The sequence below is a fragment of the Haemorhous mexicanus genome, chromosome 6, assembly GCF_027477595.1.
Source record: "Haemorhous mexicanus isolate bHaeMex1 chromosome 6, bHaeMex1.pri, whole genome shotgun sequence".
Classification (NCBI taxonomy): Eukaryota; Metazoa; Chordata; class Aves; order Passeriformes; family Fringillidae; genus Haemorhous; species Haemorhous mexicanus.
The window spans coordinates 54,870,263-55,014,441 of NC_082346.1; the positions used below are offsets into that span (position 1 = coordinate 54,870,263).

Genomic DNA, 144,179 nt, shown 5'->3' on the forward strand with positions numbered 1-144,179 from the left:
GCCTCCTGTGAAGTTTAATGGGAAAAAGTAATTTCATGATTGCAGTTGGTTTGAATGAAGCACATTTCTCTAATTATGTATATCATGTGTATACACATAAAGACTATAATCTATCTATATAATCAGGGTGATTTAAAATATTCCTGAATTTCAGGATTATAATTAATCTGGGAAAACTATTTACAAATGATGAGATCATTTCATAGCATGGTGTAAGACAGATCTTTCTTAAACATGCATCCCATTTACACACTTAAATTATCCATTTCTGCACGTTGTCCAGCCTTCTGGGTGGATGTAGGGAAATACAGTCATGTTGTAGCAGTTTCTTTTTTTAAAAACTCCACAAGTAAGCCACATGGTTCATTGTTTGGCATGCCACTGCTGAGGATGCCTACACATTACTCTGTTCTTCACCATACTACTCTTTCTGGAAAAGTCATTCCAGACTGATGTCAGTTTGGATATACGAAGGCTGCAGACTCGCTCTAATTGTAGTACTAAAACAAGCTGTGCTGGTGCCAATACTTAACAAATTTCATTCCAATTCACAGCAATTTTTTGCTTACTTTTGAGCAAAATCAGTTCTGTCAGTTTTTGTCTTATTAGAAGAACTGTACTTTTCTCCTACAATTCTCACACTAAAATGCTTCAGATAAAGCTGAAACCAGAAACATCAAATAGTAACTATTTTGTAGATCACAGCAGTGACTCAAGAAGCAACCTGAGACTGAATCTCACCAGCTTTATATTCCTAACTATAACCATTCTATATTAGCATGTTTAGACTACTAGCTCTTCGAGTGTTGATTTTTATAGGACTTTAGCAGATTAGGACAAATTTGATGTTTCTTAAAAAAAGTTTCAGTTGAGAATGTTGCCATTATGCAAATACACTTTAAAAATGTATTTGTTAAAAAGCCATCAAGTTTTCTGCCTCCTTCTGTCTCTCTTCATCTCTCAACTAGAAGAACTCCGGAAACTTGAGAAAAAACCCTGGTTCTACAAAGTTCTGATTGCCTTCTGCAAAAGCAAAACCAATGGAAGGTAATTGTGGTCAGTGCCTCCATGAACAGACTGACCTGCCAAATCAAGAGAAATACTGAGAAATATTGAGAAATCTAAAATATAAAAGAGCTAGTGGAAAGCCTGGTTTATATTTAGCAGCAGCACTTTTAACACTTTGAGTTAAACTGCGGAACTGAGAGAGTAAGTGAAAATGTTTGTTTTATGCCAGCATGCAGGGTATGCAGTTGAAATAATTTCTGCTGTCCAGAAGAAGGGACAGAGAGTTCCTAATAGAAGCCAGGAGTATTCATAATGCATTAATTTGAATCATGGAGGTTTTTCTGAATGATACACTAACAACAGGAATGTTACATACCTCAGCATTTTGGTTTACTTTGGATAAGGGTACAAAGGACATTGATTCAAGCCTGTCTTTACTATACACTTGATCAGAACTTAAGAATATTTGTCTGATCACAAGGTTTCACAAGGTTTCCAATCTGATGCTTTATTCAGTGTTGTTTCAAAGTGCACAATGTCATTTTAATCAGCTGGGAACTGCTTAATTCACCCTCTAGTAATACCATTAAAATTTATTTCATTATTCATATTGGAATTATATGGTTGATTCACAGAATATGTTTTGCAGTCAATTTTTTTTTCTATATCTTTGAAAATTAAGTCCTAGATGTTTTCTTACTCTGAAGATTTAAATTCAATTCAGACAAGCATTTCACATTTCAGTGAGAAAAATATTTCTCAGAACAAGTGAAAGCACAAGATATTAAATTTGAGTATATTTCATCTGCTTTCTCTGCATCAGTTTAGGTAGCTGCTTAGCCAAATACTATATAAATGTAGTGTGCTAAATTTACAAAGAGCTCTATTCAATGAAACAGCAGAATACCCTTTTGGCTTCCCCAACTGGATACATCTGTACAGAGACATCTGGAAAAATGGCTGAATTTCACATTGTAAAAAAATACAGAAAAGTAAGCCCTTCCCTTGTTTTCCTTTACTTACTGAGAATTATATTGTGTAGACAACTATAACTCAAAAGAAATATCATTCCACACACTGTTGGTGTTATTTTAAATACTTTTCTGAATAGTATTTAAGAATTTAGTTCTTTTTTCACCTACACCTGACATACTCCTGTTGTTATTCTGATATTTCCAATGTATTATCTCCTCCAAAATCAAGGAGAACCTCTTAGGTCAATTTTCAGTGTTTAATTTTGTATTTATTAACAGATACAGAAAATAGACCTGCTATGTGTTTGTTTCCTCTCAAGCTGTTTTAGGCTAATTCTTTTCCCACCATGGGGCCACTCTGTCTTTATTTAACTCGGTTTTATTTAAATTTTGTCCTGTAACCTTTGCTATTTTTTTTTCCTTAATAGAAAAAAGATGATGCACTATTAATGTGGCTAAATTTTCCATTTAAACAATTCTTACTTGGTGTGCTTCACTACTTAACATATTTGAGATTGCCTAAGATTTTCCCTCCATCAAGACCGAAGAGAAACATATTGGTAAAATGAGCAACTTAAACATGACAAGCTTACTGTCAGTATTCTGCTCAGCATGTAAAGTTGGCAGCTGCTTAACACATATTCCAATTTCATAATGATGGACTCTGGAAAATGCAGTATTTTTCTCTCTCAGCCTTTCCTAATTCACTCCATATGTAAGGAGGACTTACCTCACGCACCCAGATTGCTAGCATCCCCTCCTCAAGTAGGGGCAGGGTCTCCAAAGCAAATAAATAAATAAATAAATAAATAAATAAATAAATAAATAAATAAATAAAAATGACCTTGGTGGTTTGTGGTTTTTATACACACTCTCAGTCACATATACTCAGAACCACGAAAAATCACAAACTCCCCAGAGAGCCAAGATTTAATTTGGATCACACGTTACAGGCCAGACTAGAGACTATCTTTACAATAACAATATTTACTTATATTCATCAACAGATGGTAAAACAGCTTAGGGAGGAATGCTTGAAGAAAACTGAGTTTTTCACAGAAATAATGGCCACACCATCTATAGATTATCAAGAAAAAGCAAATCAATACAGATAGAATATTTAAATCTTGCCTAAGTTGGGTTTCCAAATTACATTATAGATCAGAAATTTATTCCTTATGTGTCTAACTCAAAACTGAAAATCAAGTTTACATTATTACTCTCTGGATTTTTGCCAGTGCCCATCACAAGAGAGAAATCAGAAACAGCACTAGGATTATATTTGACATTTGCAGCTGAAACCAGGACTTTTTAGAGTTGTTTCCAATAAGTTGACTTCACCTGCCATAGTTACGTGTGGCCATATGTAGAATTAAGAGAGAAGAACACAAATGTCAAAGCACAACTTCCACAATTGTTTAGCTGCTTTTTTATATACATCACTCTTCTTTGCAAGACTGCAAAGACTAATATCATTTCTACTCTGGCTCTTTTCCTACTCCCTAAAATAAGTTATATCACAAATTAATGAAATTTTTATCCACTAGGTTTTCCTCCTATATTATACTAATGTTGTTTCTTCAAATCCTAGTGTATAATCTATCAGTTCAAATTGGGCTTCCAGTGAACCTTCCCTTTATACACTATCTGCCTCAAAAAAAAAAAAAAATAAAAGTAACTCTCCTGCCATGCATACATGCTTTGCAAAATAGTGCTATGAAGAAGCATTCTTTTGTAACACAGGTTGTCTTGATTTCTAACAGTGTATCACAGCTCTGCCTCACTACCAGGAAGACAGATGAAGTCTAATACTCCCCAAAAAAGGTAAAGGAATAACTCAGAAAAGACAATTATTTATGTTGCTTGGAGAGTAAACCTGCAAGAACTGGTGGTACAGGATCCACTGCTCAGATAAAGGACAATTTGCTCATTAAATTACATCAGATGCCATTCAACTTAAATGCAGTCTGCAAAAGCCACCTGGAATTATTATTTATGATGCAGAAACCTTAACCAACATGCTGGAAAATTGTCAAGTGGCAATAACACTGCAGATAAACTTCTAACTTTTTTTTTTATATTCTAGCATTTCATCCCTCAGACATAGAAGGTAGACTGCTCAAAGGGTGACACAAGACTTAGTGAAACCAGATGATCTTGCTAAAGAGACCAAATTTTTTATGTATTTTACTTGCTGAAATATAATATATAAAACTAGGGGGTTTTTTCCTGACATCAACTATAACAGTAATCTTCCTCATGACTCATCTGCCTATCCTAACCATGCTACTAAAAGACAATCTAGTTTTTTTGAATTAATGTTCCTTCAGACAATTTACTACAGATGTGGAAGGAAACCTCAGCCCAGCATGAAAACAAAGACTTGTTTAATAATTATTTTAAGCATTCATGTGAAACTATAGAGTGAATTTGTTTGTACAACATGCAAAACTTTACTTGCCAGATATGCAAATGTTTCAATACATGTCCTCTTTCTGATCAATTGCTCATTCAAATTATCAAGCGGTGAAAATTACATTTAAAAAAAAGAGTAGAAATGAAGACTGCTGTGGTCACTTTTGGAAGTTAAGGTGTGTGTTTACTTGGCAGTTTACCACAGTGGAGAGGAAACACTGCTGCTGGCAGTAAATTAAGAGTCCAGTTGCACAGTTTAGCTGCAGCAGCATGATGTTCTGGGTAGGTTGATTTAAATAATTTTTGTAACTATGCTGTAGATATACCATATCTAAAAGTGAATTGTAAAAAGAGACAGAGAGTAAAAACCTTGTGTGATGTAATTCCTGAACCACTATATGTAAAAAATCCACACACTAAAGACACACTTGTCTGTCTTGTCTTCCAAGGCTGTGAAAAAGAAGACTATTTGGTTATGTACACAGGGTCTTCTAGGCAGAACAATAGTTTTGAGGCTCTTCCTTGCTGGTTTTTTTTTTGTTTTTTCCCATCACTAGTGACTTTTCCTGGCATTATATTGGTTAGCTGTCACCTATAGAAGCTTTTAATTATTAAAATACATATTTTTTTAAAGCATTAGTATCCACAGTATCATAATGGTCATCATTTCTTTGCTGTAAAAAAGGTGTGCATTTGGTTACACCTCTTATCTGGGGCCATCCCAAGAAATTACTGCTTGTCTCAACAAGCCCTTCTTTCCTACCCTGGAAACTTCGCAGGTACCAGCCTCTAAACCAGCAAAACAAGGCACATTCACAACAATGTGCAATTTTGGACTAGAACACAGTGCCCCAGGTGTAGATGACATGGGTTCAATAGAAAACTAGACAAGGTCATGGAAGAGAAATCCGCTGGGGCAAAGACGCCTCAAACCCACGGGATTATTTCTGGTTCAAGAAGTCCCTGACTTTCAAAGTGTTGCAGAACTGGGAGGCTGTTCTCAGGAAGTATCACTGCCTGCTTCCCTGCCCTTCCCTGTCTCTGCAAACACCAGCTTTTATGACACTGGCAGGAGCAGGATGGAGTGTGAGCACCAGAGCCACTCCAGTGTAAACACTCGGGAGCACGTGCCGGTCAGCGTTGCCCGAGCTCAGCGCTTGCTTCAGTGAAAACTCTAATGCATTATTGTTCAGACAAAGCAACCTTTTGAGATTTATTGTGGACAGTAGCTGCTCAAAGAAGCTGTAAATTAGAAAATAAGTTTTTCTGGGCAGAAGACAGCTTTTCTGTTATGTGTTTGTATGTTGCCCACAAATAGTTCATATAATGAGGACAATAGGTTTACTGGGACAGTAAGTCCTGAACATTTCCAGTCACAGCTTCCTTCACTTAAAGGGCATTATGACCTCTCTTTCTGTAACACTTCTGGGATCATGTCACTATTCCTAGTTCCTGTGCCTTTTATATTTCTGTGACTATAACCCCAAGCAGGAATTACAAGCCCATATTTGGAAATTAGTGTCCATGACTGCTACTATAAGAAATACAAAGCCCCCAAAAGACTAGTTTGTTAGCAAACAGAAATAAACTTAGAGACTGAACCATAATTTGCTCCCATAAAATGTCTGCCATTGTCTTTTCAAAGAAACTGAAACAATAGACTAAACAAAGACAAGAGTTAACCAGAGTGTTTTTCATAGTTAAAAAGAACAAGAAGTGTAGCCATAGATTCTTGCCAGTTTCTGTTGCCACTTAAATAGTACGAAAGATACAAGTGTTTGGAAAAGGAAGGTTGACTATGGACCTGCCAAGCTGTAACAACAGTGCTCTTATCTGTGGTACAATAATACGAACAAATTAGTTCAATAAAAATAGTTTATAAGGGCAAAAATATCAACTTGCCATAACAGTTAAGCTTTTTCTCCCTTTAAAATCTTCTAGTAAACAAAATATAAAGATGTTAAGAATTATTCTTTCCCTATTTTCTTTTGTACATCTGTTATCTTCTTGCAGCCAATTTTTTACTGAAAAGTTGATGTTTTGTTGAAGCAAATCCAGTAGCTGTACAGCTGTGCTGCTGTGCAGAACAGCAACCCATTATTCACCATCCTGGGAACCATGCAAAACTTGGGAAGAATAACTGGCTCTGAATTTCAAGGTTCTCCATATTTTCTTCCCTCTTACAGTATTCTAGAGATCAAGGGGTAAAATACAGCAGCATTTTACAGTACGTCATCTAGTCCTGCCATGAATGCAAGGTAGGTTCTTCCACCTTGCACCATGGAGAACTGGCTTTTCATTTAGTTTGCATTTTCTAATTGGCAACAGCCTGGATATGAACAACCCACGTGCCATAGATGACATATTGCTAGTTGACATTCTAGCTTATCTCTTTCATATACCTTCAGGAAAAGAAATATGAAGGTCACCCTTTTTTGACAGCTAAATTGTGCAATTTTGGACATTTTTTAGCCTTACAGACAACCCAGAAAAACAGGATGACCAGCTCTTTTTAATTTTACTAATGGTTTTTATATCAAGTACAATTTTTTATCATATGGCAAAGTGTTTGTATGTGTCCCCAGCATCTAAATCTGAATTTTTACCAGCTCCTATGCAACTGAATCTAAAATAATAACATTTTCTAGCATCCTCTTACATAGAAGGTAAGTATTTTTGATAATTCACACTCCAAAATTTGTATTCCTGCTTGATAAATTTTTCCTTTTCTCAACCAGCTTTTCTCTGTGTATTTCACAGCTTTACTGGTCCAAGCAGTCTTCACTGGTGGAAAAATATGTGTGTCTCAAGTGGACATTGAAAAGGCTGCACTATTTATGTCAAATGTACCTCTACTACTCTAAGAGGAAGAAGTTCCTCATAGGTGTTCAGATATGCAACTATGGACACTTCATTGCTACTGGTCAGGGATTCAATGGACACATTCATATCTGCTAGAGCGTGGACTGAGTTTTAGTTGGTTACTGGTTCAGCTGGTTAATAGTTAAGGATTTCTACTTTCTTACTTCCCAACAATCTCTGAGCATTGCAAACTTCCCTGACATGAAGTTTCAACGTACTGCTGTGCAAAAGCTCTCTGGGTTATCTCATGCTTCTACTTATTAAAGAGGCCCACAGATGGGTTTTAATGATCATCCTTTTGTTCTGTATATGAAACCAATGTTCTTTTCTAAAGAAAATAACACTGTGGAGATGAGGTATGTTCCAGTTAGCACTAAATTAGAACCAAAGTATTCAAAAATGTCTGAGTGTTCCTGCCCTCAAGTGTTGGCAAACTCTGTAGAATACTTTTATAACTTGCTCATGTTGAGTGTTTCTTTAGGAGGAGATGTATAAACCAGCACTACATCAGGTTTAAAGGGCAGTGGGAAGACATGGTTAATGACAAGAAATGGCATACAAAACAAGTATATGAAATCCCATAAGCAGATCTTTCCTTTGTGGAACAAAATATTCTGACATCCAATCATCAGAAAGCTATCAGTTCTGAAAGGCAATAAGCAGTAAAACACACTGGAGAAAATACACCAATCAGTGTGAAAATCATTTCCTCAGTGACATATCACTGTAACACAACCTTTCTTTTATATTCTGCCTCCTTGACATTTCCTTCATTTTTCCTTTCATGCTACTCAGTTCCACAGTAATGAAATTACATTCAGCTTTCTCATTTGACTTCCATCATTCTCATATATAATTTCTACAGAAGTATTATTTTCATTTCATTAACACCACTTCCACCTCCCAATCACCTCATTAGCTCCTCTTCATCACTTTGCATTTTTTGCACTAATCTCTGCTCTTTAATTTTGTATCTTCCTTTGCTTTCTATTTAAGCTCTTTAAACAACACCAAAGAAAGGACGTGGGATCATTTTTCACGAAAATGAACAGCTATTTCATTCTGCATCTGTGATTACATCATGTCTTGCACTGCTGCAGATATCTGCCCAAGCACTCTCACCCTTGATGTGCATTGGGTGGTTGGAACCTGTCCTGCTCGGCGTGTCCTCATCTCCTTCTCACAGTCATTTTCCAGATAACTGTATGCTCACTTCTCCACCCCAAAGCACAGCCTTTGTCATCATCTTCATCACAATTAACCTGCCTCTTCAGCTAGATTCAACCAGGTTTCCTGCACAGACTTCTTTCCTTTATGTGATTGTATTCGTACTGGGCTTTTTCTCCATGTTACAAGACACGGCTCCATACTTTGCCTTTAAGCTAACAAGGAAGCATTCCATCAAAAATTTCATGAGGTGTCTGACAAACCATTACAGATTTTTTTCCATGTACCACTATGTGTATGGAAAGCCAAACTTCTTCTGTGGATGCTTTACCAAATAATATACAACATGGAGTATTTTAAAGGAACAGATTATCTGCAAAGAAAGACCTAGAGGGTGACATTAGTGTGGATACCGAAATATTTCTTGAGTTTTCTGTACTAGAAGGTACAGGTGTAGCCACACAGACTCCCTGGTACAGGTTCTGCTCCTAGTTATTAAAAAATTAATTATTAGAGAAATGAGAAATTATGGAGAAACCTACTTTTATAGTTGAACATGCACAAGTGGATGTTAACTGGGAGTGAGTTTGATGGAAATAATCAGTTAATATGTATCATATCCTAAATTCTAGGTCCTCATTGAAGGCAAGCCTTCCAAAGGGGCCCCTAAATTTTTATTTAGATTTTAACAAAATGAAGCAGGCACATACCAATCAGGTTAGAACTGAATGAAAACCCACAACAGCTAATGCAATGTAGATACGTTTGTGAAAAAAAACCTGTGAGTATGTAGGTATGCACAGTATTATACCATGAAAAAATACACATGAATTTACTAACTTCAGGCCAACAATTATGTTGCAATTTTTAAAGAAGGTGATAATGATAGAATTGCACCAGCAATCAAACAGTTGTTAAACTGGTGGAAGAAATGTTGGGAAAGTCCTAGTTTCCCTTCAGAATATTCATGTTTAGTCTCCAGTACTTCAGACTCAAATGTATAATTAGAGAAAAGTAGGTTTTAATCAAATCAAGCTGAGAACTATGTCTCTATTCAATATAGACATGTAAATATGTGTATACTTATATAGATATGCATACCTACATAAATGTCACAGCAGTAGAGAAAGCAAAAGCATAGGAGATAAAACCTTTTGCTTCTCTCTGTGACTTAACAAGAGTAAGACATTTCAAAAGAATTTCATCCGCTTTATCGTTCAGTTATCCCTCTTTAAAATAAGAACCTGCTTCTATCTCAAATTGAAGAACTTGGTGAGAATTGCATTAATAGGACTGTTTGTTAAAGCTGACCTCCACTAGGAAATTGCCTCCTATTTCCAGTGGAAAGGAAAACTTCTAGTGATACTGTTAAGCTACGAGGAAGTACACTAAGTAGAGCAGTATTCTGAATGTTTATAGGATCTGGAGTGAGGGAGATCTAGGGACACTTGACAGATAATTTATTTTCATTCCATTTATAATTTTTTCTATTCAAATATTAATCACAATAAATGTAATACACTGCACAAAGAATTGCATATAGACTTGTAGTACTGCTAGTTTTGACCTGACTATAATGTAAGCACATCACTTCTCCAAAAACAGAAGACAAAATAAGGCCACATCAGATTGTATCTGCCTTCCTGACCTAATTAATTGAAGAATTTAAAAAAAAATCCTTTAAGCATTTTTAAAGACTTTCTCTGTAACCTGCAACATAAGTTGCACACACATGCATCCCCTTTCGATGCATATAATTTTACTATTTGTGATGTCACAAGAGTGTTTCAACACTATTTAGATTTTAAAGTACCATTAATGGGAGAAAAAAAAAACTATGCCTCTTTCATGCATTTTTTACCTTACAAAAATATAAAGAGGGTATAGTTCCCAATATGTGATGCTCCATGTTTTTGAAATTACAGCACTTAGAAATTTTTTTGGCATTAAATTAAAACCACTAACAAATTGCTAGTGGTAAAACATTGCATGAACATTGTTTCTTGCAAAATATTGGAAATAACTGTTGTAGCATTACTCAACAGTTAAGCAACCTCTGTTTACTGTAAGTATTAGCTCCTTGAACAACGTGTCCTGCATACGTAAATTCATTCCCTTTGGAACCGAACCCCCAACTCCTAAGACTTGAATCAAAAAAGTAAAAATATATGAACAAGTCCTCTTGCTAACTGGTCTAATATCCATAGCGGGAGGAAACTGCTTACTTCAAATAAAAAACTAAATAGAACATGGCTAAAATAACATGATTATTTTTCAAATATTTCCCCACAAACAGGTCTAAAGAATACATTTCATTTAATGAAAAACATTATTCCATTTTGCTTCTTGTATGTACACCTGAGAATCAAACTTTGCAGCAAATTCTCTTTGGAAAAACAACTAGAGCACTGTCCATCTTACAACCCAGAATCCCTTATTGGTCAATAAAGTCCCTTTTTCAGCAAAAGAGGATTAGCATGTTCTCTTTTCTGTCTCTATCTATGAAGGGAATAGAAAAATAAGTGAAAAATTTGAAGAATTTCCTCAATCATGAATAAGTTCAGCAACATGATAGAAAAGTATAAACTCATTACATTTATCTCCTTTTCCTCCACAGAGAGCTAGGTCCAGAAAACTAAACATTGGCTTTTCTTGGAGGGCAGGATCAGAACTGATTGGTTTAATACTCTCCCTACCATACTTCTGAAGTATTGTATGTAAATGAAGATAGCCTTGATGTGTAACCTTAAGTCCAATTTCCTAGATTTCCTCACCCAGATTTTTTAGACTGTCCTCCTTGGATTTTGTAAACATGGAATGGAAGAAGCCTTCTGGATTGAAATGTTTCCAGTTCTAATCCATCCTTACAATGGAGCTAATATTGACTCTTGTCTGAGTTCCAAGAACATTTCCAATTATCCTTTCACACTTTATTCCAAATATATATCGTAATAAATAAAGAAGTGGCGGCTTTTTATCCATGTCTTTGAGCTTTGTCTTTTTGTTCTCTTTTAAGTCATCATTACATATAACTTACTGATTCTAAAAACACTGGTCTTAGAGGAGAGCTTGTTATTTAATTGCTTCAACTGTGGCTGACAACTAACATACAGAAAATTAATTTAGATCCTGCATTAATCCCAGAAGCTTAACAAAACTGGAATTTGGGAAGGAGCACAACCATCTCCACCATAAACTGAGAGGAAAGAATGTCACAACACATTTAGCACATACTATGCCAGCAGTAGTAAAGCAGAGATGGGAGTTAGCACCTGCTTAAGAGGAGAACAAGCATGCTAACACTGGGAGTCAGGGGAATTTCCCACTAAACTACAACATATAGAAAGTAGGTCACTTTTACTCTTTTGAGAATGATAAAAAGCAACAAAATTCTGAATTATATATGAACCATTACATTTAATTTTCTTCTTCTCCAGCAGCTCCCAGGAGTCTTGAAGACAGAAAAATCTGGATTTTACGACTCTGGCAATTATCTAAGCTAATGCCATAGAATTCTCCACAACCATTTTTATTATAGTTACAGATCTGTCAGCCTTTCTATTTCACTCTCCTTTACAATTCTTTCTGTACTGCTTGCCTCTGATTTAGTGCTTGCTATAAAAGTTTACTCCAGACATAACTTGGCACACAAACATCTTAAAAACAGCCTTTACCTAAAATAAATCTTTAATATATCTGCAATTTAACTTACATCGCTCTCTTGCCAGGTGCTATTGGCAGGAAATAGGGTCAAGTTCAAATATCTGAGAGATCTTCTTCAACAAATGTGATTGGCTGAAGTGCCCCGCCCAGAAACCTGGGAAAACAAAATATCTTCCCTGAGTGACCCTAAAAGTCAATTATTTTCTATTCTGAAACATTGGGTCTATGCAAAACAAGTAAAATTTGATGTGGGGAAAAGGAGAGCTGCAGTTTGACAGCACACACAAAAAACCAGTGACATTTATAAATAGAAATAGCTAATCTGTCTGATAGTAGAGTTGAATTCAGGGGTCACATTTTATTGAATATAACGTAGTAGGCTAAATGTAAAAAGCTGGTTACAACACTTAGATGGAAGAGAAGAAACACTGAAGGTCAGCACCCAAAACAGGGGCCTAGTAAAAGAACCAACCACTGCAATTTTCCTGAGGGACTAAGTTCAAACTCAGGGCAATAAATGTTGTTCAGTTGAGTTCACCAAGGATGAGAAAGGGCAAAAATACAGGCACAGATAGAGCAGGCAGCAGGAAAGCCCCAGAGACAGCTAGAGAGCATGTAGGATGATTTTGATAAAGAAATGAAGCAAGAAAGGGGCTTAGGGTAGACAATTATCTGAGGAGACTGTTAAAGCAATGAGCCTCTCATGTTTACTTCTGACATTCAGGGAACTGGAAGTTTGTAAATAAAGACAGAATTGCAGCAAAGAATGATTACATTTCATCATAAATTTGTAAAAATATTGCCCTCAGATATAAGCTAATCAGAATGGGCTAAAAAGGGTGAAAAACACTCAAAATAGCTCAACAGCCTTGCACCTGAATCCCACCTCTCCCAGTGCAAATATCTCTGTAACAGCCCCTCCACCTGCTGAGCACCACATTACTGCCAGCACAGCACTAGAGTACAAAGGCATATTTTGGCAAGTCTATTCCCACTGGAAATGCCTCCCTGACCTCATGTTGAGACTGCTCCAAAACGAAGCTGGGGAGAAGTCAGGGGCACTGGTGTAGCACGGTTAGCTCAGGCCCCTCCACCCCTGTCAGCCATCAGGCCTCACTCACACTTTATTCATTCTTTGCAGCCTTTAAAAATTAATAGCACCCAAGGCCTTAAATGTAGTCTTTCCCATCTGGGAACACTGGCTTGCCACAAGGCTTCAGTTCTGTTGCAGTTCTCTCAATTTAAAGCCTTAAGAAATGTGTTGTTTTCTTATGTTACTACTCAGCATGTGGCATATGGAAGATGACAGCAGAGGTCGATCTTGTGAGTTCCACAACAATATAGAAAACACAATTTACAAAGAGACAAAATAAGGGTGAGAAACAAAGAAAATCATCAACATGGAGTGATGCCAGGTATGGTGGATTTCCAAACAAAATCTGTGTCCAGGCAGTAAAACTGAACACCAGAACTGTCTCCCTGCAGGATTTATAATGGAAGGAGAAAAAAAATCATTGGTATAACACTGAGGGGCTATAGTGGGGGGAAGATGATCAGGACAGTCCTGTTGGAATAATACTCCCCAACTGCTGGAACAGATCATCAACATATTCAAGGAGCCCAGTAGAAAGAACAGTAGTTACAAAAGTGTTTTGTTTTGCCTTTACCTCAATAAGCAATTGAAAAAAAAAAAAGTTTATACTGCAGAGTTCTCATTCTTGGCACCCACAATTAATCTCAGAAAGAATGGAAGCAAATAAGTCCTACATTTTTAAAGCAACAGACCCAGTCTAAACATGCCACTCATTGAAAGAGCAACTGAAGTGATCAGTGAAAGAAATATAATGATAATGTATTGATACAGAACTAAGCAAACAGTATGGAGCATGCAGGTGCCATGTATTGTAGATGCCATCTAACACATATGCTCCAGACTGCAATTTGACAGAAAAATTAATGGCCAACCTATAAACTGCAGTGACAGAAACAGAGGAAGCAGAAATGAGGTATCTCTATATACCACTGATATGCCAGGAAAAACAACCACAAGCATCTATTCTTGCTGCTCCTGAGACCATTTGGAAAGACTTCTACTGAAGGGAAAGCAATCTGCAGCATCAGTTAGCAGATGCAGAGATTCTTTATGTACATTTATTACAGAAAAAGGCAGACAGACGCTCAGCTGCCATTTTTGCTCATATCATTAAGTCAGCAATAGATCTAAATCAAACTAGATGGCAGAGCCACCTTCACTTCAACTTCAGCCACATCATGAATTAGCAAAATCAGGTGCTGATGAGGTGTTATGAAAATGTTTCAAGACCAATAAGCCAAAATAAGCTGTTGATAAGAAGCCCATGAAACAAGTGATAATAATTCTTGGATTCAGTAGCAGATGACAAGATTGGATTTTATTTAAAAGGGACCATAATCCCTTTGGATTCAGCAGCTGACACCAGGAAATGGATAAATACTTCACAACTGAGAACAGGCATGCCAAACATAATTCAGGAAGCACAGCTCTTGCCAGAGATAAATTCTGCTTCTGAGTATATACAATGCAGCATGAGGTGTGCAGAAATGACTGTGATCTTTGTAACAGAAGGAGACTGAACATTTCATCAACCCCAGCTTCAAGTGGGAACAGATCAGAACAGACCTACCCAGTTTCACTGATGAGACACCATGGTCTAACTACACCACTGCAATTTCTCCAAGACCATCAGAAGGACACAGACAAAAAGTTTGATTTGGAAACTGAAAGCCTGGCACAACTAGCAGACTGTGATCAAACTGCTAGTATGCCAAATCTTTTCCTGCTGTAGTCCTTAAACACACATTTTAAAATTTTATTATGCAGCTATCGTAGTCAGAAAGATAGCATTAAAAGAAAGACCTTTATGGTATGCATGTCCTCAAAAAAGTCCTGAATGGACTTTCAGGCATCGACATGTACCACACAACTCATGATGAAGATACATCTGAAATCTTAAACTTGTTCTGCCTTGTTTAGTTTGGTAATCTTTTAATACCTACTGTTTATTAATATAATGTTTATATTTAAAAAAACCTCTTTCTTATACAAACACTTTATTCTTGTCTTCGATCAGTACCTGTATGAGACGGGAAGCAGGAGCAACATAACTTTACTAAAAGTAGGAGAATACAGGAAAGGATCAGAATATGAAGCTCTGGTCCATTTTCCTTGCATAACTATCTGTGGCTGATGATCACCATATGAAATCATCCCATAATTCACTTGCAGCTCAACTCCTGCTCAAATATTACTTAAGTAGCTCCCAATTATTATACCAGTCAAGCTCCACAAGTGATATTGTATATTACAAACAGACCAGATTGGCCAGATCACAAGCTGTCAAAGAAATTCCAGTTTTATCCCAATAGCCTCAGAGGTTTTGCAGATTAGTAATAAATGCATATTATACAGAATATTTTTTTCTGAAGAATTTCAGTAGATCTTCAGCATAAACTATAACTCTGAATACCAAAAGTGACGTTTGCAACCAAAAGTGATCATTATTTTGTTTCTCAATGCAACTCTAGCTAATATGCCAAAAGGAAGATAGGAGTTATCCTTCCCTCAAGCCAGCAAATACAGTACCCAGGACAGTGCAAAATGAGGTGCAACACTTCTCTCCAAGCACATTCCACTGCCATTTTGCTTGTGAGTTCTTGGGTTCAAATGAGACTTCCTTTCAAGTATTTTGGTGTATACTTCTGGTGATAGACTTTCATTAGCTTCATGGATTGAAAGAGCCCAATATATATTAGCAGTTTAAAATTAGTAATAACAGTTCTGCCTTCTTTCAATCTGTTGAAAACTGTATAAAGGTCACAGCACTGCTGATGCCCACATTTTTTCTGTTTTACACAACTGAGTAGATGAAGTGACTCATGACAGCCAAATTCTGAGATCAGGCCCTAAGCAATGATGACATCAGATGCTGCCAAAAGACATTTGATTCCTCTATTGTGAAATGCCAGCTTGGTACTGGGACATGGTGAGAAGCCAACTCTAGTTTAGAAAATTCTATAGTGAGCTATTGTTTGATACTAAATACAAGATCATCACTCCTGCTGCTGCTGCAAGTCACAGGGCATCCAAGGACATGTCTAACAATATTGCCACTTTCTACTGTGTTTGCAAAATACAGCAACAAAGCTTCCTGCACCCAGACTATAGAGAGTGTCCGTGAGGGAATGGAGACAAGGGCTTGACGGCGGGAGTACAAATTAAGAAGCTGAAGCTAATAAAGCTAATGAAATGAAGCTAATAAAGCTAATGAAAGCCTATCACCAGCAGTATACAGCATATTGCTTCAAAGGGGATCTAATTTCTGACAAGTTTCTTTTCACCTGACATTTTGCAAAATCTTTGTATTTATTTCTGAGCAACACAGTATTTATACTATTTTTTTCATGCAACTAAAAGGATCAAATACTCCTTCACGACTCTCTGACATTATATTAAATGCCTAAACAGAACTATTGCTGATTTTAGCCAGTGAGGGTCCTGTCCTGAAGCATGAGTGATGGTACGGTGGTAAATTTACTATGATCACAGCAAAAGCAGAAAAAGAAAATTGAGAGAGCAGCTCCTTATACCTGAGTAGTCTTGCTTGTGGGCTTGCTTGATTGGTAACTATGCAATTTATTTTGCAAGACAGCTCATAATGTGTAACATATATTATGCTTTTAATTAACTAAATCTCTATTTTCAGGTTTGACTTTGGAACAGAGGACAGTTACACAAAAGGAAAAAAAATACGCAGTTTATTTGATTCCAAATAAAGTGATATGAAAAGGTTCTCAGAGTGCAGAATGCCAAATTAATCTTACTAAAGCAATTGTATTGTCTTTTTAAACATATGGAAAAATTACAAGGATAGCGAGTGTTTTGCACTGATAACGGCAGTATTTGGAAAATTCAAATAACACCTATGCATAATCAGATACACTGAATATTTGGTTCTTTTTTTACAAGATTAATTCATAAAGACCCTCCCTTATTTTATTTTACCAGATCAAGCTTCCAATTTACCCAGCGGCCATTCCCGATGGTGTCCAAGACAGATGCCAGGAAAGAGTGTGAGAACAGTGTAATATACAGCACTAATTCCCCAGAATATTTTTCAGCCTCCTGGGATTTGTGGCTGATACAGCAACTAACCAGATGTAGCAACTCTATCTTTAATAATCCTTAATGGTTTCTTCTTGGACTTTTCACATCTGAGAGTCTTTTCACTGTCCACAGCATCTTGTTGCAAGAATCTTGACAGATTAAAAATGCAATCTGAGGCAGAAGTCTGTCTTTTCTCCTTTTTAAAAAATTGACACTTCATGGTTTCACTTTATATATACTACTCCTTTCTATAACTCTTTGCAGTAAAATTATGTTACATATTCACTTCTGTGCCTACAAAGCTAATGGAACAGATCCTTCTAGAAGCTGTGCTAAGGCACAGGGAGAACAAGTGATTATGGCCTTCTACAATGGCATGACCACATCAGCGGAAAAGGGAAAGGCTACAGATGCCATCTCTTTCTGTAAGGCCTTTGACATGGTCCCCCAAAAGAAAACTTATCTCAAGATTGGAGAGGAATGGATTTGATAGATGAACTGCTTGGTAGAGGAGGAATTGGTTGGGTAGTCACATCCAGAGGGTGGTGGTTTGACAGCTCAGTGATATAATGGATGTTCAGTGTTCAAATGGAGATCAGTGATGTCCCTCAGAGCTTTGTGCTGGGAAAAGCACTGTTTGATACCTTCACCAAAGACAGAAACAGTGGGACTGAGTTCACCCTAAGAAAATTTGCAGACACCACCAAGCTGTATGGTGCAGCTAACATGCCTGAGGGATGGAATGCCATCCAGAGGGACCTGGACAAACTTGAAAAGGGGGCCTGGAAAAGTTGATAAACCTCAAAAAGGCCAAGTGCTGGTGCTGCACCAGGGTCCAGGCAACTCTGGTATCAATCCAAGCTGGGGATGAACAGCAGCCCTGATGAGAAAGCTTTGGGGGGCTGGTGGATGAGAGGCTGGACATGACCCAGCCATGGGCACTGGCAGCCCAGAAACCACCTGAGTGTGGGGCTGCATCCATAGCACCGTGGGCAGCAGGGGAGGGAGGGAGGGGATTCTGCCCCTCTGCTCTGCTCAGGTGAGACCCCACCTGGAACACCACATCCAACTGTGTGGTCCTCAGCACAGGAAGGACATGGAGCTGTTGGAGCAAGTCCAGAGGCAGGTCACAAAGATGATTATAGGGATGGAGCACCTCTGCTATGAATAAATGCTGAGAGAACTGGAGTTTTTCAGCCTGCAGAAGAGAAGGCTCTCGGGAGACTTACTGCAGTCTTTCAGTACTTAAAGAAGACATAAGAAAGATGGAGACAAGCATTTTAGTAGGCCTTGTTGACTTAGGACAAAGGGATTGGTTTTAAACTTAAAGAGGGTAGATTTACAGTAGATACAAGGAAGAAATTTTTTACAATGAGGATGGTGAAACACTGGAACAACTTTCCCATTCAAGGTCAGGTTAGATGTGTCTCCGAGCAATCTGATCTAGTTAAAGATGCCCCTAACAATCACAGGGAGTTTGAACAGGATGATCTTTAATGGTCACTTTCAATCAAAACCATTCTACAATTCCATTCAGAATAACTTAGTATTGTCAGCAAGCTAAGATACCTCAAAATTTTCTCCTACTCATTTCTGGACCATTTATTAATATTGGGAACATTGCTGGCCCCAGGACAAATCCCATGGATACTTCACTGGTAACCTCCTTTTGCTGTGAAAACTGACCCTTTATTGCTGACTTCTGTCTCTTTCCTTTATCCTCTGACTTAGGTTCTTTAAAAGATATAACCTAATAGGTTAAATAAACCATTCTTCCTTTACCCACAAGCTTATTGACTTCTCTGAAGAATGCTACTACATTTGCGAGGCATGACCTACCCTCAAAAATCCATATTGATTCTCTGCCAACATACAATATTAATTCCTGTTCACTGGTCCTTCAAAACAGTTATTTACAGTAACCCACCTTCCAAGCTTCTCTAGAACCCTCGGGTGAACATCATATATTGCTGTTCATTATTAACAATTTCTTATGTGAGCACCTCTACAGAACTATGAAGTTTAATAACTTCTAGGAAACAATGTGCATTTGAGTTTCTCACTCCTTACACATTCAGAAGGTTATGGTTATAGCCAGGTGACCAACAGCTAGAGTGAAACCCAGCACAAATTGATGGCATATGGAGAAATGGATATTATCACTTGAGAACATAAGGAATCCAACAGTACCTTGACTTCTTCCAGACTTATTTTCTACACTAAAAATGTAAATTAATTCTAACTTAACTTGAAAAGTAATTGTAGAACTGGTCCCTGCAGGAATCTCTAAAGATGAAACATCAGCTGTTGATATAAATTGTCATACTAAATTTCCAGGTCAAACCTTTTCCTTCCCAGATATGATATAAACCCCAATCATAATCTTACTTATACGGGCAGGGAACTAGTTATTGCAGCTAAAGTGCATTAAAGAGAGTAACTGTATAGTCATCAATAGTCTTTCCAAATATCCACCCTTCCCACTCCAGTGAACAATGTATTCGGCAAGGAATAACAGCATTTGCCCTTCATGATGCTAACCTGCATTCCTACCACTGAAGCCATTCCAGACCCAGTGACAAGCTAGGCTCAATGGGAAATTTCGTCTTAAATCCTGCTTTTAAGATAAAAGAAATGAAATTAAACTGAGTGAACATTTCATTAAGAAAAATTGTGATTCATTAGAAAACAACATTCTTTCTAATCTTTTTGGTCCTAAACAATCCAACAGTGAGCTTTGCAGAAGAGGAAGATTCCCTCTTTTAAGTCATAATGCCACCCTAAACCTAAGCCTAATTTTCTTTCTTTTTTTTTTTTTTTTTTTAATTTAAAGTGACCAATTTGTATAGTAAATCCAATTATAAGGCATTTGTTCCCAATTATGCACACTTTCACCCTATCTCTGCCAGCCTTGCAAAATGCAAGAATAAAAAGGCTTTCTACCTTTTTTTCTGGAAACCTGATGTAAGTCCTAGCCCTAAAATTATCATCTACTGTAGAGAGAGGAAGAATCTGTACTGGAATACCTAATATGAAGCATATGCTCCTGCCTACGCCATAGTACTCTCTCTGACATGTTTTTTTCCAGTTCCCCAGCCTTATCCCAAGCCTTCCTTAAATGGAAGATGTGTCCAGGAATACTGAAAATAAAATATTTGCTTATGACTACAGTAGCTTCCTTCTGAACTCTTCCAAATCCAGCAAAAATCTGACTTGCTACAGCCTTCCTTTCTGATACCTTATCTTTCTCCAGTTCCTAACCAAAAAATTAAAGATATTCACCCCCAGTGATATCAACACTCTTATTCCTGCCAGTCATGTGGATCTGACACAAAAATAGGTTCTCAAGCCTTCTCCCTTTTTTTTTTAAATTTCAAATCTAACCTATAGGTTACCTATATCTATGCCAGGAGCCTTCTTGAACAACTGAACATATCCATTCCCTTTTTCATTCTTGATGACCACACAAGTATCTCATTATAAGATGACCTTTTGAAAATTTATTTTAAATTTTAATCCAAACCTACTGTTGGAAAATTATTAATCCATAATAAAGTTCAAGAACTGGTGAATTAAACCACAGTGGTATTAAAAGGACTCCTTCAAAAGATCAAAAAATGGTTAGAGAACAATAATAAGGCAGTGGGTCAGGTAAAACTCTTATTATAAGTACATTTTTGGAAGTATATAACTATACTTAAAACAGTGAAAGAATGTTTAGCACTGAACAAGCAATAAATAATGCTTGCCCCATGAAACTCAGCATCTAAAAGAGAGCCTTGAAGAGGACAGGATGCTGTAGAAGGTTTAGAAGGGGACATGTGATTTCATTGTCGGTGTGCCTGACCCATCTGATTAAATAAATGTTAAGAGTAAAGAGATTATTTAACTGATATTGCAAAGTATTAATATGTTTTAAAAAGACACAAGTTTAAATGAGATAGCAGCATCTGGTATATCAAATTCAGAGGTTAGTTTGCACTTGGAGCACTTGGTAGGCAATCCAAAGATGGGAATGAGAGATAGAGTGGGATGTGAGAACCCCTGTGTATCATCTGTGCTTTTGCTCATTAGATGGAAAAAAGGTACATTATATTCAGCAACATATTTGTGGTTCTGGCACACATTCAACCAGATTCAGCTGTTGCCACATCACTCTGCATTATGCAACCCACAGAGATGACAGAAACCACTGACAAGGTGGATGCAAAGGACTGGACAGTTTTTTACTTTGACGGGTTAATACCAGCCAGCTATCTCCAATGCATCTGTCATTCCAGAAATATCTGTTTTTAAAGGGATCTAAAAGAGCATTAAAGACTGCACTACAAATTGTCTGCAGGCAAAACTGCAAGTGAAATGTTGGACATTTTATGTAAAACCATGGCTACCAAGATTCCATTGCTCCAAGATAACCTAGGTGATATTTTAAAGTATGGATGAATTACAGACAAATACATCTACAGCTAATGTTATCTTTGAACCAGCCCCTTTCTCTGTAGAACTGACATTTTTCTCAGGAGGTGCACATGTTTTATTACACATACAATAATTTATAATACTAGAAAGAAAGTAAGGCCAGATTCAACTGGAAAGACAAAAACCCATCCAAACCACTTTCACTGGATTACTAAGCATTCCCTGCAAGGAAAGCTTCCATGATCTTGTCAGGAGTGGAAGCAATTTATCACTGAATCTAGCCCTTAGGTATCTGCACAGAACTTCAGATTTCAGAAGTGAGCTCTACGACTTTCTTTTACAGGTTAAAAATACTTGTTAAAGTCATCTAAACTGTTGCTAAGAGAAATGACACATTTGGCAAGGATTTGTGAGTGATAGCTGGAGATTCTTGAAAATAAAGTAGATTTGGCTTACAGGTTGTTTTTTTAACTTACTTCAGAATTGTTAGTAATAGTTACCAATAAAATTCAGTTCATTATATAACACAAATTCAGTATACATTCACCAAAGGACTTCTGTGTCTTCCTCAGAATCTTCCTATGAAGCCACATCAGCTGAGACAAAAATACAGACAAAAACTGAGATGTAAATTTTAAAACCTTTGCAGAAATGTAAAATAAACACGTCCCATGTCGTACATGGGGTAAGTACAGATTTTCTCTTGCATTAGGGAACACTGAACCAAACTCAGCTCTTCACAGCTGTCTACACCAGTGTACCTTGGGTGTTTGTCATTCAGATTGCTCTTAACATACACTGGAATAGGTGTGCTGGGATTTAGATCTTATCAGGCTAAATTGGTGTAAGAACTTGACAAGGAACCATCTTCACAGGTTATGCATTTCTAAAAAATCCTTAAGGAAATGAGAATTTTGATTTTTTTTCTGCACTGTTTGGAAGAGAAACGTGATGTTACTCTGTGTACTGCTAAATGGTACTATAGAAATATGGAAGTGATGACTTAATAGAAATTAAATTGTCACTTCAAAACTGTAAGTGAAGTTCTAAACCACTCCTTGACTAGAAGTACATGACTATTCCCACCAGCTTCCCCTGGGTTTCCTCGATGGTTTATGAGCTCCCTGTTGGACTATAATGATCATGTACAGTATTCTGAAGCTCAAGAGCAGTGCTGTAACTTTCTAGCACTAACATCTCAGAGTGTCCTTTGCATTCTTAAGTGTTATATATTTCTTAATAATATAAGGGGGGGAAAAAAAGCCTTGATCTTGTTCTGTAAACATTGATGTCAGTCCAAAACAGCTCCAAAATCTTTAATAGAAAGAGAAGAGCATTGCTTGGGATTTTCATGCGTTCGGATGCCAAACTTCTTTAAGAATCTTTGCATTAGTTGTAGCCATGACCTCAGCTAACCCAAAGAAAGCCACAGGCATGTCTCCTTTCCCTATTGGCAGCTACTTTAATTGGCAGGTTCACAATGAGGACTTTTGTTTGCATCCTAAACATGCACAGCACGATTAAAATGTTTAATACTTTCATCCTCAAAGTGCAGCAATCAATATGTTGGGTTTTTAACAGGCCAAGTCATTACAAATTTAAATAGCATCATTCAAGCCCTTAAGGAACTTGTTTTACAAGGACTCAAAAGGTTCCCTATTGAAAATTATATGGATTTAGCTCAGTTTAAAAATAGACATTTTGTTTGTTTTCCATTCAGTTGCTCTACTATTTGATGCTCTTTTCTTGCACATGTAGTCTCTGAGTATTTTACTACCCCCTGCTGTATGGAAAGAAAACTGTGCAATAGATGTGGACTGTGCTACTAACACCTCTCGAGGGCTCCCCAGCAGCTGGAACACCAAGGGGATGGATTCAGAGTGACTGGAGATACAGGGTTCTCTGTGGGTCGTCACATGAAGTTCCAAGTGGCTGTGGTGTGGGTAAGAGAACAAAGTTTTCTTGTCAGCTCCAAGATTGTAGACTGCTACAGGAGTACTGCAGTTCCTGGGTTTGTGTAGTGCATATCCTCATGTTTCCCAAGCAACTAAAAGTGCTTTGCGAAGCAATGAGTCAGATGCTGGTTGTGCAGTAACCACACACAGGGATTTATGTTTTCAGGAACTGTGTGTCCAAGAGCAGGATATTCTTATATAGGTCTCTGGCACTAAACCTGTTGGGCAGCCACTGAATTAGACTGAACACCTCTAAAGCTGTGTGAGCAACATTTGGTGTACTACTGTGTACCAGCACAACCCACATAATATTCACTCACTTCAGCTGCTATATTAAATGAAGAAACTCTCCACTTTCAACCCAGATGAACTGCCTCTCTTGGTAAAGGGCAGAACATTAAATTGCCTTCCACACTTGCATGAGAAAATACACATTCCATATGCAGTTTGGGGGCCAAAAAAAGTGCACACTCAAATTTTGTTCACCCAACACAAGAATCCAGAGAAGAGCATTTCTCCTCCATTTTCTTCAAGTAATTTGCCAGAAAATCTCCTTGTTTTTCTAACATCAGTTCCCTGTGCTGAAGAAAAGGGGTTTGTGCTCATTGGCATTTCCTCTCCCATTACAGTTCACACTGGGTTAACCTCATGTTCACAGAGGGTAAATTTGTTTCAGATTGAGAATCCCCTGATACCAAGGCTGGTTGGTGGCTGGTTCACCATTACCCTGCCCCACCTGCCTTGCTAAGCAGCAAGGTGGTCTGTTCCTGGACTCCCCAGCTCTTTGTCCTAGCCATGCTGCCTGGTTTTTCAGTGTTTCCAAATCCACTGAGACTTTCCAAGATCAGATTTAGGGATTTTTAACACATGCCTTACTGAAAACATTACATACTTGTATTCTTTTCTGATTTTGGATGCACATTATCATCATGAGAAATTACAGAATTGCCTATGAAAGAGGAAGTACATTTCTCACACTTCTATTTGCCATTGACTGCAAGGGTGGTTTGCACAGCTTGGCTGGTAGCCTTGAGAATAATACATTAGGAATATTTTTTCCATATTAAACAGCAGCACCCTAAAAAACTGGTTTTTTTAAAGGTAATAGAGGTTGGACTGTAACCAGGCATCAGGTTGGAATAGTGGCAATTTAACATATGTATTCCCCAGTGGTGAAACAAGTCCCAAATGGGAACTCCCAGAGTTTCAATTCAATGAAACGAGGAAATTACCTGCTCCAAACTTTTGCTGCATCAGTCCTTTCCTGGTCTGTGTCAAAACTGATGCACGTCTAGTGATGGACAGAAAGTCTGTGAGGCTTTCAGGGCTGTTTACAGTCAAACATTGGCTGCACAGGAGACAGAGAGCAGCTTGGCACTGCCTGTTCATCCCCACGACCTTTGGCAACAGGCTTAGGCAGAAACAGAAAGCAGCCCCTTACAATCACTTGTTTCTTTGGCTGAGCTGGGACCTTAGTCCATAAATCATTTCTGTTGCTTTGGCACAGCGACCCCATGTCTGAGCAAGCCATCACTGTGCCACCCTCCCTTCAGGGCAAGCCATTTGCAAAAGGCACAAAGCAATTCATGCACAGCTACCACCACTGTGGCAAAATGAGCTCAGCAGGTAGACACAGATACCAGCCCAAATCTCCTTCCAGTCCCTAAAACAGAATTGATAATCCTTGTACCTTGGGTCCCCTGATGGCATTTAGCACTGAATGATCCCAGTGGATGATACATGTGCAACAGGCAGGGGCTATACAACATCTGCTGTGGAAGAGATGGATTAGACAGACAGTTTCATACAGCCAACTCTTTGTAAATCCAGTCATGTCCAGCACAACTGATTTCTCTAAATTCCTATTAACAATTCTTTTAAGAAATAATTCATTTAACTGTATTTTGCTGTGATGTCAAATACTTTATTTGACGAATTTTTTTATTTAATATTTTTCAGACTGTTCAGCTAGCTCAAATAATAAAAATGCCTTATTCTGTCTTCACTTCATTTAATTCACTTCCCATTTCAAGAAAAAAAAAGTCAAGACTAAACATCTACCAAATGTTATTCCTCTTCAACTGAATGTGACGGATGGTCTGATGATCACATAAAAATTAAACAAAAAGTGCATTGTTCCCTTCCAGATTTTTCAGCTGGTGCAAATCAACATAGCTTCACTGATGCCAAGTTGCAGAGATGTACATCAATTGAGAATCTCGCCCTTCATCTTCAGAGAGAGAGATTTCACCTACAGTTCAGTTTCTCTGTCTTTCTAGGCTTAGGAAAACCACAACCTACTTTCCTTCCATGCTCTGCATATCACCATAAATATTCCGTTTTGGTTTAAGTTCATTACTTCTCCTAACCTCAGAAGAGGTATTGTGGAGAAGGCACAGAACAGATGTGACTGGTCAGCCATTCTGTCCAAGACTGTCTGGCTAAGATCCACGTATTGCAATCACTCAGCGTTGCAGTTCTGACTTGTGAAATACATCTTTAGCAAAGATAAATATGGACAGGTGCTGCTCACCCCTGGGTGTCCATTGATCAGGTCCCATGGTTGCAAGCATGAGAGGAAAGGAGCCTTTAAAAGGTACAGCTCTAGGATTCTCAGGCTTCCAAAGCCCCTTGCTGAGGTACCTCACGCCCAGGCAGAAATGTAACTGCAGCCCAGACTCAGAAACACGTCGGCATCACCAGTCCACTTCTCCAAAGGAGCTGGAGAGACACAGCCCTTGAACAATCTCTGAAATGCTGCTCCAGACTTTTTCCCTCACTGGCTGTAGCACCATTGGTTGTTTGTCTTCCCTCAACCTTCCCTGCCTCCCTCCCCATGATCCTTTTCTCTTTCCCATTTTCAACCGCAGTCCCTCCCAAACCAGACTAATGAAAGTTTTGTTTTCATTATATAAGCCCAGTTCATAATCAAATACATTTTAAAAAATAACAAAACTGGGGAACTGACAAGACATGTGTCTACCATCACCCTATATCCAAACACTGAGGTTTGAACTTGGCTCAGACATCTCTGAAAATGCCAAATGTGGATTTCCACAAACACAGGGAAATGGATCCACAGCTGATGTAAACAGAATAAAGGTGCATTGCTTAAAGTTGCCTAGCAAACACACGGAGTAAACTGTAGAGGAGAAGGAAGTTGCAGACTTCAGCCTGACAAACTCTTACATACGTGTTTAACATTAAGCAAGAGTCCCACATTCAAATGGGACACTCACAAGGTTAAAAGTAAGTAGTTGCCTAAGAACTTGAAGAACAGAAGTCTCAGTCCTGTAGGCTTTTTTCATACTGAAAACTAACCCACATGTAGACCTTAAATATTCCTGTAATAATTCAAATCAGGCAACACCAGACAAATTTCTTTTTTTTTGTTGCTTTAATTGGTTTCGAGGGTAACATTAAAAACACATTAGCTCCCCTGTAATAGAATTCAACTGATTTGCTTAGGTTTACCAGTGCAAGTGAAAACAGAACAGAACTCAAGGGATCATTCAGGATAAATTACTGGGGGGAAAAACGCAAAATTTAGGATTTCTCACAGAGTTTTAATGGAGGATCAGATTTACGTGGCAAGCACTCAGTCTTGCTGCAGGGTGTCTGGCCACAGAAAAAACAAATGCGAAGTTACCTCTTGTCCCAAGGATCTGACAAATTTGGACAACAAAGCACACTGGCAGCCCCCTGGAAGCTTTCAGATGTTTTAATGCCATTGGGTTGTAGCATCCAGTGTAGACATTATTAGAAGCACAGCAGTTGCATTCCCCCCTCCAGGGTGTCCAGCATTTGCTGGGTTCTGGCATTGCCCACGGTGAGTGAGTTGGTGAGTTCACAACTAGCCAGGTCATGTCTACACTGCAGCAAAAGGCTGAACTATAGGCATGTCAGGATGAGAATTGTCAATACAAAGGAAATGTGAGGATGGGATGGGATGGAATGTGAAAAATTAATGGAGAAATAAGGAAGATAATTTATGGAGAATCAAAGATATTTAAAACATCAGCTTTCCCTGATGTTTTTCCCTTTCCCTGAAGACTACAACTCTCTTTGTGTTTGGAGTGTTACTCTTGGTTTTCTGTCTGCGCTGTTTGGGGTTTTTTGATATTGTTACATCTAATTTTGCTTCCAGTACACTCTTCTATATGGTAATAAAATGCTTCAGCACTGTCCATTGCTGAAAATTATTTTATGGAAGAAGGAGACCAGAAGAAGCACAATTCCTACCACACAATAAGTAAAACTCTCCCAATGGGTCTCTGTTCATGATAATAGACTATCGGAAAAAAAAAAAAAGACTACAAACAAGCAGTATAATAAAAAGCATGTGCAAAATGTACAGTATTGTAAATACACTTCAGGGACTACTTACAGAGTATCTTCCATTCCATAAGCATCATCAACCATCTTCTGTGGTTTGGCACATCAAATAGTTGCTATGTACTGTACCATTATAAAAGCATTGCCAATCCTTGGCTAGACACCAAGCAAATGCTGTACATTACATTGTCAATTGTTGCCTTGCATATTCAATGTCTGACCTCACCCCCCTCCACAGTTAAATGTGTAGAAACACCAATAAAATACATGATGTTTATTTCCAGTGACACACATTATTAAATGGGTCTGTCATGCTGACAAAGCAAAGGATTTCTCTTCAAGGGGAAGTCTCAAAGGAAATCTACCACATTAGGAGACAAGGACTTCAAAATTATATTTGAGAATCAATTCTGTTATTCTGTTTGCAAGTTGTGCAAGGTCCGTTATCTGAAAAGCAACACAGGACTTTCTGCACTGCTGTGGATGGACAGACATACAAGCAATCCTTATGCATTCCTTAAATACAACACTGAGGAAAAACACACTACACACTTATTAATAAATGTGTCACTAATAAGATACATACTCCAGACAGAGCCATCTGCACACATAAGGTAAGGGAAGAGAGAGAAGAAATTGTAGGCAGGCAAGCAGGGACATTTACCCTTGCAAGAGGCTTGACTGGGCCAGATCATATTCTAGAGCAGCTCCTAATACTAAAGATGCATCAGTCCATCCCCTTCGAGCAGGCTGGACAGCCTCCAAGGGTTTTCTCACTCCTGCCTGCCTTGGGCACATCAAACAAATCAGCACAGTAACACAGGTTGCAGATTGTGATATCATGCAGATTCCAGCGGAGGCAAGAGGGATTGCCAGCTTACTGAGTACAACCTAGATATCAGGAGGTATCCATCATGAGTAGGAACCAAATACTGGGATGTTGTCAAATGACCCTAGCTCAGATCAGTAAAAGGAGATTAGAAAAGGTCACCCTCACTGCAGGGTGATCAGGGTTCCATGACCCAATGTGTCCAGTTTCTTATCAGCACATCTGATATTGTCTTATCAACTCTGTAAGATATTTTCTTGCCAGCTCTAAAAGACTTTCACTAGTGGTCTGGACTGCAGCAAGAAGATTTCCAAGCATTAATCCTTTGGGATTAATGCCAAATTAATCCCAAATTTTTTAGTCTGTACTTCTTTTTAAGTAAATTTTCTGTGAATAAGAATGGATTTGCAGAAATTCAAGGAGGTGTATACAAAGAGTACTCCTTCATTTCTGAAATGAAAAAATACATTCCAGATTTCATTCTGAAAAACAGTATCAGGAAATCAAAACATGTACAGCATGCATAAGGATGATATAGGAACTATTATTATTGCTATTATATGTCAGTCATAATGTCACTAAAAACCTTGTGAGTTCTCATGGATTTGAGTTTTTATAGAAACTGCACTTATTATGGACTGCTTTTAAAAGGCAATTGTTCAGCATATTACAGTTTCTCTTAGGTCACTGAGTTTTTTTTTCTGAAATACATTAGAATGTAATAATAACAGCCCCCACAGCTCAGCACAAAAGTTTAGGATTTTGTACTCTATTAAGACAGAGGACAAATCTAAGCATTACATTAGCAAAGTGTTTACCCTACTATGCTGAAATTACATCAGTGAAAAATACATGCTCTAGGGCATCTACCTGTCTCTATTTGTACTCCATGACAATCTTTCATCAGAAAGTGCTTCCCCAGCAAGTTCATTTCTGGAGCACTATCTGTATCCTGTGTGATACAAATTCTTTCCTTAAGGTTAGCTGAATAGTAAATTCTGCCCTTCCCCTCAGACTCTATCTAGATCTGCAGACAACACTGTATTTGTCAAAATATCTCCTCGTAGAAATGTGGCCAACTCTATTTACAGACTGATACTTATGCAACAAGGACTGATACCAAATCTTGGTTTGAGTTATTTAACCCAAGGAAAGGAGCCAGTCTATCCCTGTTTCATCAGAAGATTGATTACCAATGGCGACTTGCCAATGCTAAACTGATCCAATTTGAGAATGGATTTCAAGTCCAGACATTTTTTTCAGGAAATTGTTTTCTTCTATGCCAGCTTTCCACTCCAAAAAAATATACAAATGTCCAAAGTTCAGAGTTGCAACGATAAGTTATAAATTCAGAATCAAATATTACCTGACTCTGCAATGCATGACAGAAGCTGCAAATAAAAAAATATTTTAAAAAATTAAAAGTGCAAATAACTTTTGAGAAGTAGAACCTGAAAGTCACCTCAAATCAAGTCAGCGTGGAAGCCTAATAACAGTCCATGTTGAGTGAACATCTGCTATTTCACATGTTTTATGAATATATTTCACGTCTTAAGCATGTTAGAGTGCCTTCCATATTCTTTTGAGAATGACTTCTCATTTCAGTCACTCAATATGTCAATAACTATTCAGAATTACTGAGAGTGGGACAGTAGCCCTCAACCACATACTAGCTTCTCTACAGTCCTTCTGTAGGCAATTTTCCAGAAAGGCTTTGGCCCCCCAAAAGCCTACAGTCTTTGCTAAAAAGCGGGAAATATAACCAACAATATGAGACTGCAACAAGTAAGACAAAGAAAACTTTGAAGATCACTAAATCTGAGATCCAAAAAGACATCTGATTGTATTACAGAGGCCACAGAGTTTCATCCAGGTACTTTTGCACTGAGCCATATAATTTCTGTTTGAACAAAATATATCCTCCATAAAGGCATTTTGTCTTATTTAGAAATGTCAAGAGAGAAAGAATTCACTTCTGGGTAGTTTGTTCCAGTGGTTTACGCCAACAGTATTTCCAGAGCCTACAGAATGAAGAGATATTTTTTGCACTTATATAATTCCAGCTCTCATCTCTGCAGACAGAAACTCATTAAAGACAGCAGACCTCAGCCATCACTGATTTAAGCCAAAAACTTTAAGTTTCATTGACTGTCTTTACTTTTAATAAAATAAAACTTTTTTTCATGCCAAGAATCCCCAAGATGTTTACTTGTTTGACAGGGAGTAGGAAGAGGTGAACCAATTTCTCATGCTGAACTGTTTCAATTGGAAAAGGACTGAGGATGTTTGGGTGTGTAGAGAGCAGGGAAAATATGGATTTTCAAAAAATTACCCAAAAAGGCATGGTCATTCCTTGTTGGCAGAAAAACCTCATGATGGGGCAGGTACAGCTTGGAAAGAAAGTCAAGCATTTGCTAAAGAACTGAATGATCTAGATGATGAGTTTAGCATGGACCATGGAACACAGAGGGTGGTTGTTCTCAATGCAAGATCATCCTTTTCCTCTACTTTGGAAATGCCTTCCCACCAATCCACTTGGGTGAACTGATTTTGTACTGTCTTCAATTAATTCTTGCAACCACTGTCTTCACTCATTACATGGCAAGCATGGGCAGAGTCTCCTCAGATGTTTGCAATGAAGCTGTTGCAGTGAATGGCTCTGTGGGGTGGGTTCATCATCAGGGCAGTCAGCAGTTCCTGCAAGCACTCCTGACTCCAAAACTGCCACGGATGCAGCCAGCTTCTGCTTGTCTCTCATAGCTGGCCTTCTAGCAAACAAATGGAAATGGCACTGCTTTCCTGTCAAGAAGCACAGGGTAAGAGCCATCCACATCAGCCAAAAGCTCCAGTTCAGCTGAGCAGGGAAGGAGTTAAAGTTTGGATGGGACTTGCAGTAAAAGTTTGGATGGGATATAAGAAAGGGAACACAGGGAAGCAAAGGTTCATGAACAAGAATAGTTGGAATGAAGAAAAAGCCATGAGAGGCATTAATGAAAAATTATGTAACAGGTAATGTCATCTTCATCGAAGTTTTGTGGATACTCCTGAAAAGCACGCTATTGTAGGCTACAATGTTGTTCTTTTAGATTTTATTTACAACAGGGTAACAGCCCTTTGGGGTCTTTCTGGAGCACAACAGAACGCTGCTAGAAGGTGTCCCATGTATGGGTTCAAGAAGAAAATGAATAGGGAGACCAATATTGCAAACAGAGGCTCCACTCCATCATGGAAGTAATATTTTTAGTCATTTCTTCTGGCACCTCATAATTTTGTTCTGCTGGGAATACGTTTGGGGAAAGCAACTTTTAACACCTGAACTGCCACTCTACTAAATATTTCTCACAAAAATTTCACCAAATCTCTTACATAAGCTAAATTGCATTTTCCCATTCTTCATAAGAGTAAACCTTGAAAACTTTCATTTTAGGACTAGCCTTTGTCTATGCTTTGGCATTAAGAGAAATACGAGGAACAACCTGATGTTGAATGTAAAATCAGTACTTGGAACTCCAGAAATTTCCTTGCCATTTAGCCTTTAGACACAAGATGGCAGCAAGAAATTCATTTCAAGCATTTGCTCCGAGGAGCTCGGCATTACCTGGCAGTAACTGTTAAAGATATGGGTTTGTGGGCTTTGTTATTGTGAGTACTTGATGGCACCCACAAACACTCGTGCCCTCACACTGTTCTCCTACCACCCATGGCCCTGAACTCTGCTGTTGGCTCTAGTCACAATGACCAAATATTTATTGTACTGCATACACAGCTGTGCACAAAAATACTTCTATGGGAAACAGCGTTGTTAAGGTGCGTCAGGCACAGCCCTTCCAGAGGACATAAATCAGTGGCAAACTCATTCATTAAGTCTTACTTTATTAAGTGGCCATTTGTTCCTATTCTTTCCTACTGTGATATTTTTTTCTTTCTCATAATTTTAGCTTTTAGGATCTAGAGTCTTTCGTAGTCCAGCTTTTTTTGTTTTTAGATTTCTCCAACTTGTGATGTTTTAGAAGGCATCTGATCCAAAGTACCAGCTTTAGAGCTGTTCAAGAAAAATTTTGCATATTTCTAAATATTCTGTGTCAGAAGGAATTTCTGCCCTTTAAATTCAAATGAAAAGTGGGGTTTTCCATTGCACAGGAGAATTAACTAATTTTACTCCATTGAAAAATGAACAGCGGAAAAAAATCAGATTAGTCTACAACTCAAAAAGTTCCTTAGCATTTGTGAAGCATTCACAACATTTGTTGATAAGACAAACTGCTCCAAGGACTCCTATGACCAAAGCAGTGCTCTAAAATTAAAGGTTTTGAACCAAATTTGCCACCTATAATCTATAACAGATTCAGATAGTCTGTGGATCAAAGGAACTTAGATATAATCACTCACACCATAATACCTCATATAAATTAAATAACAAAGCAAGTTAAAGAGAGCCCAGTCCATTCCCTCAGATAAGGCAACATTCTGGAGCAACATTCCTCATGCTGCAAACAAAGCAGAGCTACACTGACATTGCTCCACCTAATGCTGAAATAACATGACTAAAACACACTAAGTGAAATGTTTTAAAAAGAGGAAACTCTAATTAAGGTACCCATATATACATCTGGTTTTATCCATCCACCTCCTTAAGTGATTAAACTTCCTTCTAGAGAAGCCACTGATTTTAATTACACAGCCCATCAATGATGTATGTCTGTCTACTTTGCTACATATTTTCATTGCCTTTTTTTAAATCATTTTCTTCAGACTGTTAGCAATTGCTTTTTTCAAGTGTCTTGTTAAAACAGGACTGTCTGATTTGGCCTGATAATACATATTTAATCCTTTAATATCTCAAAATAAATATTCTGGTTCATAGTAGCCAGACATTGCACTTGACATTACAAGGACACACAGCTATTATATCATCTTGTTTGGGAAACATGTGATATACAAGTATACAGAAAATTTGGCCCTTTGTTTAAACCTTGTAAGTGTTCCTTTCCCCTCAGAAATACATATCTGTCTTCCAAAAAAAACATCTCACAAGATTAATGAATATTCCCTTTGTTAAAAACTTTCATATTCTCTGGTCAAGAGGAACTATGTCCAGCTAGTAATTAATCTGCACTCTGGTTCAAGGACAGAATTATTTACTTACAAACTTGGAATGCCGGAGATTGAAAACACATTTTTATCAGGATACTGACAATACTGAGAGTTGAGGTGAGGTCTGAAGAACTCAAATTCTTCAAATATTTACCACAAAACATCTTCGATTATTTACCATTTTTAGCTCTGAAGTTTTCACTGAAGATCAGTATGTCTGTCTCAAACTAAATAAACCCAAAATGAGCCACAAAATTACATTAACTTTTTTGTTGGAAGTACTCCTGATGTTCCCACAAATGCTAAAAATATGTGCAGCATGTATTGTGTATTTAGATGGAAATCAATTCTTCTTTTCTTCAGGAATATTATTTCTAGCATAACATTTTAGAGACCCTGCACTTATTCTTTTCTATCCACAAAGTTATGAATATGTTCTGATTTGACCTGCATTTGAATAGCTGAAGACTGAATTGCATTTTTAACTTTTCCAGATAGGAATCCCTATTTTAAGAACATTTGTTTTTATCTGCCATATACAGAGTTTCCTTCAGAAAACAAGCACTGCAGGAGCAAAAATCTCTCCCACCAATCTAATTACAGCAAACAGACTCCCAAAGCCAAAACTTCACACTCCATTGTCTTCCTGGAAGATTTTGTCATGACCTGAAATCTTCGCACCTTCTTCTGGTAAACTACAGGCAAAAAATGGAAGAAGAGATGTAATTTTTATTTGTCATCCTGGGAGACAAATCCTGGCACTTCCAGTAAATTGCTGCCCAGTTTCAAGGTGAGATTTTTGATGACTCTCCCTAAGCTGTAGATCATGCAAGGAGAAGCACAGACCTGGTACTGTGATGCCTCACACGGAGTAACTCTGGGACAGTTTTCCACTGGCACAGCACAAAGCAGGCAGACTCAGGAGAAGAACCAGAGCCAAAAGGTTCAGCTGGAGTAGAAAGCTGTGGCTGATCTTTCCTCATTGTCACCTGTTGAGTGTAAAAATCTCAGCATCCAGGGTTCCAACAGTCCCTCAGTTCTGCGCTTGGTGCAAAGCCTTCCTCCACTGAAGCCAGCAGATCTGAATTGCAACAGAATGCAGCTACAAATTACATAATTTATAAAGCCAGCCAAAATAATGTAAAATTAACAGTTTGTTTCCCTTCCCATTTATTTATAAGCAAATACACCTTGAGCATGCTCAAATATTGTTTGTATGTGCTTTCCACAAATGCTCAAGCAATCATATGGCACAAATACTGTATATATAAGAGAGCTTCTGAACTGATGCACAAGTATTCATAGAAACGATATTTTAAAGCTTCATGATGAACAATGGTGCCAGGCACTCAAAAATTTATTCAATGTTTTAGCAAAAGCCATTTTTAACATGCACCAGAAATTAAACACTTAGAATTACACTTGAGTTTCAAATTTATCTGAATCAATACTCCCATGGAAATTATCAATAACAATCTTTTTTTTAATTATAAAATTCATTAAATCTGAATAATGAATAATTCAAAATATCTGCTTTGTTCTTAAAATGTAGTGAAATAAAGTGAGAATCTACATTTATCAAATAAATTATTCATTGCAAGATTAGTCATTCTGTTCTGCCAATACATATCACACAAACAGATTCAATTACTAGAATTATGGCTTGAGAAGAAACCTTGTCTGATCTTATCTTACAGTTTCAGCAAAATCACTTAGTCAAACACAGGACTTCAACACGAAGGCTATCATTAGGATAATGTCACATATCAAAGAAAATAAATGTAGTCTGAAGAAACCACTTAACCTAAGAAATCTTCAAATAAAAACAAATAATGTAGCTTAAAAAATAAGTTATTTGACACCAGTGAAATAACAGGCTGTTCTGGAAAGAAAAGGGTATTATAAATTTTTGAAGAAAAAGATAGTTATTAGAGAGTATAAATATTATAGGCAGAACATTTTTGAATACTGATATGAAATTTTGCAAGAAAGTAGGAGTCTTTAATTTGGATTGCAGTTTGAGACTCAGTTACTTTAGAAACCATTACACAAAGAAGATTTTAATATTAGCTCTTCAAATGCATTTGTCCCATTCTAGTACATCTAGTGAATCAGGTTCACAGTACAGATAACTTGCAACAGAGCCTACATAAAAATATTTTGCTGGAAAACAGAGATTTCAATCAATTCAATAAATAGTAAATACAGAAACAGGATTTTTTTTTTAACTATGTGACATTAGAGATACATGATATTTTGAACCAAAGTGAGCCCTTATCCCTTATTATTTGTGCAATATTTGTTATAACTGATAAATGTGATTTGTTTCATTTTGCCAAGACTTTTTTATACTCCAGAGACATGACTGTTCAGAATCAAACAGAAACTAAGTGGCACACAGAAGTAAAACACAGACACCAAACAGGTATTAATTTCAGAAAATACAAGCATTTCCTACCAGGAACTTAAAAATAAGATAATAATGGAAGAAATTATTGAATAGTTCACAACAATTTTGCTTTTTCCTTCAATCTCCAGGTCTTAAGAATCCTAAAGAATAGAAAACTTCATTTCAAAGGAAATAATTAAATCTCATGTTGTCACAAAGAAAAACAAGCTTTACAAAATTAAGAAAATGGTTTTTAAAAAAATTAGAAACCATAATGCAATTAAAACCAAATAATAATAATTTCTTTGTTGGGACAAACAAATTGATACTGAGAATAATCTGATTCATGATATTTAATGTCTGCTGCAACAGATTACTTTCAACTAACTGACTTACTTTCATTTCATATCATACAGTATCATAGAATCACAGAATGGTTTGGGTTAGAAGGTTCCTTAAAGATCACCCCATTCCAACACCTTCCACTTGACCAGGTTGCTCAAAGCCCCATCCAGCCTGAGCTTCAACACTACCAGGGATGGGGCAGCCACAGCTTCTCTGGGTGACCTGTGCAGTGCCTCACCACCCTCACAGCAGAGAATTTCTTCCTCATACCTAACTTAAACATCTCATATCTACTCTCCTTATCATGTTTGATGTTAATCTCTGTTTTCTTGTCACTCCATGGCATTGCAAATAGTCCCTCTCCTGTTCCCTTACAGCCCCCTCAGGAACTGGAAGGTACAGAAAGTTCTCCCTGGAGCCTTCTCTTCTCCAGGCTGAACATCCCCAGCTCTCTCAGCCTGTCTTCACAAGAGAGATTAAACCCTTTCCTCCAGCATGTCAACTGCACCACACAGCTTCATGTCACCTTCAGACTTGCTGAGGGTGCCCTCAATCCCACTGTCCATGTCACCAACAAAGGTGTCAGACAGCACTGGTGCCATTTTGACCCCGGAGTAAGGCTATTATCATTAATAAAAGGCAGCTGTTCTTAAAAGCCAGTGTTCAACAAAAAAATAGAACACATTCTAGACATTGGCTTTGGTCTCACTGTAGTGCAAAAGTTCTTCTCATTAAATCTTATTTGAAGACATAATATTGAAAAAAAAAATCACCCAATAGAGTGTCTAATGTCCAAGTGTATTTGCACTGTGTTAGCAAGTGGAAGTATCTTTCAATGCCTCAGAAAAGCTTCATTAAAATTAGGACCTGAAAAATACTATGCATTATGTTATCTGTGCATTAGTGTATTTATATTACCAGTCTTATCCCATTATTTAAACTCTTACACAGTAAAGCCTTGCTCTACAAAATCACCACAAAAATTACGAAATATATCTATCTACATAACTAGAAAATACTCCAGCAATATTGAAGTCAATGGTTCTTTATACAGAAGATTTAGTGGAGCCAGGGAAAATAATATTTATGAAGATTAGCAATATATATAATCCTTTATATTGAATATATTTTAATATTGCACTTTACTAGTGGAACTTTACTAAAATCTGAAACTTTACTGGTGCTGGGGGAGAAATGCAATATGGGCACCATATTATCAAAGGTGACTAAATTAAATAATTAAGTAGATAGACAAATAAAGTGGACAATTTTAAAACTGAAATATTTTAGGCCCACCCATATTCAAGGGAAATCCATAGTCTATTTTGATAGATATGAAGATCTAAACATTTAAATCTACAGTGGACATTTTAAAAATAAGTAGTTCAAATGCTAGGCTTGAAGGAAAAGAAAGTAAGCAGCAAAAAACATCAGATGAAAGAAATGCAATTAAAAAAAAATATTGCAAACCATAGAAAATTGTAGAGTCCTAACTGAGAGAGAACAGGAAAAAGAATGTGATAGGCAGGCATGTACTTTTAGAAGCAACGCTCTTCATTTTGTACAAAGTGTTCCCTTGGCTCATCAAAGTGTAAAGAACAAACACCAACCAGGAATCTTATTCACCAGAAAAGGATTTGTGTTATAGCTGAACTTAATTAACCACCAGCTGAAGAATTTGATCCAAGATGATTAGAAACCACATGAGTGAAATGCAAAGAACAATTTTTAAATATTTTAGAATAATTCTATTCCAGGAAAAAAAAATAGAAAAGATAAATTTAGGGAAATATATATATATATATATATATATATATATATATATATATATATATGTATATGTATATATTGTCTCAAAAAACAATTTCTTCACTAAGCGAACTAGTGGAACATTATCTAAATATTATTGCTATAATTTAAGTATACAACTCTATGGAAAAAAGGGAAGGCCAATGTCTCATTTTCAAACTAGATTATGCTTGAGAAGGCCTCAGAACAGTTGGAGTCATTAATAACTTGGTGGAACAGGAAATAGTCCTAAAACCTGGGCAAAGAGGAGTAGAAGAGACTGAAAGAAATTTGAAAGAGAAGATCCAAAGTAAGCGTGATAAATTAGCAGGGAGAGGGGAATGAAATCACTTAGATTAAATTTTATGAAGTTCAAAGTTCTGCAATAAAAGAAAAACTCAAATATACAGTATTGAAAAAGGAAGGCTGGAAAAGAAACAACTGGGTAAGTTGGATCAAAGACTGAATATGAGTCAACTGTAGATGAACATTTCAAAACAGAATAATATAATTCTGTGTTTATTAAAAATAAAGCTCTACATAAAACATGGATGGAAATTATCCACTCTACTAATGACTGGTAAAGCCACTGCTCCATCTATTTTGGTCTCTCAATTTTAAGAAAGATGTGGTAAACTGGAAAGAGTCCTGAGGAGAACAAAGAACAAGGGGAAAATTATAAAATGTGACCTATCAGGAAAAAACAGAGGACTGAAGACAGAATTATAAACATCAGGCAATGTTGACTTTAAAAATTCTAAATTCATCACATATCCTGTTTCCATCAAAGGATGGCAAGAAATAATTAGCTTCATGTGTGAGAGAAGACTTAGATTAGATGTTAGAAAAAGTCTTTGGAGCAAGGAGACAGGCCCTCCTAGCTTGGGTACAAGAAGGCTGATAGGGAAAATAACCACAGCATTACTTTGCTCCAAATAAAAATTTTCAGCTAAAAATGAATAAGTAAAATGACTGCAATGAGAATAGGAGGAGGGAGATGCTGGCTCTCCAGCAAATAGCCTCTCTCACTCACAGTCTCTGTCTGCCACATCAAATACTCACGACCAACTCTTTCCTGGTAAGAACTAGTACAGCTGCAATGGCTTGACATTTTTCTTGGTCTGTATCATCAGGTGGCATCAGACCCTGTCCTTTGTCTATGAAGTGAAAAGTGGGAAATGCTTTTATCAAAAGACAGCTGGGGAGCACTTTGGACAGTAGCCTTGCACCAGAGTTGGATTCCCTGACATCCTAACAGAGAGAGCTCCACACAAAGCTGTGCTTGTACTTCAGGGAGGTACCCCACTAGCTTTGCAATTATCTTCTCCTCTCTGATACAGCTATGGTTACACCTAGCATCTTCCTCCTGCCCTTCCATGACACAGGCCATCCAAATTTCTGGTCAGTCCCTAACAAGTAAATGCATTGGACAAGAAGATAACAGCTGCAGGAAAAGAAACCACAAAATTCACCAAATGAGGCATAAGGATATTAAATCTAAAACCCTGCAGTTGCAGGAGAAATATTTATTTGCCTCCATCTTGGTATTCTGGCCAAGCATATTTGTTTGGATTTGTAAATAGTCTGGTTCAAATAAGCTGTTTTTCTGAGTAGCTGATTTTAAAGTTTCCTCTTGTGAGGAAATTTTCTTGTTGTTTTGCAGATAAAAATTGAATATATTTTGAAAAGACTGTCTAGATCCATGGGGGAAGAATAATATTTTGACAGAGGAAATGCCAATGTTTCTCTGCTTCATTCCTGGCCAAAGTCACTCACCAAGGTATGGGAGGTGCTGGGCAAAGGTCAGGCCTTTGGGTGCACTTTGGCTAAGTTTCTTCCTGGCTTAAGAAGGTTATTTGGGAACTATTGGCTCCAATGAATGCAGATAGTATCTGAGATTCTTTTTTGGGCAATTCATTTGTTTATTGCCCTTACCAACATGGAAGACCTTATTTTCAAAGAGTTAATGACTTACAATTTGGCTTCTGCTCATCTCTTTTTAATCTGCTCTGGGCTATATAGAAGTGTGTTATGAGGAGCACACTGCAGGGCAGAATGCTGTTCAGGTGACAGCAGCTGACTGCTTCTCTTCAGGATGTCCTTGGCAGTAAAGGCATTATCCAATCTACACACAGAAAGTAGTACCATTGTAAGGTGACTGACTTTCCACACAAGAGGTATTGATAAGTTTAATTTTGATGTTGCTGCTCTATGCTTAGGCTGCAGAGTTATAGCACTGGTCAGCTGCCTCTCCACCTCACAGCTGGGGTGCCCCAGGGTGGCACCTGGCTCCTCCTCCTTCTGCCACAGTGCAGGATGTGAGGGCCCAAACGCCTGGACTATAACAGCCTTAGTCAAGAGCTCAGCTGCCTGGTGTGCAGTCCACCCTGACCCAACCAAAACCTCCCCCTGTCCACGTTTGATAGAGGGGAGGAGAGGGGTTTTGTCAGATGCATCACCAGATGCTGCCAGATGTTGTTGGATGCCTTGCCAGAGTTTCCCCTGCAGCTGTTGGCTGTCACAGCTCCTTCTCTTACCTATTCCCAGCACAGTACAGCTCCATCCCACTCTTCTTGGAGCAGCTTCTCCAGTCCCAGCCAAGGCAGAAGCTTTGTGTAACACGCAGTAAAACTTTAGGCACTGCAGTGCAACACAGGCACGACAGCAAGAGACAGAACAGACTGACAACTTCTTCAAGTATTCCACCTAAGCAGGAACTGAGTACAAAAAAGCACTGGAGAACTGCATCAGCAAAAGGTTCAGAGATAAAATAAACACTGTAAACATAATACAGTCTTTCATAGTAGGAGAAAGACCGAGGGAGGAGGAACAGTACAGCCTTTGCTGTTTTGACTGGCATCACTGCTTGTCTCACTCTGACAGGTTGCCAGGTTAAGGTTTTGTTTTGAATAAGTCGTTTCCCTTTGAACAGTGGCAACTGTTACCATTGTTACCCTGTTACACTGAATATAAAACAAAATTTCCACCAGCAGCTTTCCTACCATATGTTTATTCTAGGAGGCAGCAGGCAGCTAGGATTTGGTAGCAATCACAGTGAGGAAACATTTGCAGGACCTGTCTCAACAATATGATTGCCTCAATCACAGTAATATCATACAGAAGGAAATCTGGATTCACAACTGCTGTCCATGAGACCTAACCTATGAAATCTAATAATGTATTTTTTTCTATTTAATTGAAAGATTACTATTTCAAGAATCACCCCTCTAAAGTGCAAAGCATACACTTGAAGAATTAGTCCTGAAACTCTGTCAATCATGTTTTAACTGCAAAACTGGCAGGTTTTTTGGAAACACTTTCACTTTTTCTCCACAATAAATTTAGACACATCCTGGTAAAAGCAGTTTCCCATAGAAAAGTGATATGAGGGGTGTAAGATAGGATTTCATAATGGTTTCATATTAGCACATCTCATATTAGCACATTACCATTAGGAAGATGTCTTTGAATACCTCCAAAAGCTATCATGATTTCCCAGTTACTCATGGAAAATATTATTATAAAATTACTCCAATTTACTTATGATGTAGGTATTTTCTTTCAAATCATTTAGATAGGGGAAATAGATAAATTAAAACCATTGTAATCTCTCTTTATAAGAACACCTTCATAGTTAAATCAGATTATCATTACAGTGCTCAGTAGTTCATTAAAGCAGTTCAGTAAATAATGAGTGCTCCCTCTTTGCCTGAATTCCTCAAACGGACAACAAATTACCAGTGATCTCTCACTCCCAAACAAATTTTCTTAAATATTTGGTAAGATAGCTGGAAGTTCCTAGAAGTGGTTGAGAATAAACTACCCATATGGTCTCCTGGACTTAAAAAAACCTAAAGTCTGATGTAATGTTACAGGCATTGGATGATAGTTTATTAATAACAGCTTGTATTTTTGAAAGAACCTAGAAGAGTTAGACTTTCAAATCCAAGTGCCCTTTAAAGGGAAATTGTTGCTAAATCCCATAGGTTCTTTTGAAATCCCAGACATCATTAAAAACTAGGAGAGGAGAAAGATACATCATTTTGACCTTAAAAGGGAACTACTACCAACAATTTCAGCTGCTTGACATTGGATGAAAGGTATTTATCTTTATGAATGAGAATGAGTGGTCTTCAGCAATCCTAGAATTTAGTTAACATTCACATTACCCTTCTTGAAGGTAAAATAAATTTCCTATACCAAAGTAGTGTAGTTTATTTATTACTCTGGAAGTAGCTAGACAGCCACCTTTGACTTGTCTAAGTGCATTTAATTTTTTGAACATTAACAGGAACACTTTATACGTGTGAGATTTATGTCATGCTGAGACAATTTTTACAAGATTTAGGGACCAGAATGTGAAGAAAGCAGATCTTTTAAAAGGTAAGAGTAACAAGACAAGGATGAGGGTGTTGAGCTTTTAACAAAATATAGATGCAAAAATATGCACACAAGGAAAAAAACCCAAAAGTCTAATCAGCCAAAATTCATTGTTATGGCAATGGATTTGCCCCAGTACAGTCTGCCTGTCCTCGTTTTAACAAGTAATTGGTCATTTCTCAGTGCCAAGTGATTTCTCTGAGCATTGAAGTTGCTGCCTTCAGTGTTTCAGCTGGAGGGAATAAGCTATTAAGAAAAAATACTATGAAAGCAGATTAAAAAATAAATTTAAGCACTGCATCAGAAAGGGGCCAGTCCCCACTTTTGCAAGGGGTAAATACAAGACAGGAACTCTTTTTTCCCAGTTTACCTCCTCTCCCCTTTACCTATTTATTCCCAAGCTCACAGGGTACATCAAGAAAAGCACCACTGAAAAAAACAGGAGTAGGCAAGAGAGGAACACGCAGTAGATGTTAAAATATGCACAGAAAAACATGCAAGTAAAAAACACAAAATAAATTCAAGGTTTTTGAGTTTCTTTCTTTTATTTACTTGTGCTTAAGACTAACAAGCTTTTCATTACATCACATTATGATCCCATTATGTGTCATTAAACTGTGTTACATTTACAGATTCTGAAAAACTGATGTGGTGAAGCAAGTTGCTGGAAAATATGTATAAAGATGTTTGGAATGAAGTATTTGTGTCCTTTCACTTAATAATGCTCAGTTAAATAAAATCCGACAGCTTCCTTATTAAAACTATGAAGTGATGTAGTAACATCCTCCCTCAAGGACACCTCAAATGTAAAATAAACAGAATGTAAAGAGGGCACAATTTTCTCTCTCCACAAAACGTTCCCATCTTTTGGCTGAAACAAAGAAGCTGCATAAAGTTAGCTGCATGTCCCAGTAATCAAGAGAAGGAATTGGAAAATAACCCTGCCAATTGAAACTGCAGGAGGTTTTTTGGCCAATGTAGTGTCAACACAGTGTCCCTTTGGCCAACTGAGAGGTTATTGAAACAACAGGAAAAAAAATACATAGAGTTGTCAAAAATGCCCATGAATAGATAGGGCCAAATTTTCCAAAAGACAAAAGTCTGTTTCAAGCAGACAAAAGAATCAGCATGAATTATACACCTGTATATGCCAAAGTGCCACATGAAAATGTCTGAGTGTAAGTGGATGAGAACAAAGAAAGAAAACAAACCAGTGGAAAATGTTCAGTCCCCACTTTTTTTTTGTCTTTTCTTTTTTCTTTTTTTTTTTTTTTTTTTTTTTTTTTTTTTTTTTTTTTTTTTTTTTTTTTTACCCACTGAAAGAAGTACAACAGCAATTTTTTGTTCACCAGTGTCCTGGATGTCAAAACTTTCAAATATATAAGAAGCGAAAATCTGTGCAAAATTCATCCAAATCTCAGCTTAGACCTGCTCTGGCAACTTGCACATAAGGAAATATAATCTCTGAGTTTTGTGATAATAGTTGCACTTTCAAAGCACAAGTTCTTGTACGAATGAACCGATCATTAAAGACAGGGAGTAAAAAGTGATCATGAAGTGCCAGGATCTTCTATTGCAGAACTCTTCTAAAAGATGATGACCCACTGCTAAACACTGGGAGAGCTGTAGCATCTACTGGAGCCAGTAACACTTCCTGCAACTTACTGGAAGGCTGACAATCAAATACTGTGATTTTAGAATTCTCTGGAGACTTGACTGGATTTAGGGGATGAAACTAAACATTACTGTATTTCTTTTGAAATGTATTCTTACACTGGTGGATCCCCTATACCCTCCCCAGCCCCTTAACTCAAACAGAAAATTATTGACTAAATCAGAGATATCTGGCAGACTTAATGGAATGCACTGATTGTGTTCAATGACATCTGCTCCACAAAGAAGCATTACCTGGCTCTGCTCAGAATAAGCCAGCTGTCCAGTCAGCTGGAATTAGCAGTGAGAGGCATCAGAAGAAATCAGAAATAGGACAAATACATACTGCCTTCCTATTAATCAAGAAATGGCCTTTCCTGGCAAAAAGCCAGGCATCCAAAGGAAAAAAAGGATTGCCAATTGAAGGTCATGTGTCTCTCTAGAGGTATTTCCATAGGGACATTTCTTTGGATCAGGATGACAGGAAGGAGATTTGTCCATGTAGCCACTACATCCACAAGCAGCTTTCTGAGAAGTGGCAGCCAAAATGGCTTTGTGGCTTACATGAGATTTACATTGAATAAATCTCTTGCCAAATCAAGATTCTTGTACACTCTTTTCAGGGGCTGTTTCTTGAATGGGGGAATAAATTGCTTACATCCCTTTATTTTAAATGACAATATTTCTACAAATGTTCTAACCTCTTTCCACAGGGGAAAAAGAACCAAATCATGGTATGATTTAGGTCTGACATATACCTTAAATAAAATTATATAAAAAAAATAAATATACAAGGTAGCATTTGGAGAAACTGCCCACATGAAACAGCCTCTACCAGATTTTCTGAGGGACTGATTTTGTAAGATTCAAACTAGCATCACCCTTCAGAAGCTTAGAGACCCAAGGAAGAAAACTGGAAAAAAGTTACATTCAACTCTCCAAATCCCACATTGCTACACTGGCAAAAGAAAAACAGTAGAAAGGGTTCAGTAAAAAGAAAAAAAAGGATCAGCAGAAGCAGCAAAGAGAAAAATATAAGCAGAGAATATAGGAGTAGTCATGGAGACAGTTCAGTTACTGAAAAGATTATAAAGGATTGAGTTGAAATGAGTGAGGCAACACAGAGACAACTTTGCCATTTGGAAACCAATGAAAGGTGGCAAGGTTACAAACCAGAGGAAGTGAAACCAACAGGGGAGGACCTGAAATTACACAGTACAGCCATAACAAGACTTGGTGGACTAACATTCATTACTGGAAAGTGGATATTGAAATATATGATAATTATCTGAAAGCTAGAAATAAAACCAGGAGTAGAATACTGCCATAGTTTAATAAAGACCATTTCTGCAAATAAAAATCTGTAGTAATGTGGACAAAACCATAACTTTTATGGTCAAAATCAATTTGAATGAAGGACTTTAAAATGAATTAGGGTCAGAAGTTTACCCTTGCCTCACATGGATCAAATCTGACCTGGGATGAGGACCTCATTAATATGTTGTTGGAAAGAAAAAGGCTATCAGAAATTCTATCATTGTGTGGACACATAAATTTCTGAGACATATTGGAAAAAAAATGCTACCAAATATGGTAGGACCTACTTATTCCTGAATATGATAGCCAACATATTTCTCCACCAAATCTGCTGTGACTAATAAGTACCATCACAAAAAATGTTCTGGTCGGCTGGAAATGAAAGATCTAGCAGAAGACCTGGGCATGGAATTTAATCACAAGATTACAGTGAGTCACCAGAGTGGTGATAAAGTACAATGTGATACTAGCCCATGGCAAAAGCAAAGCCTTTCCAATAGAAATTGGGATGTATTAATGACGTTATAAAAGATAACAGCAAACTGAAGACAGTGCTCTGTGTTATGCTGTGTGCAAAGATGAACTCAGAGCAGAACAGGTGGAAGGAAGGTCCAGTCATCCTTGTTAGGGAACTGAGAGTCTACTTTGGAAGCAGAGACAAAAATGGGAGCACAGAAATGTGAAATGTGGCTGCTCTATGAATTGTGTTAGCATGAGGTAAGAACTGGAGGACTGACTACAGGGTTATGTTGGGAGGGAAATAAAGTGGCCTGAATTAATTTAGGAAAGAAAAAAAGAACAAGTTTCCTTACAATCAGCTGCACAAAGCCTTGAAAGAGCTTCTTGAAAGAAGTGCAGGAGCAAAAAGTAATAATTGGCTAATGATGAAAGATAATGAGGTTAGGGATGGGACTACATGATGCAGTTCATCCCCAGTGCAGAAGACTGCAAATAATGGTCCACTAAAACCCTTCCTCTGTTCAATGTCCACAAAAAATTATTAACTGTATTTAAGATGCAGATTTTCATCAATAGATACCAAGATACTCACACACAAAAATTAATACCTGTGTAATATAGCACACAGAGTCAGAGAATCATCGAACGGTTTGGGTTGAAAGGGACCTTAAAGATCTTATTCCAACTCCCCAATATACTTAATACTTAGTTCCCCTACATGGACTACAAAGCTGTAGTGATTTATATAAATGCAAGACATTGTTTAATATGTTAGATTTTTGGTTTTTTGCACTGTATATAATAAGATTTATAAAACCTACACTACAGAAAATGTGGAAGTATGAGCCAAATCTAGGTAGCACCAGCTAGTAACAAATACCACTCTCTTTTCACAATGGAATTTACATTTTTTCAGTCCATTCTTTCTTTATTTCTTCCTCCCACCTTCTGTTTAAAACATGAACATTAAATAAAACAAAAGGGTCACATTTAGAAAGCAAAGATGAAAATAGGTGTTAACTTAGACACATATAATTTAGGCTATGTTTAAAAGGAATAATACACTACATAATGTGTTTTTTTCTCCCCCGTCTCAAAGCCAAGTCCAACACCACACACAATGCTGTGTGTGGGTAAAGTTTTTTGCAGATATTGTTGTCACAAATATTACAAAGTTTGAAAATGCTGAAAACTTTTTTTATATTATCTGAGGTGGACCTAAGGTACAAACTGCTCCTAGCTGTCACTCAGTCATTGGACTTTTAAAAGGAATGAATAATTTATGACCACTACTAATATCTGTAGCTATGCAAGATGGAATAATGAATTCAGCATCAAAATTGCATTTTTCAGGAAATAAGTCTCTGTGAGTATGGGGTCAGAAAATAATTTTTACTTAATTTCTGCTATTCATTTTGACAGATATGGGGATATTTCAGCTTTCCTTTACTGCAGGGGAAGTAGCTCTTGTTGTATGAAGACAAGAGATGATATGGATTGAGGCTCCAGTGCAATGTAGTTTTCTTCCCTTTCACACAGAATATGAGTCTTTCTTTATACTCTACATACGAGGACCAAATTCAGCAAAGACAGCCATGTAAAACTGACATATCTGTCAGAAATTTCACAGTTGAGCTCATAAAGAAACAGGGAAGATTTTCTCTAAAATTCAAGAAGCTGTTTGTATGAACTTTTCACCAGTAATATACAAAATTATACAAGCTATTGAAATTTCATTACTAGTATCAGAATCTCAGTGCTTGAGCCTATGCCCTTCTGACCTCAGTTAAACTCAAAATTCTCATCTTGATGTAAACTTTCTCTCTAGTCTACACAAAAAAATAGCTTGACCATTCCAGGTAAGGAGCAGAGCTACAGAGTTTGTATGGCTCATTCAGAAAGAGCAAATATGGAACTTACACATTAAATATGCATTTCTGCATCTATACCTGGTAGGCACATGTGACATACACAGTTGGATAGGAATGAAGGAGGGATGGAAAAAAGACTCAGAAATTAATTGCACTTTCCACTTCTAGGTATCTACACTTTTGAGGTCCACACATGAGATTTTAAATAACTGCAAACCACATCTCTCAAACGACATACAGAACAACAACTACATTACTTAACTTCAGATTGCACTTTAAAGTATGTAAAATCTCAAAGACTACTAGAGGGCACATATAATTTCCTCTGAAAAATCAAGCTTTGGGCATTCAGTCTGCTTCTCAATGTACTCATCACAGAAATGTGTAAGAAGTCTATAAGATAAGTCACAGGAAATATATTCAACAGCATTTTTCACCAGAACATGAATACAGCAGACCTCCACTGCCAAGGACAGTTTTGGTCTATCTGCCTGTGTTGGGCTCATTGGGGAACATTCTCCACTGCTTTCTTTTGGCAGGACATCTAAGAAAATGTGGAGAATGACATAAAATCAGATCCACCAAAATAAAAACACATAACCTATTTGAATAGAAACTAAGATTGTTTTCACTATTACAGCAAGTCTTCCGTGATACAAGTCCTAATATTTTAAGACATGTGCTTGCATTGCAACAAGTGATTCAAATCATTCTCAAATTTGAATCATGGGTAGATTGCTTGCAGTACATCTGTCCATCTGGAAATTTCAGATTTTGTTTATCTATTTTCACAGGAGTTTTGACACATCAAATACTTGGGGTGGCAAAAAATGACAATTCATTTTGACTTCACACTGTCTAGGTAAACACTTGTCAAATGAGGAATGCTGAAATCAAAACAGGCTTTTGTATTTGTCACTCCATCAACTGCAGACTTCCTGGCTACTGGTCCAAATTTTAGTTACTGCTTCAATACTGTTCAAGAAGAAAAGCAGCACTCAGATAATTATCAATTCTGTAGCATGAAGAGTTGAGTGGCATTATCTGTTTCTAACAATATAAACATTGCTACACTGTCCAAAAATACACAGAGCAACTGTTGAGGCCTCTTCACTGCAAGCCATCACACTGGGGCTGCCAGTACTCCAGCCCCACAGTGAAATGATTGAAGCAAAGCTTTGAAAATTCATGTACTTTGGATGCTGGAACTGAACTGGTCCTAGCTGGAGCTGGGAGCTAGTCAGCAAACTTTTGGGCATCAATGAATGGATGCTGAGCTCAGGAATCAGGACTCCACTTGAGAAAAAGTGAATTCTTATTACACACCCACCCAAACAATTGTAAATCCCTTGGAACCACATGTTCCTACCATCTTAGATTTACACAAGACATAAAAAAAAAAACCAAAGAGAAATTTAAAAGCAACCAAAAGCCAGAGTGGTAGGAGAAGGTTTAGATTCCAACCTGCCTGAGCTTGGAAAGGCTTCACACACTCTACTTTTCAGCTTGAGCCCATCTGCAGTTTTCAGTGTGTTTGTCAATTTAAATTAGACCTTTAAAAAAAAAATTATCTTACCACTAACTGTTTAGGTGTTATCTTAACAGCTGGGTAAATCATTTGCACTGAAATTCTGACTCCTTCCAATGGGCCCTGCCTTCCAGGCTGCACAAGTTTATGAACCCCAGAGCATTTAAATGAACTCTGCAATGTAGTTGTCCATAAATACAACAAGCTCCAAAATCTCCCTCCACAGTCAACATCCCTTACTCAATACATACTCTGAATTCCTCTTCTTCTGCTGTCTCTAATCCTCTCAAACACTTCATGCTTTCCAAAATCAACTAAATGGAGACCTGAAACGTAGAGGAGATGAAGAATTAGATAACGCAGTGTTAGTCTGATTCCCTTCCAAACACAGAAAACAAAGCCTAAAGGTTCACTTACCCTGTGGAAATTAAAGATGTTTAAGATTAAGACAAGCCTAACCTGCAGTCTGCACCAACCACAGATAAGGAAGGGCCTTCACATGTTTTTATCCATATTTATTTTTCAGGTGCACAAACTGTATGCACCACAATTCTCTGAAAACTTTGCGAAACACATCACACCATGGCAAGCAGCCATCAGAAAATGACCAGGACAGCTAAAGGAACCATTTAGAAATCAACATTAAAAAAAAAAAAACACTTAGTAGATTATTTGCTATAAAATGTAGCTAGAATGATAGCAGAGAGCTACATAAAAGCCTTGAAAATATTTGTTTGTTTTTAATGGCTTGACTCTTCAAAATAATTGTTTTATTTAAAAATGTTCTTAAAACTAAGGAGAATTAAAAATCCCACAAGTATATGAAATAAAATATTTTGGTGAAGAAAATGTTTAATGTAAGCACAGAAAATGTTTTATTTGCATTACATTTGATTTTTTCATTACAGTGAGACAAACAAAATTTTTTCACTATGAGTCAATCTGAAATATTTTCTAATTTTTTTAGTTCAGAAAGTAAAGGGAAAAATTAATTATGCATTAAGACTTAATGGAAAAGTTTTCACTGAAAAGAGGCTGGAACTGTCTACCAAGAACAAAGTCTTATTTGTTTATTTAAATTCTGTTCAGTAAGTGACTAAGTCCACGTATATATAGAAGAAAATAATTGAGGTTAGCTTCTCATTTTCTCATGTTTTAGGAAGTGTGCTTCTCCCTAAATGTGGCATTCACAGATATGATTCTAGCTCACACATATCACAGATCATATTACACGTGGTTCTCAGGTTGCCAATGTGTCCTGCAACAAATGCATTGTGTCCCCTGACTGAACCCAACCTGGTTCAAGTAGGATGAGGTCACAAAGTAATTAAAGTGTTAATGAAGTTATGAATTTGATGTTAGGTTTTTACTGCTGAAAGACCAGCCAGAAATTATGACATGCACTCTACAAGTGAAGGTACAAACAGGCTGAAAGTAGCCACTGGAACAGATAGTTGAAACTTCATCTTCAAGCACACCATGCAACCTGGTTTAGTGGAAAATGCTTATGAGCTACAATGCAAGGGGCCTGACATACTGAATTTATAGATCATAAAACATGAAGAAGACACTGGTTTTCCACCTCAAGATATTAGACAGCTGTGTTTATTCTGAGATTTTTTTTTTACGGATAGGAAATCAGACATAATGCTTTTTTTCTAATAGGAGTAAGAATTGTTTTTAATTCATTTTCTGAAGCCATTAGTTTCTGTCTTAGCCACTGTCTTAGCACTGTACATGCTTTCATCAAAATGACTCAGCCGTAACTATTTTCACCGGAGTCAAGCACAGGCTTCATAGTTTCCAATTCAGTGCTATTCTTTGTCATCTTTCTTATTCCTAACTCTGAAATTAAGGCCTTATGTCTTAATAAGCTGTCTTAGAAGAACTGCTGAAAGAATTTATCTGTGACAATACTTGGCAAAATCAGATTTCTGGGTTTAACCCACTGAATCACTTCTAAGGACTTTGCCATCCAGGTACAGCAGCATTTGAAACACCACCTGCAACACAGGAGCCCTCCATGTCTGACTGCCTGCATGTCATTTTTTTCCACAGCCCAAAAGTACCTTAGTGCAGATAGAGAGCTGCCCATACAACATGCTCTTGTTGTCCCAGACAGCTCATGGGAGTCCAGCCAGTCATGGATGTATCCTAACAAATCCTCTGAGGATTTCCCATATGCAGATATTATCAGCAAATAACATAGCTCCTTTTGTGACTAATGCTCCAAATGACACAATGGCTAAGGGATGGCATTCCTCATGCACTGCAAGATCCAAGCATAAATTAAACTGGTTTATCTTTTTTTTTAATATTACATGGCCACCCACCAACACCATCTTTTAGTCTTCAAGATTCTGTATTTTTTTGTTTGTTTGTTCACTGGAGCCTGATGGCAGGCAAAATTTACTAAAAAAATAACAGAATAACCTCTTTCCTGTCTAATGATTGGCACTGAGAGGAACTTTTAAGTTCTGGAAAGTCTGAAGGTCTTCTTCATAGAGCTGATTAGCTTCTCAGCATTCTAAAGGCATTTCTGTAAAATTACCTAGGCAAGAGTGATCGTAGCCAAAACCAAGATTTATTAAAAACAGAGAAAAGAGAATTCAAAGAAACATTTTCCTGAATAGCAGTGAACTTAATACTTCAAGAAACTGGATTTTTGTGATGGCACATGGTAGTGATGGGGTAAGACACACAACTTCAGGTAGTTTGCAAAATAAGGGTAACCTGATACAAACATCACACTGTTAATATGTTTCATCCTCACCTGAATATACATTTGAGGACACATATTCCTAGTAAAATATCACAGTTCCAAATTTTTTGATGTTCAGTCTAAATACTTTTTATGATAGATACACAAATTAAAACACAGGATCAGTTTACAGAAGAGTATACTCCTCAGGATTGCTTCACATTGCAACATCCACATAAAGCAGATGGTTAAATTATTTTGTCTTCTGTCTTTAAATTTAATAGATAACTAATGGTAACCAAAAAAAAAAAAAAAAAAAACAGTGATTTTACCTGGCTGCAGACATCACTGGAGCAACTGATGTAAAACCTGGGAAAAAGTGACAACCTTTCATCAAGTGAGAGTTGCTGTTTCTTTCCAATTCTATCATTTCACCTAGTAAAAGGCATTACCTCTCTATACAACATTTTGCCCTACCTCACTTTACCTAAATATCTCAGAAACATTGAAAGGTAAAAATATCTGCTCATTAGCTTTTCCCACTGTTAGTGATATCTATAGCTAAAGGAGAAGGGCACAGACTAAATTGTCACTACCCTTGCCAACCACACCAGACTGTTTGCAGCAGGAATGCTCAGAGATCCTGGCTTGCCAGCACAATAAGATTTTCAAGGCCACGTTTTGTAGGGTCACTGTTGTGCTAAGCCAGAGCTGTGTCACTTCTCTGATATTTCCTGAACTGAATGATGTCTTCCCACAGAAAAGGTCAATGTCCACTACTGGCAGATGTGCACAAGAATGGCTGGATTTTAAAGATGTACCATGCTCAGTCTTCAAGCTGTTTCTGGCCTCAACTGTTCACAGAGTGTGGGAAAGAGAAAGGAAATCTATACAATAGTAGGTGTCTTCATGGCAAATGAAAAAACTTTATACACCTTAAAATATTTTCCTCAAGTTTCCTCATGCAATCATGGCCTCCATGGGTTTACATATATCTATTCATTGAATTTATTGGCTGTACATGCTTTCCTCAAAATGACTCAGCCATAACTGTTTTCACTGGAGTTCGGCACAGGCTTCATAGTTTCCAATCTAGTGCTAATCTTTGTCATCTTTCTTATTCCTAACTCTGAAATTAAGGCCTTGTGTTTTAATAAGTGAAGAAGATACAAGATACACTACTTCCACAATCCAATAAAATTTCTCTTTTTTTAGGCATATTCACACTGGGCTGAGTCTTTGTTTACAAAATGGTTAAGGTTTCTAGTTATTGAAAGAGATCAAATATATACTGAACTCCACTTTATCCATTACAAAAATCAGCTTCACTGTTTTGTTATGAAACTGTAAAACACAGCACCAAGGAGAACCACAGATTCCAAAACTCTGTCAGAGAACCCCTTGGGCACTTCAAGAGAGATTAAATCTACAGATTGTTCAGGACAAAATAACTTGGCTTGCTGTTTGGCACCAGAAAAAAAAATACCACCATTTCTGAGACCTCAGTTTCAGTTTGCTCCTTATTTCCCAAACATCTCAAATTCTCACTGCTGGAATTCCTCATGGCCAAATTCCTTCCAGCTTTTGTTGAAGAGCCTTCTTCACAGAAATATCACAAAATTATCTCGTGGCAAAAATGGGTATTTTCTAAACCCTCATCTTAACTATCTAATCCCTGCACTTAAGCCTTCATCTTCATTTCAATCATAACTGAAGGCTCCAAGCCTGATTTAGGGAAGTCAGGAGGTACAATCCCTTGGTTTAAAATAAGAAATAGACAGAACAGCAACAATACTGTACTCCCATATCCTGAAAAGCAGTTTCAGACTCTATAAATGTATCCTTGTCTACAGAGACAAGGGTAGGAAAAAACCCACCACCTGAGAACCCCTTCCTTGTGTCTAGGAAGGGCAACACAGACCAGCACAGACTCTCACTCACAAGGGAGAAAGATTCATGACCAGGGTTGTCCCTTCATGCTGACCTGCTGAAACAGCCCATAAAGCACACCACCCAGCAGGTATAGCATCCAAGCCTGATTTTAAACAGAACTGCCCCATAAAACTGAACAATTAGTAATTACAAACAGTAACCCCCTGAGGCACCAATACTGCCTACTCTCAAGCATGTAACATGACTGCACCACAATTTCAAAGCAATATCAATTCAGACTTCAACCAAATGACATTATCTCAGGTTATGCCACTCCCTTCTGTCCACATTAACTTTCTTTTCTCCATATGATTAGCTTTCAGTCGACAAAGTTTCCTTATCTGACACATTTTTCACTAACATCACTGCAGCAATCACTGCAGCAGAGGGGTATGAAAAGGGCAGCTGATCCCTTTAAGTAAGAGTACAGATGTTTTGGCAACTGCAGCCTCTGCTCTTCACTGACTGGTATCAATGGCAATTAGCCATAAAGGTATTTGCAATGTTGCAGTGGATGAAACACTGATCTGTGTTTGTATTTATGTCAAATTGTGAGCCTAATGCATTGGCACTGACTGGTGCTGCAGCAGGCAAAAACTCAGAGACTGTAAATCTTATTTTCTCGTTGAAATTTCATGACATAAGAACTGTACTTCCAGGCACTTCTGTGCTCTTTTGCTTGTCAGAAATGTGGAAAGAAAAAAAAAAAGCAATGCTTAAAAAAAAAAAATGGGACTTTTCTATATGGAAAGTATTGCCTTTCCTTCAGAAAAGCCAACTATTCAGCCTTTTTGAAATTTGGTAAGAGAAAACCAAATAATTTTGGCCAAAGCCACATAGAAATAGTTTGGGGGTTTCCCACAAAAAGCCCTGCAAGTTTCTAAGAAATGTAGATACTATCTGGAAGTACATTCAAAAAAGTCTTTTTTCCTTTCAATTAAAGATTCAGACACAAAGGTCATTTGGGGTAATCTCCTCCTCCTTAGTTCATCCATTATGATACTGAATTTAATTTCATCAGAAGGAAGACTCTCATCAAGCACTATACACTTTTTTTTTTTAATTAGCAACTTTCATGGCTTGCATGGGAAAACAACACAAGCCATTTTTATCTGTGTCTGTTGTTGTCTGCTGTAGTGGGAACCTCTAAAAAATAAAACAACCCAGCATCACTGGTATTATCACACATAAATCCAACTGTCAATTATGAAGCATTCTGACAATGCTTAACTGTTCAATTCAGCCTCAGATGAAGGTAAAACCAGGCAGTGCTACTGAAGAGAAAGATGGTGACAAATTTTATGTATCAAAATATCTTATGCCAACCTGGAGGATTTATGAGCCTGAAAGCTTCTGACCTCAATTTGAAGAACTTTGGAAAATTTTACTGTTGATTTGTTCAGTAGTATTTGAGGAAACAAGAATAAAATGCATAATAAACCATGATCTATGCATGAGAACATATCTAAACAGCTAAAGATATAAAGAAGAGTTTTTCTATAATCCAAGAAAAACAGCAACAAAAGAAAAGACAAAAAAAATTAAAAGAAAAAAAAAAAAACAGACCAAGAAAATATAAAAGTTTTCACTTAATTTTTCTCCATATCCTTAACAGATTTAAAAGTCACATAGAAGTATAAAACTTATATTAAGAGAAATATGGAGAAGAACAAAGAGAAATAGGGAGGAAAAAAATAAAACCAGAGAGAAAAAAACACAGACTTCACATACACTCCTAAAAAAAATTTCCATGCAGAGAAAACAAAAAAGTGAACTAAAATTTCAGGAACAGAGCACATAGAATTTATTATTGCATTTCCCAATACCACAGATATAGGAAAAATCAGAGCATGTAAATGAGTTCATTTAAGTCTCATATTCCTGACACTTTTCCAATGAACATTTCAGACTCATTTTGAAAAACACACCCAAGACAGATTTTCTTCTGGTGTTTGCCTGAATGGCAGTCTTGCCTCTGCATAAGAATGCTGCACTGTTTTCAGATCCATTCCAACACTTTTCCTAGTGTTTCACTTTGAACTGAAGAAAATGAGAATTCTCAAGATGCACCCTTTTAGAAAACTGAGTCACATCAGGTCACAGTGATTTGGCTTCAATGACTACATAAAACATTGCAGTTGGCACAGATGTATCATAAACAGCTTGGTAGTGATTTTGAACGAAATGTGCATGCTTGGAAGCCTGCTGAAAGATGAACATGGAGATGTAGATTTTCACTTCTCATTTCTGTTCTTCATGCTGGCAAAGCACCTGCATGTTACAGGCAAATGCTAAACTCTGTTTGGATGCAAGAGTTTACTCCCTCCCTCATTTATATCCACTTCCATGGCATTCTCATGTAGGCTTTCTTCTCTGTTTACTCTCAGCTTAGTGGTGTGACAGCCTCTGGTGTTCCACCTCAACAGTAAATCCCATTTTCAAAGTGCCTTCTCAAGAACCACACTGTAAGATTCATGTGTCTGTCTTCACCAGAAAGCACTTTTATGGATTAGTTGGCAAATCTGGGGTTCAGAAATTTCTGCCAGTACCAGGAATAACTCCCAGCTCCACTGTGCAATAATAAGAAGCTTCCAGCTCCCACCTTGTCACAGCTGGGCATGAAGAGGACAGAACTGAAAGTATCGATGTGGCTCTGTGGAAGAAATTCGTGCAAAAAGCAAGAGGAATGAGACACTATTTTTCCCCAGCTTTACCCTATGATAAATTCAGTCTCTTGAATGGAGTCACCCTGGAGTAGAATTAATATAATACAGTGATAAATCAGGCCTATTGATGCACTGACAGTGCCCCTGTAGGACCTTCTCAAGCCGCCAGCCTACTGAACATTGCTCACAGCATTGTCTTCCCAAGCACTGTGCCATGCCATTTCCACAGACAAATTGTTTCCTGACACAGCAGAGACAGATCTCCATGCTTCCTGCTTAGCTAATGCATTATAACCACATTGTTTTGCACTGGTTGCCCTCTAATTTGTGTGCAAAAGGATTTCTGAGTCAAACACACAGCCCTCAGCTGTGGCAAGTCCATGTGGAGTTTTGACTCCTAAAGCATCCAAAGATCACAGAAGTTACAGATGCAAAATGTACTTCCCTAACTATTTTTATGATTTGATTATTTGAAAAGCCAGGAGAAAAAAGATGGATCAGGATATTGGAGCCAAGAATGCTTTCTAAGGAGGCAGTGATAGCCAAACTCCTGGCCTTGAAGTCCAAGGTAGCAAAGGATGCCCTGAGGAAATATTTATACATCTCTTGGCCCTTTTTGGACTCCTCAAAAATTTTCTGCTTTTTGTTTTCTGACAGATATTAAACCCAAGAGGCAGTTTTAGACACTGAAATACTATGTCTGTGTCATAATTGCTTGGTAATTAGCAGCTCTCAGCAGCAGCAAGCCAAATAATAAATGTTTCTTCCAAGTATATCTAGTCATTGTTTTGATGACACCTTTCCAACTCAAGGTTTCTCATTTCTGGCCAATGTCAAAAATGCCACAGGGGTGGGGCAATGTAAAATGAAAATCAGACTCCTCTTTGGAAATCAGATAGGAGTAAAAATACCTTAAGAAAAGAAAGTCCAAAAACCAGGACTGTTCCAGCCTTCTTTCAACAACTCCAAGAGACCTTTGATGGTGGAAACATTCTGGTTTTCTCCTGCAGATCCAAAATGCCAGTATATTATGTGCTGTTCCAGACAAAGCTACAATGACAAAAGTCAAAATTTATGTTCAACAGACCTACCTCATGCCTACCCTGAAAAGTTATGTCAATGTTTAGAGGTGAGAAGGAAGGCAGCATGAGAAGGAAGATAAAATATAGATCACCATGTCTACAAATTGTTCCACTGCTGTAAGCAGAATACAAAAAATCTCTTATGTTCTTCTTGCCTCAGTCCCCCTCTAATTAATCAATGGCCACACTGCTATGGACAGAGTCCATTTGCTATTTTACACATCTGCTCTGGGGTAAGTAGAGCCAGCACCTACAGTCCCTTGCCTGCATTGGCTTCATATCTGCAGATAATAACAGAATGCTCAAGGACTACTATAATAGCATATATTTGCATTTCAGATGCCTTTACATTTAATTAAATTAAGCCCACCCTCTTTCTCTAATCACAGAGGCCAACTGCCCTTGTGGGGCTAAATGAAGAAGCCTCCTTCAGAAATGAATGACTGCCACCAAGGAAAAATATGGCTGTTTGTCCACAATCTTCAGGAAACACTCAGGGATGTTGGAGACAGAGAGTTATTGGTCCAAAAGTTGCAAGTTCCTCTGTCCCAAAAGGCAGAAAAATAGATGCAGGTCTAATACTAAAGGGGTAGTTCCAACACATCTATAGCTTTTATCTTCCAGGCATCTATCCCACCTTTTCTAATAGAAATATCTCTTGGGTGTGCCCATAACTCCAGAAAGCTAACTGCATCCTGAGCTGCACCCAAAGCAGTGTTGGAACACCTGGTGAGGGAGGTGGTCCTGCTCCTCTACTCTGCTCTCATGAGACCCCACCTGGAGTTCTGCATCCAGCTCTGGGTTCTCCAGCATGAGAAAGACATGGACCTGTTGGAGTGAGTCCATTGGAGCACCTCTCCTGCAAAGAAAGGCTGAGAAATTTGAGTTGTTCATCCTGGAGAAGGGAAGGCTCTGGGAAGACCTCATTACTGTCTTCCAGTAGTTAAAGGGGGCTCATTAAAAAAAGAGGGAGAATGACATTTTAAATGGCCACAGAGTGACAAGTGTTCCAGCTAAAAGAGGAGAGATTTAGATTAGGTGTTAGAAAAAAAGATCTTTACTCTGAGGGTGGTGAGACACAGAACAGGTTTCCCACAGAAGTTTTGGATGCCCCACAAGTGATGAGTCCCATGCTGAATGGGACCCTGAGCCTTTCTATGATTTCTATGATTCTTTCTATTTCCTTCTCTACTCTTTCTGTGGAAAGACATTTTGTCTAACTGTGAATTGGCTGACAAATAACCAGGGCTCAGCCCAGACGTCCCTCACTCCTCAAGGCTAGGAAACTCCATCAAGAGGATGGGGAATATACTTCAGAAACGGGGGGAGGTACCTATTGTGTGGCATTTTCAGACTCCAGAGACACTCTCCTAGAGCCCTCACACACTGAACAGGGTGCTTTGAAGGTTCCACCCATCTTGTATACACTTCTCTTTGTTTGTAAAACAAAGCAACCTCCACAAACCAATAAAGACAGAAGGCCTGCAGAAAAAAAAACACAGATTAACTAGATATTCCATGTATTTACTTTAGACTTCAGTGCTAGTGACGGTCTCTATGTGAATAAAATAAACTAGCACATTGACAAATTATCCAAGTTTGAAGGAATAACAAGAGTTGAAATTATTGCAATTACACAATGTTCACAGGAATGCCAAACTGAAATTCTCTGAACTGTAAATGAGACCTGAGGGTCAGGTTCTGGTCCAGGAAACACATGAGAAATCTCAACCAAATAAGTGAAGTAGCACTAACAGTAATCCAGTGCAGGACTGTGTGGGCTGCCTCTTCCCTGGGGAAATTTTCCCACCATTTAGGCTCTGAGTCTTTGACTTCAGCATTAAAAGTACTGTCTTCTTGTAAGCTCAGTCAGTAAGCCTTTCTTGCTCCTCTACTATTCACTTTCTTGAAGGAGAAGCTGACCCTCAGCCATGAGAACACAGCATCCTGGGCAGCCTGACCTGCACCTACTGAACTCTGTGACTTCTCCACAGAGACAGATGCCTGAAACACCAAGGGATGCCCTGCTTTAAATAACCACAGTCCTCCTGGGATCACTTCAAAGGGATACCCCTCACACATCATTCTGGAGCCTTAGGTCCACAATTTAAATACAGTTCTACTTTAACAGCAGATAGTGTGGGGAGGAGGACAATAAAGTAGGATCTCCCTAAATCTAAGTAACATTACGTTTGCCCATCCTTAGGGAACAACAGATCCCTTTAGACATAATTTCCTATGGTTGCTACAACTCCCAATGCCATAGGGAGGCTTTCTTGGATAGCCTTCAGTCCAGGATAAGCAACAGACACTCCACATATTCCTTTGCCTGCCCAGCCTGCTTGCTACACTTTGACCACTGGACTGTTTTGATTTTACATACCTTCTGCACATCACCAGCATGACAGAGACACAATTGTTCCATCTACCTCCCATTCCCATCTGATACAAACCTGGTGGAAATTATAACTACTTTCATGTGTTATAAGTTGGCAGAGAACTTCCCTTGTGATCTTCCAAAAAGGCTTTTATTACTGAGCTTCACATTAGGTGCTAAATTCTTATTCCTTAACACTTTTCATGTAACTTACCTTCATTAGGTAAATCAATGCTGATGATATCCCATAGATTTGCAGGGGGTTGCACCTACTTATGCATGACCCTGGAAGCCTTTTTAATGGGATGTTGCGGAGTATATTTTGGCAGGACACTGAAAACAAGTTTATTTTACTTGCAAGATCACATAATCAGCTCAGCAGTGCTGAAATGTGGCAATGAAATCCTCTCATCACGTAGAGATGATGATCAGCAATACTTCCAATAGATAGGAAAAACTAACCGAGTCCTCCTAGTCAGTGGATCTTACTTGCATTTAAGGCTGACACATACATAGCAATTTGCCTCTGTTCTACAGCAGCTGCAAACTATTAACTATGACAATGAAGTTGATTTTTAAACCAACAAATATGACGGCTATTATGAAAGTTTTACCACTGTCACATGGTGTGCAGTCTTTAAATTCATCCCTTGCTGTGTGGCTGAACTTTTATTGAATTTTTTTTTAAATTAAAAGAAGGTCATGCGAGGACAGAAAACCTCTTTGTCAATCAGACTGTGCAGTGCACAAAACTCTTCCAGAACTCTCATAAAAGCCAAGACCAGCACACTGCACTTAAAGCGCAGTGTTGCAGAGATACCACAACTGCATTTGACAGATAAAAAGATACTCCCCCTCATTCCCTATTGCTTCTTTCCGCCTCCAAAATGCCATCATCTTTGCTGGGTTCCCAGAAAACATAGCACTGAATGATCTATTTGCCAACTGAGAGAGTTTTCAACATAAGAAGCCTTCGAAATTATAGCCATGGTCCAAAGCACACACCTTTGCTCTAATGCACTGGTAGAAACAAATCAAATGAAAACAGCTTCCAATCCAAGACTTACAGAGAGAAGAAAAAGAAGAATTTCAGCTTCTTTTGACAGCGTGTGGTGTATTGGGGGAATGCTTACAGACAGATATCATAAAAAATGTCTCATCACATACAAATAAATTGTGGCCAAGTAAATTTGTAAAAATCAAGATGTAACCTTTAGATCATTTTCTGTTTTTCCCCGTATATGCCCAGTGAAACATGACAAAAATTTTTGATTTCTAGAAGCACTTATAACTATTCAGCTGAAGAAGTGATTCCTCCTGGTTTCTATTTCCATTCATCTTCTTTCTCACCTCATCATATGAGCTACCCTTCTCCTTCAAAAGAACTGTGCAGAAACCCACAGGCAGAGCAGGGGGTGAGCCTCACTATTTTACATAACAAAATCATATGCATCAAAACACACACACACACACAACTTCCCAAATGTCTGAGGTTAGTTATCCTTCATGTCCTGACAAGTTACACCCACCTTTCCCAGAGGAACTAACTCACTCCATAACAAATCCCAGATTTTTGTTAAAACAGCAAATAAATTAGGACCACCTACCACCCAATCCCACAAGCACTTACTGGTAGACATCCCTGCATGCCTACTGCCATGCACAACCTCAGAGTTTCAGCTGGCCTGTCCGTGACAGAAAGTGCCGTATCTCTGGCAAATGTTTCCAGAGTTATGCTCCATTGCTAGGTCAAAATCAGCTCAATTCTCTAACCCCTGTTTACAGTCAGCCTCCAGCACTGGCTTATGTTGGAATAATTCATAAGAATGAAACACAAGTCTGGATTTCAGGATAAGGCCCCCAGTCAACATGTGAGAGCATTTATGACTTAGGCTAAAAAATAACTTAAAAACAGACAGCATTTTCCTATGAGTGCCCAGTTTTCCCATGTTCCAGTTTGCTCTTTCAAGAAGACTGGTAGGCTGAGATATTGGTCACTATGTGAAAATGACAACATTCAATTAAAACAATAGCAATTTTCAAGAGACACTTTTTTTCAATAGATGTATGACATTCCTAGACATTCTATTAATTAGCAGGCCCCAGGCAACACATTTGGAAAAACAGAACAATCTGGCCTTTGATTTTTATCCAGGCCTTACCCAAGATCACACAGAGGTAGCCAGACTGCTGATAGATCCCCCACACAGAGCACACACCCCCAGCAAACAGCTGTGCTAAGAACTGCATGTAAATCACTTTGAAGAATTCTCAATCTGCAGAGAAAGAAAGAATGATTTATTCATTAATGAAAAACTGCTGGTGTTGGACTGGGCAATCAGAATTTGCTAAGTGGACTCTACTAACAAGTCCCAAATTTATTTCTGCATCCTTTTTTCCAGTTACCTGTTTTAACTTCACTTTACAAGCCATTCTGAATGAAAAACATATCCTACATATTGTCTATATTTCAGGACCAGGAATTCAAACAAGCCCATTACTTTCAAAGTATGGAGGTTATTAATATCCTGATGAGCATCTGAAATTAGCAGCATCTCATGTTCTACACCTACATGATGGTTATCTAGGAAACTGGCATCCTTGTTACACCTTTTCTGGGCAGCTATAGCTATAATCCATCAGTACACTGGATGAAAAACACCATCTCAACAGATGTTGTAAGATGCCAGCTGAAACACTCTAGCTTTTGATACTCCCACCTGCATTAATAATTTGTGGTTGCATTGGATAAAGATCTGTGAGTTCCTTCACTTTTAGGAATTTATTAAGGTAATCAAAACTTTGGAATCTTTCTTACTGGTTGTATTATTCATTTCATCTGTAGACAATAATGGCCCTCTTACATTAAGGATAATTAGGGCCTTAGATGGGTTTTCCACATTTTCAGTGATGTAGCTGTAATTAAAACAAAATCCAAAGGGAAAAGGGAAGGAGTATTTGATCTTGAAAGAAGTCAGACTGTCTGGAGGATATGTATTTTGAAGGTTTTATTGGTAGCCCTCAGAGAAAGGCAGCTATAACCTAAGCTTGAAGGCTAGCAAGGGCTATGTGGGTTTGTGTGGGAGGGGGTTAAGTCTAATTTGTAAATGGTGAGTTATTAGCCCTGACATTTGAGAATAGACACTGCATTGTGTTGATGATGAGAGCAACCCTAGTCTTCTTGTTAATGGCAGTGATTCATTCTTTCCCACTCAACTATTGTTCCCATTTACCTGGCAAAGAGAATTACTTGTTATGTGTTTCCAGTTGCTGATTTCTGGAGAGACTGCTCAGATGAGCAAAAGCACAGGAGAAGAAATGCACAAAACAGGCAGAGTTCTGGGAACAGCACTGGTGGATCTCTGAAAGGCTCTGTGGTCTTTCCCCCCTCCTCTATTCCCCTTTGCACCTGAGAAAACCCTAACCCTTTTCTGCCTTACTCAGTTTTCAGACTCCCTTCCTTTCAAATCAGCATTATTCCCTTAAATTCATGCTTTCAAAATTATTTAAAATATCTGAAGATTTTTAAAATATTTGGAAGCTTTAAATTACTTTAAACCTATGTGTAGTCATACATTTGGTAACACAGAGAAACCAGCCTTGGATTTTCCACTACAGCCTTACCCAGCTGCACAAAAGCAGCTATGCCAACAACTGGCCTGCTATACCACATGAAACCACCCAGAAATCCCACAAGGGGTCTCAGCCAATTATCCTCACAGAAGGCCATATATTGAGTTTTTTTTAAATTGTCTGAAAGCCATGGAATATCAGGACAACAACCAGGAGTAAGTAAATCAAGACTGAAGCCTCCAGAGAGAGCTGTCTCTCCAACAGTGTTTTGTAACATGCCTGGCTACCGCACTCAGATTCTCTGTTTGTCACTTGGCGAACTGCAAACCCAACACTTCTGAGGCTGCCTCCCCTCCTCCCCAGCAGACCGTGACACTGTAGATGGGCCTGATCCCTTGCTAAAGTGGAAGAGCTGCATTGACGTCAGTGATGAGACTTCTCTTTCTTGCAACTACCAATCTGGCCCTCCCACTTTTACAAATGACCCCGAGGGGACGATATGAAACACAAAGCTTGGAAAAGTACAGAACTATGACTTGGGAACAGCCCATGGCACAGATTAGGGAACAGTAGCCATAAAGAGTTTGAATCCAGATGTGAAATTCCCCAAAGGCAGGACTATTCAATCCCTGTCTCATATGTGAGGCAAACAAGCAAAATTAACTATTGGGTCAACCTTGCCCATAAGACACAGCTGACTGTGAGCAACTCCACAAGAAGATCTTTGGGAGCTCTTCACTTTCAGGACATGCAAACAGCTCCATATCTGTGAAAAGGCTGAATCATGTTCCAGCCTTGGTGCAGCCAGCCAGGACCACTGCAGCAGGCAGGGCAGGGCAGCTGACACACTGGGGTTTGCTCTGTGCAAATACTTCTTGAGCCCAGGGAGCACAGAAACCACAACTGCAGCTCTGCCAGTGGGGTGGAAGGTGTCACGCCCAGAGGCAGCAGTGGGCACTCAGCTGACCTCAAGCAAACAAAGCCTAAGTGGGATGCGGTATCCTCAATTCCGTCTTGGGTTTCAAGTGACTAAGTGAAGAGATGCATGAAATTCATACTGAGTCCCCAGGCTACTATATGCATAGAGCTACAGCTCTCTCTAAGCTGCCTCAGCCAGCCATAAAGGTAGCTGGGCTTTGGCCATGCAGAATTCCCACAGATTTCAATGGGAATTTCAGTGTTCCAGTCTGGACTCCAAGAATGCGGTGCTGGACCCAGAGCTCTGATGGCTGGAGCCGTATTCAATATCAGTGTCTGGCAACACCCATTTGTAAAACAGTGACTCATTCACAGGCAGAACTTTAGAGGGACAGACAGGATGACTTTAATCATTTCCATTTCGTTAACAAAGCTCAGTAAAACCAGATGAGCATCCTGGATGATAATAGTTGGTATTAACCTAATGATTGCAGTGATCCACTGGCACAGTTAGGAATAGTTTTATATCCTACAGAATGCATTGTTTTCACTTGCTGCCAGAACACAGCAACTAATAGACTCCTGAGGTTAAGGACAAAATAATTTTTAAACACTCGTGAATTTATTTAGGAACAGGGCTTTTTTTCTGAAAGTCAGAGGCATGGAAATAAATTACAGAAATCAATTTGAAACAGAACATCTTCAAAAGCACCTAAGTGACTCAGGAGCCTGAGACATCAGATAAATCAGCTGCCATTAGCACTTTCCATTCATTGTAAACAAGGGAACAAGTGTTTTGTGTAACAGACTGCATAGGGAGGGACATTTAATTCAGGCAGCTATTACTGCAAGGTGCTCATTTGTGCACAGTCCTTTCCATGGACCAGTTGGCTTTAGATTCAAATATACAGTTTTAACTCCTTCCCACTAACAGGAGCATGCATTAATCCTTAGACCTGAGAGAAAGCATCTGAAAGCAAACTGCTAAAGTTGGAATTTGGCACTGGATTTTTACTCAAGATTTCTTTTAAAAGAATGTTCTGTCTTTAGGGCACCATTTTTCCAGATCACATCTGGCTAACCCTTTTAACATATTAGGGATGCAATTCCAAGGCAGATTTGCAAAAAGATGCAATTCCATCTGCAAATGCTCCAAGATGTCCTGGTAGAAGCTACCTCTGACCCTAAAGTCTGGTAACTGCAACCCTCTAATTCTGATCTCAAACTAATATACTCTGCTTCCCAGCAGAATTACCAGTTCAGGCTCAGCCACATACTAATGATGGCTACACGGATTCCCATTCCCAGGCAGCTTTCATCCAGTCAGCTTGGAGCGTGGACAGAGGGAGCTCATATGTGCCTGCCAAACCCTGAGTAGACATACCTTCAGTGACTCAAGCAGTTAGGAGTAGAAATGCAGGATGATCTTGACCAATATTCTCACAGTTCAGTAAAGGCTGACTTTGCTCACTAATTTGGAAAGCCTGCTAGAGCATGGTAGTTTCCTTTGCTTTCTGGATTGGTATGAATATTCCTTATTTTGAGTATCAAAACTCTTCTTGGTTGACACTTTCCCAACTTCACAGTAAGTCTTGCTCCACTAAGAGGACAGAGTGATCTCCTGCTCAAAAGCATGTGCTCCTTCAGGATTCACCTCCTCAAGAAAATATAAAATCAACATGTGTTCTACCAAACTCCTTTCATTAATTTAATTTCCCATATTCTGTAGGGCGACAGGTCCCTAAGGAATGCCAGCACCTCACAAAGTATTACTGAATGGACAAGATAGGCATATTTAAATTCAGCACTGCATTCTGAAAACCCTCTGGTTAAGATCATGGCAATTATGCAACACATGAGATTTCCTTCAACAGCGCCCATCTTAGAAATGAGATAAACATCAGATGCTTCAATAGAATTAAACTTTCTACAATGCACACAAATCCTATTGCTTTATTTTTCTATAGTAAAATGCATAAATGGGAGATAATAACTGGATTGCTTCTGAATGTTGCCCACAGCTACAGTCCCAGCCTACTGTGCAGTTCCATCATGTCTGTTCCAGCCCTTTCTAGGTCTCAGGCTACTTTTCATTCACCATTTTTATATCAAAACACATAGCAGTAAGTTTGTCTCCCACCTCTACCCACTGCATATCTAGGTTAATGCAGTAAATCAAGTGGAAACTACCTGCTTGGAGATCTGCAGCACTTCTGATCTCAGATGGCATCAGGAGTTAAATGTAAGACAGCAAGCCATTTTTCCCTACCCTTCCAAACATTTCCTGCTTTCTTCTCAGTTTTCTCCTCCACCATCATAACAGAAATTCATCACAGTTATATTCTATGACCAAAACCAAAAAACCTATTTAACCTTTCAACCACAGTTCATCTAATTTTGGTTTTTGATGACCCCAGTAGGATTCATTTTCCAAGTAATCTTATTAATCATTGTTTATTGTTTTTAGTAGCAGATTTGTCCAGACTCATTCTTGTCCATACAAGTATCTGTAGTTCATTTATTATTCATATTTTTAAATCATAGGGATAATTTCTCCAGGCTTATACAACACTTCTAGTTGGGCAACACCAGCCTGTCAACACCTTCTTTTCCTTTTTGCAGAAATTCTTCCATCATGACTGCAGCATCCATACATATTCCAACTTTTGCATAACCTTGTCCACTGTCTCTAGTATTCACTTAAATTTGAGTTTGTCCTTTTCAATTTGCTTTAAACAGAGTCTGTAGCAGTCCTTCCAGTTCAGCAAAATCTTTCTTTCAGATTAGCAATGGTGTTAAGACATTGGGATTTTCATGCTTTGATTAAGGCATTTTCTCCTGCATCTCCTGATTTCAGTTACTTTCTGCTAATAGTTTCCTTTCAGCCTGGGTAGCAAGATAGTGGCAGATCTTATTGCAGCAGCATAAAAATGTATTTAGTCAGTCTTGTGTTGCGACAATAAACTAACAGGTTTGAAAATTAAGGTGTGTGAATTCTTTGAATACATTTTATACCTACAAATTCTTCATATTCTTAGACAAAGCCAACTAGGAACCCTAATCTGAAAACATGCAAGAACAATAACGACAAAACCCCCCAAACTTTTAATATCATCCAAATATGTGTTTACAGGTTGAAAAAAAATACTGCCTTCTTCTTTTACTGTCCTATTTAGCTCATTTCTTTATCTTGCCTCAGTTAGCACTAAAAGACCTGTGGAGATGAAAGCATCTGTGAAACTCTGATGTATGGTCCAGGTGCAATACACAATGATATCCTGCATTTAAGCATGTCTCTATTGCACAGGCTGAGAAACTATCTAGACTATGTTCAGCAACAAAGGAACTTTCTTTTTACTCAGCCCCTGGCTTAATAACAAGGTCACTTAGCATTTGTGATCATGGTTCCTTGTTTGCAGTGCCTTGTTTATGTGCAGCACTATAAGGTGGGTAGCACACACAGCCTCTCACTTATTTTCATAAGCTGAAACTAATTAATGTTTTGCATGCCAGGAATAAGAGGACAGCTGGAAATCATCAAGGGGAAATGCAAGCAGTACATGAGCTGTTTCTTCAGTCAGCTGTTTCACTGCCCAAGGCACACACAGGCAACTCACAGATTCGTCTCTCAGGTCCAGTCCTGCTTTGCTCTGTCACTCAGAAGTCAATACAAGCATCCCAACTTTGCAGTGGTACAACAGAGAACAGGCTTGAGCCCAAATATCCTATTGGTACTTCAAACATTCTTGTTCTATCAGAACTTGATACTTAAAGCCTTCTGGTGACATGGACAATCAGGATAAATTAGCAATTAATACTACATAATTGCCTTAGACTATGCTCAGAAATCTTTTCCAACTCACAAATAAAAGTTCACATTCTCAAGCCACAAGTCTCAGACAACATACTCCATCAATAGACATATCTTGTCATATCTCCTGGAGGCCAAACACAGGGTTTGTCCTAACCATGAGGAATAGAAGCAGAGAGCTGAGGTTCACTGCAAATGCCATCTTACCAGTCTTCATTACTCAGGCCTGGGAACAGTTATGCAGAATGCTTCTGCTGATCTCAGTTTCTGGTTAGTTCTTCCTCACTTAACCCTGAACCTTTCACATACACATGAAGACAAACACCCAAAGTTCTACATGCTAAGACTTAAACAAACACATTTTGTGCCAGGTGGCATAGGCCAATAACCTGCAAAGGTCCACACCCACACAGAATTACACAATGGACCACACGTAATTTGGAGTATGCCATTTGCCTATCACTAAAAATTATCAAGCACCAGTCATTTCCAGAAACTGTTTGCTGGTCTCAACAGATCAGTTACACTGCACTTATTTTTGCTCTAAGCAATACCTCCTATGCCTGTCATTCATACCAATTTGGGAGTTCACCCAGATACATCACGAACCCTTTTCCAGGTCCTCAAGCACAACAACATTTAATTCACCAAGCGGAATTTCTCTGGCTCTTCTCTGCAATCCTAATTTCAACTTTTATCCTGATGAGCTGCCGAGACAGTCTACTCCACAGGGATCCCAACTGCTACAGCCCACTGCAGCCCAACACTACATGACAGCAAATATTTTGAAAGAAAGAAAAGACTCCATAAAACATCACTGGAGCTCTAACACTCCAAAATGTGAATTCATACGTCAGCTGTAACACATTCAAGCCTTGACACTGGGCCAGTGCACAGACCTCCCCAAAGGCTGACCATGAGGTACCTTGCTGGTGGCTTGGGTGTCAGCTTTAATCCACTGCATGGGTTGAGTCCAGCAGGGCCAGCACCCCAGGCAAGACCAACACAAGAACTTTTCTCCATGCACAGTAAACAATACACCATTTAACTGATAGCCTCAGTGATTCTTTCAGAGCAAATACAAAGAATAGAAGTGAATTTCCAGGAAGTAGCTCCTGATCTCACCCAGAATAATAACTTGCAAGGTATTTTGTAGATTTTCAGCTGACAACGGAAAGGCCCAGCTAACAATCCAATTAATCTCAAAACAATAACAGCCCTTAATCTAACATATATCAGCAAATTCCTGTTTCTCTCTTTTCTAACAAAAATAACAACACTGCAGTTGCCAGTGCATTAATAAGATCCTATTTCTGCTCCAGAGACTGAATCGAACCTTTGTTCTTCACAGCAAAGGATTAAGAAGGTTGCTATTTTGGTAATGAGATGTGGAGAGGTACTTACTTTGCAGCTGAGATCCAGGCTGGATGCCTGAGAAAGGAATAAACTGTGTTACCTCAGATGAACTTTATTTGTATAACCAGTATATCAAACTCTGTTTGTGTGATGCATATCATTAGCAATAAAGAGAGAATATTCATGAATAATTACAATTTGATAGAGTGTTTAAGCTCATTTACAAAATATGCCTTATGTTGTAGATAAAGTCATGAATGTAGATTTTAAGATAACAGCACACACACACATAAGAAATTAGAAAAAGTAAAACTACTTACTTTCTAGGCAGCTTATTGGTCAGTTGCTTTTTTTTTTTTTTTTTTTTCACAAAAATAGTCTAATTTTTTTGCAGATATCTCACTTCTTTTAGCACGTACATCATGGAGAAACACTGTCATAAAATGACACATGAAGGGAAAAAAGCGTCAGAAAAAACAGCACATGGACAGGGACAAATAAGAGAACACAGAAAAGAAGATCAAATTATATGACACAGATCCAAGTGCTGAGGAACCAACTCAGTGCCCAAAATGATTGAGAAAACTGTTTGTGAGGCTGGAAAAGGAAGCAGTGACCTGTGAAAATGAAACCAACTTCATGAAAACATTAGTCATATAAAAAATATGTTGTTTATAGTTATCATAACAACATTTTCATTAAACAAACATGTTTGGTATATAAAGTTGTTGCAAGTAAAACATTTCCAAAGGACTAGGGTAGGTAAGGTAGTGTGGTTAGAACCTGGCAACACTTCATAATTACATAGGGATCAACTTCTTGCACTTAGAAATGGAAATGTTTGGGGCTTAAATCAGAGGAGGTCTGAATTTCTAAATGAAAAGTATTTTTGTAACAAGATCTAGGAGCATCTTCAGATATAGCAAATGCAAACAGAAATCAAGGCAAACAGTCTCAGCATTTCACTTGCATCCTGCCTATTGGCTGTTGACATAAAAGTACTTTGAAAACATGACAAAAAATTAAACCATTTACTAACTCTCATTTCCAGTCTATCAGGCCAGTGTATTTCAAACACATATATCAAAGACCCACCATGATGCAATACAACCCCAGCAAGAGCCAGAATGTCAGAAAGAAATTGCTCCATCGGTCATTGCTGATATCCTCTGGGAATGATGATTTGCATCTGATGAAACTTCATCTCTCCTCCTCTAATGAATAGTAAGAATAGAATACCAAAAATCCACAGAACTTCAGATATGTCTAACAGGTGCCAGATTTCCTAGGGAAACAAATCTTATGCAGTCAAGCTTTGTCTGCATGAGCGGTCTCATGCATATTATCCTTTCAATGATCTTTTGGACATGATCACCAATTCCAACTACATCTGATAAAAGCAGACACTTCTGAAACAATTAAGTTCTTGACAACAGGCAGGAAAATCATTAGATGGGTGAACAGAATGGTGTTAATAAGATTTTTAACCCTAATAAATTAAAGATTTGGTATGAACATAACCTATTATGCTTCAGAGAATCTAGTAGTATTGAGCTGTTGGGAATTTCCTAGACAATGCCTTGCTAGAAAACCAGAGAATTCAGTGTCATAGGATAAGGGATTTTATTAATTTCAAGCTCAGAGCAACTGTTTTTCAAAATCAACATCAGTACAAAAGAAATTGTGTTCACAAGTTTACATTTACAGGTAACATTTTAATTAAACATGGAAGGAATCGGGCTCAGTGCAGATGTGACAGAGGAATATTTTTTGGCCTGTAATATGCAGGCAGTCAGAATGTACAAATAAACAGTCCTCACTTTTTGAGTCTACAGAACATGTTGATTTCCTTTGAAATCCTCCAGCAGGTTAGCTAAACAAAATATTTATTTACAGCATAAAAGAGGATGAAGCTCTTCAAAGACTGACATCTGAGTATCAGTGTGAAGTCATAACAGGACGATCTACCTGTTAAAGTTTTCCACTTTTACTCTGCCCAGAAACACCAGTATTGAGCATAATTGAAGACTATAAAATAACTCCTTCTTTGAATACTTTAAGAATTTTCAGCATGGCTTCAGTTTTATATCACACTGGAAATGCTTTGTAACTCAAGTGTTAACTTTCAATAAAAAGTGTTAAGGGTCTGGACACTGAAGGTTGATCCACAACAGTGCAACTCTGATAGGTCTCAAAGACAGCTATTCTTACAGAAAAGAAAAATGATGCAAGACTGGACATTCAGATTTAATATGCAGATTTTGCACAGACATCCCTAACACTTAGATATTCAGCCAACTAATGAAAATTCTTTGGACTCCTCCCTAGGAGGAAGAAGAGGCATTGTGGTTGAACAAGATGATTGAACATGAAATTCTGGAAGTGGCAGTTTCATTAGGGGGGAAAAAGCATATTTGAAAATTAAATTTGGCTGCCATATGGTGTGGGGAACTCAAATGGAAAAAAGTGTCTTCCATGCTCCAGCTGAGTTCTCCGATAGCTGAATGTGCCTGCCCCATGCAGCCTGTGGGATTGAATGGACACCCCAGGAGGAGGCAGATACACAGCTGGGTGACAGCTTTAACAGCTGGCTTCCATTTCTAATGTAAAGTCTGACTTCTGAGTGGATGAATGGATACACAGATGCAGGGGTACGTACACACATTTTTCTTTTACAATGCACAGATCATCATAAAATCACCTAATATGCTCTCTCATTCTGTGCATAGTATGTCTACAGATTCAATCATTTCTATGACAATAGCCTTCTTTGTTCAAATTTTGTATTATCTCAGATTTCAAGACTTCATAGAAGCGTAAAAAATAAACCCTCTGCATTTAAATGAAATGGTTTGGTGATCAGCAGTCTCTCTGCAGCAGAGTTAGCAGGCAATTCCTCAAATTCTCTCAAATCTCTCTTTCCCAAATAAGACAATGCCAAAGTCAAAATTAAAAATTACGCCTGGTGCATCATTCTGGGGAGAGGGGAGAGGCCCAGGGTTCCAGACATCAGTTACAGGTTATACCAATTTAAGAGCAGAGAAAATGCAAGTTATATGCAAGTTATATTTATAAGTATAAATAGAATAACCATGCCCTTTCTCTGTCTTGGTGACCTTTTACAGAAGCTGCAAAGGCAACGCATCAGCGCATCAGGGGCACAGAGGGAGAGGGACAGAGCTGACACTGGGTACCCTGCGCTTGCAGACGTCTGGACACACTGGCAGGAGGCAGCCTAGGTCCATCTTCACTTGAATCAACAGGTGTTAGAGTGCCCAGACTTGCTGAAAATGAAGCCATGGTTGTCTCCACTTGGGCAACCACACTTAGAAGTGCTTTTTGAAAACGTAGCCTGCAGGGAAATGAGGGTTAGGGTGAAGCTGTCCTGGCTCCCAGGCCTCACACAGAGGCAGCTCTTTGACTGTAGGACTCCTTTTTCCCTCACATACCCTAGTCCTTTGCAGTGAGGTGGGGCCAGAGGGAGGCATTTGCAGCCTTCAGAGGACCTTTATACTGTATTAAAAATATGGGTTCTTTAATGTTTCCTTTCTCAAAAGTAGTAATATAAACTAACTGAGTGTGCTCTTAGGAGAGCTTTTGGCAAGGGTATGGGACAATCCTGTGCCAAACCTCATCTTTGGCATGAAGAAATAAACAGACTGTGGTTCTGCATAAAGACAAAACTTTTGGAAAGCCTTTAGAATATTTCTCATAATGAAACAGTGGGGGGGTAGTTTTCTTGAAATTCTGAATACTCTCCAAAATACAAGTCCAACCTTTAAATGTTATGGTCTCTTCAATTATGAACTCAGTTTCCTCACTAAAAAATTGAAACATGTAAATTATGAATGATGGACATGATCTGATTTTGAACAATCCTCATTAAGGCTATTTCCATACCCTTTCATCTGCCTATAGTAAATAGAAATATTGTGTCAGATAAGAATTAAGTTATTCTCATCACTCTACATTACAGAAAGGGAAACTGAGATTGAAAGATCATGTGCTCTGTCTGTCTAAAGCCACAAATGATCCACTGTCCAAAACAGCAGTGCCAGATTATTTTGCTCCAGACTCTGGCTGCTGAACCCTATGCTTCTTGATGGATGATGTTCCCATGCACGGTACCTGAACAAGAATATTGTCCAAAAAAAAATAAATGGGAAAGAAAGGCCTGGTCTTGGATTTTATTTCCACTTGCTCCCAATAGTGTTCTACAATAAAATGAATGCCAATGTAGACTGTATAGGGGATCCAGAAGAAAAGCAATCACAAAATTTCCGAAAAATCTTAGTAAAAGGGTACTGACAATGAGATTTCTCATTACATCACACACAACTTCTGTGCTATAGAATAGATCAACCTCCCATATTTAGCAAATGAGGTCTATCACACATAAATCTGAAACACACTTAGGTGAAGACTGAGTGTCCAAAAGGCTACTGTGGTTTGCCAATACACACACAATCCTTTTGGACTACCCAACATATCATGAGTGTTATTAAAAGAAACTAAATACTTTAAGAACAAGTTTAAGAACATTTTAATAGTGTTCCTTTTTGATTTTGGGTGGAAAGAGATGCTGTTCTCTTCCTTTTGAGGATTATTTTTTCTAAGTACATTTCTAAATCCTACTTAGTTCTGTTTAACTCCAGCCTAGTAAACCCTTTGTGTGTTTCTTTCACCCTCAAGCCTCTTTAAGCACTTTTGCATCTCTTGTTCCAGCAAGGGTTTTGCTGTATTTTTCCTTTTTGTTCTTTCTGAAATCAAGTCTCTTTGCCTACAATTTGAAGAATTTCTCCCATACACATCCAAGTCTACTGCTGTAGGCAACAGAAAAGTTTCAGAATTAATAACCTATGAAAAATGAATGATGCAATTCACAACTCATAAAGCTTTAAAGTTCTCTGCTTACTCCAGCAGATATGTCTGTAGTGGATTCATTCATGCCAGATCATCAGCTTTTCTCTGAAATAATGGCAGTAACACAAAAAATGCCTTAACATAGATGCCAAAGTTCTGATGTCACCACGGGACTGCTCAAGCTGGAGCCAGGACCCTGCTGAAGGTCAATCCAGACCTTGACACCAGCCTACCACTTCCAGAAAATGGACATACCTCAGCTCCACAGCCCTCCATTACAGCTACATAGTTGACATTTTTTCAAACATATCACTGCAAGAAACAGTGGTTAAGCCCAAAGCTTCAAAAATTTCACTAAAAAAATGCACCAGTATCTGGTTATGAAAAGGCCTTTGGTTAAAGGATACATAAACTCCAAATACCACTGAGGCTTGTGGGTTGAATTTTTAGGGGTTTTGAGTTTAGGAATTTAAGTTGCATCTTACTGTGAGAAAAGAGAAAGCAAAAACAACTGAGAAATGGTACTAGTGCACTAAAAACTCAGATTCATAAGCTGTGATGCCACAATAATAAAGCAAAGGTTCATGGAGGACAGAAAGACAGGCTGTGACCTCATTTCCACTAATTATCACAAAGTTTGCTACATTTTTATGAATGCTTTCCTATCTTCACATTTAGTACACTTTGCAGCAGTGTGGATCCCCTTCATTATTTAGACCCCAGCTTGACAGGTGACCAGTCCAAGCTCTTATGTATGTCAAAGTGCTTCCCATCAGAATTTAGCACTTCTTATGCAAGAAGGCGAGAAGTTTTCCTTAAAAATTTCCTCCTTATTCTCACCCTAACTCACTGCAGTCTCTGCAGACATGGTGTTAGCATATAGAATAGGGAAATATGTGGGGTTTTAAGTTTAAGAAGCATAGGAAGCATAGCATAAGAATTGCATTTTAGGCTGTAAGTAATTTAGAGGCATTACTGGAGAGGTATTTCCTGTTAAGTAGCACAACAGAAAAGTGGTTATTTAAAAGGGATTAACAAAGCAACAGGGTGGAAGTGGCTCACCTACTGGGAGGTGTAACGTGAGGATGGCATGAAGTCGAGCACCAAACAGCTGTGTAGTACCTTAAGAAGCAGGACACTGAGGACCAAGTAGGATTTACACAATAAAACCAGAGAAGAAGTTCTGTGGAGATTAACTTTTCCTTCACGAGTGAGAAAGCTCAAGGCAATATTTTCAACTGAGTAAGCACTAGCTGATGCAGGGGGATTCAAGGCCTGATCCAAGTCAATGAAAAAGGCTTTACTGACCAGAATGGCCATCAGGTGATAAACAGCCCAAACCCTCCAGTGAATTCAGATCTTCACAGTCAGGTCCACCCAATCAACTGAAGCGCTGCTAGTGTTCAACCAAAATGCAAATGTAAAAAGAATATCTCTTTCACAAGTGCTTTTTAGGCAAAGCTTCAATGCATGCACAGGCACTGAAATACACAGGCAAGTACAGACTTCCACTGGGTAAACATCTTTAAGGCCATGTGCATGCACAGTAGCTCTGAGGAGTACAGCTTGTGTTCACTCCACTGACCTCATTCTCATCCATCTATGTTTAATGTAGTCCACCACAGCAACTGAGTTCTTTACTTGCTAAATACACAATGCGCATAAATTTTGGCTTTTTCTAAATTGCCACAGAAGGTAAATTCACAATTTTTTTCAGGATAAAAGCGTGGGTTTTATGCAAACTTATTTTCTTAGCAGACAATTGAAAACACATTTTAAATATATTTGTCTACTATTTAACAAAGAAAATATGAGCAGATGTTTTTTGGATGAGCTACATTGTTTATTATTTTCCTAAGATGTCCAAAACATGATACTTATTTAACCCCTAGAGTAGTGACACAGAAATGACATTTGATGTGCATCATACATCAAATAATGGTCACTCCTGCTGTTCTTTAGACATTTGGGGCTTAATTTGCAATTATTTGCATTTTTAGAGCAAAGCTATACAATAGAAATGGGAACACATCTCCTAAGTTGATACAGAATTGATTTTCAAAGGGTGACATGCACCAAAAATCCTCTTGCGTGATTAGTATAAACATGTAAACAAAAGAATGAGGAACAGCGTTGTCTGCTAATGGATTTTCAGTTATGAATTTCCATTGTTACAACATGTGATTAATTTACATGTTCAAATTAAGTCTCTATTTTTGCATGTTTAATTACGAGGTATTTAAGAGCATGGTTGGGTGTGTTTGATTATAAGCAACATCTAGGAAAAAGCTTGCAATTTGCAATTTGCTTGTCCTCATTTAAAATGTTCTCATTACATCATGGAATTAACAAGTTAAAAACAGGAATGTCTCTGTTCCCAGCTAACAATGCACACAAGTCAAGAACTTTCCTCCTAATATTTCCCGTAAGGATCAAAGGTATCCTTTTGACAAGGAAGTGACAGAGGGAACCTCTGAAAACAACAGTGTCCTTGGAGAGCCCAGTAATGCACATGCTGTGCATGCTATCATTTAATCTCACTTCAGAGTTCCCCCAGCTCCAAAAAAATTCAGACAACCCTAAATTTTAGTGGGATTTCCATTTCATGCCTCTGTGCCATGCATGAACAGCTCCAGGGACTAATGCTACAATTTTCCTAGTAAAACACAAGGGTCCAACTGCAAAAGAGGGCTTAGGGCTGTCAATAACTGTTTTTTCAGTTCAGCTGCCAACCCAAACATTTGAAAAAGAATGTTGTTCAAACTGAACCAAATTCACAATTTTTCCAGGTTTCCACACCAAAACCACTACCATCCCCACCCTACCCACTGTACTTCGTTTGACATGAAATGTTCCATGTGTCTCAAGAGGAAGCATTTTTGGAAAAGGCAAACATCAGGCAAATGCAAACATAAAAGACAAGGAAATACAATACAAGATTTACAAAATTGTTGCAAAGGGATTGTTCTCTCTGAGTTTTTATGTACAGTTCACTCTTTGTTATACTAAGAATGCTTCCTACTGTATTGAGGCCACAGCTTCCAAAGTGAGTATCATTAACATAAGGCTGAAGAATCATTCTTACTGTACATGTCCCTGCCATGTGCTGGGACATCTCCCACCAGATCAAGTTGCTCAAGAGCTCTAGATCAAGAGCTTCCCGGCAGACCCTCTCAGACACTGGAAGGTTGCTGAGGTGCCCACACCACCTTCTCTTCTATAGGCTAAACAGCCCCAACTTTCTCCATCTTTGTAGGGGAAATGCTCCAGTCCTCTTAACAACTTCAAGGTCCCCTCTGGACTTGCTCCAACAACTCCATGTCCTCCTTGTATTGGGGACACCAGAACTGTATGCAGTGCTCCAGGTGGGGTCTCACAAGAGCAGAGGGGAACAATCACTTCCTTCAGCCTGCTGGCCACATGCCTTTTGATTCAGCCCAGGATTCTTGGCAGTGATAGCCAGTAGAAAAATATCTTTTAAATACTTTTATTAGAAGCAATGATTTCTAATATGACAGAGAATCAATATTGAACATTTTCACCTCATATTAGTCACTCACACTTGCTGGATAATGACATGAATCACAGCAGACCCTGTCCCAGAAGACAGATCCTAAGAAAAGATGCTGTAACTATATACCTGAGCTTGCTGAAATTTAATTCCAAGTATGCTTTTTCCAGGAAGAGACAGTTAAAACCTGTCAAAAGCCAACACCAACCGCCATACATTTTGGCAACATTTTCTTTGAATGTACCAGATAACTAGGAAGTGACGCCTTTCTTTCAGCATCAGAGGTGTTAGAATGACAAATAGAAATTTTATGAAGTAGAAAAGTTTACTTCACAAAATACCTTTTAAGAAATGTTGAGCAGGATTAAATCAAGAAATGACACTTTTGCTCAAGTAGTGGAGATGAGAATAAAATATATTTAAAAGGGGAAAAGTAAAATGAAAGTAGTGCTATTTTTTGTTTGACATTATTAACGCATGGAAACATAGCTTTTGAAATTGCATGGAATTAAAATTATTTTGTAAATGTTACTGAATACACTTTAATTTCCTTTGTTCTCTTTTTCATGGAGGCTTAACTTCTAATCTCCAGCAGTTATCATTATAGCTGAATCCTGCATTTATTGCTCAGGGGCAAAAAGCTACTTGCAGAAGGTTATTAGGTTCATTACTAAACAGTGGCTATGTGGAAAAAACATTATGTCTTTGAAAGAAGACCTGGCTTGCAGATAACACTTATGACTGAGTAAATTCCATAATACTTCTCTAGGCAATTGGTTTTTCTTTCTGCCATGTTTTTGTGCTTTTCACTCCACTTTAGGCATTCAAAGTGTACTGGTTAGCTTCTTGACTAATGATGAATTTTAGCTTCTAAATGTTGCGCACGCAGCTGGTGTTCTCACCAATGCTTTGCTTTACCTGCCACAGGAACCCAGCTATGGCTGAGGGCATAGCTGGAGTGCACAGAACTCCAGCCCCTGCCCAGGAGACACAAACATCTTCAGTCGTGGAGCTGCATTCACAACACACTGCTTAAAGACAGACAAGATGTTCAGAAACCAGCAACAGCAAGCAGAAATACCACACTGGCACAGCCAGAACATTTCTTCTTCTGTGCTACCTTGTTCAGCAACATCTGAAGAAACTGCCTCACACTGAACTGTGGCACACTGACCTCCCCAAAAACCCAAACAGATTATGGGAATGCCTTAAAACACAGCTGGATTGCTCACAGGCAGAGTAATACATTCAGAAAGCATTGCAAGACCTCTAGCTTACACAGCTTTACTGTGGGAGGGCTTTAGTTGCAACTTTTAAATATTAGGGAAAGAGCTGTTTGTATCATTTCAGCACAACTCTTTATTCATTCCATTTGGATTTCTAATTGCTGCTTTGCTCTTGTTCAGTTAGGGGATCATCAGAAATTTGCAGTATTCTGGACATTTTCAAACATTTCACATATTTGTGTGTTACAACTGCTGTGGATCACATGACATGCAGCTGTGTTAACATATTTAGGGTTTGGATACTTACAAACTCCTGCACTCTGGAGTATTATTTTTCTACTTATTTACATCTGAGAATTACTGGATTTTCTTGGGTTTTCTAACCACAAGGTTAGAATTTACGGAGAAAAATTAAGCAATAAATAGGTACAGTGTCTTATGTTCGTTTTTCATCTCCTGCCTGCCAGCAGAAGGATTAGAGAGATAAAGCTGGTTTTCTTCTGCGAAGCTGTAGCTAGTCCAGTCATAAGCTCACAAACACTCCTTTCCATCTCAGCTACACTTTGACCACACAAGTATGGTTTACAGATTATGGAAGTTACAGAAACACACAGCAAAGAGCTCCTAACAGCCTGAAGTATGTATCAGCAGGAAGAGCTTCCAAGGGACCTCTCCATCCCTGCAGTGCTGAAAAACTTCCAGGGAAAATCTTCCTGGATACTGACGATCTCATCTAACTAAGGAAAAACTGCACTCTCCGCCAGCCGCTTCATTGTGGGAAAGTACCAGTTCACAGAAAAATTATTCATGAACACAAAATTTTACCCCTAAAACACAGAGCTTTTACCTGCTCAAATTCTGTTAACAAAAATAATCCCAAGACTTGCCTCATCACTTAGTTTCATAGAGAGAAGAACAGACCCCATAATTTTTTCTAAAAGTGCATGACTGCACCATAAACTAAATGTACATTGTCTTGTTTAAGATTATTTTTTTCTTTCTTAACTCTTTGGTTGTTTTTTTTTTTTAATAGTGCCAACAGCATTAATGGTGGAATCCAAGATAAACCCGTTCATTTCATATTTTCTGATCCTTTACCTAGTACTATAGCCTTATTATTACTACAACTGCCACTCACCAAGGAGGCATGCCAGATACTAATAATGGACACAGTAATACAATTTTTATCACAGATAAATCTGCATATAAAGAAGAAACTAATTGCACTATCTCTGAGGGAAATATCTGAAAGCACATAGACAACACTTACTAAATAGAAAATTTACAATGGAATTTGTTCATAAGGATTGTTGAAACCGATTTAATTAAAACATGATGGGTCAGTCAGTGGACTGCAGATGACTTAATGGTCAGTTCTCCAAAATCAGCATTGCAAAGTTTGGAGAAACAATAGCAAATTCAATGTCTGAAGACCTTGATAGAGATGTCACCTGCAGTCTCACAGCAAAAGTGCCTCAGAAGAGACTCAGTAAAGGAATTTCTTATTACAACCTCAAGACTTCTTCAAGAATAGGGGGAATAAAACAAATGATTAAATTTTTCCTATTTGAGAATAAGAAGCACACTTTTGCAGAATGAATGACTCCCATTAGTTAATCTGTTGCTCAACACTTAGTTCTAAATTAGACATCAATACAATTTAGGGCATAGTTCTGACTTGACCTTGCAGATCTGATATAAGGTCTCCATTCCCAGAGAGTGCCACTGTTCTGCTACAGCTGATAAAAACTCGGACTTTTGTAGGGAAGAACTTCCCACATTTCCAAACAAGTCTTCATTCTAAACAGAAGTCAAAATATGGCACCTCCAAGCTTCCTGCAAGAAGGAAATGTCAACAACATTCTGTCTTAGAAAAAAAAGTGCATTTCATTGTTTAGCAACAAGCTGCTCCAGGGGAATCCTGAGATTGCCCCAAGACCTAGAACTGCTTGAGGAACACCCCTGGGGAGTGGGTTGCACTCAGTCAGGGCTGATTTTCGACATCCTCAGAAATAGAACTGTTTCAGCTACAAACCCATCTGGTTTCACACACAGCCAGCTTTGATGCACTACACATTCCTGACAGCCTTTGAGTTTTGCTCATATATATGAAACAGAATCTGCATTTGGCTCTATTTTCACCCAATATACAGTCTTGCTTTCCCTTTACTTTCCCCTTTGCCACACTGCCTGCCTACACAAAGAACCAGGTGTTAGCATAAATGATCAATAGAATTATTTTTTTCTGAGACAATGCAGAGGTTTATCAAGTCTTCCCTTCAGTCTCAGTGACAATTGATGATTTCATTGAAATAAAAAAAAAACAACAAAACAGTCTGGTACATCCACATTAACCTAGACAGAACTGGTTTTTTGCCAAACACAATGTCACCATCAGGGTCAAAGCTTTGCCATCAGACACCATCTGTCTCCTTCTACTCCAGGTCAAACCTCTATAAATGTTATAAAAATAAAAAATAATAAGTTTTTTCAAAAGTCTATCCCATCCAAGTTATAATGCCTCAAGACCACTTAACAGGAACTTGTAGTGTCACACACACACACTTCTTATCCTGGTCCAAGATGACAAGCAAGGCAACAGGAGGATAAGCCCATTCATTTCATATTTTCTGATCCTTCACCTAGTACTATATCCTTATTATTGCTACAACTACCACTCACCAAGGATCAGTTCTGACAGAATTCCCATTGCATTTCAGCTATCCAGTTACAATGATTTTGTTTCTGCTTTGCACTTCCGCTTAATTGCCTAATAAAGATCCGGATGCCTCTTCTGATTCTGGACAGACAAGAAAAAAACATCTTATTCTAATACCAGAACCATAATGAAAACTGTAAATAAGAAAATATTTGCCACAGGAGCTCATATCACAGGTGGGTGCAAGGAGCCAAGATACACAGGAAGAAAGGAGCATAGAAGCATGAGCAGGAACAGCATGATGAACTTTTTAAGTTCATCAGTTTGGCCAAATCAATTGTAGCATTATCCAGAATGACTAGCCTCTGTTCAGAAAGAACAAACACTTGTCACAGTAAAGAGTGTTGGAAGACACATTAAATACTTCTGCTTTCCCTAGTAGTCCTATCCTGATTCCTCATTGAACAGGGAAACAATGTGATTGCAAATGGACAACAGGATCACAGATGGGAAGCGATGATGTAAGCAGCTGTGAACAGAAGGGATGTGTCCAACAGGAAGCTTTTCTGCTCAGAAATGGGTCATTCTCTGAAAGTATTTGAAAACCTTGCAGCACACTGAAATGATTTAACCCATCTCAGAAATGTTTAATGGTTTGTACAAAACAGTGTCACATAAGATCAGTCCTAGCCACTTTGAATGAGGCAAGTTACAGAGAAAAAAAAACCTGGACAATGCAGACGCCAGAAATGTACCATCTGGATCACAAGTGCCAAAAGAAGTGACAGGTTAAATGTCCAAACTCATCCTTTTCTATCCTCTATTAAATCTGTATTCCACATTCTTTCCTATACTACTGGAAGTAAGCCAGCGTCGACACAGGTGAAAATGCTCCTAACCAGCATCTATCTAGAGATTTTGAGAATAGCCATGGCTTGCATAGTCAGTGTACAATTTTCTTTGTTTTCAGGAGTACAGTCTACTGGAATCAGTTATCTGAAACAAATTTGTCTGGGTTTTGCAAAGCCATTAGCATGGCTGAAGATTAAAAGTGTTTGCAATGTAGTGAAGTCTGCCAATCAACATGCTGCTCTGTGATAGTCCTTCACAGAATTGCACACTTCTCACCTAGATTTGCCGTCTCCTGGAAAGCAAGGATTCCTTTTTTTTTAATCTGGAAGGTGTAGCTATCCACAGTGAGGGCATAAAGGGAAGCCAGAAACCATAGAGCACTATCTCATTTTAACAGATACAGTGGCTAAGAGGCCAAGAACCGAACATTTCCATCGCAGTAAACAAATCAAATATTCTCAAGTCACAACAGCTGCGGAGGAAATCGGCCAACACGCTGGTAAACACACAACTGGCACTGCGAGCTGCCCCAACACATCAGCGGCAGTGCAGCTCCTGCCTCCCTGCCTGGAGCCAGTGCCTCTAGGAGGCACTATGGAACTGCAGTGCGGGGCACCTACGGCAGTCAGAAAAGCAGCCACAGCCATAAATCCTCTTTTCACATGTTGTTGTTCATCTGCTCTCTATGAGGAGATGATTTATTTCTGTGGTAGGGAGCTACTCAAAGGAAAGCCTCAAAACATCCTAACAAGGATAAGTGTGACATATGTGTTATGTCAGCCACTACCCATTAGAAGGCCTATTTCCTAGAACTGACATAGTTGCAAGTATTTTCTGTAAAACAGTCAAAGTGCTGACACCTTCTCTGATATTATGGAGGTCATTGTGAACTAGGAAATGCAACTTCTACTGATATTATTGTTTAGTCTAATTGTTCAGAACATTCTTCATAAAACAGCCATGTCAGAATACATCATGTTATGTATGTGATACACATACCACATGATATAAATCCTCCACCTCAGTATTCTGGGCCAAGCTTTTCTTCACACTCTAGATCCCCATGGATAATAATTCTCCCTCCACGAAGAATGAGCAGTGTTCATCCCCTACAAATCAGCATTCTGGTCAGGGGAAGAACGAGACTCCTTTGCTTCAGATAGTATGGGTGGTAAAGTTCCATCTTTGTTCAGTTGAACTGATCTGGTACAGAACTGGAGTAACATAGTGATGAGTCAAGCTCACTATGTTTGCCCGTGGAGTATTTTATTGTGTTCTTTTTGTCTGTGGTTCATGTACATAATCAAAAAGGTCACTCTACACTGAAAGCAGTTGTTTTGCCTCTGCTAATGGAAAAACAATTTCCCATCTCACAATCCATAACAATAAAAATAAGAACAACAAAACTCCACCCACATGAAAGAACCAGCCAGCAAGAAGATCCTATTGCACAACATCTCCCCATCTCATAGAGGCCAACCCATCCGAATTCTCTCTAGATATCTGTTCAAGAAGCTGGGCTATAAAGCATGCCCTGAAGGTGAACAGCTCCAAGAGCTTTTGGTCCTTTGCTTGATCCAAGCAATTACTGTGACTCATTGTTCTTATTTCATGACTGATTTTAGTTTAAGGTCAATGTGACAATGAGGGTGTCGTGCTTGGACAGTAAATGACACACAGAAAAACAGATGTTAACAGGTGTCTGAATATTATTCCCAGTTGCCACTGAACATATATGCTTGCTACATGTACAGACAAATTTGGATTACAAGCTAATTAATTTGTCTTTAAAATTCTTCAAAATGGTTTTATTGGAACTCCAGTTTTATTGCAACTCGTGACAGTCAATAAAACTTTATGGCTTTTTTTGTACAAAGGTCAAATATGCATAAAGAGTATGATTTAATTGAAAAATAGAAATTTTTAAACTGAAAAAAACCAATGTTTCTCAGTAGCTTTTAACAGACATTTGGGGTTGATGGTTTTCTTCTGACTTTTCTTCTATTTTTCTGTGGTTTCAACCAGAAGTTAATCCACAATCTTTCAAAACGTAAAACACATTACCTGGAGAGAAGGAAGTAATTTTAAAAAGTCCATTTTTATATCAGCTTGGAAAAAAATTCCAGGATGTTTTCACTTCTTCCCCCAAAATTTTCCATTTATAATACTACCAGAGTTGACATACATCACTAGCAGTAAAAGCTTTAGTCTCCTTGTTGAAACACTTCAAGCCTTTATGAAAACACTGTCAAAATCACCACTAGCTCCTGTGAAGGAGAGTCCAGGGTAAAGTCCAAACACAGCATGGAGATTATTCTGTAATCAGAATCAGAGGTCTGATTCACTGCTTGGTCACACAGAATTCTCTAGCCCTCCATGCCATGTCTCCCCCTTTCCTCCATCAGGAAATGTTTTGCAATGGCACAAATCAAGCTCCTGAAACCTTCATTGCAAATCAAAAATCAAGACAGCTCAAGGCATATAATTTGGGTTATGATTTGCAATATTCATTAAGAGAACAGCCAAATCAGGCAAAGAAAAAAATATCCTGAGCAAAAATAATGAATACAGAGTTTGTTACAGCAACAAGACTGATGGTCTCATCGGTAATGATCCAACAGTGGCTGCCTTTATATGGTACCTTGTTTTGATTTTCATATCAATAATTACATTATGTGCCTCAAAACATCTGGCTGGCTGTTTGGCTTGATTCATGTTAAAACCATCCTGTCTGTGGATATGCATTGGCATAGGAGCTGTTACAGAGTTACATAACAGATTGCAGAAGCAGCAATGATTCTTCAAAATTTTGTGCGACACCAGGTCTGGGGAGCGCTCACCATGCTCCCTTCTGCCCTTAGAAGCTACAGCTTGAATACATGAACTGAGCTTCCCAATGCCAAATGGATGCAGTGGCACAAAAATTCCTCCTTGTGCTCTGCTCCAACAGCTTCCCCCAGGCACAAAGTCAACACCAGAGCTAGTACACACTGCATGATGTCACCTTGTCACCCAATGAAACAGAACGAGAATTTCTGCTGCACATTGTCCTGACAATTCCTGGTCAGTATGGTCATGCTGGGTTATAACTTCCAAATAAATTGCACTTTTCTTTTGGCTGTAAGGGTCCACATGGCTGCCCATTCACAGGGTTTTGCATTTACTACTTCATGTGTGGCCTTAAGCACCTATGAGGCAGCCTTCAATTAAGTCAGCCAGTCTGAAACACTACCATGGATTTGTCTGGCTTCTTCATTTCTTGGTATTAAATGGATTCAAACAGTTTAAGGCACTATTGGATACTTCTCTGGTTTGTTTTGAAATTACAATATACTCTTTCCTCATATGCAAGGCTACAGAACCTCATTGTGAGCTAACATGTAAAATAACTTAAAAGCAATCACTAAAAAGCCTGTATTTCCTTCCCCCTTTTCCTGACTTCCTAGACTCTAACCTAAACTCTCAACACAGCCTTTTCTGTTTAGGGTTTCAACATTTATCATGTGTTTATCTGCTAGCTATAGGACCAAAGCACAGGTTTATGTAGCATCAGCTTTCGAATATCTCCTGACCTAAGGGCAAAATATAAATTCAAAAAATGGAGCCACAAGTAAATCATTACATTATTTGCTTCTCTCTTGCAATAACTATTTCTTACAACTGTCAAAGTTGCCAGACCACCAGTTCTAATTTTATTTACGTTGCAGAGGAAGCTATAAAGTAAGTGGGGAAGAAGAAGAAATGGTCTCTACCTACTATACAAGTTGTCTTTTAAGACATTTTTAATATTATCTTTCATATTTACAACCAAAGTATTTTGAAGCCACAAGATGCCTGCTCTGACATCTCCATTTAAACAAATACAAGTAATTACACAGCTCAGCATAGCAAACACAGTAATTTGTGTTCGCTCAAGGTTGTTATCAGGAAGACTAATGAGTGTTTGGCATTCTACAGCATCTGAGTTTCCTTGTATAGGTCAATCCCTTCAGAGCAGGTAGTGGCTGACAGACATCCAAGAGCTGCTCCATGTGCAGGGGCCACTTTACAGCACGTGGTCCAGGGAGAACACTTAAGCTTAAAATTGGTTGAGCAGTGGCTGGTTTTGTGGTTGGAACCATGAAGACCTGCAGCACTGAGTTGATATACTGGGAGAAGAGATGGTTTGACTCTTCTAGAATTTCCTTCATTCCTCTCTAAAGCAAGAGCAGAAGCCAGGGAGGAAAGTACAAGTCAGAATCCCCACTAGGTCCCTCTTCTGGCACCAGTGGTGCTAGATACTTGGGGTACAGTGCAAAGACACACATAGTTCTAAAGGGAAGGATTTAATTTTTTGCAGGACTTGTCTGGATACATAATTCATTCAATGGACCAACAATCAGGTCCACCGATAAAATATAAAATATCTTTTAATATAGACTCATTGCTTGCTCCAAAGTTAAATCTTTGCCTGAGCTCTGATTTCCACAGTGATTTTACAATGTGAGGTTTGAAGAGTCTGTGTTTTCTAAAAGGACAGATTGTAGGTCACAGATTAAGAAATGGTTATAGACATCTGAGTCAAGATTCTTTCCACTTAATTTTTTAAGACATACAGCTCTGTGCAAATTCACAAGCTTCTGACAGTCTCTCTGATCAAAATCTCTACTATTCCTCCAGTACATTTTCCTCTGCCTATTCCCCACTCCTCCCTGTATCCTAAGGCCAAATTATGCAAATAAATGTCTTGGGTTTTATGACATAGACACTCTTGAGAAATATTAATTCAAAGTCACATTAAGTTTTTCTTGCTTCAAGTTCCCTGACAAACTTGACAGACAGAGTAGTTTTTCAAAAACCTCACTAAGATACAAGTTATCTTCCAAATTAGTGCTAATGCCTAATAAGGCAAAGCCAAAACAATTCTATGATTTTGTACAGAGAATTGTGCAAGTCATGCCTTTTAATGATCATTAAGGTTTTTTTAATTATCTTTAATTCTGAAAGGGTCTGGTTGAGCATGTAGAGGCAATAAAACTTTTCATTTAAACTCCCTAATAGATGAAAATTGTAAATTACGATGTATAAAGTCAGGGGTGCCTGATTCACTAGACCTTAATGTTCAAAGAAAAAGGCATGTCCTAAATCCAGACAGATTAAAAACAAAGAAAATCCTAAGCCAGCACCCCACTGTGAAACTACAGAAGACCAAAGGACTTGTCAATATTTGCTGGGCTATATATACCCACCTAACTTTGCTGTGCAAATCAGTGATATAAATTCGCAACCCTGATCAGACATACACATGAAAATATGTCTTTGCACACACACCTACATAGACATGTAAATGTATACATATACAGCTACCTGGGGAAAAAAATCAGGGCAGCAGAGCTACCAGGGATTTGGGTAAGAAGCTAGAAAGAAACTAAATGTCATAGAACAATTATCACTTTGACTTCTTTAGAGATACAGTGCTGCTGAATCAAGCATTTGTGTTACCTACTGTAGCCCTCATAGTGCTATGGTTGCAAAACTGGTTTTCTTTCAAAGGTAGTTTGTCTTCCTGAAAGGACTTTCCATCCCAGCCTTTACTTGGTGAGTAGCCCTATCGAAACAGTTCTAGTCTGTTTTTGCAAAACAGAGCAAGACCATGTTTCAGTACTGAAACTGAGACATACCTGCCCAGAGAACCTGATCCTGCTTTCCTCCTGCATGAAAACAGCTTAGTTAGGAACAATGAAGCCACTAACACAGCCAAGGCAAGAAATTCTCACCTGAGAAGGATTAGTAGGAAATCACAGGAAAAAAGTTCTGAAAATCCATTCCTAATGCCCAAGGTATGAAACTATTGTATAATGTAATCAAGACCTTTAAGAGTAGGGACCAAAGACCCTTGATATGCTCAATTGCAATCAGCAATCTGTTATATAAGTCAGGGCAGAATGCCATAAAAGTTACCTTTGACCTTAAATTTAGTGACCTCTTAAGGGCATTTGTTTTTCTCTCAGTTTCTAGTAGCAAGAGGAAATACATTTCAGGTTACCTGTATTTCTCCTGAGCAATTTTTTTCAATTCCTACCTGTCTACCTCATCAAAACTGCCTCTGCCTTCCACTCATCAGAGCACACAGGATATTTTCCAGGACATACTGCCACAGGACTGCAGTGAAAACAGTACTGAAGTAAATTCAAATTGCATGTATCATTCCTGATGGTCATTATAACTTTAATATTTCCTTCTGGAGTTAATATTCTGGATGATCACTGTCAGCTGGGGATGTATATTTACCATACCAGCAGTGCTGTTAAGGTAAAGAGAAAAGATTTATCATTCTTTCAGAAGGAAGGTTATGACGTTTTGGGTTGGGGCATTTTGTTGGGAGGGTTTTAATTTTTTGAGACAAACAAATTTGTCTCATCATATTAAAAAAAATGAGTCAATAATAACAATCCTTTTTGCTCATTAGTTCTTCACTAACAATATCACTGTGATGTTTTCTCAGATACTTCACTTGCATTAGAGCAGTTTTGTTGCTTTTCCAGTTCCAAAGCAGAACAATAATGACAGTAGCATCCAAAAGAGTTTCTTGTAATTGCCTAAATTGTACAGCACCTTACCAGGATGTCAGTAAAACAGCCAAAGAATTTCACATTTTAAAACTGGGCATATCATCTGATATAGCAATTTTGAGCACATTTTCAGACTAGTCAGAGTTTATAAGCTTTCCCAACTCTAGTTTAGCCAAAAGTCTTTCATGGACCATCTGGTTTTAATGAAACAAAACTAGAATATTTGGTGTCTTTTTCACTATGTTACATTAAATTAAAGCTTAAAACATCAGTAAAGCAAAATCCATTCTTTTTATATTATGTTTTTTAAATTAAACATTAAGTATTTTGGCTAAGTAAATGTGTGTATTTTAGTAAAACTGTACAGCATATACTGTACAATACAGTCAGCAGAATCCTTAGTTCTCTTGCATATTCCTGGTCCATAGGCCACTGAGGCAAAGGGAAGTGTTTCCATTGACATCACTGGGATCTAAATGAGGTTCCTGCTGTGAGTGACACCACATCCTTCCTCATCCTAAAACGTGAATGAGGTTTCAATCCTTCTCCTGTGAGAAAAGGTTCAAATTATGCTTACAGTAGCTCTTCCTAAATTATGTAATAAAGGACCCAACTGTGCATCCCATACACACTTGGTAACCCAGATGAAATTCAGTGAAATCAAGATATTAATGTCATAAGAGGTTTTATAGTGGAAAGGCATTGTGAACTACATAATCTTTGTACATACTCTATCTGGCTATAAATTGGCACTTTGGGTGTAACTTTCACAGTGCCTGCAAGACTGTATCTTCCAGCAGCTGTTGAACAGCAATGGAGTTTTGAGAATCCCACCCTAAATGTGGCTTATCACTTCTGAGCTCAGCCACAACAGGTTAGAATTCTCTGCACTTCACCATCAGTCTCAAAAATTTGTTCTGCAAGTGGAAATGCAGAACAAGATTACAGATGTGTAGCAAAAAATTCCATTTTTAACATCAGAAATGCCTAGTTCTGTAGACTCAAAGAGGCCAAATCAAGAAACCAAAAAGGTCAACCAGCCACTGCCTGAAGAAGATGCCACCTTCCACAACTCAGCTAAGGCCAACCAACACAAATATGATTTCTTACTTATGAAATCAGTTTGTTTTACTGTAGCAAGTGGCCATCATCTTTTTTCTGTGTATTTTTCTTTGCAGTTCCTATCACTATAACCCTCATTGCAGAGATTCATCCCTTTTGTAGGAAACCCAGCAGTAAATATCCAACACACAAATATCATAGAGGCTGACAAAGATGCAGATACTATTCAAAGGGGCTATCACAGCCTGTTCTGTCCTATTCACTCCCTCAAATCAAATTATGTTGGTAAGGTAGACTTCATTTTATTTCTTCTTTCTGTTTTTTTCTCCATGGTAGTTTCGAGGTTATAATTGCTAAATAGCTAGAAGAGATAGTTCCAGCCCTGAATTCCTTACAAAGTCCCCTAAACAGGAGTTTTTCTGGGAGAAAGGGCTGAGAGAGGACTGCATGAATTGGCCCATACGGAGTTACATGCTAACTGTTGTTATTGTTCTCAGAGAGTGCATTTAAGGTTTTGGGAACAAACAATAAAACGAACAGCTGAACAATTTTAATCATGGCCCAGTTCCTAGTTACAATTATTTTTAAGCTGTCTCACCATTAGCTAGACTCTGATTTTTTTTTTCCCAATGAAAAAGTACATTATGTAAAACTTAAAGAAATACTGGCTTTAAATGACAGGAAAAGTAAAAAATAGATTAAAATAGATTCTGAAATGTAGCATACTATGATTTGTGCTATTAGCCCTGCATTTTTGTATGAGTTACACATGATTTTTAAAATATTCCATTCTCTGTATACCTCATGTACTAGCCAGTTCTCTAGGAAAATATGCTTTCCTAGATAAGTTGAAAGAGTGGCCTCTGAACTATAAGACTAGACAGAATATCAGATTTTGACCACAGACGTGTCTGAACAAAACTAGAATTCATGCTCATATGAAAGGCATATTTCATGCATTCTGTATTTCAAAATGCTCCAGCAGGGACACATCAAATCAGAGAAAGATGACAGCTCACACAAGGAAATGGGAATGGGAGAATAGGATGGCACAAGGACGTGAAGACATTTGGAGAGACTACTGACCAAGAATATCCTTTTAAGATCCCCTCTTCATTCATTTAAGGCCTGATTCAATTACTTCCACTGGAGTCAACAGGAAGACTTGTGGTCTTCAGTGTCTGTTATTGTGGCTTATTACTTGTGTTACAGTAGCACACTGAATATTCAATCAAGTTCAAGCACTGTAATACCAGGTGCTACACAAACACCCACAGTGGCATAATCCCTTTTTACCAATGCTCGCATCAAGCAAGACCTCAAATCATGTAGGAGGAAAAAACATAGCAAAAAAAAAAAAAAAAAAAAAACATGGGAAAGAATCCAAAGGGAGCCCAAGGGATTTAAACTGGATTACAAAAAGAGAAAAAGAGTCAGAGGCAAAGCAAGACTGGTTGCCAGTCCTTTCTATTAACCCATTCTTCCTGTTGATGAATTTTGGACCAAACCCACACCACACAATATGAATGATAATTGAGTAAATTTAGTAAAATGCTTACCTGCTAAATAAAGTGAACTGCCACTGTCTTTCTACTCAAGGAGATTCCTTGAGTACTGCAGATACACTGCTGTAAAAATACTCAGTGTGTAGAAGGCAGGAATCACAAGTGCTCCACTTGCAACTCTCGTTCTTAATAAGAATTCTGCAGGAAAATGTCATAAACAGAAACACAGAATCACTCCAGAGGTTACCCATTTCCCCCCAGCCCACAGTACAGCAGGATCAGTTCTAACCATGTCATTCCTAACAGCTGTTTGTCTCATCTGTTGATGGATGCTCCAAGCTAACAGTAAGCAATCTGTTCCAGCTCTTCACCTCCCTTGCCATTAGAACTGTTTTCTTTATTTCTAATCAGAACCTTTCTTGTCAGAGTTGATGTTATTAGTTCTTCTCCCACTATGTCCTCTCTTAGGTCTTCTCTTCTTTAGTTTAATCAAGCCAAACACATTCAGATCTCTCCTTAAAATCATCTTGTCAACTGACATTCAGCTATAGGCCCACTGTTACCATAGTGATTTTCTACAATTTCTACTTGGGTTGTCCATTCTGTATTTACACAGTTGATTACTCCTGGCTAAGTGCAATAACTTCTACTTGTCTGTCAAACAATCTCTGAACTTCATGTCTAAATGTATTTTTGAATTCTAATTATTTTCTTTAGTGCAAGTAGAGTTAGTGTCAACTGCAAACTTTCTAAGCCTATCCAATACCATCATAAAGGACACTACTTAAAACCTTGAATACTGGAAGGCCTTAACAGATACTCATTCAATACATTAAAGAACTACTAAAAAGTAGTATTTAGATGCACTTAGTAAGTCTCTTTTACACCCACTCCCCAGCAGGTTAATTGAGAATATTTGCATTTATTCTCATTAGAATGTTATATAAAGCAATATCAAACATCTTACTAAAATCTGTATAGACTTGCTAATTCTCTATAGAATCGCTGTCCCCAGGGTCTGCTGCTCTGTTGTGGATTGGCTTGACACAATAAAACTGATGCAACTTGTTCCTGACTGTTCTCCAAACATTGGGTGCTGTTGTCTGTGTATTCTATGTGTTTAAATTTAGGTTGTTTGCAATTTCTCCAGAATTTGGAGGGAAACTGTATTTATATTGATCAGTCTATTCTTTCTAGCATTTCTTTCCCCAACTTTCCAAAGATAGTCACTACCTTTTTCCTTCTTCTCACCTATCTTCAGTGAGTTATCAACTACTAATTATGCTGAACCTCACTTTCTTTAAAAATCTCTAAAGGTGTTACATAAATTCCAGACAATCTGGGACCATTAAGTTAGTTAAATACCATGCAGTTAAAACCTGCAACTTCGTGAAAATACACAGAGAAGCATGAAGGTTCATTTTGCAATTTCCTGAGTTTTTAAGGGGTTTATTTCAGAATTTTAATTGCCCCTTCAATAAAACCTTTCTCCCCTTTTTAAACAATTGGTGGAAATGGCTGGTTATTTTTAGCAGCATGTGTTATTTATTGCCTAGGAACAAAGCTGGATCATTCACATACAGATTTAGTCTTATGGCTATGAAGAATAAATGTCCTGTTTGGATTCTCTGATGGCATAAAAAAATTTATTTCACATCTGTCCTTCCCAAAAACAATTGCACTGTGCAGAAATATCAGTGAAATGTAGCATCTGAACTAATTAAACCTATTCCACAGAGCTATTTATCCCAGACACAAAATAATGCCACAGAATCCTAGAATCAATTAGGTTGCAAAAGACCTTGGAGTTCATAAAGTCCAACCTACGACCTATCAACACCTTATCAACTAAACCATGGCACTAACTAACCATGCCACATCCAGTCTTTAAGCATCAATGCTTTTAGATGGCAAATAAGAATCTTCAAACACAGTTCAGAGGGGTTTTTTGCACAGTGAGGCATCATTGACTTCAGCCAGAGCAAGATCAGATTCAAAAATGGCAACGCCCTCCATCTACTGTCCTTCCTCTCAATCAAATACAAAGCCAAGATTAATCTAAGTATACTCTTAAGCAAATGACAGGGTTGCTTACAGCCTTGCATACAGTCTTGACACCAGTTTACTGCTAAATTCCATGAATGTGCAATTATGAGAGTCCAAAAATTCCTACCTACCTTGGCAACATAATACACACATTGAAAGTGGAAAAAGAACCAGCAGAAATAGTCATAATAATCATCAACCTCATCTCATAGTTAGCTCCCTTTCCATCCTACATTCACTGTGGAGAGAGTAATTAACAAGTCATTTATTTCTCTGTAACTCTATATTTCCAAGAGTTTTAAAAAACAACAAAGAGTTAATTGTGAAAACCTAAATAATTTTCATGCTGCATAATAAGCACACTACATGAGAATATTTAGGTGGAATTCCCTCATTTATTTTATTCGTTTTCAACTCTTGATAAACATGTGTCTAATGATTCCAAATTCTATTAATCTCCTGCCCACTAACCACAACCTTTCAATGCAAGGCCCAAACTACTTAATAGCATCCTGTAAGCACAGTTGTTTTCAAAATAAGAGATTATGGAATAAACTCTGGACAGAAGGACAAATTTATAAACAATTCAGATGATTTTTTTATACAAAGATTGGCTGGAATATCAAACAAACTGCCAAAAGTCCTGCAGCCAGCAGTTAAAGTGACTTGTGTACATTAATTCAAGAAAAAGTTGGATTATGCTTTGGAAAAGAAGGAAATACTACAGTACAGCAGCCACTAGCTATTTTTTTTTTCCTCTTTTTTTTTTTTTTTGTACAGCTGGGATTATGGTTAGACTGTTCCACACAGTTAACAAATATACTACAATTAGCAAACTTTCTTCTTTCATTTTCTGTAATCTGCAAGAAAGTTTCCCATGGTTTTACAAGGCTGACCAGTTGGTTCCTTTTGCAAGACTACATTTATATCTCTACTTGCTGAAGTAAACATGTCTCTTTTTTTTGGCTTAAGAATGCCTAGCAGCACTTTAAAAAGAAATTTGAGCCTGAAAAAACAGATGAGAAAGACCAGATAAAGTAGAACATCTTAATGAGTAGATAATTCAATAGATACCTGGAGAACAGAAAAATTGAAACCAAGAGCATCTTCATTTGTTACATGTTCTGACATGTTCCATCCTTTCGTGGTCATCAGGACTTATCACACAGCAGGAAAAACAATTAGATACAGGATAAATAGTTCAGGGAAAAGAACAACAATATGAAAAGTCAAATGCAAATTCATTCTTCATCAAAGTTTTATGTCATAATAAAACTGATAAAAATTGTTTTTGTTGGAGAAGCGACCACTAACTATGCCAGAAAACTAAAACACTAAGATAATCACCAACCCAGGAAAAAAGAAAAAGAAAAAGCAGAAAAAAACCCCAAGATTTCATGGAGCTTCCAATTTTCATTGGGAAAGAGAAGGCTCGAAGATTCCTGGGATCAGTGAAGTCCTGTCATTCACCCAAGCTGTCCTCCTGGTGCCACAAACAGCAGGAGTAAATACAGAGCTGGTCAGAGCCCCAAAGGTTGGGTAACTTGATTGCAGTGACCATGAGATGGTGGAATTCAGGATCCCAAGGAGAGAGAATCAGGCAAGAAGCAGAATCACAACATTTGACTTCAGAAAAGCAGATTTGGCCTGATTAAGAACTAGTTCAGGAAGAATCCTGTGGGAGAGTCTTGGAGCAAAGAGGGGTCTGGGACAGAGGGTTCATTTTCAAAGATCACCCCCTCTATGCTCCAAAACTGTCTGTTCCCACATTCAGGAACTCAAGCAAAGGTGGCAGGAAGCCTGAATGGATGAAAAGGATGGCCCTGAAAAGACTCACGCACAAAGTATACAGGATGTAGAAAGAGAGGAAGATGAACCTAGGAAGAATACAAAGGCAGTGTTTAATCACACAGAGATTGGATTAGGAAAGCCAAAGCCCACCAGCAGCTGAAGGGTGGGAAAGGGAACAAGAAAAGCCCCTACAAGTACAGTGGCAGCAAAAGGAAAACCAGGGGAAAAGTGGGCCAGCTGCTAAAAGATACAGGGTACATCAAAAAGGCCAACTCACTCATCTTGATATAGGAAAGACCTTTTTCACTTTTTCATAAGAACAATCAGTCACTGGAACAACCTCCTAAAGGGTGCAGTTGGGTCCCCATCACTGGAGCTTATCAAGACACAGGTGAACAGGGTGCTAGATAATCTCCTCTAGACCCCCTTTTCTGCAGAAGTTTAGACCATACATGCTCTTACAATGTCTCCCTCAACATGTGTTATTCTATGGTTCTCTGATTCTGTGATTCTATGATTTTATATTCAATGTCCTCTTTACCTCAGTCTTCAGTAGGAAAGAGGTTTACCTTGATGAATCCCAGGCCCTAGACACCAGTGGGAAAGTCTAGACCAAGGATTACTCTTCCACCAAGGGTAATTAATATCAGGAAACAGTTAACCAAATTAGACACCTATGAGTCCATGGGGGTTTATAAGATGCACCCATTTATGTTGGCTAATGCCATTGTGAGACATTTCTCAATTATCTATGAACACTTAGAATGCTCAGCACAGGTTTCTACGTGGGAAACATTCTGATTCCTGTATTCAAGAAGAGCAAAAATGAGACTTTGGAGAACTACAGACCAGTCAGCCTCACCTCGGTCCGTGGGAAGGTGCTGAAGCCAGTCTTGAAAGCCATTTCCAAACATACACAGGACAAAAAAGTGGCAGACCCTTGTAAGTATGGATTTAGGAAGAGGAAATCACCTCCTCTATGATAAGATTAGTCTAGAGAACAAGCAGTGGATGTAATCAATTTTGACCTTGGTCGAGCTTTAGACACTATCTGTTGTACCATTCTTACAGAAAATGAATATGAGTTAAATAAGTGGAGAGGAAGGCAGGCTGACAACCAGCTCAAAGGGCTGCAGTCAGTGCTAGGAAGGCCAGATGAAAACAGACTCCTTGATACTACACCCACACTAATTAGTAAATAAGCCAGAATGAGAATAGAATGTCTGTCAGGTAGCTGTAATGTGACATCATCAGATGACATTCTACATGCTGGAGGCAAAATCTATCAGGTTTAAATTAAGACAGAGAGTAGATTTACTAGAAAGCTTTTGTTTTCTTGATTCAAACATTTATCATAATTTTAGACCAACAGCTAAAGTTCATCTTTTGTAATTATAAATTATGGCTGGATGAAACTTGTCTGGGCCTGCCCTTTATTTCATTCTTAGTTGCATTCCCTTAGTCTTTGAGGAACAAGTAGTCAAATTAGGAAGTCCTCTTACAAAATGGTTTACAAGTAAGCAGGATTATTTCTGCAAACAATGGAAAAGTCCATCTGTTGAATAGCTATTCACAAGAGAGGAAAATAAAATGAGGTTATTTGGAAAAAAAATATTGTGTCAAAAGGTCTTCACAGTGATGGAGATGCCACAGTGATGTTGTGATTTACCTTGGCATGAGGTAAAAAATTATACACTGAAGCTTCAGAGAGTAAAAGATTCACAGTTGCATGCTCAGGATGTTATCAGAAACAAAGTTGTAGAAGAAAATAAAGATCAAATACTAAATTATGGACAAAGGTCATGGAGAAAGGCCACATTTCTAAAAGAGAAAGCCTGAGATAGCATCTGTAAGCAATGCTAGTGACAAGCGAGAAAGGGAGAAGAATTGTGCCTCTACATGTTTATTATTGCCAAATAGGCTGAAAAAAAAATCAACATCACTGTTATGGTATTTTCTTTCACTGGACCTAAAGGACAGCAGCAGTGGAATCTGCTGTTTGTGTTAAAGTGTCAGGAGGAGAAAGATCAAAGACATGGAAACATCTGCTTTTAGAAGCCACTTGAAAAATAATTATGCAATAGCCTGTGAAAAACATCTGTTAGAAATGCTGCTGTCCACCCATCAAATAGAAGAAAGACACTTCAAGAAAATATAAGAGGGACCTGAGGAGGAACAGGGCTCATTTTTCTCTTGAAACATCCATTACCTCAAACCTAAAGTGAAACCCAAAGGTAAGTTTAGCAATGGAAATATATGTCAGAAGCAAGCAGCATGACAGACCACTGCCAAACAGATGTTACAACCTGTTATTACATAATCAATACAAATAGAGCCAGAAACCATGCTTAGCATGTACTCTTTCTGAAGACAAACAAAGTGCTTCCTGGGAATTTTCAGCCCTCCCATTCACACAAACCAAGGCCTTCCATTTAGTCAAGGACTTCTCTGTTCCACAAGAGCAAGACTATTCCAGCTCAGAGCCTCCCTGCCAATCAGTCAGAGGAGCCTAAGTTCACAGCAGATCTCCACTCATTATATGGGATTGATTCAACATCCAAATCTTTCAGGAGGACTACTGAGCCCAAACCAGAACTGTAACCAATGCATCATTCTACCTGGATTTGAAAACATCCTTACCCCTTTGATGTGCTGTACACACTCAACAGCTCATTCAGTACTGGAACACATGTCCTGACATAGGGGATTTTATCTAAACCATTTCAATCAGCAATTAAGATAGAGAGTGCATATGTGCTATTCCCAGGTTCCTGCTGATTAGCAGAAACTGGCTGAACTAAGAGGTTTAACACTCTTCTACCCTGTGCCTACTTTAGCAGAAGTAAAGGAAGAGTTCACATTTTAGTTCTTAAAAAGCCAAAAAAAAGCAACATCTTCCAACTTCTGCATCAAATAATCAGCATAGCTAACTTCATCTGCATATCAAATGGCATATTGGTGAGATTCTTCATTGCATGTGACACAAAGAAGATTGGGATGAGACCCTTGCCTCTCTTGCTCCTCAAGTTAATGTTCAAATTCAGTTGCATAAGAAATCCTGCCTTTCCTACCAAAAGAAATTCCCCTTGGACCTCAGAATATACCCCTCAAATGGACTGTGATGTGTTGCTGCATTTGCCTCAAAAGTGGATATTTGTCACTAGGAAGCAAAGCACTTGCCACAGATACAATAAGGTATCTAATATGCCTCAGGGGTAAGGAACAAGACACAGTAATGTAAAATACTATTTTCATATCATTAATAGAATGACTTCAAAATATAGTCACTTTGCTGCTTATCTGTCAGAAGAAAATAGAACAGAGGGAGGAGGTGTGGTTTTAAACATTCCCAAAATAATTTTAAAGCAGATTTTTAATCCATAGTAATTTACAGGAATTATATTCTCAAAAGAGTGGTTTGTAAAAAGCATCATTGCAATGTTTTCTTTGGTTGTTTTTATAAACAAAGAATTTATATGAAAATTTTTAGACTCTGTTACTCCCAGTTCTTTTCTGACCTATCAACAGTGCTTAATGCAGATGGTTTAATGATTGTTTTGTTTTCTCTAAAATTTTTTAAAGGAACATTTAGTGAACCCAAGATTCAACCCCAGTCTTCAGGGTTTGATAAAAAAAATCCGTGGTTTTCTGCCTAAAAGCATTTACAGATGAGGAGTAAAATGCACTGAGTATGACAGATTTAGGTATTTGTCAAGGAGTGGGAGGGCAGGTGGGAGAAAGCTATGAGTATGTGCTGCTGTCCTCAAGTGTTTCCTTGAAATCCACAGACTCCCAGCAGTGTTCCAAAACAAGATCAGTGTCAATCTTAAACATTCTCTTGCACATAGATATCTCTTCTAAGTCCCATGGAAGAATACATGTTTTGGAGCTATGGGAAGGAAATTTATGAAAGTAAATTCCCTAGGTTAACATGCAGCAGAAGAGCTCTGTCTATCACATCACTTTAAATTAACATCAAAAGAGAAAATATATTGAACTATATTGCCCTTTGAATATTTTTCTCAATTAAACAATGCAAAATTTGGCTCAAGTAAACCATCTTCAAATTCCTCTCTCCTGCAGCCGGAATGCAGAGAAGACATCAACTGAAGAGCAATTTCAATATTTTACCAGAGCACAATATATTCTGGTTTTGTGCTCCAAAGTACATGGAAGTTTATATTATGGAATGAGATTCCCAGATTAGAGCAGGTTTTCCTGTGGCATTTGGAAAGTGTAGCAATTGGCTTCAATCTAGAATTTCCACAGCTAACATAGGTCAAGTGTGTCAGACCAATTTCCATGTCAGTAGACCAGCATATGCACGTAAATGCTATATGGCTGCTCCCTGACTGTAAATGATCTAGTAACAGTCCATGACAAGGCTGCCTCTGACTTCTAGTGCCAGTTAATTTAACAGTCACTGCAATTTATTCAAAACCTTGGGTACCTTGTCATCTGTTTTAAAAGCAGAAATTGCCATTTAGTGACAATTTCAAGTTGCCTAGGATGGCGGAGGGAACAAACAGCTATGCTTACTAATACATTTTTGGGGTGTTTTAAGAATAACTAGAAAAGGAAATTCCAGCATCTTGACAGATGTGAAGACTGACCTACACAGAGAAGTTGATTTGGATTACAGTAGAGTATGAATTTAAATGCAAATCTTCCAGATTAACCCCTGAGATAGCAACTTCTGTTATGATTTGTCTTGCACAGACTTGTGAGAATTTGTGCAGAAAATTAATCTGAGGCAATTTATCAAAAGGAGCCCCTCTGGAATAATTTCTTGTAACCAAATCCCTGGGACTTCTGGTTCAAATGATGTTAGTTTGTACCTTCAAGTCCTTTTCTACACCTGACTGGGCTGTCACTTATACCAGCTGGCCAGCTCCACCAGACTCTGCCCCCAGCTCTACAAGTGAAGAAGCAAAAGTGTGATGGAGGCTCCCCTGTGCAGAGGGTCACACTCATATTTTCACCCAGCAGTGCTCTCTTTACAGTTCACAGCCAGTCATCATGCACATGGGTTAACACAATTCCTAGAAGACACTAGAGTAAAAGAATTAACCACTTTCTCACATATGAATGAGATGTAATCAACACATCAGTGAGACAAACTGTGTAATTCCTAACATATTGAGCAGGGATTGCTCCCGTCCAGCAAATGGACTTTGGCCCATGCTATAAATCACCACAAGCAGTGAAAACCCTGGAAAATCATGGCCTCTCTGGAAGAAACAGATTTAATCTGGTCTTCAGACATTTGGGTGAGGAAAATACAATGTATAAAGCTGCTCACAGAAGGTCATGAACCACTTGGATTGTGTCATGTTCTGAAAGCAACACATGATAGTCAGTTAAATGTACTTAGAACACATGAAATCAGACAGGTTTGATTTCTGTCAGCTGCTTTATGAATCCTCTATTCTTACCACTTGCTCATTTTATGGGCTCAAAAAATTATTTTAAGTTAATCAGCCGTCAATTAATATTATGCCCGTTTCCACTTAGAAATCTTGTAGGATTTTCCAGCTTTTTCAGGTATGCTCCAAACTATCCACTTTACAGCAGAAGGAAATAGCTTATCAGCTAAAGAACAATGATGTTACCAATTTTTCTTACATTTTTGCTACCAGCCAACATATAGATTAATTTAGATGGGTTTTTTCCGTTGTTTTTTTTTTTTTTCCTACTTTAAATCAACCTACAATAAACAAAAATTGGTAGTTCCTTGTCTGGGACACCAAAGATGTGAACATAAAGTTCCACAGCACTTAGAATTTTGTGGAAACTATTACAGGGTTGAATGAAACTCTATATATGAGTGGAACCTTGCCAAGACAATTTAGCGCCCCAAGTAGACAGGTAAAATTTAAACTAGCAGCATTTCAAGTTCAAAGACAAAACTTGAATCTCAGTACAATTTTTGAAACACTTTTGCTATTGTTTCTTTCTCTTAGCTCCACGTACCATTTTTAAGCATCTTCCCACTGCTAATGCATAAAAACAGTCTGTCTCTAGAAATTGTAAGTAACATAATTAATGAATTTTAGTTTATTTGTGGAAGGTAGAAAATTAAAAATTTACTGATTTCTTCCTTCAAAATTCTCCTTCCATCACTTTTTCATTTTAAATAAGGCTGATATAGATCTTGCATCAACGGAAGCACAAGCCTCTGCAACTTGAAATCAAGCAGTAACTGCATTCAGGTACAGCAGCACCAAATTCTTGCACTCTGTGGACTGCACATGTTCTCTAGCATGCCAGCTCTGTAAGAGCAAAACCATAATAAGCTGGTGGCATCAGGTCTTCCACACCTCAGTAGCTGCAGCAGCTCATTTTCTAATACCCATTGTCATGCCACACCTGCATGACTCGGCATCCTCTGTGCCACAGACCCAGCTCTGGAGCACATGCAGCAGCAGAACCTTGGGCTCTTAGCAACATGAGAAGCTCAGCAGTGCAGTCTCTGGGTCTCTGCACAGAGCATTTGAGTCACTCCCTTGGATTTGGGCATCTAGATTCTGCCTAAGTTTTTCTTTATGCACCTAAGTGCTTTTTTGGATCTCACTCTAAATTCTTACATATCATAAAACCTTTTCCAAAAGCTCCATTAATTTCTCCAGCAATTATCAAAAGAACATGAGATTATTTCACTAAACAACAAAATAAAAAATGTATTAATTTTTTTTTCTGGTCTGAAATGAATTATGAAAGAAAACACATCTGCAAAATAAACCTAAAACACTGGTTCTAGTGCTTAAAGCACTTTATAATGAAAAATATATGTAGTGACTTCTGAGACCCTTCTGTTGCTAGATCATAAAATCTAATGCTTAACTGCTATCAACAAATGAATAAAGATATAAAATTAACCAGTTATATGCACACACTTTGCTTTTCCACATCAAGAAATACAAACACTGCACAAAACTCTTTGCAATGTCCTCCACAGTACTGAAAGATTACACAGCATCTGCATGAAAACACACTCCTTCTGCAAGGAACACAGAATTAAACAAATACAGCATGATCTAGAAACAGCAGGACATCCAGTCCAGGCAAGTATAACGACTTTGCTGTGTTTTCTTGGGAAACAAAAATACTCTCCTTCATCCTTTCAGAACCCCAAGATGGAGATAACCAGCATCATTTCTCAGGGCTGGTGTCATAAAATGAATTAAAACAGTAGGGACAGGTTGCTAATATTAAATAAACCTGTTGGAATGAGAAAGCATCCATATACATAGGGCTTAATAAGGCCATTCTCCCCTTCTTTTTACCATGTAAAATAAGAAAACTCTAAAGGTTTTCAACTCATCACCCTTACAGGAAATATCTTTTATTCCTCCTGGCAGACTTTTAGTATTCAAGCTGGAAGATGTGGGTTCTACTTTCATCTTCTTTTGATTTATATAATGATCCTGTTTGTTTTTATGAGCTCAGTATACTGTCAACAACAACGGGACTCTCAGCTGGGCTTTGTGGGTGCCGATGCTGAGCTGAAATTGAATTTAAATGGCTCTGAAGTTGGTCTGAACCACAGCCTTCAGATTCATGACCAAACTTAGGATGGAATGAGACCCGTGTTCTGTCCCAGGGCCATTCTTCTTCTACATAGTTGCTTCATTCCCTTGAGACTCCAGGGATAACATCCCCCAGGAGGGATGGAGGTTTTGCTTCTCTCAACAGCAGAAAAGATGTAATACTAGGAGAGACATGCCCTTTGGAGCTGAAAAAGGATGGCTGTATAGACATTATTGGCCCATGTTTCTGACCTTTACAAGAAAGTAGCAGAAGCAGGTGAGCATGCAAAATCTCTAAACACAAAATTAAATTTCAGTGTTAGTACTTTGGATTGGTGTTTTAACTAAAAGGATGCATAAAAGGTAAACTTGAAAGAGAAAAAAATCAAGGTAACATACAAGATCTGTAAAAATTGTCCTCTTAGGGGAAAATATCCATTAAGTCTATATCTGTCATGGCTCAGCCTCACTTTCCATGAAAATTCCTGTAAATGAAGTAAATATCTGAAAAAAGAAAAAAAAACATAAGTCAGGGAAGTGCATGAAGCAGCCCTTGAAAATACTGAGTGTTTGGTACAGACCTCCAGCACCAGCTAACTGCTAACACAGCTAAACTGATGCTTGTACTAAAGAAAACAGAAGACTTTCAAAGACCCTGCAGAACGTCTACAGTCCCATAAGGAGACAGTGCCAACATTCTAAATAAATTACTCTTGTCATTTAACCTATTGATAAGGTCATTGCAAACTTCACTAATGTGATATTAACTGCTGTGCCTACATTTGTTAAAGAGGGATCCAAAAATACCTTTCAATAGCAGGACCAATATCAAGAAAGAGCATTGTGTGCTCTTCCAGGCTGTGACACAGGAATACAAAAAATTTCTTGTTTTGCTCTGCTAAAGAACATTTCAAGCACAAGTTCAAACTACTTATGTCTAAGTCAGGGGTTACCTCCCACTAAATTCAATAGCACCAAGGGATGGATGGACCTTCAAAAAGCTTCAGTTATGAGAGAATGTTCATGTCCATATGAAACCAAAGGTTTTATTTTTCACTCTTCATCCAGTTCTGCTATACCTCTAACATGCTACACTTACTCTCAGCTTCTAACATATATTATTTTTTAAGATGAAGGGTGTGGAGGAAGCAGAGAAACAGGGAAGGGCAGACTAAATTAAGATCACAAAGCCACACCACATTTTCAGCAGCTAGCTGATATCCTATGAAACAGGATTTCAAACCATCTTTGGATTCCCTACTAACAAATTCCCAAGAGCTTTCTGTGTATGATGATAGCAAATTTTCCTTTTTTTTTTTTTTAATGATTCTTCAGAAAGGGCACAAACTGATCCTTTGGAGAGATAGTGCTTTTTATCTGCAGGGACTTTGTAAACAAATTGATCCAGATGTTTTGCTTTAGAACTCTCCAGACACAGTAAATTATTCCTTACTACATCAACACTTCATTTCCTCTATTTGCAACTAATATCTCAAAACAGAACCCTTTGCAAAAGACAAATAATTGAAATGTTGTATCAGTATTAGCCAGATCATTTGGACTCTTTCTTTTAAAAAAAATCTGTCTTCTATATAGGGATGCATTTGGTTACATATAATCATTTCCAGAAAGGATCAAGATCAAATGTATTAAGAATGTATTTGGATCCTTTTCCTAAGCCACTGAAAATTTATCAAAGAAATACTGAGAATTGTATCTTTCCTTTCCTTTGTTACATGATTTGTCGCATTTATCTTCAAAAAACCCCTAGACATGTGGAGTGGTAATAGTCTCCAAAGTCTGAGTAAAAAAGTCAGACAACAACTAGTCTATGCAATTAGAATGAAACTAAAGTGAGAAAAAGGACACAGAGACAGAATAAGTATATGGACTAGGTAAAAGATATTTAAGAATATTTGACATATAGATTCAAAAATTAATGGAGAAGAAAGAAACCTGCTCTCTGTGTTACTTGGTGGCATGCCAAAAAGACTGCTTCTCATAAATGCATATAAAGATTTTTTAAATTAATTTATTTTAAAATCAGTAACAAAAAGAGTTCATTTACTTTAAAGATATAAGGGGCTTACAGAAATATGAAGACAAATATATTACCTGTAAAAGGAAAAATATTGAATATATTCCAGATGAATATACTGTATCAAAACACTTTTTGCTAACTTCCTTAACTACCTTTGGATGTTTCTCTTTCATTTTAAAATGTAAATGTTTCTCCATAACATCAAAATAATCTCTCCTATTTACATGCTTTCTGAAGGTCTCATACTGTCAAATACAGCAACTGGGTTTCCATCCTATGCCTCCTGAATTAGAATATTTGCTTTAAAATGAAATCATTGGTTGCTTCCCAGTTACTGTAAGGACAGCAGGATCAACTGAGTGCACAGCAACAGATTAGGAAGCAGGTGGCTTGAGGCTAAATCTAAACAGTTTCCTCACATAGCTTTGTAAAGTGGGGTGCAGATAACTCCTAATGAGTGTTAAGGGTTGTCTAGTCACTTAGTTGTATACAAGGTCTAGACAGGTCAAGGTCTAAGGATCAGAGCTTCTAATTACATTCTATTAAATGCTCATTAGTTGTAAAAGATGTCACTAAAAGAACCTTCAGAGATATAGTGCCTAATTATTAAATATTAGTGCCCTCATAAGACCCTCAGGACTTGAAAAACTATGATAACTTGAAAAAGAAAAAGAGACAGCCAAAAAGGAGGTTAATCTGAGGACACAGCTGAAAACTGAGGTCATTGTTCTATATCACATTCCCCATGTAAAAGAGGAATTTGAAACTCATCGTCTATTGAATCAGTCGGTATTTGGCAGCATCATTTCTAATGTTGAGTTAAACCATTTAGGAGAGAGATTCAGAGAATCTTTCATTGCAAAATGAGCAAATGAAATACATTTATTTCATAACCTGTATTTGCTACAAACACAACTCACTGAACTGTTGCTCATTCCCTAAAAGCTAATAAAAAAGAAAAATAATTATGACTAAAACCAGCATGCTTTTTTACTTCCTTTAAATAAAAGCCTGATATGAAAGCCCTTGTGATTTAGTGTGCTGTTGCTGACTGGCAGGGCAGGATTTGGCCATGCAGCCCCCCAAAGGCTGTTCTTGTGCTGTTTTTCTCCCAGCACTCACACTAGGAAAATACAACAAGTTGGAGAGATAAAAGGGAAGAGCACCTGTTAGGCATGAATTCTGCAATGGCATATTTTAAAACAGCAACAACCAAAGTGAGTAGTAAATAAATGACAGGCCCAGGCTTTGGCCAGTGGGGAAAGGCAGCCACAGCCAGGAACACAAGCACCCAGCTGGGTCAGAAGCAAAGGTAACTCCTGTGTCTCAGTATGCAGCGCTAAGGACTGATCTTGTCCAGCTGGGAAGATGACCCCAGGAGACAGAAATATGTTCCCCAGGGTTTGGAGACAATCTCCTGAGGTTCCCTTTAAGGGCAGCACATCAGTGCTGGAATAACTCCTAAGTACTCTGACATTTCCTTCCTTCCTTCCCTCTTTCCTTCCCTCCTTCCCTCCCTCCTTCCCTCCCTCCTTCCCTCCTTCCTTCCTTCCCTCCCTCCCTCCCTCCCTTCCTTCCTTCCTTCCTTCCCTCCTTCCTTCCCTCCTTCCTTCCTTCCCTCCTTCCTTCCCTCCTTCCTTCCTTCCTTCCTTCCTTCCTTCCTTCCTTCCTTCCTTCCTTCCTTCCTTCCTTCCTTCCTTCCTTTCCTTCCTTCCTTCTTTCCTTCCTTCCTTCCTTCCTTCCTTCCTTCCTTCCTCCTTTCTATTTGAGATCCCAAAAACATGACACTGTTCAGACCTCTTGGACCTATGAAATATTTTGGAAAGTGAAAGACTCCAGGTTTTACTATGACCTCTGGTGCTTCTCAGTCTCCTGACAGCCCTCAAATTACCTGGACTGCAGCCTTGCTTGCAATATCTTGGCTCTGCTGTTCCCTGTCTGCCTGGAACCAATTAATGCATTAGCAGAGAAAAAAAAAAAAAAAAAATTAATCATCCTTTTCTTAACCTCAAAAGATTCAAGTTTTGGACAGACCTCTGTGGAGATGGGGCAAGATTGGAACTGAGTTATCCCTTCCTAGCTAACAAAAAGTTTTGCCATTTCCCTTCTTACCAACTGCTATCTAAGTTGTGGAACTGCATTTATCAGGCTTGCTTCCCTTCCCTCTGTCCTTTATAGAGCCCTGGTAGAAGCTAAAAAAGTGCACCATCTTCTACTCAATGTCCCCTTTTTCCTCCCAGGATTCAAACTGCCCAGTACAAGGTGGCAAGAACCTCCTCTTTGTCATCTTGTCTTTTGGAGTGAATCTTTTTTAGCCTCAAACTGCAGAGTACCAATGCCAACAGGAACACACAACTTTTTTTTGACTCACTCATAAATGGAAAAACTTCCTTCTTCCTAATTCAGAGGTGAATCTTAGAACCTCATAAACCTCTTCTGTTTCCTGTGATCCTATCTATCCAGAAAAGCACCTTTTAGTACCATTCCCTTCTCCCAACGTAGTGCTTCATCCTCCTTGAGACTCACAACCACTCCTCCTGCCCTGACAACCCTCCACCAACCCCTCCCACATGCTCAGGGCATCCCTAAGGCTGAAAGAATGCTTAGATTCAAAATCTGAGGATACCCTCACTCCTGACAAGCCTCTGCCTCTTCCTCCTACTCCATTCTATCTCTGGTCCTTGGTAAGGAGAAAAGGAGGCTGCAAGGAAAGCCTGTAAGAGCAACTCACGTCAGCAGCGCACCAAACCCTGCCTTTGCTCTACCAAACCAGTCTCTAGATGCTCCTCAGGGCCAGCACCATTTAATAAAACCACTCCATGCCCACAGCAAGCAGAGAGCAGCATGAGCACAGCAGGATGGGGTTCAGTCCCCCCAGTGCAGAAAGACACAGCTGGACCTCAAGCAGCTTAGGCACTCTGCAGGTCTCCATGTCCTGCAACCCCAGAGCTACCAGAAGGCCCTGATTCCAACTTCAGCTTCTTTTAATTTTTTGTCCCTTTACCATATTTTCATTTCTGTCCCAAAATACTCCTGTATTTCTTTTTTTACCCTTAAAAACACAAGAGCTGGCTTTTTAAAATGCCAATTAACCAAGAACAGAGGGGAAATGACACATCAGGAGTAAAATGGAGCACTCAATTCTCTGGCTTGCTAATTAGGATTTATGTACTGGAAAAATCCAATTCCTGGCACCGGTGAGTTAATAAAGAAATGAAAAAATGTCTGGAAAATTGGAAAAACTGGTATAATTGTCTAAAAAAACTAGCACATCTGGTCATTTCCCCACACATTGTTATTAGCACCACAATTATTTCAGCAGGAGGCAAGCTGGGAAGAAGTAATACATGACCAATGAAGAAAAGCAGTAGCAAGAAAAGCTATCATTCAGGCACTAACTCCTGAGAGAAAGCAGACTTGGCCCTAAACAGAAAAGTCTATTTTAACATGCACCTCCTTAAACACTGATTTATAGTGTTTAAACTGGAGATAATTATTTCCACTAGGGGTATCACAACTGCAAAATTACCCTGTTCTTTCTGTGAAGTCATTTACATTGGTACATGAATTACTACTGTTTGCTACTTACCTGCTTTTTCTAGGGGTAGGGAGGAAAATATGAGGTGCAAAACAAGATAAAACAGATCTCCAGATAGCAATTCAGACAGCATGTATGTGTGTGTGAAGAGGATTCACTGACATGCTCCTGAGATTACAATGCTTAGCATAAAGATTTCCCAGACCACACCACTGAATGTGGTAAGTTACTTGTCCTTCTTTCATAATTGTTTTTATGAGGAAGGCAAGGAAAAAAAACCAGGAATAACACAAATTACAGCTTCACTCTGTTGATTCTACTTTGAATTTTTTCTTTTATATATTTGCATGGTAATGTTTCATGATATGATAATTTTTACAGTATAGTGGGGTTCTCCTGCTTAGTCTGCAGCATAATCCTTCAGGAATCTTATACAGAATAAACTTCTTGCTAACATAGTGATTACTAAGATCACTAAGATCTTCTAAAAAATGTGCATAAAATTATCAGCCATGCTTCAAAAGTAAAGTATGTTAATTTACATTGTAGCTAAATTGGGCAAGATCCAGTAAGGGAGTAAGTCCTTATTCAGTGCTAGGCACCAACTTTCAGTATGTCCCAGATCCCCCTGGAAAATTCAAAAAGGAAAGTCTTGGGCTCTCTATTCAATTCAGAGGATAAATTCATGCCTCAGAATTTAATCCAAAGCAGCAGCATGCCTGCATACCATGCAGGCAGTTGATGGCAACATATTCAGGAGGCAACCCCCTAGAAGTGGCCTAGATGAGTGCAATGCTTTAAATCCTGATCACTCAAGGCAGCAGTTTCATTTACAGAGTCTTTGGAGCCCAGAAGTCTTGACTCATGCTACGTATTTATCTCTGGGGGGGAAGAAAATAACCCAACAACAACAACCAAACAAACAAACAAATCCATGGTTAATGCTTTCCTATTAAAAGCAGGTTAGGAAAGCAGATGGGCTCCTGTCTTCATATAATCACCCAGCAACTGCCCAGGCAGTAAAGGATCTCATTTCTTCTCTTAGCTCAAGGGAGCTCAAAATCACATCTCCAAAGAAATGTTCCTACTTGCAAGTATGCTCAATCCCTGACACAGTCAAGAATCTCTGGGCCCAAAACAGACAGCAAAAACTGAAGCCCAACAGATCAGTAGCTTTACTTGTAAGGAGGCATAAAGTAAAGACTTTATCAAGCAGCAGCTCCATGGAAAATGCACAGTATGGGCAGGGAGCAAGGAGAAGGAACACATCTCTCTGTGTGATCTGAGCCCTCTTCACTCACATGCCTGAGTGAAACCATGCAGAGGGAGCAGCTGACTACTGCCTACCCAGTGGCAAAGCTCCATGGAGTAAGATGGAGAATGCTCTGCCACACAAACCAAGACTAAAGGACAGCCTAGAGACCAGGTATAACTCATTTGGTGGAAGATGTAGGATCTCATGTTATTACTTAAAAGGCAACTGGAGCATTCTCATACTGCTCAAGTATCTCAGTCTTCAGACTGGGTGAAACCCCTGGTGGTGACCTTTAGAAATAAGTCAGCAGCTGCTACTCTTTTAATTTTTTTTCTTTTTTGTGAAATGTCTGAATGTCCCAGCATGCGAATACCCCTTACAGATTAGGCCCATCTGAAATTCACAAACCTGCCAGCTTTGCCTTTCCCACACTGATATATCATCTACCTCTTTAATTTAAACCTCTTCTTACATGTCTTCTGACCTCATTCAAACACCATTCAACTAGTTTATTCCAAAGTATGTTGCTTCAACATGTTTGGGTTTATCTCTTGAAACTAGCAGAACATTCTTCCCTGTCCCAAAAAAGTGGTCAACAAAACCCAACCATATTCATCTCAACCATGTCAAGATCTCCCTGTTAAGTATACCAAAGAAACATAGGGAAAGGGGAGAAAAGCATGAACTTGGACTAATGGGCTTGCCATGATTCAACTTGGAATGAAAAAGAGCATCTCAGCAAGTCTATACAAAACATATCCATTTGCTGTTTACAGTTACCAGATATTATGTTCCCATCCACCTACAGAACTGATCCACTTTTTTATATTCTATGCTAATATGTGAAGACCTAAGCAGAGGAATTCTCTATTGCTAGATCCCTTTAGTTTAGTATGTGATTTAGATACTGAGATGCTTTGTCTTGCCTGTGTTAAGGTGTGTGTACAGAGGACAACACTCAGGCACCAGGGGAATGTAGACAAGACAGTCAGAGACTGTTGATCCCTGGATGATGGTGCTGGATGGCAGCAATCCTCTGTTATTGCTGCTCATTTCTACCCACCTTGTTCTTAAATCAATGACTGCCCATAGTGGCAACGAAGCTCAAATTGTCAATGAAGGACCTGGAAATTTCTGACCCCTTGCTCCCCAATGACCTCTGGCTCCTCAACAGAAACTACCTACGCACTTTAGTCATTTCTAATGTCCAGATAGACAAAAATTCCATGAGAAAAATAGAGCACAGGGGTCAGCTGGAATGTCTATCATATCACCATTCAGTTTAACCCACCTGTGTTCATAAATCAGTGCCCATGAAATGGAGGACACTCCAGTTTCAGATGAGGGCACAAGGGAAGAAAGAGTTCAAGATCTCTTTTGACATTTTAAATTAAAATAGATTTTATTTTTTTAATCTTAATAAAGATCATAAAACCATATAGCAGCAGTTGCCTTAAAGTCTACTGTGCTTATAATTAACCTTTGGTCTCAGACATTAGACAGTGAATTCTGGATTCCTGAGGCATTAATTACATGGTAGTTATCCAATAATTGGTTTGAAATCAGTCTCTTTGAGACACTAGTACTAAAGACCCATGTCATTAGAGAGTATCCATGCAGCTGAATCATCACATTTTATGAGGGATCATTTCGCTGTTTGGCCTCCAGTGGTGACTGTTGCCCCATTCAATGTTTGCAGATTCTCATCAGCTCACACTGAAAAACCAGGATGGTCAATAGTCAGAAATGCACTTTCCCCTGCATTTCCCTACCATGCCCACTCTCATCCACAACTGATTATCAGCCGAGATTTCCAAAACTGATCATTGATGTCTTCTTCCCTAGAGGTGCAACTGAAAATGCATTTTTTTTATATTCCACCCCTTAGATAACCTACAAGAATCAGATGCTTCAAAGGGACTAGATACAAGGAATCAAATTTTTCTTTTATTTTCGTCCCTACAATCAAACCAGACTATCTACTAAATAATCAGATTTGCTTTCTCCCATTAATACATGCAATATATAATAATGACTTGTTTAATATGTATACTTCAAGTGCCAACAAGGGCTAATAGGGTTGTGTCACACCAAATCACAATCAAATACCACTTCTCCAACACAAAGAATAACTTGTGAAGAATTTTACTTCTTTGTATCTTGGTGCACTTTGACAAAAAATAACATAAGTGTTCTCAGCCATACTTCACCTAACAAGGAAATGAAGTGCAAAAGGGTCACCAGGTGTGTTCCATGCAGGGCTGGAAGCACAAAGAGCAGCTCCTCTAAATATTAGCCCTCTGCGTACGTTTTTCTTTCCCCTTATTTTTCTCTCTTTGTATTAGAAATTCTGCTGTCAATGACTCTCATGATTGACCACATCATATTGCAAACTCAAGAGAGTGAAAACTAAACAACTGCTGAAAAGAAATTATTTGTTTCTTTCAAAAGCGAGACCATTCTGAAGTCTTTGTTTCTTCTTTTTGTTTTAAATTGCTTTTTATTTTTTCAGCAACTAACACAGGCTTTGATTAAGATTTTCTTCCACATTCTCACTCCTGCTGTTCTTTTGAGAAAGAAATGAATACCTATCCTCTGAGATATGCAGGAAATCACCGGGAAAACCATAACAGAGCAGACTTGGCATTTCTTAATATTCTAAGTAAAAATCAAACAGCAAAAAAATCAACATGCTTTATAGAACATAAAGCAGCAAAGAAGACTTGTGCCAAAGCTTTAAATAAATTCTTTCAAATCTTCCTAAAAGAAAGCAGGGGGGTGGGGGGGGCGAGCATCATTAAGCCAGATTCCATGGAAAGAGAGTTGTTGTGCTTTGGGGTTTTTTTGGTTTGGACTATTTTTTTTAAGAGCTAAAAGAAATTCCAAGGCTTACACTTGCCTTGGAGCCTCAATGCCAATTTTTGTGGTTTTACAACCACAGTTTCTTATTTTTCTTTGTTTTTTCTTTCCTTTTTTTTTTTTTTTTTTTTTTTGAGAGAGAGAGAGGGAGGAGTTGTTTGTTTATTTTCTAAAGTATTTCTCTCTTTCCCATTGTCATGTATGATACCCACACACTAAACAAGGGAAACTAACACCAAAGGGCATTCAGAGAGACTGCCTATTTAAACCAAATGCCATTTTCCCTTCATCACCAAAGTGTAAAGGCTCTAACCAGCAGGATGCTTTAAGTGAGAATGACATTTCACCTCTCTTCCCAAGCTGATACTGAAGTCCTACAGGACCTCAACCCCTCCACCAGTTTCTTTTCTAGCCTTTTACACAGGCTTAATTTCCAAGATGAAATTCTACCCAAAATGCATATGAATGTACAAGACAAGCAGGATGAGGGTACAAAATAGAGTATTTTTTCATTCCTCCTTTCCTTACACTTGCAATTAGGTTACTGTTACAGGCTCTATGTCTGCTATGAAGGAGAATGTGTAAATTATTATTGTCTCATATAAGTACTTTGTCCACTATCAGCTGGCACCAAATCAAATGAAAGAATCTTCTGCATGCACAAGTCTTCTCTGCATCCAACTTAAAAAGATTTATGGGGTTAGTCAAGGGAAAGCCAGGTTCTGACAGTGGCACTGTGAGCTCCTTCATCCACTGTCCTGGGTAGCTTCAATATTTATGTGTTTTATCTTGAAAACCTCTGTGAAGAAAGAGCAAAGGTTTGGGTTTTTCTGCTTGCTGCAGGCTTCTGGTAATTTGTCATACTGTGGTTTATGTTATAGTAGGGAAAGGAGAACATCCTTTGCTGATTATAATGCTCATAATTTTGCAATCTTGTTTGAAGTTTTAATAAATAACATCTTCTTAACAGTAGTTTGAAATAAACAGTGACGTTGTCCCTGGTCTGTGTATAGTATTTCTTGGTTTAGGTGGTGGGTTTTGGCAAGTGGAGGAAAATGAAAGCAAGATGTTTCCCTCTGCCATTTTTCTTCTTGCACACTGCTAGAAAATCTAGTCTTACCTGTCAGCATCCCCAAGGTTAGAGAGATTACCCCCTTGTATTTCCAGATTATCTCAATGAACCCAAAGTTCTCCCCAAATTAAAGGGAGATGAAAAACAAAGCTTTAGAGGTACCCTGCTTCAGTTATGGGACTTACCAGACTCACTGCCTGCAATATCTTCGGAGACAAAGGACCTTTAAGACATCCACCCCTCCCAAAGACCAGTATAGGCACAGTCAATTCCATATCATGTTGTGTGATTGCCTGTGATTCAGACTTGCTGGAGAAAGTCTGCACTGTTCTCACAAGCAGCATACCACAAGGCAAAAGCTGAGATGTTGATGGTTCCTAGTGACTAAGTTTTGACAACATTAATAAAGCATTTTACAGTTTCTTAGAGTTTCTTTCCAAAGTATTTGACAATTTTCTGTTTAAATTATAACACCACCATAGAAGTCATTCAGGCCAATTCAGCTGATGCTCACTACATCACAAACTGATAATCCACAGGGGTGTCAGTTTCCCTCTGTATTCTAAGGGCTGTTCATGCTAAGTCAAGGCAGGACTCTCAGAAAAACAGTTTAGAAAGAATTAGCTGGTTTAAGACTTGTTTACTTCCCAAGCCCATGAAAAATTTATTGCTCAAATAAAAACTGAGTAAAATAAATAAAAGGAGCATTAAATTAAAGGAAATTAAGTTGACAAGCTTGACTAACCTGATCTTTTCTATGGCAAGGTGACCCAGTTGTAGATGAGGGAAGGCTGTGCTTGTTGTCTACCCAGACTTTTGCAAAGCCTTTGACATTGTTTCCCACAGGATTGTCCTGGAGAAACTGCCCACTTATGGCTTGGACTTGTATGCTCTTTAGTGAGTAATAAACTGACTGTATGGCTGAGCCCAAAGCTCCGTGGTGACTGGATTTACATCCAGTGCAGCCAGCCACCAGTGGTGCTCCCCAGGGATCAGTGTTGGTGCCAGTACTCTTTAATCACCTTATCCATGGGGGGACCAAGGGCACCCTCAGTTTGCAGATGACACCAAGCAGGAGTGGGATCTGATGCAGGGCAGGATTTTGCAGAGGGATCTGGACAGGCTGGATTGATGGCCCAAGGTCAGTGTTATGAGGGTCAACAAGGCCAAATTCTGGGTCCTGCACTGGGATCACAACAACCCTGGGCAGTGCTGCAGGCTGGGGACAGAGCGGCTGGAAAATGGCCCAACAGAAAAGGACCTGGAGGTCCTGGCTGACAGAAGCTGAACATGAGCCAGCTGTGCCCAGGTGTCCAAGAAGGCCAGTGGCATCCAGGCCTGTATGAGGAACAGTGTGGCCAGCAGTGTGGCCAGCAGTGTGGCCAGCAGGACCACTGCAGTAACCATCCCCCCCATACTCATCACTGGTGAGGCCACACCCCAAATTCCATGCTCAGTTTTGGGTCCCTCATTGCAAGAAAGACATTGAGGAGCTGGAGCATGTCCAGAGAATGGCAATGGAGTCGGAGAAGGGTCTGGAGCACAAGTGATAGGAGCACATACTGATAAGGAGAAGCTGAGGGATGTGAGGTTGTTTAGTGTGGGGAAAAGGAGGTTCAGGAGGGACCTTTTTGCTGTCTACAACTACCTGAAGGAGAATGCAGCCAGGTGGGGGATTGGTCTCTGCTCCCAGGTAACAAGATATACAATAAGACAATAAGAAACAGCCTCAAGTTGTACCAGTGGGCGATAAGATTGGATATTAGGAAAAATCTCTTTACAGAAAGGGTTGTCAAGCAGGCAGCTCAGGGAAGTAATAAAGTCACCTTCCCTGGAGGTATTTAAAAGACATGTAGGTGTGCTACTTAGGGACAAACATCTTGGCAGTGCTGGGTTAACAGCTGGGCTCAATGATCCTAAACTTTTCTCCAACATAAACAATTTCATGATTCTATTATAAACCACAACAAATGCAAAGGCGTTGCAAGACCTGAGGAAAGGGAGTTTTCTTTTGTATTTTACAGTATTTTTAAAGTTTCTTGAATATAAGCAATGTGTTTTACTCGACAACGTCATACCCTTTGTTCCACAGTTTGAAAAACAAATGCTCCTTTTAGCCACTGCTTTTTCCAGACCATGGGAAAATACCAGCAGTGAATTTAAGATTCATGTTCCTGAAGATCTATACATGTTGTTATGATCTCAAGTATGCTACTGCTTGAGAACTTGATTACACACTTTATGACTGTTTGTGGAAACAGTGACATTTTCCTCTAAAGATGAGGATTTACTACGAGTGAAAGGGGTTGCCTTGCAGCAGCTTAACCAAAACAGAAGTTCATTATCATGGCTATTGAAAGGCTAGAAATAGACATTTTAGAAAGAGAAATAAGAACCATACTCTTCACATTTCTCCCTCGCATTATTACTCATTCCCATCTTCTGTAACATCTTGCCATCTGTATTCAAGTTCCTGTTTAGCCCCCTTTCTTCAGGAAACCAATTTCTCAACTTACCAGTGTTTCTAACTTATAACTTCTATATTTTCTTTCTTCCTCTCAGCATCCTTTGCCCATTGCTCTTCTTCTCAGTATTTCACTTCTACATTTCTTGTGGTACTGCCTTTGGATTTCAGGCTCCTGAATCAGTTTGGTCTTAGCATTAGAGAGGTTTTATCCCCAGGTGAGCATTTGTCTGAGTAGCAAAAAACCACTAAACCTGGGTATAAAAGCATCTATTATTTACAAAAACACAAAGTTCATCTGCAGGTAACATTCCCATAATAAGACCTGGAGTTCGGTTTCACAGCAAGGAATGAGAAAACATGAAGATGAAATTTGTCATCTCATATCTTTAAAATGGGGACATTTTTCTGGGTTCTCTACAGCATAGCCTGATCTTGAGATTAGTTTTGTTATTTTTAGAGCACAGATTTTTCATCAGCTGAACATTAGTGATCCCCAGTCACTCTAAGGATTATCTAATCCTCATTTTACTCCATTTTTCTTATATTTTGAATACTTACCTACAATTTTGCAGGATTTCTCCTCCTGAAGTTGTGAATAATCCCACTACCATTCTTTCCCAGATGTTCAGATGCCTGTCTCTCAGAGAACCCACAATTCCATTGTCAGAGATTCTGTCAATGTGCTTCCATAGTCCTTTTGAGCTTTTTTTTATATATGACCTAAAACCCTAGTGCTGAAGATAGCCAACATAAGACAAGTGCTCTGTGACATACTTATCTATCATCCCTCCAATAGAAGCTGAGGCAGCAGATGCTCCCTGGAGTTTTCTTTAGGCTGATGTCTCCTGCAGGACAAATGCCCAGAATCAGTGAGGACTGACACTTAGACAGTTCCTAAAATGCTGTGGCTTATCTAACCTTGCTTCATGATTAGCAACACTATTTAGGGATGAAGTTTCCTTTGTGCTGGGTGCTGTGGTAACATAAGCAAAACATAAGTACTCTGTCCCAGTGAAATTACATTATGGGCAAAGAACAGTTGAGAAACAAATACCAAAGGCAACAACACAGCACCAGGTAGTCCAGCCTGTAAGGAACTACAAACCTAGTTTTTGCCAAGGTTTCCTTTAGCCACCCCAGAAACTAAAAAGAAAAGTTTTAGAGTGTAGAGTAAGACTACATATTTGTTTAGTGGCTGGTTACAGGAATTTCTTTTCAAGCATTAGGAGCAGTAGCAAGAAAAGCCCAAAGGTAATTGCTCAAAATAAAAAACCAGAAATGAAGATTGGAATCACTTGCAAAACAGAAGGCCAGTTTGGAGATAACATCTGAACGTGAAGCTGAAAATGCAAAAGACCACAAAACCAAAGCAAAAGAGTTCACATTTGTTAGGAGACATGTGGATGATTGCAGGTAAAGGAGAATAGCTGATCTTAGATAATTCTATAAAGAAAGGCATGAAGATCTGAAAGTGATGACTTAGAACAAAACTTCTGTTTGATATGAATTTCCAGGTCGAAAGCCTGAACAGTAGGAAAGATGTTGATTCAGTAAGGATGTGTAACAAAGAGCTTGGGTGAAAAATTAAAAAACCCAAGTTTGGCCATGGTGGACTCGTGCTGATGGCAAATGCACTCAGGAATTTCTAGATGCAGGCTAACATGTTTGTTATCAGCTCTGGCAGAGGAAAATATGTATGTTAATTGTCTGGGGAAAAAAAATCAGAAGTTAAATTCAACCCTGCATAAGGAATACATCCTTCTAATTTCAGTCTATTAGTTTATATGATTCATTTGCCTTCATTGTAAAGTATATAACTTCTATTCTATTACTTTCACCACTGCTACATTCAATTCATGACAATGCCAAAAAGAAATAAAAAGGATGATGCCTGCTGAAAAGGGTCATCAGCAGATTCAGTAAGAGGGATTTTGCAAATAAGAAGCATGGCATATATTGGCAGAGATCCATTGACTTTAAGGGAAACCTGCCAATCTGTGTCCAAGCATCAGCTTCTTCCTGTTTCCAAATAAATGAAGTGTTTCTGACCCACAGGTTAACTCTGATATTTGCAGTACTCATAAAAAGGTTCGATATTCTGGCTTTCTCTATGTCTAGATATGTATGGCAAGTCACAGAAATATCTACAGATGATGAATGGACAGATGGAGGGTATCTGGAAAAACTGGACAGCTCCAAAGGCTTTCAGTTGTTCCTGTTCTTTTTCTCTCTTCAAAATACCTGTCAGGATGTATGGTAGAAAACAGAAGATGCTCCTGGTAGTGGGCAAAGATAGTGAACCATCTGGAAAAATCTGACCTGGCTTGTTTCTTTCCTCTTTAACATGTACAGATTTAGAGATCAAAAAGTGTTCCATATAAACAGAAGAGAACCATTTGTAGCAGACATGGGTCTGGTGTAGTATCTCTCCAAACAGCTGTAGAGCTAGTTCTTCTTGCAGTACTGGCATTTTGAAGATATTGCCTTATGAATGATCAATAGAACAATGGGGAAAAAAATTGAGATTTTTTTCTTTTTAACCTGTGGTATATTGAAAAGAAAACATTTTCCTTCAACTTAAATAATGAGGTCCCCCTACTAAAATAATCCAAGTGGAAAATAAGGTAGCTGAATATTTAATTTCATTTGTCTCTAAAAATTAGTGGCCTAGTCCCAAGTATATCTAACAGTGGCCTGGAAGAAACAGAGGTGAACCACACATTTTGAATGAAATGTGAGAACTGTCAAAAGTATCTACCTACTCAAAAGCATCTACTAAACAATAAGTATTATGACAGGGTACTTAGCAAGAATTTATGAACCACATGAATCTGCTACTCCACGATCCTGAATATTTTACAGTTGTCTACATCTGTGCAAAAAGATTGCAAAATGTACAGATAAGACCACTTTGCAGTGATGCTGATTACTATACAATATATAAAGCAGCAAAAAATCAACCCTTGTGTCTCCCAGTTACCCAACATGGATAACCAGTGATGTTTACTCTGTGACTGTTCTCCCTAAAACTTTAATATACTTGTAAGACTGCTATATGAAAAACACATTCCCCAATGGCATAATACTTTAAAAGATTCAACAAATAAATTAATTTAGCATGTTATGAAAGAATTAAACAATGCCAACATATTTTTACTGTTCCCATGAGAACTACTATTTTTCTTATAGTCCTGCTCTTTGCCTCTCGCCAAAAGTCAGGATGGCCCCAGAGAAAGCCAGGATAAACCTGCTAGTCATTTATGTGAATGGCAATTGCCATTTCTGAGCTTACATCTGGTAGAGGCCACCTTCCTAAAGAGGACAAGACAGGGTGACATTTCTACTGACACCAAGTCCTCTTGGAGTTAACTACAAGCACGCTTACACCTTGTTTTAATACTGTTTTAGCAAGCAGAAACAAAGAATTCATATTTTTAAATATATATTTCCTTAGTAAGATTAAAATTCTTCTGTGATTGTTCTGGCTTTTAAAATAATAATAGCAAAAAAAAATTTAATGCTATTTAGCTCGTCCTACAAGTTTTTAAAGGGTTTTGTTCCACAGAGCCATGCAAGATAATAAAATGTGATTGTACTACTACAAACCAATGTCACTTAGTTAAAAGAATTGGCATATTTAGGAATAAATTCTTAAATACGTAATCAGAAGTTCTAAGATATACTGGATAACATGATTCATCTTCTTACTGGTATTTTCAGAAATGCCTGTTGGTTTCTCTGGTCCAGAAAGGAAGTTTTCAATTATCTGCTCTTGGCCCTTTGCAAACTCCCTCATCCCATGTCCCAGGTCACAGTGCCACTGCAGAAGAGACCCATTTGCACATAATGTCCTGAGAAAACAGATCTTTGGACACATTGAAATAATTTTTACAAATTCTGAAGTTATCACAAAACCATCATTGACTTTAACAGGGCTTTGATTTGTCTCTGAAGTCTCTTCACTACACAGCAACTTTGCTGGTTGACCAGAGGTGACTCCTGTGAGATGGCCACCTTGACTCCCATGGTTAGAATGGCCAACACACTAGGCAGTTCACTCACAGGTAAGTGAAATTCTAGGATTTCTAATTAAATGCACTGCTTAAAACAGGTAGAAATTAGCTGGGTTTGGATTTTGCAACATGTGAGGAAAGGGCCATGAGTCCATGAGGAAAGTATGCTACACCATGATTCCCCCTCCCTTACCTACTCAGCATGTATACATCAACCAAGTGTCACAGTGGCATCCTATAAGTACACAGCAAAATGTGAATTAACTCATGGAAATGCTGGTTGCAAACACATTTGTACTTTGTTCTCTAATTCACTTCAGTTTGCCTGTTGTGTTGTTGAAAAGATAGCCTTGACACAATAGTTAAACTTTTACTCAGTGTGATTCTGGCAAATAAAGGGCCTGATACATTTTCCTATATTTTTTTTTTTTAACTGGAGACAATGTTAGAGCTACATTTGTAATACACTTTGGTAAAAACTAATCACAGAACCACAGGAAATGTGCTGTTCATTGCTCATGGCATCCTGAAATGATGAATACTACATTTTCTTACTTAGATTAGAGACACCAGTTGTTTTTGTAGCCCAATACACAATGGTAGGAGGGAGGTAGGAAAAGAAAGCATACTGAAAACATATTACTAATATACAGTGATTTGATACACATGCCCTGTAGCTGTTGTGAACAGCCTGGTAACAAATTTTGATGTGATTAATGTCTTTTTAAAGGGATTTTGGTCTTCCATTGACCAAATATTCAATAATGACCAGAACTAAGTGCATGAATAGGAAGAATATCATCACAGGAAGACATGGAAATCTACAATTTCAGTTTGAAATATCACTACAAGACAATGTCAGGAATAGTAGTATGTGTATTTCCTATGCAAGATGTAGATGTTGCAGTCAGACACAAAAGAATATTTACATTTAGAACAAAAATTACATACTTTGAGCCACACAATCACTGAAAGACTTTTCTTTCCAAAAGTAGCTTCACTACAGGAACAGTAACAGAAGAGTAGAGAAAGTGATCTGAGTGCAGTTGGAGAAAAGGCAGAAAACTGATTATGTTTCAAAAACATGAACATTTTTCACTGGCCAAAACATAATTAATGTATGCCATGTTCTTGACTGCACACTTTTGAGGCATTATAGGTTATTTATTCCTCAGAGGAAACAGAAACCATAATCAATGCAACAGTCCATTAATCCATATATTAGTAAAACCTGAGCACAGACATAGTAAACACAGCACCATGGTGTCTTACAGAGTAAAACCTGTGCATGTGAAAAAAAAATGTAAGACATGATACTGCTTTTTAAAATAACTTAGGAAAGATTTTCTAAACTATGTGATACAGCAAAGCTCTAATAATTTCTTAGAAATTAACCTTCTGACTGTTTTGTACTCAGAAGCACTAGCAGCTATAAATGGGGCTAGATACACAAATACCTTCCTTATGGGTAGGTTCTCTACTGCTGCAAAAAATAGTGCAAAGCATGGCACAAATCTCTCTGAGATAATTGTTCATAAATTTTAATCATACGAGCAATTATTTCTATCTGAATATTTTGGAAATCAGGATAGCTTTGGCGTTTCTGAATCACAAAAAATAATTTCCTTTGCACCAGCCTAATCAGATAGACTTTACGCAGGCAAAATCTAAACTGATAAAATCACAAATTAAAAAAACAAGGACATTATGTTGGTGAATTTAGTGACCTGAGCAAGTAAAATCCCCATTAAAAGAAAGTTTGTCACCAGATTTGACAAGATGGTGGTTACTAAGCACAGAATTAAATATTTTAGGCATTCACTGGAAGATTGTTCTTTTCAACAGTGGCTGCATTTTTGTTATTAATTCAACAATCCAACCACAGAAGAAGTAAACAATTTAAAGTATTCTTTTGAAAAAAGGCATCAGAGAAGAAAGATGTACTAATTACTGAACATTTCTTCTTCATCCATATAGGTGGCTCCTTGACTAAATCCAGCCCAGCATAAGGAAAAATAAAGAGCACAAATTAAATACACTTAGGAGAGCTGGGCTTGGCCTCATGCCCGCTGTCATCATAGTTAAAATCCATTTCCAAGATCCACCACAACACTTTCCTCTTAAGCTTCCTCTGGGTCACAATGACCTTTGTTAAACGTTACAACAAGTGATAAAATGAAGACTGGGAGTACATTTGTTGCAGTTAAAATTGAAAGGAACCAGGGGATCGGAACCATATTGCAGATAAATATAAAATATTGCTCAGCTACATTCCTCTTTGTTCCAGATGTGTGATTTGTTACTAGTTATAACAGAAGGCAAGCTGTATTTTGTAAAGACTAAAACCAATGTATTACAGAATGCAGAAGCACCATCTATCAATTTTCTAAAAGGAAATTGCACCTGCCTGCAATCTTGTCCTCATTTGACTGAGCCCTCTGAGAAGCACAATGATTTAATGCAACAGCTCTTCACATTTAAAGGGTGTGGTTCAGCTCTGGCTTTGCAGAAATGAGTCTGAGTCTAAATTTAGCAGGTAGTAAAAGTTCATCCATGAAAAATAAATACAGACAAACTCTCTTCACGTTAACTGTGTACATCAGTGTGATTCACAGGTTGTGCCTGCCACTTCCCTGGGACTGATCTACATCAGCTGCATTTTCAGTCCTGCAGTTATCTCAGGCAAAGTGGGCAGCAACCCACTGCTTTCACCAATGCCATCCTTCTCACACTTTCAAAGACGTCGACCCCTAAGTTCTTACTAAAAAGTTTGGGAGTTTAGCCATGTAGCTGTAGCCCTGACAACTGGCTGTGATCAATGTAAAAGCAAACAGTTATTTACTCTGTTAACAATGTCCCAGTTTATCTTCAAGCAAAAATGTGAAGCTTTGTTTCTATTTGCTCTTTCCAAAAGACAAAGATAAAGGATGTAAAAATAATCATACTGCAAAAGGAAACAAGATCTGCCATTCAGAACATCTCAATTTCAGGAAAAGGGAGACAGGTGACAGGGAAAAACTTGTTTCATTTGTTATTACTGTGGACACGGTTACAATTTTCATTCTCATCTAGTCTCAGCTACTGACATTTTTGGATGATTTAACATAGTCCTTACCAAAGTAAAATTCACATGGGGTTCAGTAACAGTCTTGTGAGAGGAAAATTAAGTAAAACAAGGAAGAGCTGCGCATGCAGATGATGATGGTCTGGCAGCTGGGTTACACTCAGAGCCATGTACTGCAATGAATGGGGCTATTTGTGCCCCAAGGAGCTATTCAAAACCTGTGTTGGCACATTACCCTGCATCCCCAAGCAAACTTCAAACGTACACATGCTGTCTCCAAAACACAGCAGGAACTACTCGCAACACCAATACAGCTCAGTTCCTATCCATCACAGCTGCCTCCCGTTCTGTGCAGGGCTCACACCAGGACAGGACCTTCTATTTTGTGTCCCAGCATGTTGCCACTCTGCAGGGAGAAGTGCTGCACGCAAAATACTTGCAGGAACTCAGCAGGAGTCACTGCCTCATGCAGAGTCCAGAGACTGGCTAACAGTGGGGCTCACTGAGCAGGGGCTTCCCAAGCCCTTTGCAGCAACCCACCTGTCCCTTTCTGCAGACGCAGAGCAGCAGACTGGTTCACGAGGAAATCTGGAGGCAGATTTTGAATTCCCATAATTCTTCAGACTGTGTCATTTTCCAAATGATTTTCTGTGGAAAGAAACACACCGCTGATCACGTATTAGGGCAAGCATTGTGCTGGAAGTCTTATGCAGAGCTACTTATTGGGGAGGCCACAAAGAGTCCTGCCAGAGGAAAAGACATGGGATTGCTTTCAGCCTACATGAAGCAGATCCTTGAACAGGAACCAGAGAATGAGACAATAACTCTGAGGGAATGCAGAAGTCAACCTCAAGAGATCAGGTGACTGGTGGCATCATGTATTGGTATGAAGCAAAGTCAGCCAGCTCTCACCAAACAAAAATCTCAGCAGGAACACCCAGGCAGGAACCCCTACGCTGAAGAACAAGACACCATATCCCAGTAAGATACCACATGCTGCATTATATAATGGTGAGCTTGGCTCCTACCTCTCTGCATGGTAGGGATTCTCAGCTCCCAAGGAGTTCACAACTTGGAGGAGCTGTGAGATGTTGCCTCTGGCCATGGGTGTGGCTTTAGCACTACCATAATTTCCTGGCTCTTCTGTCTCTGTTGTCCATGTCAAGCGTTTTGAAGTGGCACTGTTACTTATTTCTAAGCACAGTTGCCACTGATGCTGAACAGTGATCCATTGTTCCTATTGTTGCTTCTTCACTCAGTGGTTCATAAAAACAATTCTTAAGATGCAACTTCAGCACAGGGAGTCCTAAAACTGCCGAGTGTCAGAAGCTGGAAGAATCCTTCTGTACTTGCCCTGCTTCTTATGTTTCTCCCTGAGCACCTTCTGCTGGCTGCTATCAGGAAAAATGTGCTGAGACCTTTGGTACAAGCATGTACTGCTCCTCTCACACTCTCCCTCTGACATCCCCCACCAACACTAATAGCTAAGGTGCAGTTATTTTGACTGACCATGTTAATGTTCTTCTCCTGTTGTTTAAAAACTGATTTCAAAGTGTAACACTTTGATTTTCCATGTCAGTGTCCTTCCCAGATTGCACTGCACTGACTGAAGTAACACGCCGTGGGAGTGAAACAATCTTTGCTTCACAAAGAAAAGCCTGAAATAAATATTGGAACATACTGATATACTCTGGTTTGGACTTAACTACCTAAACAAATCAAACACATTCCCCCCCAACCCCCCCCAAAAAAAAAAAAAAAAAAAAAAAAGAAGGAGAAAATCCAATCTGCATTCTGTCACCAGGTTCTCATGAGGATTTACAAACTCAACAATAACAAGAGGGATTTTTGAGGAAGGGGAAAATTAGCAAAGATAAATTTTACCAGCATTTTTCAGCTTTTGATAAAATGTCAAATGGGTGTTTATTTAATTTTTTTTTCCCATTTTGAAATCCTAATTTCACCAGCTGTTTTCTTTCTCCCCATGGGAAAATGAGATAAACGTTTCAAAAACATAAGCAAGTGGCACTGTTTTCTACCAACAGAATTCCCCATTTCATTATGAAATTCTGAATCAGAGGTTTTCTATTTTTTAAAACTAAAAACTAAAAAATCGGAAACTTTACATATGAGAAAGAAGTAAACAAGAATTTTATTTGCTCATAAAAAAGTAAGAGTATGATGTACTATATGTGGAATAGAAAAACTAATGATCAGAGCTGCACAGCAACTCTGAATTTTAAACATATGGCAGAAGAGTATGTAGATTTCAAAGCAAAATAAAGCTTACTAAAATGACCTGATAATTTAGAAGGCAGAGACTTAAGATGAGAGAAATCAATGCCCACAGGACCCAAACAGGCACACCAGAAAATGTGAGGACTCTGGGGAAAATCTTCTCTGATTTCTGAAGGGAATTTTTCTTTAAGCTATTTAATAAAACAGTTGTTCAATAGATGCTTGCCTTTCTCTTGAGTAAGAGTTACTCCCAAAGGAAACAGAGCTCAATATGATTGAAAATATTTCTAAACTTATATATTTTGAACAAACAGAGGAATGTATTTACTAAGGAATGGGTAGCTTGTCTTTAAGGAACAACTAATGAAATATGCTGCATCATTTGTTATCACAATAAATGGCAATACTTGAATATAAAGCATATTCAAATGCTTTGACACAGTATTTTTAACAATATAACTGTAAACTGCATATGCCACACCAAACTGACTGAAAAAGGAAGATACTGTGTTAATCCTGAACTAGAGAACAAAGCTATTTTTTAAAAATACGCTACAATAATGACATATTAAATCTTAAATCTCGAAAAAGGAATTCATAAATGTTTCACAACCATTTAAGATTTTTTTAAACAATAGAATTTGTAAGAAAGATACTTGCAAACAGATATTACATTTGAGATTATATTAACCAAAACTATCTCTGTGTATTTAAATGCTTGCAGAGGTTTGTTTCTGGCTAACAATTCAAATCATACGTCATACCACAGTTTTGGATAAACAATGATCAAAACAGACTAGAAGAGTAATCGTGAAAGGACTAAACAGAAACAATAATGATGAAATGTTGATTTGCCCCTGTATGGCAGATTAAGGAACCTGTACAGAGCGGATGTCACATTTTTTTAGTAATGCATGTACCCAAATTTGCTTTTGGCAAACATTGCTTAACTGCTGCTGTTTTTCATGAAGCCAATGAAGACTGGGTTAGATAATGAGCTGGCATGCACTTTTGAAATGTTTACTGTGTTCCTTAAAGTAAGGGGAACATGCTGGTTCTTAAACTAATTTGTTTTTTGTTGTTGGCTTCCCCCATCTCTCCCCTAGTATTCCGTTCTCCCTGTCTTTGGAATAAACAGAAAATGACTGAATCTTTTTACACTTTTTTTTCCCCCTCTTACAATTATACAACCAAAAAAATCTTTAGTTTCCAAATGGCAAACAACTGAGCCATGTCAAGAGCCATGTTAATCTCATGTGTTCACTCCATTGTTAACAATGAAGGAAGGGGGATGGGGAGGACAAAATAAAATCTGTCTATTCTGGCCTAAATGAAGGACATGAACGAGGAGACATTCCACAAACAATGTAGTCTTTTTTTTCTGGCAGGGGGAGGTGACAGGGAAGATGATGGTAGCAGGACTTTTGTGGAAGGAGAAACTGTACCCATCTTGACAGTCAATACAGCATTCAGAAAGTTTACATGGTGGGAAGAATTTCCCACCCTTTGTTAACTAGGAACTTGATTTGAAAATGCAGTTTTTAATTAAAATTGGCACTTCCAGGCTTCATGCTGGCATCCACCATCTTGCTAAACACTGGGCTCATTTGTGGTTCCAGCAGTTTGCAAACGCAGTCTCGGAGGTGACAAACCATTTCCCATCCTGCCACCCTTACTCAATCCTTCGTCCCCATCTTATCATGAGAACATGGGAAATTTACTCCACTAAGACAAAGCAAGGACTGTAGGATGTGGCCTCATTTGGCTAGAATCCACAGATCCTAGTCGTTATTACTTTTAAGGCATTATTAACGGAACAGAATTCTTCAGAAATGTTTGGAGAAAAACAGGGTCAGTTATTTTTGAGGCTTCTACATGCTTCATTTCACTCAGACATCCACAACCATCATAATGGATAGACATTCTGCTGCTCAGCTCACATTTCATTCTCTTCCCACCTATGTTCCAGACAGCAGAATGCAAAGACAGAAATTACAGACTATTACCACCAACAACAAAAATGTCTGGGTAGATAAGATGAAGAATTTATCTATTTGTTTCACATGGATGGACAAAATGGCTTATTTGTTTTATTGATTTAATGAATAGATTTGCATATATAATGCCTTCTGACCTGAGGGATCTCAAATGAAAATTCAATTTGCAGGACTGCTGAAGAAACTAGCAAAGTATCTTCATAGTATCTTCCTTAGGAGATCACATACCATTATTTAGGACCTTTTTCTAAATAGTCCTCTGGGGGAAACTTTTTTTTTAATAAAAAGAGTATTTTTTTCTAGCCATGCATATTCTGAGATGATGAAGAACAGGCTGGGAGGGTATTTTTTCTGGTTTTTAAATTTTATTTGGATTGATGTCTTTACAATGTCTAACATTGTTAGGTTCACTACAAAGGATTTCACTTCATCTTACAGTAAAAGAAAAATATTATGCAAATTGCATAAAGGACTTCACAAGACTATCCAGTTCATGTGAATACTAGCTAGCAAAGCAAGCTGTTGTTGGCTTTTGAAAAATCTGTCAACAATTAAGCTCATCAAAAGGAAATTCATAAGCCGATTTAGCAGAAATGTCTCACAAAGCCTGAGCCCTGTAAGGTACATTCATGTATTTAGTTCAGCTAAAGTTACATTCAAGAATTAAAGTAATTACCAAAGATCCATATATTTGTACTAAAAGCTTGCAGAATGTACAAATCCAAATATAGAAAGAACCTCAAGATTTCTAAATTACTGCAATTTGGAGTCATTTGCAGAATGATTTTCCAACAGGAATAAATCAGTGTTCCAAGCCTTCTCCCATTATTATGAGAAATATCGTCTTTCAAAAAGTAGTACCAAAAATGAAGATCTCTAACACCTATGCTCAGTGTCCATTTACCAACATACATCTTATGTACCTCTGTACAACAAAACCCAGATCTTCTTTACTGGATTTAGAACATTCTATAGTTTTTATTTAAGCCAGAGGACAAGGTTTTAAGAGGGTTATACAGAAAATGAGAGTTCCTCAATCCTGAAACCAAAGGAAGTAATCCAACAAAAGAATATGTCTGCACTGCAAATTGCCTCTCCATTTCCCAAAATCCTGTTACAGAGCACAGAGAGCCTTGCAAAAAAACAGGAGTTCTTTTGTCTTGTGACTTGTCCAAACCATGCTTAGCAATCTAGAGAAGTCTCTTCAGGAAACTACAGGCTTCATTATGGAAATTCTCTCTTCACTGCATGTTAATTTGATTATTTTTATTCAGAATTTTGCACGTATACACCACTTGACCAGATCTGACTCATCACACTTGCCCTGTGTCTAAGATTTTATCCTAGCTTCTTCCAGTAATGAATTTGTGTTGATTTTGTAAGATCCTGTTCATGACCTTAAAGCTAGTTCATAGGGTCAGACCTTTCATTTTTCTGTGTTCAGCTCTTGCTTTCTGCCACTGCTCTTCCATTATTCAACCTCCAGTCTTACAGGAATAGGACTTGGCTGATACTTATTTTTGCGAAATTCTTTGCCTTCCGATCTCAGGAATTTTGTAACTCTGTGCTTCAGAGTGTCTGATTAAATCTGCATTAGGATTCTGTCCTTAATCTAGAGTTCAGCAAATGCTTTAGCTTCAGTCTGAGGCAACTTGCAAGAACAAAACTAAAAACATTTATGTTTTATTTGGAGAAATCTATTGGGGAGCATCTGCTACACTATCTTTCCACATTTGTAGATGACACTTACTCATTGGCTACTGTTTGTTTCCTTTTACATATGAGCACAGTGCAGATAGTGCCAGAAAAAAAAATCAATGTTGAAGTGAATTCAAGGTTGCATGACTGTACTAGGAGTTTCAAAACTCAGTAGTAATTGTGCCATTTCTCTCCAAATAAGCAGCCCAACACTTAACTTTATTTGACTGAGTCCAAATATTAAGATAGAAATCATATAGGTGTGAAACAAGCAATTTCCATCCCATCCTGTAAAAATACTACACATGAGCTGTACAGTTCTGATTAATCACAATACTGTTCATCGTTCCAAATCAGACTCAGTGATTTTTATAGACATCTGTTTTCTTTCACATTTACCACATACATGGATGTAGTGTCACTATTACAGAGATTTGACTCATCGAAAAACATCACAAGTCAACCACTAAATCAGTGAGGAATATGCAGCCCATCAGAAGCCATGAATAATATAAGATCCATATGGGCTTGGATAAAATTACTGAATTTGCGAGGCCATCAGGCTTTTTGCACCCTGCCTTGCTGGAGATGAGGTGGTGCTCAGCAAGCAAGCCTTTGGAGCAGCCAGCAGCCACAAAGCTCCTGGAAGCTGGTGGACAGAACTATCTTCTACTCAGTCTAAGTGAGGGAGCAAGAAAATACTCCTTTTGTTTAGCAATAAATATAACAATAGAAGCTACAGGCTAAAGCACGAATCAGCATGACAAGGTTGGAGGAGGAACTGGGCGGTGCAGCCCGAGGGATCTCCTCCAGAGTCAAACGCAGAAGCAGGAGCTGGACTTTGCTTGTTATAACTACTTCTTGTCAGAAGAAAGTAACATGCAGGAGAATGAGAAGACAGTCCAGAGAGGGGTTTGCAGAGGCTAGTCAACACAGTAATACAACCCTCAAAGAAAAGCAGAAAGCTTTTGGGGAAAAGTGATAGCTGCTGGAGGACTGATCATGGCTGGGAGCAGGGACAGTACAGCCATTGTGCTGGTCACAACAGGGACATGCTGTGTTAGAGCCAGCAGTGCTATAGCACTGCAGTACCACAGTGGAGATGCTGCTCCTGCCTCCACAGTGCCAACCATTCTCTTCTGCCGTGACAGAGGGCCTGGGCTGCAAAAGTGGGACACCAAAGACCCAGGTAATTCACACCTGGCTGTTCCTGCCACACGTCTTCTCCCATGATACTGCCCTGTACTATACAAGAGGATGGAGGCAGGCTCAGCTCAGCAATGCCAAGCAATAGGACAAGAGGCAATAAGCAGAAACTGAGGCACAAGGGGTTCCACTCAAACATAAGGCTGAACTTCTTGACTGTGTTGGACAGATTACCCAGAAAGGCTGTGGAGTTTCCTTCTCTGGAGATATTCAAAAGCTGTCTGGACACAATCCTGAATAATGCGCTGCAGGGCACTCTGTTTGAGCAGGGAGGTTGGACTAGATGACCTCCAGTGGTCTTTTCCCACCTTAGTGATTCTGTGTTATACTTCTTTGCCCAAAAATGTTCTTATACCAGGAGGAGGAGTTGGCACCAAGCATATGCTTCCATTGGAACTGCTCACCTGGGTTCAAATCTGAATTCAAAGTGGGAATTCCACCTTTGGAGTACTCTCCTCTCAAGAGAGACAGCATGGTTATTACCAGCTCCAAGGCAACCAGCTGGCACATAGCAGCAGGGGATACCTGTGTACATCCTTCTCTGGGGCATCATATCCCCCATGTCCCTCCATGGATCTAGCTGTTATTATGAAATTTGTGCTTGAAGCAATTGAAAGACTCTCACTGGCTTCACTAGGTTTAGATCAGATATTTAATAGAAATTCATAATGGAGAATGGCTAACTAAAGGCTGCTGGATTTAGCAAGTATTTTTATGAGGGAATACACAATTGCTACTTGCTGCGTACCAAAATGCATACCTGAGAAGCATAAAAGTAACAAAAAAACTTCAGGCTCCAAACCTCTATTTTATCTCTGAATTCAGGTACTTAACCAAAGAGACAGAAAACAAGCTTGAATTTCTTTTCTCTAGCTTTTGCTACTGAAAAAAATTTCTCTGAATTTTTGTGCTGTGCATCCCACGCTGAGGTTCATCTCTCTGCCCCCAGTCAGAGTACAGTGCTGGATACCTAATTTTAAATTATTACTTTTGTGATTCTTTACTGCCATAATTTTATTTCCAAATTAGTTATTTTAATGTGCTTATACTACTACAACAGTATTCAGTTTTTAGAAGACACCTATTTGATAGTTAAGTTCTGTGCAACTCTTGGCAGCCTACTGACATAGAGGCCAGGTTTGCAAAAAACTGTCTCCTCCTGCAGATCTTCTAAGTATCTCATACTGAGCATATTAAAAAAATATTTTGAACATCTTCTGAAAGCTAAGCAGTTATGAAGGAAAGAAAAAACAGATTGGAGTTACTAAAGAACAGAGAGAAGGCAAATAATTTGTGCTAAGGCAGTCAGGAAATCACAAGCCTAGAAAGACCATGCAGAAAACTGTCTGTATTTTGCCAGTGCTACTGAACAATACCCTACTGCCTGGCTTTTTAAATAGTTTTTAACATTTAGCCCTTTTTCAATGTGTAATTGTGTTATGGATACTAATTTCCTCAGAACTAAGTATAATTCTTCTTCTAAATATTTGGTCCATCTCTATTGTAAACTCTTCTTAAGACAGCTACAAAATATTGCTAATATTTTTGAGTTAATAGTGTATTTAGAAGGTCGTGTCAGGTTATTGCTGGGAGGATTAAAAGATTTTCTTTCCTCCAGAGCTCTTTGTTATAAGAAACCAAGGAAATTTAAAACAGGATTTATTCCTTAGAACCACGACAAACCAACAGAGTACCGTGGCAAGAGCATGAAGTAAGAGCACTCTGGGCCAGGAAATGTACAAAGAGAGCTTTCTTCAAACTCAAAAGTTGAGTTGAAATTTTAAAGCTCTTAATGGTTCTACATTAAGGACAGCAAAAGACAACTGGTTTCACAGTCATTCCCACTTACAAATTCTCTTTCAAAAGACTCTGGTACAATAACTGGTAAGCTAGTGGCTGTCACTAACACAGGCAGACATTCCTGGCACATATAAGCTTCATTTGGTGCTTGTCAAGCCAAGCCCAGCTGGCTGCTCCCACTGCCACTGGCAGGAAGAAAGGATAGTGATGAGCATCAGTTCAGTGGAGAAACAGGAAAGACAGGCAGGAAGGAAGAAAATAAAAAGGAGAACCCAGGAAAGTTTGGTCTCAGATGTCAAAACAAATCCACTGACAGATATAATGGATTTTCCCAACAGATGTTACTTAGAAACAAACAAGTCTCCCAAGCCTTAGGATCATGCCTGTAGGAAGTTTTAAGTCAGGTCTGCATCTTTAGAGGAGTGCTGTCATTATATTAGTCAACTGCTTAGATAGAGTAATGATGATACCAGGGTGAATGGTAGGTCAATTGACATGGATGTGCCCTCTGACTTAGCTCCAGATTGGAATGCATCAGCCTCATGAAGTGATTATGGATGTCCCAAAATTCATTACTCAGAAGGAATTTATTTGGAGCATGCCAAAACCCCCCAAATCCTACCAAAACCAAGGCATTAGGTATTGTGGTAGTTTCCTCTTAATCTTTTAGAATGATCTCTCAAATAGACACAGCTTAGACCTTGCTTTCTACATTTCCTTATTCTGTTTACATTACCTTCTACAGTACCTTATTCTGAAAAAAATTCTATGTAGATATTTTTTCTCTGTGCCATTAAAGTTACTTTAGCATGACAGTCACTTCTAAACATTGCATCAAACTGGTTTTTTGAGCAACTGAAAGTAAGAGCATTGGTCACATGCTCATGTTCTACTGGAACTGGGCCTATAAATATTCTGACCATTTCCAAATTAATGTGTCATGCCATAATGGATATCCTGAAAAAGAACTGATGCAACAGCACCAACAGAAATATTTATATATCGTTTTTGAAGATTTCATCAACAGGTGGCTTTCATCTACTACACAGTATTCCTAGCTTAGCTACTGCAACACTGTGAACAGATGTTTTTAGGCATCATCAATAGGATTACTCTAGAATTTGCTCATCATAAATCAGCACACTGCAATGTCCTTTGTGGTGGGCAGTTAATATATCCTGCTTCCATCGGTTCATCTATATGATAGTTCACAGGAGGATGAATGAGCTCACTCCTATTTGAGATGACAGCTTGATGCAGTGTTTCAAGGCTTAGCCTAACATGCCCTTACTTGAGGTCAGCCAGCAACCAGTCCCAGAAAACATGTTTGTTAGATGTAACTGAAAACAGTTTAGCACTCGCATTAAAGTAATAATTAAACATGAACAGTGTGCCTTGATGTTGTTTAAATGAATGACACATTCCATGCCCAGAGCAGTTTTCAACCCAGTTTTGTGACAGACAAAACACAATAACTGATCCAAGAAAGAATTAATGAAAAGAGTACCAAGAGGTTAAGCAGCTATCATTCTGACTGAACCATATATTATGGCATCTCACATATAATGTACCTCAAAAAGGAAGGTGGAGCTCAGTCACATCCAGCATGCCTCCACTAAAACAGCTGGCACAAACAAGCAGATGGGCTTGTTAGCAGCTTCCTCTTGAGAGCTGTTATATAAGCATGGAGACTGTAACAAGAAAAAGGGAAAGAAATGGAAAATAACTAGATAAAAATGTCAAGGAAAAACATTATTTATATGCATCTACCTTTGTAATTCTAACTTGGACAGAAAAAGGAAACATAAGTTTTTTCCTCAACTGTGTACACTCTAATTTAAAATAGCTTTTTATAGAGATTTGTTTGCACAGTTTGTATCAGCTAGACATTTCTCAGAAACCCAGAGCAATTGATACTACTGACATACGTACCCAGAAGTTTCTCTTCTCTCTCTAAACCATAATGCCAAGATGAGAACCCGAAGACAAGTGACTCTAGACACGCTGCAAAAATCCACTAGGCAGTAGGTGAGCACTTAATAAAATTGACTTTTATTTGGGCTGGAGGCAGCTGCAAAAATGGGGCAGGAACGAACAGGTCAGAATGCCCCATTACTTGGCCTATTTGAGTCATTAGAAATGCTCTATACTGTAAAAGAGTATCCATTTCCCTTCTTAGAGTTATGAAAAGAATCCAAAAAACAGGTCCAGAAGCAGAGACATATTTAAGTAACTGAATCTCAGTCTCTGGTGTCTTCCTTTCCCAGTGGCATTCCTGAAGTGCCCATTTCCAGGTATACTCCAAATGGGCTTTCCTCATCTTAATAATGCTTCCCAATTTAGCATCTGCAAATGAGGCTTCTCATTACACACAGAGTTTAGGCACTTTCATTCAGATGGACTGTACTAGAAAGGCTACCTTCAGCACTATAACACTTACTTCTTGTGTATCTAAGCTATATTCAAAAGGGCACCTGACCACAGAACTGCTTTGTGCCTGCTCTGTGCCATGGGAGGGGACACTGGCTCACATGAACAAGAAGAGATGGCTCAGCCTCAGGCAGCTGGTGAGGTTACTGTGCCCAAGTGTCCCCCTCACTCTCCCTGAGCTGATATTTGAGCTGTTCACAAACCATCTGCTGAACCACTGGAGTTATTTAGCTCTTTAAGGGTGGGGTAAACAGCTAGAGGTGATAACCACATTAGCTGTCTCAAGCTGGCAGTAACACATAAATCAATCAGAGGCCTCTAGGCACATTGAAATGGAATACACAGACACCAGCAAACTAAGCAGGAAGCTGCTTAAACCAGCCCTTAGGAAACACAAAGACAAGTGCAGTATAAGCTTGCACACACACACACACTCACACACTCACAAATGGCTCAATCTCAGCCTTGGTTTTCTGCTCTTCCTCTGCTGAGAGACTTTTAATCTACATCTGCCAGCAGAAATTCAGCCACCAAGATGCCAGAGCAGGCTCCCACTGTCCTGCCCACCATTCGTACACACATACACCTCTTTTATTTTCTTCCTTTTTAAAAAATACTATATCACTTTCTAGAAGCCTATTAGTCTCAAAAAATACATCTACCTCTCCTTCCTCTGTAGTAAATATCCTAAGAGAGATTTTCTAGAAACCATTCTTTTTCTTATCCCTCCAGAAACTTCGTAGGGAAAATTCAGCAGGAACATAAGTAGGAGGGCATCAAGTACAAAAACCCCAGCCCTGGAGAGTGTTACATCATTCTCCTGGTGTAATGTTTTAATTCACCAAAACAGGCAAAAAATCTCAACATCGTCTAACTGAAAGGTAAGAACCCTAAGGAATGCTTGATTCAACACCACAAAACAGGCCTTTTTCTGATGAAATTATACATATTCTCTACACACTTTTTTTTTTTCTGTAACCACAAGGAAGACAGAAAAGAAAGAGGATGAGAACACATTTCCCTAAGTTTTAAGATGTGGGCTGAACCCCACAGGCATTGATGTGGTCAGGACACAGGCAGGTGGCACAAACTCAGAAACAGACTGATAGGTTCTGTGGGTATTTCACTAGCAGAAACTAGCCCAGAAAGGATTGGCATAGAGAGAGAAAAGGTAGGTGGGAAGGCAGGCGAATGCCAGTGACACCAAGAGATATCCTAAGCATTAAAGAGACATTTAAATATAATTCCTCACATTAATAGATATAATTCCTCACATTAATCTAGCCCACTAGTTCTGGTGATTCAGTTGCCTGCACAAAGAATTGTGCTATTCTGCCAAAAAGCTGCATATCTGTGGAAACATATGGAGAATTTCAGCCATCACCTTATCTGCACTGATCATTTATTTTCTTGAGATAAAAGCAGCAGCTGTAATGGCAAGAAAGTAAAAATATTATGCTTATTCATACCTTCTTTTCATACAGTTTAGAGAGCCCTTCCCCTCTTCCTTATGCTCAGCACTGGCAGATAGTGTGACTTCCCTTCTAGAACCACACACACTGCGTGTACAGTTGGGTCCAACACTAACCTACAGAACCATTCTAAGGAAAAACACATAAAAGGGAAGTGTACTTAAAAACAGAGTCACAACCATGTGCTGTACTCAGCGTGCTTAAACAGTGCACGTAATACAGGTCAATGTAATAACCACTCACTGCTCAGGTTTCTAACATGAAGGAAGATACAGAATGGAACCATAATTCAGCCTGGAACTAATTCTGGAGCACAGCCAGACTCATGCAATCCATAAAAATTCCTGTGTCAAAATGATGTGTCCCATTGTCTCAATGCCTTGATCAAGGTTTCTAAGTTTCTCATTTTTCTGACATCTCCCACACTAACAAACTTACAGTGAACATATGTTAAACTAACTGCACCACCACTGAAGTTCTGCTCAAGAATCTACTCCTTTGAAATTTTTTAATCAGCATATGTAGCAGTGAATGCTGTCCTTGAATAGCTAGCTCTCTTCTGTGTAAATAAAAGAGTGCCTTGAAAAGGTAGTGGAAATGCAAACATTATTGCAAAAATTCCCTTTGCCTGCAACACCTTACCAAGTTGCATTCTTTACTTATCAGCCACTGATGAACTGACTGCAAGAAAATAACAGTAACACTTAGCCCTCCTGTAATAACCCTAAACACAGAGTTCTCAATGATTACAGAGGTCTTCAGAAAATAAATCAGCCTCCCCTCGTTATATACTTAATACTTCCACATTTTTACTCAGGTTTCCCATCAGAACAGAAACGAGGAAGCCAATTTTATTAAAAGGATTTTTTTTTAAGTTCATTTTTCCACTTCCTTCAGTTATTTGCATGGGAGAATCAGAATGACAAATTACCAGAGCATATAGAATATAGGCAGAATGCACAATTGCCCTGTATTTTCATGAAGTCTCTCCAAATCTCCTGAAAAGCCACTGAAAGAATAAGAGAAACCAATTCATATTGTAACACAGTAAACCTTCTTAAGATTGTTAAGTAAGCTCTGCACTCCTGGTGGGATATGGGTTCCTCCTTCCCCCAGCTGTAAGCCCCAGCCATCAGATGGCAGATGCTCTCAAGCAGAACAGCAGCCATGTGCCCCTGACAAGGGAAGAGCCTTGCCGGGAGGTGTGTGCAGTGCCACACCTGCCTGCCCCACTGGTGCACCAGCCAGGGGGGATTGCATCCCACAAGACAGGAACGTGTGGCTAGAGACCTCCAGTTCTCAGAGACTGAATACATATGAGGGCTATGATTTCTGAAGCCAAATTCTTATTAAAAACAATAGAAATTTGGGTGTACAAATCCCTTAGTCTCTGTCCAGCCAAAGCAATTCCTCTCCCCCCAGCCTCTAGCTGCTACCCATTGGTTAGCACTGCTGGTACCATTTTTTAGAAGGATTTGTTGCACAAAGAGAGAGACTTATTAAAAACAGAAAAGAATGTGTTGTGCCTCTGTAGCCAGAATCATAGTTTAAAAATCTGTGTGCCGTATTTTCCTGAATGCTCAAAAGATACAAAATAGTTATGAACCCATAGGAACCACCTAAGCTCAAGTATATGGCTGGTTTTCATCTCCAGTGATTCAAAGGAGGTATGTTTACTACTGCACCTGGCACAGCACGCTTCCAAAAGAAACATTTTTTAAAAATCATGTTTTCATTAGCATTTTTTTTTCTTTTTAAACACTCCATTATTTGTTGGTTCAAATTGGTTATGATTTGTTTTAGAATAACAGTCTAAAACAAAAATATTTTCATCTTATTTTATGATTATTCTCTTTTGCTATAAATAACCACAGAGCTATCAGGCTTTTTAGAGTCCTCTTTTGTCTTTCCACTTCACTCTATTGTTGGATTGACTAAAATTCAAGAAGGATGGTTACTTTTTTTGAGCTAACAAGGTGTAATTGTTTTCTCTGTTCAAGGTGAAATTCACCCAGGAGAACCAGCAGCTTAGTGCATATTTGTGACCAGACCCTGAACTACTTGTACAACCATTTCTTCTATTGCTTTCTATTTAAGTAATGTGAGTTCAGTTAGATATTTGTGATTTTGCCAGGAATGAAGGAGAGGAAATAAAGCAGCCCTTTAAAAACTCTCAAAGCTGCTGGAGGACAAGTCAGCTGATGAGTATGTTTATTGCTCTTAAATAATTTGGGAAGAAAAGAGAAACCATTTCAGTGTTGAGAAACCTGTTAGTGAATAGACCAGACACTAGGTAAATTGCTATGTTTTCTTTTTAATTTTTTTCTGCTTTGTAGATGACTATCGCAGCAAGATTATTTTTTTTCCTGTTACAATTATTTCTGAGATGAACAGAGACGTCCATTGTCAAAGCAGTGTCCCAGGGTGTCAGCTGCCTGCCTCCCAAAAGCCCAAATCCGTGATATTACAGACTCACTGCCAAGTTTCAGCCAGTGATCCAGCCATTGCCCAATGCTGTTCATGAGCACTAATAAAACTGTCAGGTGTGACTCAGACCAGACCAACCAGAAGTGACTACTGGCTCTAGGGAAGGGCTGGGGAAACAGGGACACGGGAAGTACTCGGGACAATCTTCCTAATGGAGATGAAAAATAAATCATCTCAAACCATTCTATTTTGTTCCATGTTTATGGCCCACAGGTTAAGGGAGAAAAAGAAAATAGGATCTCAAGTTTAGGAAGATTGTGACACAAGCTGCACAATGTGCCCTCAGCATTTTCATTAGGAAACCAGTAGAAGAAAGTTCTTCAAAATACATTACCATATGATTCCTGGATGAAAACTGTATTATTATCACTTTGTTTTGAAAAGATTGACTAAAGCCCAGCATAATGGAGGAATATAGACTTCGAATTTGCAGAGCATCTGGCTGTGAAAAGTAGAAAAACCTTCACAGGATAGGTCGAAAGGCTTGTCAATTAACCATTGCCTGTGAAACTGGTGGGATGAAATAAAAAAGACAAGCTCTGCACTTCATCAGGAAAATCAAATGAACAGCTACAAAGTAGAAAAAAGCAATTTAGCTACAGAGCTTTAGATATTAGAAGTATAATTCTCTTGCAAATATGGTGTTCTATGAGAGGTAACTAATCCACACCTTCTGGCACTTGTGATACCTCAAATCAAAAATAAAGCCCAGTTTTGAACTACATCTTTCAAGATTTCTGCGTATTTAGTCCAGAAAAGGAAAAAAAAAAAGGTTGGAATATACAATCTAGGAAGAAAAGCTGAAAGATTTGGGTTTGTTTAGTCTAGAAAAGAGACTGAGGGAAGACATAAGTCTTCAAATATGCAAGATGCTGTAATAAATATGACAGTGATCAACTGTTCTTCAGGTTCAGCAAGGTTAGAAGAATAGTTCCGCTTGCCGTGTGGTAAAAGAAGATTTGTTGGCTATTAGGACAAACTAACTAACAAAAACAGCCATACACTGGAACAGCTCACCAAGGCTGGTCATGGAATCCTCATCACTGGAGTCCATTATGGAAAAGTTAGACACATCACTGTCAAAAATAGTCTTGGCTCAGCCACAAAACAGAGAGATGAACTGGTTGCCTGAGCTCCCTCCCATTCCTACACTTCTATGATTTACTAGGGAATATGCAGTTTCTTGCACAAGTCACTCTTTTTAGGGGTTTAGTAAGTCACATTGACAAATATATTGCATGCAAAAACCTCTATCCCAATGCCAAGTATTTCAAACTCTATTTAAAACTTTACCACTGTAAAAACTGTTATGTTCTAGCAGGAAAATACAGGAAGTAGTACTCTGCAATATTATCGTACCAAGGGAGAAGCCAAGTAATTTCAAAAGACCTTTCAAAATCTCATGTGTGACAACAAGGCAAGGTCAGAAAAGGCCAATGACATTTGTCTGAGAAGGTAAGAAAACCCCAACACAGTTGGGGTTGTCACAGTCTGACAAAAGCCAACACACAGCAGTGGCTGAAGGCTACATGGAAATTGATTCAACACACTGCTACAGCAGGAACTCTCTGGTGTCCAGGACATCTTGAGTATAAAAACTAACATCTAACTAGCTGACACATTTCAGAAGCTTTCCTCCTGAAGGCACCTAGGGATAACCCTGGAGAATTTATTAAGCATGTCAGACACTTAACAAGGAATCCCTGAATATTTAGAGCATTGCATTAAAAAAGGTAATACTATTTTCTGCATCAAACTATAACCAGCTCTTTGCAGAAAAGCACAGGAAGCTCTTACAGATTTTAAGACCCAGCAATGAGCCCATTACAGACCCTCTGACAAAAGCATTGCTTCATACCATGTGTGACACATCTACTACAAAGAACCAAATTCCTGTCTCAGACCTTTCACACCACTGAGTAAAACCAAGAAAAAGAAAAGGAAGTCTACTCTTTTACCAAGAATGAGAAGAAATGTTAAAGACACCCATACTACTGACTCTGGAAGAAAATACTCTTTGAAGAAGTGTGGTGACTCCACTCCACTTTAACAACTAATGAAAACATTAGCAAAGGCCAATGATGGCACAATAGCATAGTGTTAAATTCTAGGACAAAAAAAAGTTTCAAAATCAATTAAAGCTAAAATCTCCAACACTTTGAGATGTTATCAGCTCCACAAAAGATCCACTGCAGTATCCATGATGATCTAGCATGGCATACTTCAGAAAAGTACTTCTGAAATCTCACAAACTTCAGTGGTATCCAGGCAATTGGTGTATCCTGTCTTGGTCAGGAAGAGTCTCCTGAATTATTTGCCTTCAAAAGAATTTCACAAAAGAGCCTGATGACAGCATGGAAGAATGCAAGCTACCTGCAAGGATAATTCATAAACCCAATGGCCAAGGGCCTGAAGGAGCCCAGTTTTCTTGCTAATATGTTTCGGGCAAGCTCCTGCAAAACATCTTTCAGTTTTAGAACATTTCTACCATACAGATTCTGTTTTTGAGAGATCCCATTTCTGCATTCCTTGCAAACCCAAAAACGCCCGCTGACATCATTGGGCAATGCATTGGCATCAGGAATACAGGACTAAGCCAACAGAGGTTGTGGGTAGCCAAAACTCTGCTGGAAACAATTCATCCTGGTTTGGTAAAACCAACTTTTGAAAACATAGCTGGTCCAAAAATTGTGACCTTCCTGGGGTCCTAGCAGACCCTGCTCCCTGCCATGCTCAACGCAGATGACAGCTCTTCTCACCTCCTCAACCCTCACAAGCTTGCACCCAGATATCCCTTTTCCTACACTTAGGGAAGCAGTTATTCCTGCTTCCTGGCCCAGCCCCATTCCCTTACTCCCTGGCCCCACTCCCGGAACCAATTCATATGCAATGGGCTACGCATCCTGCTGGTGAAGAAGGACTAGGAGGGACTGTCTCAAAAAGATTTAAAATCTTATTAATGAATACAATATGAACTTCAAAGTCCTACTGGGGAGCACTATTTGTATAATGGCAAGAAAGAAAAACAAATGTATCTTGAATCCTGACACCACTAAAGACAGTGAAGAGAAACACCCAGGGAACCAAGATTTCAATCAACAATTGATTTGAGACTTATTCTTGTAGTGGATGGAAGGAATCTGCCTGAGAGAAACATAGAAAAGGAAACTCTGGATGGAAAGAAAACAGAGATCACAAAGGCAAAGTGCAAGGGTTGAGAAAAAGCCAGAGTGAATTACAACAAAAGCAGCTAAAAAAACTAACAAAACCATGTTAGTTAAAATGGAAAAAATAACTTTGTTGGTATTAGCTTAATAGGCTTCCTGTAAAGAGTCAATGGGCCCTTAATTTTCTGTTATTAGTACTGTGCTTAAAGAACCTTAATCATCTTTTTACAACCCAGACATAGGACCACCATATAACCCCAGGCATACAAAGAACAGGGACACTGCAGATTCAGGACTAACTCTTTTCTCAAACTGGCAAACTAGTTTTGGCCACTAGCTTGCAGGGGAGGGAGCAAATCCAACCCTTGGCATTAAAATGTCTTATTCAGGTAATCAGGGTCAGTTGCTCCCACACAGCTGTCAAAATCTTTGGAAGGTTAACCACCTCTCTTGTCCTGAGCATGTTATGATCAATTACATTTCTGAAAAAAAACCATTATTGGATTTAACAGGTCTCATCCAGCTACTTACTGCTGAAGGTTGTTGATGCGTGACCTGTGATGAACCCTGAGGAAAACACAGAATCTCAAACACAAAACTCCACTGAGAAAATCCCCTTCATGTAGGGGGATCACTCTAAAGCAAAAGTTCTTTTCATTTTGTATATTAGAAAAGAGTTGGCAGATCAGTATTATGTTGTAAACTTGGTTTCTCCCTACCCTGCACAGCACTGCACCAGTCCTTCACCTATAGCACACTCCTACCCAGCGAAGCAGGAAGATAGAAACATGATTATTACTTTTCAGGCAATGATAGTATACAGGAAGAAAGGAGAAGAAGACAGGACAATGTCAGTGTGACTAAGACCTTTAAATAGATCAGTTACAGTTCTGAGTATTTTTTCTGCAAAACCGCCACCGAAATACAAGGACACCAATTCTTAGTAATACAAGTTGTTTTCCCAGACAGCATATCACTGGTACAAACTCTGTCAGACTTCCTGCCAGTCTCCTCAGATTTTGGATGATGTTCAGAGATTGAACCCTCTGGGTTACAAATATTCACAGGAAGAAATCCCATTTTGCAGTTTTCCTCCTATTTGCCTTCTCTGCAATTAAATGTCTTCTGCTACTTAGTCTCGTCTCTACCTCCAGCATAATATTCGTTTTCCTGCTTCAGTAGACCAGTGTTCAGAGGTTCCAAAGAAAATTAAGAGCTCTAAAACCTCTCAAAACTTCTCTATTGTACTGTTTGACAGACAAGGAAAACAACTTTTGACACTACAGGTGTTTTTCGTTATGATGGGGAGAAAAGACCTGAAACTATATTTCCCAACAAGCATGACAAATTGATTTTGATGGTGCAGAAGACTGTCATTAGCTGGCCACTACATTATTGTACTCATGTCATAATAATCATTATTATAAGTGCATCTAAAATAAATCACCTGAAAACTAACTAAATAAAAAACCTTCACACCTCAAAAGCCAAATCAAAATCAGCAGAATTACCATATTCCAGCAGCCTTGCTTTCTATGAATACATTTAATGCTTAATATTCCATTTCCAGATTTATTTTTTACTTAGTTGCTATATTCACTTGCAACTGAAGAATGGAAATAATCCTTCAAGCCTTCTTAAAGTCTAGAACCAATTGTGCAGCTTTGCTTTTAACCTTATATTTGGCTTTGGAGAAAAAAAAAATCAAAATACCACAGTGTTTTCTTCACTCTTTTCATTAATTTCACAGAATTTCTAAAAAAATGCAAG

General features: G+C 38.4%; 1 long non-coding RNA gene across 1 annotated transcript; it reads right to left on the minus strand.

Annotated features, from left to right (window-relative positions):
- Window positions 1-33,372: 33,372 nt before the first annotated feature.
- On the minus strand, window positions 33,373-117,685 carry LOC132329347 (uncharacterized). Its single transcript, XR_009487034.1, has 5 exons — window positions 117,612-117,685; window positions 92,294-92,437; window positions 70,331-70,443; window positions 49,846-49,920; window positions 33,373-34,945 (listed from the first exon to the last, which is right to left on the minus strand). It is a non-coding gene; the product is annotated as an uncharacterized LOC132329347 (long non-coding RNA).
- Window positions 117,686-144,179: the final 26,494 nt, after the last annotated feature.